The 144,179-nt window shown below is 42.9% G+C and overlaps 1 protein-coding gene across 7 annotated transcripts; it reads left to right on the forward strand.

Moving 5' to 3' along the window:
- Positions 1-22,583: 22,583 nt before the first annotated feature.
- Positions 22,584-117,157, forward strand: LPIN1 (lipin 1). 7 transcript variants are annotated; one of them, XM_049902682.1, is made up of 21 exons: positions 22,584-22,672; positions 50,885-51,085; positions 52,381-52,476; positions 55,777-56,084; positions 58,272-58,397; positions 60,517-60,624; positions 64,075-64,204; positions 67,006-67,321; positions 68,422-68,515; positions 69,213-69,403; positions 70,730-70,823; positions 72,108-72,177; positions 77,430-77,522; positions 81,484-81,563; positions 87,349-87,475; positions 89,023-89,171; positions 89,695-89,781; positions 99,164-99,316; positions 107,975-108,089; positions 110,333-110,436; positions 113,747-117,157. In XM_049902682.1, exons 2-21 carry the CDS (start codon positions 50,894-50,896, stop codon positions 113,904-113,906), a joined length of 2,793 nt encoding a protein of 930 aa, XP_049758639.1. In that variant the 5' UTR covers positions 22,584-22,672; positions 50,885-50,893; the 3' UTR covers positions 113,907-117,157. The 7 variants fall into 7 exon arrangements, with proteins under 7 accessions (XP_049758639.1, XP_049758637.1, XP_049758640.1 ...); XM_049902680.1 differs by lacking the exon at positions 22,584-22,672 and adding an exon at positions 25,038-27,370; XM_049902683.1 differs by lacking the exon at positions 22,584-22,672 and adding an exon at positions 34,808-43,622.
- Positions 117,158-144,179: the final 27,022 nt, after the last annotated feature.

Here is a 144,179-nt window from a genome sequence, read left to right on the forward strand (position 1 = left end):
TATTGCTGCATCTTCACCCCCAAATCTCTTCTGTATTTATTTTCATCGGTTGTCTCACGATGATCCTCAGAGGTATGAGTGAAACCCCACCTGCAAAGCCTGTAGCCTCTTTTATTGCCCCATCAGTATGTGTTGTACAATTCTACAGGTTTTGACAAATGCATAATGTCATGTAATAGCCATTGTTACAGTATTATACAGAATAGTTTCACTATCCTAAAAATCCCCTGTGTTCCACCTATTTATCCCTCCTCCATTCCCTTGTACCCCTGGCAAACACTGACCTCTTCACTGTCTCTATAGCTTTGCCTTTTCCAGAATGTCGTGTAGTTGGAACCACACAGTATGTAGCTTTTTCAGACTGGCTTCTTTCACTTAGCAATATGCATTTAAGTTTTCTCTAGTCTTTTCATAGCTTACGAGCTCATATCTTTTTATCATTGAATAATGCTCCATTGTATGGATGTAGCACAATTTATCTATTGAAGGACATCTTGATTGCTTCTAATTTTTGGCAATTATGAATACAGCTTCTATAAACATTTGTATATAGGTTTTTGTGTGACGTAAGTTTTCAACTAATTTAGATAATTAACTAGGAGCACTATTGTTGGATCATATGGTAAGCCTATGCTTAGCTTTTTAGGAAAATGCTATAAATTTTCCTCTATGCACTGCTGTTGCTGCATCCCACAAATTTCGATAACTTGTATCTTTATTTTCATTTAGTTGTAAATATTTTTAAATTTCTCTAGAGACTTTTTTGACCTATTTATTATTTAGAGTTTGTTATTTAATCCCACATAGTTTGGGGTTTTGTAGCTGTCATTCTATTATTAATTTCTAGTTTAATTCCATTGTACTCTAAGAGCATTCTATGTATAATTTATATTCTTTTAAATTCATTCAGATGTGTTTCATGGTCTAGGGTGTGGTCTACCTTGGTGAATGTTCTATGTGAACTTGAGAATAATGTGTATTCTGCTGTTGTTAGATGAAGTAGTCTATAAATGTCAACTAGATCCAGTTGACTTATGTGTTATTCCATTGAACTATATTCTTATAGATATTTCTGCCTGCTTGATCTGTCAATTACTGATACAGGGATGCTGAAGTCTCCAAATATAATAGTGAATTTGTCTATTTCTCCTTCGGCTCTCTTAGTTTTAGCTTCAAATATTGTGATGCTCTATTGTTAAGCACATACCAACTGAGAATTGTTATGCCTTCTTGGAGAATTTACCCTTTTATTGTATGTAACACACCCCCCACCCTGTGCTTTATAATTTTCCTTGCTTTGCAATCCACTTCGTCTGAAATTAACATAGCTATTCCAGCATTGTTTTGATTAGTGTTAGTGTGGCATCATTCTCCATTCCTTTACTTTTAATCTGTTCCTTTATATTTAAGGTGGGGTTCTTTTTTTTTTTTTTAGACAGCATATAGTTGGTTTTTCTTTTTTTTTTTATTCACTCTGATTATCTTTGTCTTTCAATTGATGTTATATAGACCATTCACATTTAAAGTGATTATTGATACGTTTGGATTAATATCTGCAATGTTGTAGCTGTTTTCTATTCATTACCCTTGTTCTTTGTGTGTATGTGTGTGTATGTGGTTTTTTTTTTTTTTTTTGGTCTTCCACTCTTTTTTTTTTTGCCTTCTCTGTATTTGATTATTTTATGTGACCCCATTTTCTCTCTTTTTTAGCATATAATTACACTTCTTTAAAAAAAACTTTAGTGGTAGCCCTACCAAAAAAAAAAAAAAAAACCCAAACCCAATACCATCAAGTTGATTCTGACTCATAGCAACCGTATAGGACAGAGTAGAACTGCCCCATAGAGTTTCCAAGGAGCACCTGGTGGATTCAAACTGCTGACATTTTGGTTAGCAGCTGTAGCACCTAACCACCACACCACCAGGGTTTCCAGTGGTAGCCCTAGAGTTTGCAGTACCCAAAAACCTGTTGCCATTGAGTTGATTCCAACTCTGGCGACCCTATTAGACAAAGTAGAGCTTCCCCATAGGGTTTCCAAGGAATAGCTGGTATAGTTGAACTGCTGACCTTTTGGTTAGCAGCCAGACTCTTAACCACTGCACCACCAGGACTCTGGAGTTTGCAATATACCAGACCAAAACCAAACCCTTTGCTGTCAAGTCAATTCTGGCTCAGTCTCATAGTGACCCTATTGGATAAAGTACGACTGCCCCATAAGATTTCCAGTGAGCAGCTGGTGGATTCAGAACGCTGACCTTTTGGTTAGCAGCTGAACACTTAACCACTGCACCACCATAACTAATATAAGTCTACTTTCAAGTAACATTGTACTACTTCTCAGGTAGTATAGATACCCTACAACAGAATATTCCAATTCCTCCCTTCTGTCCCTTACAATAGAGCCCTGGTGGTGCTATGGTTAAGTGCTCTGCTGCTAACCAAAAGGTCAGCAGTTTGAATCCACTAGCTGCTCCTTGGAAACCCTATGAGGCAGCTCTACTCTGTCCTTTAGGGTTGCTGTGAGTTGGAATCGACTCGATGGCAATAGGTTTGGTTTTTTGGTTTTTATCCCTTATAACATTGCTGTCATACATTTCTCTTATTCATAATCCTCTAATATATTGTTGCTATTATTATTTTTAACAAGCTTATATCTGTTATCTCAGTTAGGAATAAGAAAAATTTAATATTTTCTTTTACCTTCATTTATTTCTTCTCAAGTTGCTCTTCCTTTGTTTATGTAGATTTGAGTTTCTGATCTATATCATTTTTCTTCTCTCTGGAGATCTTATTTTACTATTTCTTGCTTGACTCTCAGCTTTAGATCTTTCCTTTGCACAGCATCTGAGAAAGAGTCTCTTCACATGCTCTTGTTCTTCCATTCTTGGTGCCCAAAATGCATTGGCTTGGCAATGTGGGTTGGGGGATAGATGTTCTTTCTTGTTCCTATTGAGCCTTAGTGGTAGGTAAGTGCCCTGTTGTTGGTTCTTGGAGATCTGACTTTCTCAGTTCTCTTGTCCCTTCTCTAGCTATAGTTTCTGGTCCAGCATGTACTTCTGCTCCTCCACCAGGGGAAATTTTTCACCCCTGTTTTCTTCCCATAGTTGTCATGAGTTTTCACTAGTGTCCTAAGGATAACAGTATTCATTATCTTTCCTTCCACAGATTAATGCTTTTGTTCCATGAGAGGAATGGAGAGAAGGGAAAGGAAGGTGGTGCAACCCTTCTACATGGCTCTTTTCACTTCCCCCATTAGACATTGTCTTAGAGTTCTCTCTGAGTTCTTCTTGAGGTTCATGGAGAATGAACCTGCAAAAGGGTAAAGACTCCCTTCATGTCTATGGCTCCTGTGGGTTCACAGTGTACCACTAGCCTACACTTACTTGACCTTCGCCTATTTGCCATCTGTTCTTGCTGAACTCTTCTTACCGATGTTCAGTTCAATCTACCCCAGGCAAGCAATCTACTCCTTAAATTTTGCACCAATTGGTTGCTCTAATGGATTTTTAAAAAGTCATGAATTTGAAGATTGTCATCTTTTTTGTTGTTGGCTGTTGCAAAGGTGGGAGGAGCAACACTCTATCTAGCTCTCCATTCCAGAGTGGAAACCAGAAGTCTAACGATCTTTTTCTGTATGCACCTGATATCTCCATCTAGACCAAGGATTTTATGTTTTGTGTCATGGACCCATTTGACAGTCTGGAAAAGCCCATGGACCCCTTCTCTGAGTAATAATTCTAAATACATAAAACAAAATACATAAGACATAAAGGAAACCCATTACATTGAAATGCATGTTTCAAAATACTAAAATAAATTGGGTCACTGATACATGTTCTTCTTTAAATTCATTAAATTCCAAGATCTAGCAGCAGATATAATAACAACCATAATTTGTAAGTATTGATGAATATATATATAAAAAAAAAATGCAGTAACTTTGACGTGGCATGAAAATACCCGCTGTTGTTTGTCGGTATTGATCCCCAAATCCCGAAAAAAAACCATTGCCACTGAGTTGATTCCAACTCATAGCGACCCTATAGGACAGAGTAGAACTGCCCCATAGGGCTTCCAAGGAATGGCTGGTGGATTGGAACTGCTGACCTTTTGGTTAGCAGCAGACTTCTTAACCACTTCTCCACCAGGGCCCCTTTGTTGGCCACAGGTACTGTTCATACTATTGTAGCTTGTTGCTCATATTCACAATTGAAAGAAATACCAACTTTTAGTTAGAGTTAGTGAAATTAAGATGTAAATTTTTCCATTCATATTTATGGACTTCTGCTTTCTGTTCTGGACTGTTTGGACCCCAGGTTAAGAGCCCCATAGTCTAGACTGGCTCTCCCATTTCCTGTATGTCCTTGGGCAATTTACTTCATCTGAGCCCCTGTTTCCTCACTGGTAAATAGAAATAATAATAATAGTATCTACCTACTAGGGTTTCTGTGATGATACAAACTATGTGAGTTAATATCTGCAAAGGTTTTGGCAATGCCTGTTCTTTAGTTGGCATTCAGTAAATAAATGCAAGCTCTCTTTTTAAGTAGATATCATGCCAAGGGACCACCTAATAAATGACAATGTCATAATAAAGTCCTGTTGGTTGGGTCCAAGATGGATGTGTCTTGTGCCAAACTACACTCAGGTGAAGTGTGTTATAACTTCAAAGTAAATATATACCTTTAATTAAAAAAAACAAAAAAACACACAAGAGAGCGTCTCACTATTCGCCTTATGTAGAGCTTGGATTTCCTAATGGATCATTTCAAAGATAACTATCAGAATTATAAGTACACATTTATGTGAGTGTGTGTGTATGTATAACTCTTTCCCATTGAGCTAATTCTGACTCATAGGACAGCGTAGAGCTGCCCCATAAGTTTTCTAAGGCTTTACAGAAGCAGATATCAAGTGGAGCCCTGGTGGTGCCGTGGTTAAGCATTTGGCTGCTAACCAAATAGAGGCAGCTTGAATCCACCAGCCATTTCTTGAAAACCCTATAGGGCAGTTCTACGCTGCCCTGTGGGGTCTCTATGAATTGGAATTGACTCGATGGCAATGGAATAGAACGGGATATATCAAGTAGGGAGCCCTGGTGACACAATGGTTAAGAGCTCAGCTGCTAACCAAAAGGTAGGCAGTTAGAATCCCCCAACCACTCCTTGGAAACCCTATGAGGCAGCTCTACTCTGTCCCATAGGGTCGCTGTGAGTTGGAATTGACTCCATGGCAATAGGTTTGGTTTTGTTTATGTACAAAGGAACGTGTGTTTAAATCCAGGAAATTGACTTCAAAGCTCCTCAGTGGTTAGTTAGTTAGTTCCTTTCTTGTGCTAACTTAACTCAGCAAGCCACTCAATTCACCAGTCATTCAAACAAGTCTTCTGAGTCCTTGCTGTGGGCCCAGCACACAGTGAACACTGGAATACAGAAGAAGGATAAGGATACATTCTTTCATTCAAACTGAATGAGAAGATTAAATGGATAAACGTGGCACGTCATCTGCCCCATTAGGACTTTATTTTGTGATGGACAAGTCACCCAGAGGTGCAGAAGGGCACAGTCTCCTCAGAGAGTGGCAAAGAGTCGTCCCCACGTTCCAGCCACACTGAACTGACAACCCGTCATTCTCAAATGAACTTACCGTGTACCTTCCTTTCATGTGCTGCTCCTTCACATGCCGTGAAGTGAACTGTGTCTTTTCGCGTGCTGTTCCTTCAGTCTGAAACAAGTCCTGCTGCGCTTCACCTGTCAAAAGTCTGTCGCATTCTTCCAGTCCTAAGCTTGATGCCGCCTTCTTCATAAGGCTTCTAAGTGTTCATGGTTAATAATAAGAAAGGTAATTATCATCGTTATTTTTATGACTCACCAAGTGTGAACCATTTATATTGTGCCAGACATTGTGCTATTTCACATACCTTAAACCCTGTGCCATCGAGTCAACTGTGACTCATAGCGACCCTATAGGACAGGGTAGGACTGCCCCACAGAGTTTCCAAGGAGCACCTGGTGGATTCGAACTGCCGACTTTCTGGTTAGCAGCCATCGCACTTAACCACCACGCCACCAGGGTTTCCAATTTATTTAATCCTCCAAACAACCCTGTGAAATAGATATTTTCACCCCAATTTTATAAAAAAGGAAACTGAGGATTGGAGAGATCAGATGTCCTTTACCTAAAATGACAAAGCTAGCAAAAGATGAAGCTGGCATCAAACCCAGGAGCATCTGAGTCCAAGTCCCAAGTTTGGACCACTTTCCCATGATGCCTCCCATCAGGATCAATGCTACCTTCTGTGCTTTTCCATGGCACTTTGTTCCTATTTCCCTTTTAGCACTCACTTATACCCAGTCCGATGATATTACACTCTGTTATTTATGTTTCGTAGTCCCTGAGTGCTGTAAATGGTTAATGCTCTTGGTTGCTATGCAAAATATTGGTGGTTTGAGATCACCCCAAGGTGCCTTGGGATAAAGGCCTGCCGATCAACTTTCAAAAGATCACAGTCATGAAACTCTATGGAGCACAGTTCTACTTTAACACACATGGAATCTCTGTGAGCTGGAATTGACTCAACAGCAACTGGTAGGTTTTTTTTTTTTTTTTTAATTTTACAGACTGAAATAGCTTTGTAGGAGGCACCACTCCTGGTTCATCTCTCTGTCTCTGACAGTGTTTAGCACCGTGCCTGGGCGCATCAGATGAATGAGAAGGAGATGTGAACAGAACTGGCAGGCACTGAGGCTCTGTCTCCCTTAGGAGTGAAGGTGTGCCTCCTTCCGGTCCTTGGTGATTCTCATTCTTCCCTGTGGTTTTAACAACTACAAAGCTAACAGACTTGGCTTTGACAGAACTCAGAAATAGACCCTTCTAGAATCCCCACCCAGACCTTTCCCTCTTTGGCCTCAGGAGGGATTCCCTTTCTGTCCGTCAATAGGGAACAGTTCCTTCTGTTCTTTCTCAATCTATTTGTAGGAAAATATAAGAAAACAAGCAACATTGAAGTATAAGTGACTGAACCTAGCTTCATCTGGCTCTGCCTAACTAGGGGTCAAGGCTAAAAAAAAAAAAAAACGGGGGGGAATTATTGGTGGTAGAATTTTAGGCACAATAAGGAGAAAAGAAATTGTTGGGCTGTGTGTGGACAGATAGGGAGGAGAAGTGAAAGGTATCTTCTTTACCCACATGTAAACTGGTCCCTAATTGTGGTGGCTCATTGGTAGAATTCTCGCCTTCCATTAGAGAGACCTTGGTTCAATTCCTGGCCAATGCACCTCAAGCAAAGCCACCATTCACCTGTCAGTAAAGGCTTGCATGTTGCTATGATGCTGAACAGGTTTCAGAGTTGCTTCCAGACTAAAATGGACTAGGAAGAAAGGGCTGGTGATCTACTTCTGAAAATTAGCCAGTGAAACCCCTGTGGATCACAATGGTTCAATCTCATTGTACATAGGGTCACCATGAGTTGAGGCTGACTTGATGGCAGCTAACAACAACAGGAATTGTGAAAAATGCCCAGCTAGTCTTAAAAATTGAATTGAAGGGCAAAATGTATAGCTACTTCTTGGGAAATGAAACAAATCAAGTTATTTTACTGGAGGTGTTTGTCTCAGTTATCTAGTGATCTAGTGCTGCTTTAAAAGAAATACCACAAGTGGATGGCTTTAACAAAGAGAAGTTTGTTCTCTCACAGTCTAGTAGGCTAGGAGTCTGAATTCAGGGTTCCAGCTCCAGGGAAAGACTTTCTCTCTCTGTTGGTCCTGGAGGAAGGTCCTTGTCATCAGTCTTCCCTTGGGCTGGGAGCATCTCAGCACAGCACCTCAGGTCCAAAGGACACTCTCTGCAGCTAGCATTGCTTTCTTGGTGGTATGAGGTCCCTCTGTCTCCCTGTTTGCTTCTCTCTTTTATATCTCAAAAGAGATTGGCATAAGACATTATCTAATCTTGTAGACCTCATCAATATAATGGCCACTAGTCCATCTCATTATCTCATAGTGAGAGAATTTACAACACATAGGGAAATCACATCAAATGACAAAATGGCGGACAATCTTACAATACTGGGAATCATGACCTAGGCAAGTCGACAGATATTTTTGGGGGACACAATTCATTCCATGACAGTGTTAGCCTGAAATCTGAGGAGCGTTTCTCACAGTTGGTTTGGTCACACAAACTTCTTTGGAGAGTTTAACTTTCCCACTCTCCCCACGTGTATTCTGGCCTTGTCCTTGAGATCCAAACTTTTTGTTGGAAGTCCAACTGTCAGACTAGCTGAGAGGACTGTGAGGATCTGAGTTATGCAACAGGCAAAAACGTGTTGAGAATGAGGGCAAAAGGAGGACACTCATACATTTACTCACACAAACACAGAATAGAAAGGGACCATCTTACTACCACATACGCATAAACTTTGTGTCAATTTGAAAGGTATATTTTTATTTTACTTTTTTTTTTTGTTTCTGATTTTGAATTACTCATTGCAAGGAAGGGGTGGAAAGGGCATCATCACTTCTGCAGTGCAGAGCAGTAGATGAAGCATTGCCTACAGACACACTGGAGAAGTCAACAGTGAGCACTTTCTAAATCAGTGCTTCTGGATGGGAAAATATACCCGTAGTTATGGTAACAGTTATTAGAGTAGGCAAGTTCTTAACATTAAGACACATTTTAAAGTCACTAGCTGTTTCCTGCTTTTAATTTACAAAGAGCTCTCTGCATATGACTTGGCCCATTTATGGTCTTATTCTATTCACCAGGACAAGTTTGTTGGGTACTGAGAAAACATGAAACATTAAGGTATTATTATTATTCACCTTTTAAAACCCATTCATGGTGTTACTTCAGTGCACTTCTAAATAAGAGGTGGCAGGCAAACTGTAATGGCTTATTTAAAAATCAATAAGTAATTGACAAGAAAGCAGAGAAACCACACTCTGGAGTGTTAGGGCCCTGCAGCCACCTTAAGTAAGAAGTGAAAATAAAATATTACTATCATGTCAAGGAGAAAACAGCATTTTTTTCCCAGGGAACTTCTTTAAAGAAACCCTTATTACGTAGTGCTTTGCCCCAGTGTATCGTGGACAGATGCTTTGGGGACTGAGCTTGTGACCTGCCCAGGTTTGCAGGGTGGTGAGTTTGGTGCCCTGGAAAATCTGCTCTTGTGGGAGGGTAGGTAACTGGTTTTGTTTCTTTGTAGATCATCACTCGACAGCTTCCAATGACATGCACCCAGCTTGGTGTGCAGAGGGATTTTTCAGTCTTCTGTGGGGGATGTCTGGGTGCTGTAGATGGTTAATGTGCTCAGCTGTTAACCAAGCATCCTGACCAGCGCAGAAGGATTTTATGGATTTCAAACTACCTGGATATCCTTTGGAGTCCATGAGTGGTGAAAATGGCTAATGTGCTGGGCTGCTAACCGAAAGGATGGAGGTTCAAGTCCACCCAGAGGCACCTCAGAAGAAAGGTCAGGTGATCTACTTCTGAATAGTCAACCATTAAAAACCCCATGGAGCACAGTTCTACTCTGACACACATGGGCTCACCATGCATTGTAGTTCACTGATATTTGGCTCTTTCCCGGGCTGCTCTACTGCAGGGCTGGCCAACATGCCACCGAATTCCTGAATCAACAAAGCTGAGGCATCATTCGACAGAATGAGCTGGCATCTGGCATCAGTGGGGAGAGCTGGCTTCACAATAAATCAGGATTTTGCAACCTGTTACAGTGCTATTCGATCTGGGCCAGCTCCAGGGTAATTTTGCAGCTACTGGGCAAAATATTGCATTGGACATATTGCATCTGCGGCAAAAGACCTCTTTAAAGTGTTAAAAAGCAAAGATGTCACCTTGAGGACTAAGGTGCACCTGACCCAAGCCATGTTAATCTCAAACGCCTCATATGCATGTGAAAGCTGGACAATGAATAATAAAGAAGGAAGAAGAATTGATACCTTTGTATTATGATGTAGGCAAAGAATATTGAGTATATTGTGGACTGCCAGAATGAACAAGCCTGTCTTGGAAGAAGTACAGCCAGAATGCTCCTTAAAGGCAAGGATGGTGAGACTTCGTCTCATGTAATTTGGACATGTTATCAGGAGGGGCCAGTTCCTGGATAAGGACATCATCCTTGATAAAGTAGAAAGTCGGCAAAAAGGAGGGGGGCCCTCAACAAGGTGGACTGGCAGAGTGGCTGCAACAATGGGCTCAAACACAGCAATGATTCTAAGATGGCGTGGGACCAGGCAGTGTTTCATTGTGTTGTACATAGGGTTGATATGAATCAGAACGGCTCAATGGCACCTAACAGCAACAAAGGCAAATGCCCACTGATAGACCTTTTGCACCCAGTTAAGATAAAATCTCCAATGCTAAGGCATGTAGTCATTTGTAAGCTTTAAAGAAACAATTAGGAAAGTGGAAAGGGATTGGATTTGGCAACAGACTAGAACATTTTTAAACAAGCAGAATTTAAATGCTGTTTGCCGGTAGCCATTCCCATTGGAGTCTGCTTGTTGCCTGGAGTCTACGGCAGTAGACTCATAAAGAATTTGGAAGTTGACTTGACAGCAACTGGTTTGGTCTTTTTTTTTTTTTTTTTTTTTACAAGTACCCCACTCGAGTGCAAGACAGAACCCCAAATAGAACCTGGAGGTTTTGATGAGTTCAGAAACAGAACTTGGCATTTAGGGAGGTGAAGGCGGCTAGAATTTGCAGGGCAAAGTATTAGAGAGGAAGGAGCTACATAGAGAAGTTCAGAGATCTGCAGAGATCCCCCTGAATCTTTGGCTGAGTACTGATCTGTCCGTGACTGTGAGGAAACTACCGAGGCCGTGGGAGGAAACACTGAAAAAGAATGTTGTGGGCAGAACAATCTCCGGAAATCACACAGGCCTAGAAATAGTGGTGGTTTTAAAATATGCCCACAAATTCTTTGATATTCTTCCTTTCAAAAGGCGGAACCCAATTCTACTGCCCTTGAACGTGAGCTGGACCTAGTGACTTGTTTTTAAGGAATAGAATATGGCGGAAGTGATGGTGCTGGTGTATGACTTCAGAGACAGGTCACGAAAGGTGTTGTGGCTTCCTCCTTACTGTCTCTTAGATCAGTCCCTGTGGGGGATGCCAGCTGCCATCTTGTGAGGACACTTAAGCAGTCCTATGAAGAGGCTCATGTGGCAAGGAGCTGAGTCCCCCTTGCCAACAGCTATATGAATGAATCATTTTGGAAGCAGATCCTCAGGCCCCAGTCAAGCCTTTGGGTGACTCAGCCATGGCCATCATCTTAACTGCAACCTTATGAGAGATCCTGAGTCAGGATCACCTGGCTAAGCTGCTCCTGAATTCTTGGCACAAGAGACTGTGAGATAATAACTATTTATTATTTTAAGCTGCTGAGTTTTGGGCTAAATTTGTCTGTAGCAATAGGTAAATAGTACTACATTTCCACCAGCCAGAGTGGCAATGCCTCAAATGGAGGACTGAGTTGAGTTCTCAGAAGAAAATTGCCTCATAGAAGGGACAAAGTAGGCTTTTATGGACCTGCCCTAACAGTGCTAAAATACAAGCCTAAAAAAGATTCAAACTAATTTCAAGCAACTTAACCGCATCCCAGAACAAAGCCCATCAACAAAATCAAGTCACTAACAGTGCAAAATTGACCATGTCTGGCATCCATACAAAAATTACTGGGCATGCAAAGAAGCAGGATAATATTACCCATAACCTGGAGAAAATCCAGTCAATAGTTTATATCTGTTTAGACCCAATAATGACAGAGATGATAGAATTATTAGATGAGGATATTAAAACAGCTATTATAAATATATACTCCAAATGGTCAAGAAGGTAGAGGAAGATATGAATATGAGAAGATATAGAAAAGACCTCAGTTGAATTTCTTGAGATAAAAACACAGTATCTGAAATGAAAAATACATTTACATGAAATAACTGAAGATTAGACACAGTAGAAGAAAAGACTAGTGAATTTGAAGATATAGCATAGAAACTGTCAAAATGAATACAGTGAAAAAAGACTAAAAAAAAAGAAAATGAATAAAGCATCATCAGTAAGTTGTATAGTATCAGACTGTCTAAAGTATGTGTAATTGGAATCCCAGAAGGGAGAAGGGACAGAAACAAATATTAGAAAACATACCGGTCAAAATTTTTCTAAATTTGATGAAAATTATAAATCTATAGATCCAAGAAGCTCAATGAATTCTGAGCAGAAGAATCATGAAGAAATCACACCAAGGCACATTATAATCAAATTGCTGAAAACCAGTGATAAAGAAAAAAAAAAAAGTCTTAAAAACAACTAGAGGAAAAAGCCACGTTTTGTACAGATGTCAAAGATAAGGATGACAGCAGACATCTCACTGGAAATCATTCTGGCCAGTAGACGGTGAAGCAGCATTTTTAAAGCACTGAAAGAAAAAATTACTCTTGACCTAGAATTCTATGGGTAGCAAGAATAGTCTCTCAAAAAATGATACTACAAAGAGATTCTTAGACACACAGCTGAGAGATTCATCACTAACAGCAGCACTCAAGAAATGTTAAAGGAAGTTGTTCAGCGGGAAATGATGTTGTTGTTACCTGTTGTCAAGTTGGCTCTGACTCATGACAACCTATGTACGACAGACTGAAATATTTCCCTGGTCCTGCATCGTCTTCACGATCATTGTTATTCTTGAGTCTACCATCCATTTGTCAGTTTGTCATACTGTGGTAGCTTGTGTGTTGCTAAGATGCTGGAAGTTATTCAGCCAGTGTTTAAAATACCAGCAAGACGGTGGACAGGTTTCAGTGGTGCTTCCAGACTAAGACAGACTAGGTAGAAAGGCCCGACAATCTACTTCCAAAAATCAGCCAATGAAAACTCAATGGGTCACAGAAAATGATACCAGATGGAAATTTTGATGTACACAAAGGAATGAGGAGCACCAGGAATAGTAAATATGTGGGTAAGTATAAAATATTTTTTCTTATTTCAAAAATCTTTAAAAGATAATTGACTACCCCATACAAAAATAATAGCATTATAATGTGGGGTTAATAACACACGTGGAAATGAATACATGACAATAATGGCACAAAGGCTGGAAGAAGGAGAAATGGAAGTTGACTATTGCAAGGTTCTTAAACTATAGGTGAAGTAAGTATAATAATATTTACGGTGACAAGTTAGGAGCCCTGGTGGTACAGTGTTAAGAGCTCGGCTGCTAACCAAAAGGGTGGCATTTTGAATCCACCAGCTGATCCTTGGAAACCCCATGGGGCAGTTCTACTCTGTGCTATAGAATCACTATGAGTTGGAATCGATTCGACGGCCACGAGTTTGGTGTTTTTTTTGGCAATAAGTTAAAGAAGCAAATTGCAAACTGTAGAGCAACCACTTAAACAAAACAAAACAAAAAGGCATAACTGATGAGCCAGTAATGAGATAAAACCGAATCGCAATGAATACTCAATTCAAAAGCAGGCAAAAAAAGGAGAAAAAAGGAACAAAAAATGGATAGGATAAATAGAAAATAAAAAGCAAGATGGTACATTCAAATCCAACCATGCGGATAATGACATTCAATGTAAACATTCCAATGAGAAGTCAGAAATTGCCAAACTGGATAAAAAAATTATACCCAACTATATGTGGTCAACAAGAAACCTACTTTGAATATAAAGACACAGGTTAAAAGTAAAAAAGGATGCTAAAACTAATCAAAAGAAAGCTGGAGTAGCTATACTGATATTAATAGACAAAACAGATTTCAGAGCAGAGAATATGACTAAGGATAAAGAGGGTCAGTTCTTCAACTGGGCACGGTAATACTAACATGTAGCTCTGTTAACAGACTTCGGAAGGAAAAAAGGCTTTCATATACGGAAAGTAACGCTTCACGCTAGCAGACAACTGTTGGCTACTGCTTTATTTCATGTTGCCATAGAAGTATTTTGTTCTGATCAGTTAGTTGATATGGGGTAAAATTTTGGGCACAAAAATTTCTATGTCACCTTTCCAGAGATGCTGTAATCAGAAAGAAAAGGTCAAAAACAAGCAAGATCTGTTGCTGTTAATCAAAAGTACCAAGAAAGAAGCCACTTTGTCCAGATGCTGCAAGTGGCATCTAATAGGTCAGTTAGCAGAGGCACGGTGTCTTGCCTTTTCTCAAGCAGTTATTAGTAAATTTCTTCAGAAAGCAGTAAGAGATACTGTACCCAATTGCTTATTTCTCATTTTGGGGACAAAATGTATCTTCCTCAAGCTAGTGGATAGGTGGGCCTGGCAAGCAATGCGATGAACTTTATTACAAGGCAGATGGGAGACCCTGTGAAATTGCCTTGAAAGGCAGCAACAAGAGACATTACCCCTGGATATGTGACATCCCTGTGGCTTAGGATGCCAGTAGGAGTTGTCACATATCCAGGGGTAATTTTCAAGTGTGAACTGTCAAAATTCAAGAAGCCTGCTTAATAGAGGGCAACTGGAAACCTCATGGAGTCCCGAAACGCAGACCCAAACCTGTTGCCATGGAGTGGATTCCAATTCACAGCAACCCTATAGGACAGAGTAGAACTGCCCTGTGGGGTTTCCAAGGAGTGGCTGGTGGTTTCAAACTGCCAACCTTTTGGTTAGCAGCCGAACGCTTGCTTAACCACTGTGCCACCTGGTCCCCACTCATAGAGTCCCTGGGTGGTGCAAATGCTTAATGCTCTTGGCTGCTAACTGAAAGGTAGGAGGTCTAAATCCACCCAGAGATGCCTTGGAAGAAAGGCCTGGTGATCTAATTCCAGAAAATCAGCCATTGAAAACCCTGCAGAGCACAGTTCTCTGACACACATGGGTTGCCATGAGTTGGAATTGACTTGATGGCAATGGGTAGTAGAAGCCTTATTCAAGGGTATGGTAAGTATCACTATTGGGTGGTTCTATTATCTGCTAAGGTGCTATGACCTTTAGTGCAAACAATATTATGTATTTAGGAGCTACAACAAACTGAACTGTGGAAATTAGTTCCAAAAAATACTCTTCTTTGATTCATCAGTGAATGATACAGCCAATGTAAACATTGACTGGTGAGAGCTGGAACTGGTAAAGTGATACGGGCATTTTCTTGGTTGACTGTATCTCAATATGTTATCTTATTTAATTTTCCTCCAAACCTACTGGAGTAGGAATGAGTACCTGGATTTAACAATTGAGGAAGCTGCTCAGAGTTCACCTAGCCAGAAGGCTGAGTGTTACTTGAACTCAGCTGTGTTAAACTATGAACCCCAGATTTTGTGCACCAACCAGGTGGCCAATTATAATTGTGAGCACATACTAAATACCCATTTGCTTATTTCTTGTAAAGGAGATGATAAAATCCCTGGAAGTTTTAGGCAGGTAATCAGATGCTTTCTCTCAGTGGCATCCTTGAGTTGGGTGGGGTAGATGTTAAAAGGCAGGGTGGTATGCTGAACACATCCCGGCAAGTGTGACTAAGCTGTTCTCTCCTCCGGGCTGATCTCCAAACGACAAGCAAGAGGACTGCACAGGTCTACCTTGAAAAGAAAAAGAAGATGGTGAACTCAACTGATCATTCAGAATTTAAGCTTGAAGAAGAGTGTGGGGATTTTTTTCCCCTGGAAAAGTGATACTGCCATCTTCTATGAAGCATGGTGTAGTGGAAAGGGCATTGAATAAGGTGGTCTCGTGTCCTGGGTGCTGATTTCCATTAATTGGCTGTGAGATTTTGGTGACCTCTCTGTGCCTTAGTTTCCTCATCAATAAAATGGGGATAATAGTATCTACCTCATAGGGTTGTTTGTGAGGAAGAAATGAGTTAAGATATGTAAAGTGCTTAGAGCAGTGTCTAGCTGATAGTAAACATTACAGTAATAATATTACTTTTACTTTGATAATTATTGTTCACTGTTCTGGGCCTCAGTTTTCCTATCTGTAACAGGAGCTCTTAGCATCTTTATGCCTCTAAACTCTTATGAGCGCCCCATCTGTGTCGTTGTTTTCTTAGCACTGGGGAATCTGAGACTTGAGACATGCTACTCAAGATGGTGGGGAACCCCATGTCATTTAACAAGGTCACGGTGACTGAGAGGATTGACTGGGCCCTTTGTCTCTTCTGGGACTGGAGCCCTGCATACCGCCTACATTTGCCAGCATGACACCACTGTTTCTAAATGATGGAATTCTCTCCTCCTCTCCCGGGTTATATTGTGGTTCTCTCCCATCGTCCCTTCTAGAACCTCTCTGTCCCCGCACTTTGGTCTCTCTCTCTCTGTCCTTTCCTGCCTCTCCCCTGCCCTCTGTCTAGCCTTGTTTATTATGAATCTTTCCTATTTGATGACAGGAGAAGGGTGTCCCAGCCCCCCTCAATCACATGGGAGGCAAGTGTGGGGGCAGGCACACGCCCAGCTCCGTTAGAGGCCAGCCATGGGCCTGCTTTGAGCTGTTGTGGGTGCCAGTCCCCCCATTTGCACACTGTTTCCTTACCCATCGTTCCGTTCTTCTATACCTGGCCTAGATTTATGCCTGCTCAGACCTCTAAGTTCAGTGGAACCCTCTTTCTCGGGGACTGAGCAGGTCAAGCCCTGTATCAGCGTACAGTCCTTCGCCTCAGCAGCTCTGGGCACGGTGACATTTTACATGCATTTGTGTGATTGGTTGTGTATGCTACTCCATTCACCAGACTGTATACCAGTGAGCACAAGGCCTGGCGTGGGATAGACACTCAACGAATGAATGTCGAATGAAGGAGTGGATGCATGGATGTGCAAGAGCAGGTAGTGGCTGCTTCTCTGAGTGACACACGAGTGACACGTGGACGACTGGGGGCTGTTCCGGCGCAGGTCTCACTCTTTCCTGAGCCTGTGCCCTTGACATTCTGATTTGCTGGAGTGGCTTCCTGGCTTTGCCCATTGCACTGTGGGCATGGGTCCTGTTAATCTTTGAATCCCGCTCAGCTTGAGGCTGAGGGAGGGCACACAATGGCTGTTTAATATATTGGTTAGGGTGAATTGGAGTGGTGTGGCAGTCTTTCTGTGTCACAGTTCATCTCAGCACTAAACAAATCCTTCTGTGAGTTACCCCTCCTTAACGTATGGGAAGAAACCCTGGTGAAGTAGTGGTTGAGAGCTATAGCTGCTAACCAAAAGGTCAGCAGTTCGAATCCACCTGGCGCTCCTTGAAAACCCTATGGGACAGTTCTACTCTGTCCTTTAGGGTCGCTATGAGTCAGAATTGACTCGACGGCAGTGGGTTTGGTTTGGTTTTTAGGGGCAACTGGTCAGGAACAAAACCCTCTGTCCTTTGGTTCCAGGCATCTACTCCACTGGATTGTCTTCTCTCCTCTTCTCCCTGTGGAAATCGATACTTTTCTGTGAAACTTGCCCCGGTCAGCCAGTCCATAGCACCTCAAGAAACCCGTTCTATCGCTGGTCAATTTTCAGGCTGCTTTTGTTCGCTGTCCCCCAATGTGCTGTCCTCCAAGCAGCACCAGATGGCCCCTGGCTCCCCAGGTTCACACCTCATTCGGGAAAATTTGGGAGTGCCCATGCTCAGATCATTTTATTAGGAGCCTCCAACCAAGAACCCACCTTGGATTTCCCCTCTGAGGAAGAAGTCATTGTTCTTTCTCTGGAAACCTTTCTGCCCAGGGAATTTACAGAGCAAACCACTGATGCCCCGCCCCCCCCACAGCTGTCTGGGAGAGTGGTGAGTTGTATGCACCGAATACAATGCGCCTACCTACAATGGCTGATGGGGTTCCCTTTCTGTCCCCCACTCCCACCCCAGGCATTCTGGGTCAGGTGGCAGAGCCTTTTTGTATAGGTGGCTGATTTGGAAAACTCGAGAATTCCCAGGACAATACCATTGTTGTAACCAGCTGAAAGAGGGGAGGTTTCCACTGAGAACAGGGCAGTTGATAATACTACTTTCACAACTTTTATATGCAGGGAAATATCCCTGGTGTTTTAGAGCTACAGTTGGGGATTTTTCATTGTTCAGCTGGTGGAGAATACCTTCTCAGCAGGGCAGAGCCCATTCTCATTGAAGGACGGATAACTTTCTTGCCATTTCTCCTGGGGGTGGGGGTGGGGAAGCTCCTAGGAGGAAGGGCAGCAGCTTGCTGACTCCCTTACCCAGCTGGGCAGTCTTTCTTATCACAGTTCAGCGCAGCACCCAACAAATCCTTCTGTGAATTACACTCCTTAATGCGGGGGGGAAACCCTGGTAGCATAGTGGTTAAGTGCTGTGGCTGCTAACCAGAAGGTCAGCAGTGCGAATCTGCCAGGCACTCCTTGGAAATCCTGTGGGGCAGTTCTACTCTGGCCTGTAGGGTCTCTGTGAGTCAGAGCTGACTCGATGGCAGTGGGTTTGGTGTTTTTGGAACGCATGGGAGGAAACCCTGGTGGCTTAGTGGTTAAGTACTACGGCTACTAACGAAAGGGTCAGCAGTTGGAATCCGCCAGGCGCTCCTTGGAAACTCTACGGGGCAGTTCTACTCTGTCCTATAGGGTCGCTATGAGTCGGAATCGACTCGACGGCAGTGGGTTTTTTGGTTTTTAACGCATGGGAGGGGCCCTTGTGGCGCAGTGGTTAAGAGCTTGGCTGCTAACCAAAAGGTTGGCAGTTCGCATCTACCAGGTACTCCTTGGAAACCCTATGGGGCAGTTCTACTCTGTCCTACAGGGTCTCTAGTAGTTGGAATCGACTCAGTGGCAACAGGTAATGCATGGGATTTTAGAATCTAAAAATGTTCCAAGTCAGCAACTGTGTCAGGCAACGTGGTGGCCCTTTTCAGACAGTGAACCTGTGTTGAGCATCCACACCCATTTTCCAGATTGTTAAACTGAGGCTGTAGAATTGTGGTTGCTTGTGTTGTTTTAAGCACGTATCCCTGGGCTCTCTCCTTCCTCCTCAAGCCTGCTGGAATGAGTTTACTCATTCCTGTGTGGCTCCTTCTTCTCTCCCCAGTCTGCCGGAGGGCGGCAGGTCCTGGGATTGGCCGAGGGAATCACCTCAGCTCTCCTAGCTGACTCACACAACCCAGTCACCAGCCCTGGTCACTCACAGCACAGACAAGGGCCCTTCCAGGTGGACTCCAGACGGGCGAGATCAAAAGCCTCAGGGCTTTGGAGGATCCAATTCCGTTTATAACCTGGGAATGAAATACGGTCTAGTGGGTTGCTTGTTTGAAAAAAATTTTCTTCCTGCATGCCTGCTCCTGTTTTGAAGCCGTGGCAGTAACGGGGAGAGCAGGGAGACGAAGCTGGGTGGGCTGAAGGACTAAGTTGCTCTAAACCCAGAGCCAAAGTGTCATCTTAATGGGGCCATGTTAATCAGTGCCCTTACGGAGGCCATCCCTGCCCCCGCCGCCCCCTAAGTACATCATCTGTAGAAGAGGGAGTTTCCGACTGGATTTTATGTTTTTAGACCTCCAGCCTCCAAATTTTAAGTGTTTCAGATCTTAAACGAAGGCTTTACCTAAGCTGCCTGAGGTAGGACTTTGCTGTCAGCATAGGATAAACTTGCTTCCCTACCCCAAAGTTGTGTCCTTCTGGAGGCAAGGAAAGGAATGCTTCCCTCAGGCTCTGCAACCAAAAAAAAAAAAAAAAAAAAAAAACCACCCCAAACAAAACCCAAACCATTTGCACTTGAATTGATTCTGACTCATGGCGACCCCATCTGTTGCAGACTGGAACTACTCCCCATAGGGTTTTCAGGGCTGTGATCTTTTGGAAGCAGGTCTTTAGGCCTTTCTTCCTAGGTGCCTCTGCATGGGCTTGTGAAGGCCAGGCAAACCCCTGTAATGGGCCTCCCAGATACCCCTGGTGGAAGTGTCTCACAGCCACAAATGGTGGAATACCCCTTGTGTAGCCCCATCTCTAACATGTCAACATGGGAGAGGGTTGTCTGCTTTCCTAGGGACAGAGGCTGCCTAGATGGGAGGTGTCCCATGACCTGCTACATGGGAGGTTTCCCATGGTCAGATCACCTGGGCAAGTCTCTCCAAGCAGATGACTCCACATTCTTTCTCAAGCCAGCCAGCTTCTTCCTTGAGCCCCAGATCTTGTGTCTGCCCACCTTTCGACACCTGCTCCAGCCTGAGCTGCACTCCTGAAGCCCTTCATTCTTACTCATGTCAGTAAAGGGCATCACCGAGACTTCACCCTTGATTCTTCTTTCTCTCATTGTGAGTCCCTTTTCTCTTACATCAGCAAGCCCTTGGCCTTTACCTTCTAAATATATCCAAAGTCTTTCCAGTTCTCAGCACCCACCCCCACCAATTCCATCAGAGTCTGAGCCATCACCTCTCATGGATTCCTGCAATAGCCTTCTGTCTCCTCCTGTCCTGCTACGGTCAGTTTTGCATACAACAGAGGACTGATGTTTTCACAAATGTAAACTGGATCATATCATTCCCAGGTTTCAATTCGTTCTTGGAAAATATCTAAACTCCTTACCCTGACCTACAAGACCCTAAATATTTGGCCTCTGCTACCCTCCTGCGTCATTTCTGGATTAAGCTACAGTCATGTACCACAGCCTGCCCCAGGACCTTTACACTTGAACTTTCTGTTTTCTGGAAAGTTCTGCCTCCTCTCCCCATCTTTGTATGATTAGGGCGTTTCTTATCATTTAGGGTTTCAGTTCAGATATGACCTTTCTGATCACCTGATCTAAAGTAGTCATTTCACCCTCAGAGATTAGCTTGCTCGTTATTCATTCCTTGATGTATCTCTCTGCAAGCAGAGACCTGTCTCTCTCGTTCAGAGCTACATTTTCCAGGGTCCTGAACACAGCTCGACAAATATTTGCTTAATGAATGACTGAAGCAGGAATGCTTTGGAAATGATTGCCCTGATCCTTTGGATAACAAAGGTGAAGTGCTCTGCTGCTACCTAAAAGGTTGGGGGTTTGAACCCACCCAGCAGCTTTGTGGGAGAAAGGCTCAGCAATCTGCTTCTCATAAAGATTACAGCCCAGAAAATCTTACGAGGCAGTTCTGCTCTTTCACATGGGGTCGCTATGAATGGGAATTGACTTGATGGCAGCCAACAACCAGGAAGTTGAGAGACTAAGGGGAAATCACAATGATGGCCAACAAGGCTGCCACTTTATGACTGAAGAAACAAAGGCAGAGGGTCAGGAGGGCTAAGGGATGTGTCCAGGTCCCACTGCTCCTGAAGAATAGGGCTGAGATGACAGTGGGTTACAGCTCTGGAAGGTTTCCTGGGCGGGTTTACTAGCCTGCTCCTTACCACTGATTTTGCAAACACCCTCCACTCCTTTAAAAAAAAATTGTCATGGAGTCCATTCTGACTCTACACTCTGGTTTGCACTTGGCTGCTAACTGTAAGGCTGGCGGTTGGAATCCTCTCAGCGGCATCTGCAGAAGAAAGGTTTGGTGATCTACTACTTCCTTCAAATCACCGAACTAAAAAAAAACCAAAAACCAAAAACCAAACCCGTTGCTGTCCAGGCTATTCCGACTCATAGCGACCCTATAGGACAGAGTAGAACTGCCCCATAGAATTTCAAAGGAGCGCCTGGTGGATTCGAACTGCCCACCTTTTGGTTAGCAGCTGTAGCTTTTAACCACTGCACCACCATTGAAAACCCAACATCCGTAAACCAAAAAAAAAAAAAAAAAAACCAAACCCATTGCGGTTGAGTACATTCTGACTCATAGTGACCCTACAGAACTGAGTAGAACCTCCATAGAGTTTCCAAGGAGTGCCGACCTTTTGTTTAGCAGCCAAACTCTTAACCACTATGCCACCAGGGTTTCCCTCCACTCCACCCGAGGCAGTGATATATGTCGACCCAAACTGTTCAAGAAAAGACGTGACTTTGGCCCTGGGAAAGAAAGAAAATAAAAAATACGGCCTAAAGGCCCACACCCATAGGAAAGCGAAGGTAGCCCTTTAATGGTTACTAGATAATAATATTTTTTTATTATTATTTAGTAGATGATTAAGAGCTCGGCTGCTAACCAAAGGGTCCCCAGTTGGAATCCACCAGCCGCTCCTTGGAAGCTCTATGGGGTAGACTCCCTGGGCCATGGTACCAATGTCCCGCATGTGTGATGTGCTTCAGGGAACATGGTACCCATATGGCCCACTCTAAATAAAACTGAAAACAATTTCATGTGCAGCAAGTGCAATGTTTATTTAGTATTTTTTGTGTTATTTTTCGTAAGGTAGTTTATGGCTCAAGTATTACCAGGAAGTGTGACTTCCTGGGACATGGTACTGTGATGTACCACATTTGCCAAATACTTCATGGAACATGGTATCAATGTGGCCTGCCTGCGATTGGCACCCCATTTTTCCAAACAATAAAAAACTACCAACAATGATTCGGCATCCATTCCATTATTGAAAAAACATGTCATCACCAAAAAAAAAAAAAAAATCGCCCACGAAGGGTTTAAGGATGGGCTAGCTGGTGGACCCAAGCCTTCCAGCAAGAGAGGCCCCACAGCAGCGGGCGCCACGGGACCTGAAAGCGGCCCTGTGCTCCGCGCCGCCGCAGCCCCCTGGCGCGGCCCCTCTGGCCCCGCCCCCGGGGTGGGCTGAGCCGGCTGACAGTCGCGCGGCCGGCTTGGTGTTTGCATACAAAGGCGGCCACGCGCGCTCGCCCTGACGCCGGAAGGTGAGTAGATGCTTTTTCCCGCCGCCCCGGAGCCGCTGGCGCCGGCGCCGGCCGCGGGGGGGGCGCCCGGGGAGGGCGGGGGGCAGCCCATCAGTCCGCGGCGAGGAAGGCGCGCCGCGAGGCCGTTCCGAGGCGGAGGCCCCCGGGCCTGACCCGCTGTGACCCTGGAGCCGACTTCTGCCCCGGAGGCCCTTTGAGGAGAAGTGATGGGGGAAGGAGGTGGAGAAACTGGCCGGGCCTCCTGGCTGGCTCCGCGAGTATCCCTGAGGCCTTCCGCTTGGGAGTGCGCCCGGAGCCCACCGCGAGGCCGGCCCCGCTGACCTTGAGCGGCGGGGCGGACTTGGGGGCTTTGTCGCGAAACCCCGAGGACAGCGGGGCGTGCTCCACCCACAGAGGACCAGCACCCTGCAGCGACCAGAATTTTTTTCCTACTGTGCACAGGGCGGAGGGGGGAGGGTTGTTTCATGACCGTCTCCCCAGGGGACTTAGGATTCTTGCCTTGCAGATGAGAAAACTGAGGCTCAGGGAGGTTGACCTATAGGCCCAAGGACACACAGCTTCTTGGGAGGCTGGCTGAGCCCAGATTGGAGTCCCGGTTCTGCCAGGCCTCCGTTTACTTTTCTTGTCGTCTAGTGGTCTGGGTACTGGGAGTGGATGTTAGACCTGGTTAGTTTCTTTAGCTGCTCCTGACAAGTAATTTCACTTTTGGGAAGGCGAGGAAAATAGAGCAGGAGAAATAATGGTTTGGAAATAACTTCAAGTGCCGCATAGCTAGAGCCTGGGTAACTGGCTGGTCAATTTGTGAGGGCAGAAGTTGCTGGAGAAAGCAGCAGTCAACTGTATTTTTTGACGACCAAACAGGAAACTTGAACAAAAATAACTGGCAGTGTTAATTCAGAGTGTTTTTAGAATCCAGCAGTTCCCCACAGTACAGCAGGAATGTTTTGGAAAAGTTGACCTTGTAACAATTTTTTGGGGGGAGGGGGGTATGGTGGTGAAATGTATTGTTTATCTTTTGTTCCATAATTTGAGGTCTTATGAATCAAAGTAAGCAACTGAAGAATGTATAGAGTAATTAAGAAACACACATTTTTTTTTTCCAGAAATTTTGAAAGATCTAAGGATTTGATTTATGGTTTTGTATTTTGATAATGCTTTGTATTTGACAACGTTTATTTTATTATCAAGCATTTTTGTGTTTGGGTGTGTGTTGGAGCTTTTATCCTTGCTCACATGTAAGACCATTGGGAGTTGTCGAGCCAGCTCTGGACAGGAGGCTTGGGTGGGTACTAGTCTTCGTTCTGCCTTAACTTGCTGGGGGAGTCCCTGGGTGCCTCAAACTGTTAATGTGCTGAGCTCCTAACCAAAATGTTGGAGGTTCGAGTTCACCCAGAGACACTTCACCGCCTCAGCAGAAAGGCCTGGTGATATAGTTCTGAAAAATCAGCCATTGAAAACCCTGTGCTGCTCAGTTCTGTGATACATATGGGGTTGCCATGTCTTGGGGTTGACTTGAGGACAACTCATGTGTGGTGTGTGTGTTAACCTGCTGCTGGACCCTGAGCAGGTTCTTTCACCAGCCTCAAACCAAAGCCATTGCTGTCGAGTTGATTCTGACTCATAGCAACCCTATAGGACAGGGTAGAACTGCCCCCATAGGGTTTCCAGGGAGTGCCGGGTGGATTCGAATTGCTGATCTTTCAGTTAGCAGTCGAACTCTTAACCACTACACAACCAGGGTTTCCTTCATCATCCTAGGTTTCAGTTATCAGAAATCTCTCACTTTAGAAAAGAATGGGCTGCATGGGACAAACCTGCTGAGTCTTGTCTTATGGGAGAAAACTTAAGGGCTCAGGTTAGGGACTGAAGGATCTGGCACTGGGAGGGTGGGTCCTGGAAACTGCTGAGGAGCATTGAGTCCTGGATGGCCTTCCCGGTCTGGCTGGAAGGAAGTCTGTAGTCTCTGCTCTTAGCCCAGTTAGCTGTACTCAGGCCCTGGACCAAACAGAAGGCCAAAGGAGGGGCAAGAGATGGAAAGATATTTCAGAAGAAGGACTTGAGGCCACAATGGCCTGAGAGGCCCTGAGGCTTAGTGCAAAGAACTTGAGTTTTGTAGTTATACTGACCTTGATTAAAATCTTAGTTTTGTCACTTAAAACTGTATGTTGAACAATGATGAATACCTGAAATATCTCACAACATGGGCAAATCTGGAGAGCATTATGCTAAGTGAAGTCAGTCACGAAAGGACATATTGTATGAGACCACTATTATAAGAACTCAAGGAAAGGTTTACACACAGAAAAAAGCAGTCTTTGATGGTTACGAGAGTAGGGAGGGAGGAGGAGGGGAAATCACTAACTAGAGAGTAGACAAGTATCAACTTCAGTGAAGGGAAGGACAACACACACTACAGGGGAAGTCAGCACAACCGGACCAGAGCGAAAGCAAAGAAGTTTCCTAGACACATCCAAACACTTTGAGGGACAGAATAGCTGGGGCTGGGGCCTGGGGACCATGGTTTCGGGGGACGTCTAGGTCAATTGGCATAACAAAGTTTATAAAGAAAATGTTCTACATTCCACTTTGGTGAGTAAGAGTCTGTGGTCTTAAAAGCTTGCAGGCAGCCATCTAAGATACATCAATTGGTCCCATCCCACCCGGAGCAAAGGGGAATGAAGAAAACCAAAGACACAAGGAAAATACTAGCCCAAAGGACTAAAGGACCAAATGAACCAGATACTCCACCAGCCTGAGACCAGAAGAACTAGATAGTGCCCAGCTACCACCAGTGATCTGACAGGGAATACAACAGAGAGTCCCGGACAGAGCAGGAGAAAAATGTAGAAGAGAATTAAATTCAGATAAAAAGACCAGGCTTAATGGCCTGACAGATACTGGAGAATCTGGACACTGTGGCCCCTGGACCCTCTGTTAACTCCGAACTCAAACCATTCCCGGAGCCCACTTTTCAGACAAATGTTAGACAGGCCTATAAAACAAAAAATACACGTGAGGAGTATTCTTCTTAGTTCAATCAAATGTATGAGACCAAATGGGCGGCTCCTGTCCAAAACAGGAGGAGCAGGCAGGAAGGGGCAGGAGCTGGATGAATGGACACAGGGAACGTGGAGTGGAAAGGGGGAGCGTGCTGTCACATTGTGGGGATTGCAACCAATGTCGTAAAACAATGTAGTATAAATTTTTGAATGAGAAGTTAACTTGAGCTGTAAACTTTCACCTAAAGCACAATTAAAAAAGGAGGGGGGGAACTGTATGTTGTTATCATCCAGTCCATTCCAACTCCAATCACGGAGACCCCACGTGTGCAGAGTAGAACCGTGCGCTGTAGGGTTTTCAAGGCTGTGACTTTTTGGAAACAGCCAGGCCTGGCACCTTTGGGTGGATTTGAACTGCCAACCTTTTGGCTAGCAGCCAATTGCTTATCTGTTAACTTGGGGCAAAAGACAAATTCTCTGAGCCTTTGTTTCTTCATATGTGAAATGAGATAATTATGCCCATTCACAAGACTAATGTAAAAAGTAAATAAGTTATGTGGAGCACCCCAGACATAACGTGGGCTCCGTGGTAATTGTTATTATTTTAATTGAGAAACACAGTGTGCCAGTGGGGGAGGGGCTATTTGTAGGGTTGGACAGCCCTGTCTAATGCTGGCCCTACCTGTTACTGCTTTTTGACTGTGAGTTAGCCTTTGCTGGATCTTATCCTTTCTGGGTTCAAGGTCTAAAAGGTACCGAATGAGATAAGTTGATCTGGGCAAGTGTGCTTCTGGGTGAGGGTACTGGTAACTTGTTCCAGGAAAGAGCAGTCAGGGGCAGGGGAATGGAGTGGGTTGTCAAGGGGGCTTTTGGAGCATTTTGAGAGACACCTAGGAGTAGTGATCCGGTCACAACGCTGAGGCTGGTAGTTTGACCTGCTGTTTGCACTTGAGCTTCCTCAGTCATAACTGGAGCGTGGGATTATGGAACTACTCAGAGGTACTTACGAGGACATCCTCTGCAGTAGAATGTGAGGCCATGATGAGTTATCGCACACTGTCAGTTTTGGGGCACATTTCCTCACCAAGTTCCCTGTGAAGTGTGAAGTCATATTTTTACCCTTTTTTGAACCCTGGTCCAATTTATTATGTAATAAGCCCATTCACTTAAAATCAGGCTGGGGGTGGGGTGGGGGGAGTAGAGCAAAGCCCTAAGCAAGTCCTTCAATGATTTTGTTAGTTACTGTCAAGTTGATTCTGACCCATGGCGACCCCGTGTGTGCAGAGTAGAACTGTTCCATATGGTTTTCAAGCCTGGGAACTTTTGGAAGCAGATTGTCAAGCCTGTCTTCCGTGGTGCCTCTGGGTGGGTTTGAACCACCAACCTTTTGGCTGGTCATCAAGCACTTAACCTCTTGTGCTACCCAAGGACTCTTCAATGATTTTACAAATTCTTAATTTATAAAAGGCTCCAGGAGTTTTTGTGTTAGCAATTTCTGAAATGTTTGCTTTCTAAACTGTGAGAGGAGAACCTAGAGGGTGAGGGGCTGAGCCCCTGCTTTTGTGCCTGGCAGCAGGTCCAGTTCAAGGGGACACACATTGGCCTGGGTGCCTTGATTAGTGAGTCTCTGCCTTTGATGGGAACGATGAATCTGTCAACTTGGGAGGTGCACAGAAGACCGCATTTGACTCTGGGTCTGGTAAGAGAAAAAGGGGTTGGGAATATGCCCTGCCCTCCCTCCTTTCCTGTGCACACCTTCCTCTTTCTACTTCTTCCTCTTCTTGTGGTCAACAAACAAGAGTTCTACAGCAGCTGGGTGCTGGGAGTGGGGGCGGGCTCTGTCATGGTGGATTATTTTGAGGAATTATTTTGGTTTTCTCTTTGTTGAGAGCTCTGGGTTTAGGTAGAGGCCAATATATTGCAGAATGAAGGCTGTGGCCCACTGGTCTTAACATCAGTAGGTTGACAAACATGTCTTTTTTTTTTTTTGGACAAAGATTTTCAATGAAATAGAATAGAAAAGAAAATAACAGTATATTAAACCAATCTTTAGTTACGTATTGTTTTGTAAAACTTATTTTAGCCTGCGTGTCCCTGTGCCCGCACACATGCGTTCACATGGGGGGTGGGCCCAGAGCCTGAGTCTGACCAGGTTGAGCGTCTTGAGTGCTGGCTGCAAGGAGTCAGGGAGCCTGGCTGGCACTTAGACATTGCCACCTTCCTGAAGGTCTCTTGTGAAAGGTCTTTCTGCCCTCAGCAGAATAGCGGGATTTACATGTGGGTACTGGTTTACCGGAGCCCTAGTGGTGCAGTGGTTAAGAGCTCGGCTGCTAACCAAAGGGTCTGCAGTTCGAGTTCACCAGCCGCTCCTTAGAAACCCAGTGGGGCAGTTCTGCTCTGTTCTATAGGGTCATTATGAGTTGGAATCAACTCAACGGCAAAGGGTTTGGTTTATTTTTAGTTACTGGATTGCAAAGGAGACCTGGTGCCGCAGTCGCTAAAGTGCCCAACCGCTAAGTGAAAGGTCGGCGTTTCAAACCCACCAGCTGCTCCACTCAATAAAGACATGACAATCTGCTCCTATAAAGATTGCAGTCTTGGAAACCTTATGGGGCAGTTCTACCCTGCCCTGTAGGGTCGCTGTGAGTCAGAATTGACTCAATGGTAATGGGGTTAACTGGGCTGCAACATGAAATATTTTTCTTGTTGTGGGTCCTGGTCAAAAATTAAAAAAAAAAAAAATTGAATTTGTCCTTGTAGAATACTAAGATCACTCTTTGAGAGTATTTCATTGATTGTCACATTTTAATGTATCTGAAATCAGTGTCTCTTACACGTGTAGGCATGTTTTATAGGCTGTGTATTTTTTTCTTTCTTGGTATATTAGATAATGATGTGACTTAGCATCATAATGACTTAGAATCTTTAAGTGTATCCAAAAGCAGCCATAGTAGTAAGCAGGTGGCTGGAGCTGGCTGTTGACACACATAGATTTTTTTTTTTCCTTGATTCCTTTCATCCTAGTTCCAATGGACAGGACTGGGTTTCACTCATCTGGTTTTTCATTAGCAATGGATATAACCAACCAGCCTGCCCGTTGGCCATCGAGTTGATTCTAACTTATAGCCACCATGTAGGACAGAGTAGAACTGCCTCATAGGGTTTCCAAGGAGTGGCTGGTGGATTTGACCTGCTGACCTTTTGATTAACAGCCAAGATCTTAACCACCGTGCCACCAGGGCTCCGTTTGCTCCTGAGTGGCATGTACTTTGAGTTGGTTCACAAAGTTGACCACAGACCCTGCAGTTGAGATGCACCAGTTTGCTGACTGCTCTGGGACACAACAAGCACTCTTATACCTGTGGGCCTTTGTTACCCAGAAGGTCCTGCTTGTCTCTTTCCCTCTATCTCCTTATACGCATGTACCCTCTCTCTTCTTGGTGAAGTCTTCCTCTGCATTCATGGATCTCACCAGGCAATACATCTTTGATTTACAAAGACCAGGGGCAAGCCACTAGGGTCATAGGATGATGGTAGACCACAGCCCACTAAGTTATATTATCTCCTGCTAGGCAGAACTCTTGAGCATCCAGGAGGTATTTAGCCTTCTCCTCATTGCTGGGGAGGACAAAAGGATCATAAAAAAAAAAAAAAAGGATCATGTAGAAGTAGAAATGGATCTTACAGAAGTAGAAGTGGCAAAAGCAGGGCATACTTTTTTTTTGACTAAGACACAGATTTGGACAGATGGCTCTTACAGGTGTGTAACGAAAGGATGCTAGATGAGTGTGTCAGTGGGTTTTCTAAGGAAACAAAATGTCCTGTCCTCAGTAAGTTAAATAATTAAGAGCCAAGGAACCCGAGGCTATACCTTGGGCTGTTTTTACAAGCACAGTTGACTGTGTTTTAGATGTCTCCATCCCTCTACTGTTCAGACCTTTTGTGCCCATTGGCACGGACCTGGGAACACTGATCACATGGGATTATGATGTCCGGGAGTTGCAAAATCTCAAAGCTGGAGGAACTGAGAACTCACCCATCTGACCTTCCTACCAAAGCAGGACTCCTCCCCAACATCCCCCTTGGAGTACAGCAGTTTCAATGATGGGGTGCCCCTGAGATTAAGGGGACCAAAGTTTTCTGTCCCTCATCTAGTTCTCTAAGTCATTAAAAATTGATACTAAAGTAGTATATGCACATGTAAAAAACAAAGACACAAACAAAATGATACCACGGATGTATTTATGATAAAGAATAAAAGTCTCCTCCCCTCCTCTAGGCCTGATCCCCAGGGGTGATCACTGTGAACTTTTTTTGGTATGTAAATCCTCCCAGACTCTCTTTTTTGGGTGTGTGTGCTTATCAGAATGTATGTAAATGAACTTAAAAGTGGATTCATATTATAAACATTTTATACCTTTCTCACTCAATATATATATCTTTTCCTGTTAGTGTTTATGGAGCTTCTCTTCTCATTTTCTTAACAGTCTTATAATATTCTGTTATAGGGTAGAGTCCGTTATATGTTCCATTGTATGGTCCATGATTTATCTAACCAGATCCGATTGATAGTTACTCATTTCTAATTTTCCCTATTACAAGCCAAGCTTCGGTTAACATCTTTGCACATAGATCTTTTGTATTTGTAGGGTAAATTCTTAGCAGTAGAATTGCTGGGGTTTACTAGTATGTGTAAAAAGCCATAGATACTGCTAGAATGCTTATACTAATTTATTGCCCCACCAGTAGTGAGAGTGTTTCTCCTACTGTCACCAATCCTGGTTTTTTTTTTTTTTTTTTTTGAAATGCTCTGATTTTTGACCATCTGAAAGGTCACTTTTGATTTGCAGAGGCACCTTGGAAGACAGGCCTGGCAGTCTGCTTCCAAAAGGTCACAGCCAAAAAAACCCTATGGAGCAGTTTTATTTTGCACATATGGGGTCGCCATGAATTGGGGTTGACTTTACGGCAACTAATGACAACAAGAAATTATGAATGGGGTTGAATATCTTCTTGTATGTCATTGACCAGATGTATTTCTTTTTCTGTGAACTCTGCATGTTTTACTACTGAATTGTTCCGAGACCATCTTGAACAGACCTTAATAATATTCTAAAAGTGGCTGGTGTTAGTAAAAATTGTGAAATTATTGAAAGCTGTTGCAGGGATTTTGAATTTTGGCAGTAGTTCCAAGAAAGCAGAATTTCTTGGCAATCTGTGAAGTCTGGAGAAGTCTGTCAATTTTAGACCAACTGCTGATTTTTCTAACGTAACAACTAGGCCAGAAGTCATGAGACCGCCATTGCTTCATCTTGACAAAGTGTTGCCTGCTTTTTTTTTTGATACGTATCAGCGTGTATGTAAATAGAATTCTTAAAAAAATGGGATCAGATTATACATATTTTGTATCTTTTTTCACTCAGTGTGTGTCTTTTCATATTAATATTCATGGAACTACCTTTCACTCTCATTTTCTTTGGAGTGTCATAATATTCTATTAAAATGGTATATTCTATCATATATTCCACTATGTGGTCTATAATTTGTCTAACCAGAATCCTATTGATAGTTTTTTCTAATTTTCCCATTTACAGTCAAAGCTACAATTAGTGTTTTTGCACACAGATCTTTTTGTATTTGTTCTGGGAGCATGCAAGATTGGGTTAACTAATGCTTTTGAGCATCTACTGTGTGGCAGGTGTTGTACAGATTAGTTTAACTATGTGAGCTCCCTCCCATGCTGAAGGAACTTAAAGGGCTCTTCTGTGCCCATTCTCTGCTTCCTCATTGTGTGGAGGTTTCCTGGGCTCCCGCTTTCCTAACTTGTTCCTGCAGGGTAATAACAGTGCCGTTGCTTCCTGGACACACTCTCTACACCCTCGTTCCTGGAGCTGACACTCTCCTTCCTCTGGCTCTGAAGCTGAAATTCCAGGAGCTGTGTATTTATCTGACCTGTTTAATTCAGCAAGGGCTTTGATGGGAGGCCCCCAGTGCCAGCTGTTTTAGCTGCCTCGTCACTGTTGTCAGGAAGTATTGATCTGGCTTGCAGACTTTATTAAAGCATCCCAAGCTTTTCTAGTGAATTTTATTTTGGTCAAGAGTGTTTCTGAGTGCTAAGAAAGTTCACCAGTTCCCCCGGGGGTGTTGATGGACTTTTGTATAAGAAGCTTCTCGAAGCTCTCTCTTCAGGACAGATTAACTCACTGGATGAAGTATCTGGTGGACTCACTGAGCCTAGAATTGGCAGATGGGGCACTGACTTGCCTAAAAGTATGCCTTCTAGTCAGTAGCAGGGTGAAGGATTGAACCCAGGTATCTTGACTTTGATCTGGCATTCCATTTCCTGCATCATGCTGCTTCTAACTCATCTTTCCTTTTTTGTCATTTGTGTGTAACTTACCGTCTTTAACAGCTGTGATAAATATCATTCCACAGTGCACTGAAAAAAGTCCTCATCTTTGGCTTTAATATAAATCACAATAGGAAAAGAGTGTTACTTATAGACCAATTTCATTTCCATGCAAGTCTTATTAGTCATTATTGTGGATTGAATTGTGTTCCCCAAAAAGATATGCAGCATGTCTAAACCCCTGGACTGTGAATGTGACCCTGTTTGGAAATAGGGTCTTTGAAGATGGTGTCAGTTAACATGAGGTCATACTGGAGTAGGGTGGGTCTTAGTCCCATCTGAGTGGTGTCCTTATGAAACAAGAAGAGGGACACCAAGAGACAGAGGAAGAAGTGAAGACATATCTACACTCCAAGGAATGCCTCGGGCTACCAGAAGCTGAAAGAGGCAAGAAAGGATCTTCCTCCTGGAGACTTCAGAGAGAAGATAGCCCTGCTGAAACCCTGAATTCAGGCTTCTAGCATCCAGAACTGTGAGAGAATACATCTCTGTTGTTTAAAGCCACCTGCTTTGTGGCACTTTGTTACACAGCCCTAGGAAACGAGTATAATCATGATCCCATTTTTGGAATTTCTTAGAAATCTTCTCTCTCTCTCTTTTTTAATGCTTTGGATGAAAACCAAACCTTATCTCATAAGCCTCCACAGCAAATGTGATCTTGGTTAATGCCGGTAGCAGCCTGATGTTTACTTCTTGACTCAGTGCTGGTCAGACCTCAGATTTGGACACAGATTGAGACACAGTCTGGAATGTGTTCAAAGGAGAGCAGCCAAGGGTGGTGAGTGAGAGGACCCGAATCAGCCCTGTAAAGCATGGCTGCAGAGCCAACAGGGCCTACCCTAGGGAGGAAGGTGCAAGGGGCAGTTGCAGAGCTGTCTTGAGATGGCTGAAGGGGGCCACTAGGAGAATGGCACATGAGATTCGCTCCCTGGGCTTCAGCGGACCTGTGGGGAGGTGTGGGGTGAAGCCTCAGAGAGGCGGATTTTGAATACACTTGAGGAGGAACAGTCCTTACTAAAAAAGCCAAGTGGCTTAAATACTTCTAGGGATGGGTTCTCACTCTCCCAAGGTGAATTCTTCACTTTTGTGAGAAATTATAAATGGATATCGATAACTGGGTCAGTTAAGGTATAAGGCTTGAAGCATCTCAAGGGCAGGTATTGATCTTACCTGAGTTCCTAACCCAGAGCCAGCAGAGCTGGTGTTCATGTAATCGCTACCGCATAAAGGGAGGAATGGAAGTGTAGGAAGGGTTATGTCTTAGTTGCTCACCTGCCATCAGAGATAACTTTTAGAACTTTCAAGGTAGATAGGGGTAAAAAGCTAGAGGGAGAGACTGTGTCCTTGAGCATTTAAGTGAAATCACTTTGCCCTTTTTCTTCATTATCTCAAAAATAACCAGAGTTGGAAGGCCCTTAGGAATTTTCTCTGACTTTTAGAGCTGGAGAGGACTGAGCTGGTGGCAGGGCTCAGCCCTGGGTCCATGTCCCTGGCCCAAGCACCATCTGTTACCCCCTCGGTGCCACCTGGAGACTGGCGTTGCTGACCTGCTGCTCCTGAGTAAGCACAGTCATACCTCTGAAGCAAAGAGACCGAAACCAAATGCTGGCTGAGGAAAAGGACATAATACTCCTAAAATGTACTACAATATTTGTCTCACCATTCATTTGAGAACTGAATGTATTTTCATATACTAAGCATTATACCTTCTGAAGTATAAAATTTAAGGTATATATATGTGTGCTGCCTACATATGTGAATTAGAATGTCTAGACATGCAGAAGGTTTTGGAGGACTGTCATGGTGATGGTTATAGTGTAGACTTACCTAGATGTCATTCCTGCATCTGCCCCTTTCCTGTATTGGGACCTGCAGCAAGTTATTTAAATTCTACCTCTCAGTTTCCTTCCCTGCAAAATAGGAAAGCTGTATCCCTTGCATTATCATGATAAACAAGTAAAAACAAATTAGCTTATTATTACCATCATCATCTCAACAGTGTTACCAAACTAATGATCTATAAAAATGGACAGTGGATTTAAAGGGTATTAAAGGCAAGCATCACACTAGTTCACTGTTATTATCATCTTTACCTAGTGTTGCCAGTGGAAACCCTCGTGGCATAGTGGTTAAGAGCTACGGCTGCTAACCAAAAGGTCAGCAGTTTAACTCCATGAGGTGCTCCTTGGAAACTCTATGGGGCAGTTCTTCTCTGTCCTGTAGTGTCGCTATGAGTTGGAATCGACTCGACAGCAGCGGGTTTTAGTGTTGCCAGTAAACTTAAGAGATATTTAGACGTCTCTCCAGTGTGCTCATTTAAACAAAGTTGTTTGGTAGGTTGGGGCTCCACAGTCAAATTTATCAGCGTGTTTTGGACTGGCCCTATGTGAACAGCAGCAGTCCATCAGCTGGTTCCATATCTGGGTGCTGTAATAATTCTGCTGTTAACAGGAGCACAAATGAGTGAGCCCCACCCTGGCCTGATGTTGGGCTGGTTTTTGAATCTATAAGCTTCCTTCCTGTCCCTCGCACCCAGACTCTGCTGGCGTCCCCTAAGTGTGTGCCATGAGTGTTGATGGAACCAGCAGAAGACAAGCTTCCTCTGTACGTGCAGGGGCAGTGGCTTTGTGGCCGGCTCTGCCCAGGAAGTGATGAATCATTCTGAGGAGCGGAAAGTGCTGAGGTAATCTTTAGATCGCAGACTGAGTAAAGGGGGTGTTTTGACCTTCTCTTTTTTAGCCCTATAGGGGTGAAAGGGGAGGGTTTTTTTTTCCTACCTCTATTTTCTTTTTTTTTTAATTTTATTTATTGTCCTTTAGATGAAGGTTTACAGAGCAAATTAGTTTCTCATTAAACTATTAATACACGTATTATTTTGTGACATTGTTTGCCAACCCTGTAACGTGTCAACACCCTCCCCTTCTCCATCTCAGGTTCCCCAACTTCCATTTGTCCAGCTTTCCTGTCCCCTCCTGCCTTCTTGTCCCTGCCCCTGGGCTGGCGTGCCGTTTAATCTTGTATACATGGTTGAGCCACGTGTACTGTTTTATGGGCCTGTCTAATCTTTGGCTGAAGGTGAACCTCAGGAGTGACTATAGTACTGAGTTAAAAGAATGTTCAGGGGCCATACTCTTGGGGTTTCTCTAGTCCCTGTCGGACTAGTAAGCCTGATCTTTTTTTTTTTTTGAGTTTGAGTTTTGTTCTGCATTTTCTCCAGCTCTGTCTGGGACCCTCTAATGTGATCCCTGTCAGAGCAGTCAGTGGTGGTAGCCAGGCACCAGCTAGTAGTCTGGTGGAGGCTATGGTAGTTGTGGTCCATTAGTCCTTTGAACTTATCTTTCCCTTGTATCTTTGGTTTTCTTCATTCTCTGAGAGGGAAGCTTTTGAATTATGGAATTTCAATATACCTTCTAAGAGGCCTTGAGAAGGGAGAACTGATGAGTGTGAAGAGTTTTGAAAACATCATATCCAGAGCCAGCCACTGAATCTTACTTCTCTAGTCAATTACCGTCTTAGTTATCTAGTGCTGCCATAACAGAAATACCACAAGTGGATGGCTTTAGCAAAGAAAAATGGATTCTCTCACAGTCTAGGAGGCTAGAAGTCCGAATTCAGGGTGCCACCTCCAGGGGAAAGCTTTCTTACTCTGTCAGCTCTGGAGGAAGGTCCCCGTCATCAATATTCCCCTGCTCTAGGAGCTTCTCAGTGCAGGGACCCAGGGTCCAAAGCCTGCGCACTGCTGGCTCTTGTTTCTTGATGGTATGAGGTCCCCATGTCTCTCTGTTCACTTCTCTATTTTATATCTAAGAAGGGATGAGCTAATTTTGTAGATGAGTTCTGCCTCAACATAACTGCCACTGATTCCACCTCATTAATATCATAGAGATAGGATTTACAACACATAGGAAAATCACATTAGATGACAAAACGGTGGACAGTCACATGATACTGGAAATTATGGCCTAGCCAAATTGACACATATTTTGGGGGGACACAGTTCAATCCATGACGCTTACTAAGGAAGGTACTAACAGTATAAGTAAAATTTACAGTATGCTTTCCAGAGGCAAATACCCATTCAAATTCATCATCTCGCTTAACAGTCACACCGTCAGCAGGTTAGGCTTGGTTAGGGGACTGCCTGGGCTCATGTGCGAGTAGCTAATAAATGCTGAGAAAGACAATCAAATCCAGAACTTCTGACCCCAAATTTTATGCAATTTCTATTTTTCAGACTCTTTACCCTTTGCCTTTCATGGCCTATTTGTTGGCAAAAAATTTCTTATGTGTTTGCAGTGAATTTCGTTTGCAACATTTATGAGCTTTATGTTTCTGATTCTGCCATTCAGAGTCACCCAGCAGATCACTAAAGGCTTTCGCATCAAAACTCAGATGAGGACAGATACTTCTCTCTGAATCCTTGTTTATTTTCTGGTGTCCACTGCCAGAACACCCGTTGTTTCTTGCCTGCTTCTGACTTGTACTCTATTACCTGGGGCTCTAGTGCCGAGGGGTAGAAGGAATGGACCTGGTGGGACACCTGTGACCTGAGCTACTCCTGAAGCACTCAGGGCTGTAAAATAAGGAAGGTGGATTAAATGAGCTCCAGTGATGTGCAAATGGCATTCCCCTAGTCTGTAATCAGGGTTGCCTTTATTTGGGTGACTTTTAACTTTTAATTACAGTTTATGATGATCTCTATAGCACTGAACATCCTGTAAACATGTGCCAAGTTTTGTGACCTTGTAACTATATGATTATGATTTGTTTTGCTAAAATCATACTAAGATGTTTCTTAACTGGGCCTTGTCCATTTCTACCAGCTTTATCCACTCGAGATGGAGGAGGCAGCATTGTGCAAAGGAAAACGGGGGAGGCTTGGGGTCTGTTTTGTTTCTTAGGGCAACCATAACAAAGTACCACAAACTGGGTGGCTTATAAGAACAAATTTATTGGCTCACAGTTCTAGTGGCTATGAGTCTGAATTAAGGGACTCAGCAGGGCCATGTTGTCCCTGTCTACCCTGTAGGGGAGATCTTTGTCTCTTCCAGCTTCTAGTAGCCCCACGAGTTTCTTGGGGTTCCTTGGCTTATAGATGAATCTTCACCCGGCTGTCTTTCCTGTCTGTCTCTGTCTCTGTGTACCTTCTCTTCTTTCATAAGGACAGCAGTCATATAGGTGTAGTCAGCTCACGTTAACTGATAACATCTTCAAAGACCCTGTTTCTAAATAAGGTCACATTTGTAGGTACCAGGGGTTAGGACTGCAACTTATCTTTTTTGGGAGACACAATTCAGCCCACAACAGATTCTAACCAGGGCTTCTGCCTTAACCTTGCCACCAGCTAGTCATGCTACACTGACCACCACCTAACCTTGGTGCTCCTGGCTCCTCCTCAGAAGTGGGGTAATAACACTAATCCTGATTACTTTGCGGGATTAGTTAAATTTGTATCAGAGGAGATCACATATGTGAAAAAGCTTTGTACCTTGTAGAATGCTATCCAAATGTAACATGGAGGCTTGCATGGCCTTTACTTAGGATTTAATTAATGGTAACGTGTTAAGTTTGATGTGATGCTGAACAGTTTTCAGTGCAGCTTCTAGACTAAGACAGACTAGGAAGAAAGACCTGGTGATCTACTTCCAAAAGATAAGCCAGTGAAAACCCTCTGGGTCACAGTGGTCCAATCCCCTTGTGCACAGAATTGCTATGAGTTGGGGGCTAACTCGATGGTAGCTAACAACAACAACAACATGTTAAATATTTTGAATATAAACATGATGGGCACTGGGAACGATCTGAAGGCTTTGATATCCACCCTGGCTTTGCAACCCCATCTAAGTCTTTCATGTAACTATTACTTTATCCTTACCTATTCTCTCTGGAGTTCTTAGGTGTTCTGTTCTGCCATCAGGCAGGAGACATTCTCAACTAGGCTACATCCGCAAATCCCCCGAGAGCCTCACAAAAACAAGGATCATTCTCAAGGGGTTATGATGACAAACACAAATTTAACATCAGACAAGCAGCAGGTCTCTGAGCGACCGAAATTCTATTTCGTTCTGGATATCCTTTCCAAGATGAATACAAGATTAGCCTCTGCTGAAATTTGAGATAGTTGTATAATTTGTTTTCTGAAATTCTTTCTCGTTTGCTTCTAACACATTTCCTCATTTTTCTTTTTGTGGTGACCTGTCAACTCATTCCTCATTAAAACTCCAGAGGATTGCACATGTCCTTGTGGCCTGTGACACTCTGACTCAGAGTTTCTAGGACCCAGCCCTTAAGGCTGTGCCCCCAATAAATGGGAACAGCCCCCTCCCCTCCAACACACACACACACAAATCCACAACCTTCCATTGTACATTCTATCCTTGGTTTTCCACAAACAGTCATCAGTAGTAAATAAACACTTGTTCCACAGTCCTTCACTCGAGGGCATACATTTGTTTATGATGTTTTAAGAGTAGGACAAATACAGCTTTGATTGTACATCTGCTACTTCCATTGTACCAATAGAAAAGCGTTCTCAATCAATATAGCATTTTCAGTTTTGGAAGACTGTCACCATGCAGATTTAATTTAATTCAACCATTCTAGAAGTACTTAGCTTCATAAACAAATATATAAGATGAGACTCTTGGCAAATGTTGAAGAATGTAGTCAAAGACAATGTGGAAAGTAGTTAAAGAAACCGTGACCACGGATAACTGCATACATCTCCTGGGTCCCTGTGATGTGCCAGGTACCATGTAGGGGCTGGGCGCCCAGACATGAGCAAACTCTTATCCTTGACCTTAAGGACGGCAGGTTAACATGATGGACATATGTCTGCTCAGCCACGTGGTGATTGATAAAAGCTAATATTTATCAAGCAACTACCCTGGGTGGGGAGTAATGCCATTGACTGAGCTTGGAGCACTGAGGAGGAAGTTGTTTGCAAAATACCGAGTCGTTTTGGGCATGTTTATGAAGGAGGTGTATCATGGACATCCAGGCTCAGACACTGAGGAGGAGATTGGAAATAGAGTCAGGGGTGATTGTAGAATTCTTGTGGGACACATAGTTGTTAAAGAGAAGAAGCGGTAGCAGGAAGAAAGAAAAGTAAAAATCAAAAGATCTACCAGAAAAGATGATTATGAGAGTTGTGTTTATTGTTGAGACAGTTTTTTTTAAATTGTGCCTTACATGAAGGTTTACAGAACAAACTAGCTTCTCATTAAACAGGTAGTACACATATTGTTTTATGATATTGGTTAACAACCCCACGACATGTCAAAACTCTCCCTTCTCGACCTTGGGTTCCCCATTACCAGCTTTCCTGTCCCCGCCTGCCTTCTAGTCCTTACCCTGGGCTGGTGTGCCCCTTTAGTCTTGTGTTGTTTTATGGGCCTGTCTAACCTTTGGATGGTGAACCTCAGGAGTGACTTCATTACTGAGCTAAAAGGATATCTGGGGGCCGTACTAGTGGGGTTTCTCCAGTCTCTGTCAGGCCAGTAAGTCTGGAATTTTTTTGTGAGTTAGAATTTTGATCTGCATTTTTCTCCAGCTCTGTCTGGGACCCTCTGTTGTAATCCCTGTGTTGAGATATAGTTTTGTCTTAATTTTGGCACTTGTTATGGTGAGGTTTTGTTCATCCTCGCATCCGGATCTTCCAGTCTTCAAGGAGGAGAGGAGGGAAACAGCATGCATTTAGACGTTGCCCACTATGCTGTCATGTTATTTCCAAGGAGTAAACCCACAATATTAAAATAAAGAAACGATTATTTCCTAGTTAACGTGGCTTAAATCACGTTCTAGTTGAGAGAACTAGAAAGGGAATTAAAATCACTTTCATCCACTTGCATCATAAATGAGCAGAACAACTGATTCCTGAGATGATGATGGAGGGCCTAGGCCTGAAATAGCTTGGATTCCCATATTTAGTTTTAATAATTGATGCTCTTAAAATTGAACATACTCTTACAAATGTTGTAAATAGAATCCCAAGTGGAAATATACTTTTGGAGTTTTATGTTCCTCGGCGTATCACCTCTTTGGGTCTAATATAAGTGCTGTAGTAGTTGCTAACCTAGATAAGAATATCTAGAAAGATGATATTCCCATTCCAATGGGATGTAATAACCTCAGAAAATTTTGTATTATTGCAGTAGGTCAAGCTAGAAAGTGCCATATGTGTGTGTGTGTATATAAAAAATTTTTTTTTTTTTTTTTTTTATATATACACACTAAAAAACCTGTTGCCATCGAGTTGATTCTGGCTCATAGCGACCCTATAGGTCAGAGTAGAACTGCCCCCTAGGGTTTCCAAGGAACGGCTGGTGGATTCGAACTGCTGACCTTTTGGTTAGCAGAGGAGCTCTTAACCATTATGTCACCAGGGCTCCATATATATATATATATATAAAATATATAATACATATATACATAAAATAGCATATACATGTAAAATATGCTCTGAAAATCCACAGCACAACTTAGAGAATTATAGTTTTGCCAACGGGTTTGTGAGAGGTTTGGCCCTGCTCTCCTTCAAAACCTTTTGAACTAAGGATTGTGCAGTCCTGTTTCAAGTGGTAAATGAAACCCGAGCAGGTGAAGCAGCTGTTGCCTGCCAAATTTTGAGATTAAAATCAGTAGATTTAAAAGTAATTTGGTATGGGGCGAATGAATAGCAGGCGTCTCAGAGCAGTTCAACTGAACATTTAAGCATTTTGTTTTATTCCTTACAGATTTACTTTTCTTTTGTTACTTTTGAGGTAATTAAGATGTTTTCTTCTTCAAAACCAATGTTTCCCTCACTGCCTGGTCCCGCGTCTCGGTGAACACCAGGAAACTGAAAACCATGTCGGTAATACGATTAATGGTTCTTGCATAGGGAGGTGAACTCATCTTGAGCTGGCTTGTCTAACTTATTATGTTCAGGTAAATCAAGTTACCTTCTTCCTTGAGCCTTTTACTTCAGATATAACTGAAGGAAGTGAAACTTGGGAAATTAGACCCAGGTGGTTTAGTCTTGTATTCTTTAAATATTTGCTAAGCATTTATTTAGAAGGAGCCTGCAGTAAGGACAGAAGAACAGATGAAGAGGAGCCCTGGTTGCCCCAAACTTACTTGCACCACTCAGCCAAACAGGTGTCTGCTGGTGACAGTCCCTTGTTCCCGTGTGCAAGGCGCTGTAGCATGTCTCTTGGGAGTGGCATTTCCTCCTCTACCCCAAGCTATTTTTCAAAAAAGTTTAAAACGTTTTTTATTCAATTGTGGTCAATATATAGATAACAAAACACTTGCCATTTAAGCAGTCTTTACATACACAGTTCAGCGACATTAAATATGTTTATCGTGTTGTTCAGTCATCACCGTTCTTAATTTTTTCCATCACTCTTAACAGAGGCTCAGTGTCCCCTAAGCATTGTGTCTTCCCTTCCCTCTCAAATAATTTTTTTTTTTTTTAATCAGTAATATTCATCTCCTTGAAAGGAGTTTCTGGTTAATTGTATTCTCCATTTTTAAAAAAACATTTCAGTGATGCTTTTGAATCTGAGTGATACTTGAGACCACTTTAGGAGATTGTTGAGATTTGCCGTGTTTGGCCTGCTACATGTGTTAGGATTAGGGGCCAGTGAAGAGTCTAATGATGTCTGGCCTGGAGCAAGAGGCACCCTATAAGTAAGGGAACAGGAGTAGCAAGGCTTGAGACCGAAGAACTGAACCAGTGGTTGCCTTGCTTCTCAGATAGGGGTTTGGACAGCTCACTGTGGGGTGCAAGGGGTAGTAATATGAGAACCCCAAGGGAAGGAAGGAACTCAGTGGCAGAGAAACATCTGGGCAGCACTGGGGCTCAGCACCAGGATGTGGCATGGGTCTGCTCCCAATACTGGCTGCCTCCCAGGGTAGGGCAGAGGCTGGAAGGAGCTAGGCAGGGAATCAGAGCTCTGCCCAAAGGTGTGGTGGGTTTTGGAAGGCAAACCAACACCTGTGCTAATGCCCATCCATGTGCTTTGGGCACAGCTGGCGACGCTTAGCAGGGAGAGGCTGTAGCTCAGTGGGCGCTTCAGGGCTTGTCCAGGGCACTCTGTGTGGGGGGTGGAGCACTGACAAACTAATTCCTGACTCAGTTTACCATTGGGGAAGGGGCTCCTAATAAGCTGTCAGCCTTGATCCTCATTGGCAAAGTTGAATCTACAACCTGGAGGTCAGAGGCAGAATGGAGTTGAGGATTGATCATAGATTTAAGACCCAGGCCCACCTGATTGTTTAAATCTCAACTTTGTTACTTATTAGATAGACGAACTTGGGCAAGTCGTTCGTGTCTCTGTAAAATGGAATAAACCCAGTATGCCTAGCAGAGTTGATCCTGTACGTGGAAACTACTGAGTTTTCGAAGCCACAGCTGGACAGGACTGTGAAAGGCAAGGACTGACTTCCTGGCCTTTCACAGAGATCATGTTGGGGACCAGAGGAGATAAAGTTGGATGTGTGTGGGGAACACATTTGGGAGAAGTCCTTGATTACTGAGCTGGGATGTTTGTCATTTACATAAAGGGAGTATTTTTGAAACTGGAGAATGAAAGAATCAAATAGTGTTTTGGGGTCCAGTCAGGTTTCATTCAGAATTATTTGAGAGTGAAATTATTTTCAAGGGGAAGTGGTAGTTCAGTGGTAGAATTCTCACCTTTTGCATGGGAGTCCCTGGTTTGATTCCTAGCCAGTGCACCTCATGAGCAGCCACCACCTGGCAGTGGAGGCTTTCGTGTTGCTATGATGCTGAACAGGTGTCCGTGAAGCTTTCAGACTAAGATAGGCTAGGAAGAAAGGCCTGAGGTCCACTTCTAAAAATCAGCCAATGAAAACTGTGTATCACAGCAGCCTGATCCCCAGTCGATCATGGGGATGGCACAGGACTGGGCAGTGTTGTGCGTGGAGTCTCCATGAGTCAGGGGCTGACTCAATAGCAGCTAACAAGAAGATTATTGTCTAGGCATTGTTGTGACACTGGCTTGGTTTATACACCTCGGAGTTCAGCTGGGAGAATGCTCACATTGTGGGTGTGCTTATTCCATGGTACCATTTCTCTCTGGGGTGAGAAGTAGGGGCATGACCTCTTTTGCCCAATCCTAGGCTAGATGAGAAACTCCTTCTGGTGTGAGTGCTAGCTAGGCCTTTTGACTTGTGGTGACCAGAAGATAGGAGAAGAGACCCTTTGCTGTATTTAATCTTTTGTGCTAATGTTCACCCCCAAACCTGGGAATTATCCTTCATTTCTCTATTTCCTTTGCCCCTTCATCTACAATCCATCATCAGTTCTGTCTAAACTGGATTCTGAATCCATCCACTTCTCTCTGTTGCCACAGTTATGGGCCTGATCTCAGCCACCATTGTCCCTTGGCAGTTTGACTGTGGTAGCCAACAGCTTCTCCTCCTGCCTCCCTCCCTGCAGGCCCTTTCTATACAACAGCTGGAGCGCTTTTGTGAAGAATCAAATTGGATCATGTTCCTTAAGGCCCATGCTTAGAACCCTTCAGGGGCTTCCCATGTGGTGAGTAAACTCCAAGTCTCTTATCACGTTCTTCAAGACTCTTGGTTATCTTGTACTTCTTGATTTTACTAACCTCATTTCATACATCTTCTCTGAAAATTAAGGGCATGTGTGCCTGATTTTGGTTGCTTAAACCCTTCTATGTCTTTGGACTAGCCGTACCCTGTGCCTAGGATGGCTTCCCCCCAGCTCTTTCTGTGGTAACTTCATCAGTTCCTGCAGCTTGCAGCTCAGTTAACACCTCAGAAAAAGCCTTTATTGCATCCTCATTTATAGTAGCTCTTGTTCTCACTTTGTCTCATTTCCTACTTATTGCCTTCCTGGCACTTAGCACAGATCTTATTTACTTGTAGGCGCCCCCTACATTGTCAGCCTTGACTACTACTCTGTTCTCAGAACTGAAACTGCTCGAAAAACCCGTGTTGAATGAATGACTGACTTTGATATTGCTCAAGATGACATTTATGCAGAAGCTGGGGAAAAATTCATGAGGACTCCCCCAAAAGACTTCAGAGAATAAGATTTAGGCGAAGGTGGATTTACCCTGGGCCTGTGTGGTGGGGTTTAACCACGTGGAAGGCCTTATCGTAGGAGATGCTCAGAAGGCTGCCCCAGGTATAGATGTTGAGGAGAGTTCCTAGGAGTAGGTTACCAGGTGGGGCCCATGACCCTATCATGCATTAAGAATTATTGAGCCAATCTCTTGTCTTCAAGTATAGGTATTTTCAGGTTTGCAAATGAGTTATTCAGTAGAAAGTACAGCTAAAGATACCAGAGCACCACGAATCTAAGCTAAAGACAAAACTAAAGATACTAGAGCAGTGTCTGATTATTTGTAGTAGGAAAATGCAATAGACCGTGGCAGTGGCATACACAGCGGAAAGATCACAGGGCTGGAAATCTGAGTCCTGGCTCCATCTCTGCCATGGGGGTGGGGGAGGTATAGCTTGCGTGAGCCACTTCCTGTTTCTGGGCTTGTTTCTTTAGAATGAGGGCGTTGAAACAACTCCCTAAGGATCCTTTGAGCTCTGATATTTTCGGATTGTGTGCGATAACCTTGAATGTACTCACTGCAAAGGGGGAGATGTGCTTTGTTCTTGAGGACAAGATAATAGAGCAACATTTAGTTTTAAATGATTAAAGATAGCTTGTCAGTTGCTAAGAGTTAAAGAGCGCAGTCTTTATGTCAGTTAGGGCTGGAATTGGACCTTGGGGGTCATCCAGGCCAACATCCTCATTTTACAGATGAGAAGCTGAGATGCAGAGATGTGATACCATCCTGCTGTGAGCTTTCTCTTATGAATAAAAAATGTCAAGCTACGAAAAGACATAGAGGAATCTAAGTGCGTATTGCTAAATGAAAGAAGCCAGTCTGAAACAGCTACATACTGTGTGATTCCAACTATCCGACATTCTGGAAAAGGCAAAAGTGTAGAGACAGCAGAAAGATCATTGATTGCCAGAGGTTCAGGGGGAGTAGCGGTGGCGGGGTTGGGGCGAAGAGTGGAGCACAGGGCATTTTTAGGGCAGTGAAACTACTCCATACGATACTGTAATGGTGGACGCATACCATGATGTATTTGTCAAAACCCATCGGACTGTATGTGTGTCAGTATTGCTTCATCAGTTATAACAAATGTGCCACATGAATATAGGATGTTTGCTATGCAGGGGGGAGAAGAGGTATATGGGAGCTCTGTAATTTCTGCATAGTTTTTCTGTAAACCTAAACCTGCTCTATAAAAAAAAAGTTTCCCACCAGGTCCTTAGATCTCCTTGGGAGTTGTGTTACGAACAGCAGTTCTTAGCTGAACTGGTTTGGGTTTAGGACCTCACTGGTGGTGGAGTGGTTGTATCATGCTAGTGGTAGGCATAGACCACATAGAAGGTGCTGAAGTTATCAGTGAGGGACACTAGAGGGTGCTTGACAGAATGGACGTGGATGTGGTCACAGAAGCAGAAGACCCATTTCCTAGGCCTGGTAACACACCTCCTCAGCTCTATGGTCTTAGGCATTGACCTTACTGCACTTTTGTGTGAACTTCAGCTTTCTCATCTGAAAGACTATGTACTTACAGGGTTACTGTGAGAATCACATGAAGCTTAGACAATGTATGTAGAAGTAATTGCATAAAAATGCTATTCGTATTGCTTGCAAATAGCTGTAGAGTTAGAGATTTACCTGTCTAGGTAAGCATAATATGTTAAAATCTAGGTTTAACGTTGAGGGTGCTGGCTCGTTTTATAAAATGATCTACTGTAAAAAGTATCAGGGTTAAAAAGGGTCATTTTTAAATATTGTACATCTTTGCATCTTTTTTGGATGAAGTTAGTTAAACCTGAACATTTAAGCAAACTTAGGAAATGCATGCTTTTTATAGTCACATAGATATTTGACTCATATTAGCAGGGCAGCTTCAGGTGGAAACTGGGCGGCTCTGGCGTTTACCCCATTTGAAAGGGAAGTAGGCCTGTGTGCATCGCGGCACGTGTTTTCCGAAGGATGTGCTTTTTTCCTCAGTTGAGGAGGAGGGGTAGCATCAATCTAAAGAGCTTCATTTCAAAGTTTGAGAGGAGCCAGTCAGGGCTTTCTTATATTCTTGTCTTGTGTGTATCATTAATTACTTTTAGGTCTCTGGCCTATTCTAAATTAGAATTAAATCAACAGCACCTATTTGCCCACTGTAGGCAGAGCATTTGACCCAACCACTTTTGAGGCCCAGTTTCCACATTTATAAAATGGGCATATTATATCACTTCTGCGTATTTCATCAGGGTTGAGGTACGGTTTACAAAAGATACTTCGTGTTTTTGTAACTCCAAAAGGACAGGGATCAATGCTTGGCTTCAAGGAGAGTATGGCTTCACTGAGTGATAGGAAAACCATATGGGAACATCAACGACAGAGTGGAGACACATCAGAGCCAAGAAAATGCATAGGACCAAACTATATAATGTTACTCAGTGACATGTGTGTACCTGCTCTGTGGTGGTTCCTGGGATAATTGTTAGTCACCTGGGGCGGGTAGAGGTGATGGTGGTCACACACACCAGCTTAGTTGCCTTGAAGAATCGGAACAACATGGGCCAGGCAGAAAGGAGGTCTTGGGATTGGAAGATTCCATTTTGTAAATCATTCATGTTCAGATGGTATTTGAAGCCATGTGACTTCATGAGCCCACCAAGGCATTAAGCGGTAAAAAGAAGAAGAGAGGGTCTGGGACTCAGCCCTGAAGTATAAGTGCAGTTATGGTCGGTAAAGAAGAGGACCTCTTAGAGCGGAAAGGCCACTGAGGTACCACATCCCTGAAGGGAGACCAGAGGATGGCTGATAGTGCCCAGCCCAATGAAGCAGAGCCGTGAGATGTGAACAGGGGAGAGGCTGGAGGAATGGCCAGGCCAGGGCTGAGATATCAATGTGTGGGCCAGTCTGAGGTGTCAAGGCTACAGCACAGCGCAGCACAGCAGGGCACAGTGACAGGCAAGAGGAGATAATTTGGAGAGCCAGGGTTATGCTAAAGTGGGCAGTTGGCCAGGGGTGGATCAGCACCAAGGTAAGTAGTCAGGAATCCAGAAACTATGAAGAGAAGTGCAGAGTTTAGTAGCAGCTCACACTCCTGGTACTTTGAGCCCAGAAGTATCTCTTGAATTTGTCCCTTTCCCTCCATCTCTTCTGTCTGCCTCGTTCAGGCTGGCATCATTGCTTGTTTGCACCATCATCCACAGCCACCCAATTAATCTGCTTGCTGTGGTTTCTTTTCTTGCCTTATCTATGTTGTTTTTTTTTTTTTTTTAATTTTGTTGTTGAGAATACACACTGCAAAACAGATACCAATTCAAGAGTTTCTACATATACAATTTAGTGACATTGATTACGTTCTTTGAGTTGTGCAACTATTCTCACCCTCCTTTTCTGAGTTGTTCCTCCCCTCATTAACAGACTCACTGTCAGATAAGGTTCCAATCTAATCTTTCTAGTCGCTATTGTCGGTTTGATCCCGTATAGATAGTTCTTAAAAGAGCATAATGCTCAAGGCAGACCTTTTTTTTACTAGTTAAGCTAAACTATTATTTGGTTTTAAGATGACTTCAGGGGATATTTTTAGTTTAAGGTTTAAAGATTATCTCAGGGCAATAGTTTCAGGGGTTCATCTATCCTCCATGGCTCCAGAATGTCTAGAGTCAATGAGAATTTGACATTCTGTTTTGCCTTTTCCCCCTTTTGATCAGGATGTTTCTATGGAATCTTCGATCAGAATGCTCAGTAATGGTAGCTGAGCACCATCCAGTTCTTCTGGCCTCATGGCAAAGGAGGCAGTTGTTCATGAAGACAAATAGCTACACATTCCATATTCTCTGATTCCTGACTCTCCTTCTCCCTCTGTTGCTCCAGGTGAATAGAGACAAATTACTGGGCCTTGGATGGCCACTCGCAAGCTTTTAAGACCCCAGGCAGTATGCAGCAAACTAGGAGGCTGAACAGAAGCACTAAACACATTATTAGGCCAGTTAACTGGGATGTCCCATGAAACCATGACCCCAAACCTCGAAACCAAGGAACCAAATCCCATGAGGTGTTTGTTTGCACATAAGCATGCCTAGCAGCTACTCTTTTTTTCTTTTATTTTGTCATTGTTGTAAATGTATCTATCACACAACTTCTGCCAACTCAACTTTTTACAGGTGTACAACTTATTGACAGCGATTTCAATAATCAGCTGTGCATCCCTACCCTTAATCAATGGAATTTTTCCATCCCTTAACCCCCTTTTCCCCCCCTCCCTCCCATACCTGGCAACTACTAATAAACTCTGGTCTCTATACATTTGCCTTTTCTTGTCTTTTTATATAAGTGAGGGCACATAATATTTGTCCTGTTGTGATTGGCTTATTTCACTCAGCATACTGTCTTTAAGCTCCATCCATTCTGTAGCACCTATCAAGACTTCATTTCTTCTTCTGGCTGAGTAGTATTCCATTATATGTGTATACAGCATTTTGTTTATCCATTCATCTGTCGATGGGCATTTAGGTTGTTTCCACCTTTGGGCTATTGTGAGTAGTGCTGCAATGAACATTGGTGTACAGGGCTCATTTTAAGTCTCCATTTTCAAGTCTTTTGGGTATATTCCTAGGGGTGGAATTGCTGGGTCATATGGTAGTTCTATTTTTAGTTTTTTGAGGAATTGCCACAATGTTTCACAATGATTGTACCATTTTGCAGTTCTGCCAGCAGTGGGTAAAGGTTCCAATTTCTCCACACCTTCACCAACATTTGTTCTTTTCTTTTTTTAATCTTAGCCATCCTACCTGTTACCCGTTGCTGTTGAGTTGATTCTGACTCATAGCAACCGTGTAGGACAGAGTAGAACTGCCTCATGGGGTTTCCGAGGAGCGGCTGGTGGATTTGAACTGCTGACTGTTTGGTTAGCAGCCATAGCTCTTAACCACTACTCTACCAGGGCTCCTTAGCCATCCTAGTGGGAGTAAAATGGTATCTCATCGTGGTTTTGATTTGCAACTCTGATGGCTAATGACGCTGAACATCTTTTCCTGTGTTTGGTGACCATTTGAATGTCCTCTTGTGTCAAATGTCTATTCAAGCCCTTTGCTCATTTTATGATAGGGGTATTTGTCTTTTTGTTGTTAAGTTGTCAAAGTTTTATATATATTTTGGTTATTAGATTCATATCAGTTATATGGTTTCCAAAGATATTCTCTCAGTAGCTTGTCTTTTCAATTTTTAAAAACTCTTTTGATGAGCAAAAGTTTTTAGTTTTTATGAGGTCCCATTTATCTGTTTTGTCTTTTGCTGTCTGTGCTTTTGTTATTATATTAGTTAAATATTGTTAAAGCCTAGGCCAGTCAGCGTTGCCTCTGCATTTTCTTCTAAGAAATCTTAAGGTTTTAGTTTATATATTTAGGTCCTTAATCCGTTTTGAATTTGTTTTTGTGTGTGGTGTGAGGCATGGGTCCCGTTTCATTCTTCTGTATGTGGAAATCCAATTTTCCCAGCACAATTTACTGAAGAGATTCTTCTTTCTCCATTGAATAGATTTAGCACCCTTGTCAAAAATCCATTGACCTAGATGTGTGGGTTTATTTCTGGGCTCTCAATTCTATTCCATTAGTCTTCTCTGCATTTTTACTGTGATGCTTTTGCTAAATCATGGATCTAATTGTCAGTTTGTTGTCCAGAATCTCTCTGATGGCTTGTTATTGCTACATAATGAAGTCCAAATTTCCTAGCCTGGGTTTCAACTCTTCCCTCCTGCATGTTCTCTGTTCTAGGCCCAGTTCCCTCTTTGTACCTGGAGCTTTTCAGGCCTCTGTGCCTTTGTGCAGAATTTGTTCAACTGCAGTGCCCTTTTTTCCTACCTTCTTACCTGAAAGCATTCTATTCCTCCTCCAAACCCCCCTCAAGTGCCCACTGCTCCATGATGCTTTCTTCTCCTTCCTTGGTCACAACTCCTTTAGCATTTATTAAAAGCAAACAAACACAACAACCAAATTAAAAAAGAAAAGCCAGTTGTCATTGAGTTGACTTTGACTCATGGCAACCCTATGTGTGTTAGTAGAACACTGATGTATATCTTAGTTACTTGTGTTTACTTCTGTCTCCTTCACGGGCATTGTGCCTTTTTTGTCTTGGTGTCCGCAGCACTAGGCCCTTTGTGGAGTAGATGCCCTGGATGTTTGCTGAGTGGATTAGCTGGTCAGACAGAAGCAGAGCGCAGTTATCCTCTTGGGTGGTGGGAAAGAGGTCAGACAGGCAGACAAGGACCAACCGAAGTGGAAATAGTTAAAAAAATTTTTCTTCCCCTGTCTCAAGTAAAAACAGTCATCTTTTTCAGTGAATATTATTAAATGCTTATTCTGTTTGGCCCAGTGGGGGATGCTAAGATGTATAAAATACAGTCTCTTTTCTCAAGAGTCTTAGGATTCAGTTATGTAAAACATGTCAGTAATGACAGAACAAGGCAGGTAGGCCGTCAGGATGATACGCCCAGGGGTAACGGCCTTCGGGCTTCACGGGACAGGGGGTATTTGGTGGGTTTGCCGTTCTGGGAAGGAGGGAACATGTGGTGGGGAGTGGGTATGGTAGAGCACATTCTAGGGAAACAATGATATGAGCAGGGTTGAAAAGTTGGAGTTTAACATATATTGATACATTTTTGAAATGGCGAGGAGTTCATTTTTATTCCCTGAATTAATCATTTGTGTGTATGTATATGTTTTGTTTGCTTTTGTCTGTTTCCTAGGCTCAAACCATGAATTACGTTGGGCAATTGGCCGGCCAGGTGTTTGTTACAGTGAAAGAACTCTACAAGGGACTGAATCCTGCCACACTGTCTGGATGCATCGATATCATTGTTGTTCGCCAGCCCAATGGAAACCTTCAGTGCTCCCCTTTCCATGTCCGCTTTGGAAAGATGGGGGTGCTGCGCTCCCGAGAGAAAGTGGTAAGAGCAGAGGACCCAGTGGCCTGATGGGCTAGTTCTCTCCTTAGAGAAAGCCATTGTACTTCTGTGACTTTGCACATCTTGACCTTCTCTCAGATCTACATTTTCAGCTCTCAGTTGGGAAGGGCTGTTCATTAAATTGACAATTATTAATTCAAATTATTCTGGCTACTATATAAAAAAAAAAAATTTTATGGCTGTGCAAATTACACCAAAATGTAGTGCCATAGAACAACTGTTTATTATGCTCATAGATTCTATGGGTTGGGAATTCTGACAGCACAGAGGGATGGTTTGTCTTTGCTCTATGTTGTCTGGGGCTTCCGCTGGAAGATTCCAAGGCTGGGGGCTGGAATCATCTGAAGGCTTGCTCACTCACGTGTCTGGTGGTTGATTCTGGCTCTCGACTAGGATCTTTGTGAGGATGTTGGCCAGAACACCTACAGGTGGCCGTTCCATGTGGCCTGGTCTTCCTCACCACATGGTGTCATGGTTCCAAGTTGAGCATCACAAGAGAAAGGGAGCCAGGGAGAAGCTGTATCCTTTCTATGACCTTGCCTCTTAAGCTACATAGTGTCACTTCTTTTCTACTCTGTTAGTTGGAATAATCACAACTCTGCCCAGACTCAAGGGGAGGGGAAATAGACTCAACTTACTGGCAGGCAATGGCAAGGTTCTGGAAAAGCATATAGGACCAGAAATAATGATACATCCATTTTTGGAGAATACAACCTATCACACAAATTGGAAGAAGGAAATATTTAAAAAATAAATGTTTCATGCCCTTAATATAGAATTTGAAATAGTGTATTACAATCAGCTCTCTGGGTTAAGTTCAAGTGAAAACTATTCAGAATACTTCAGGGATCCCAGCCAACAGCAGACAAAATGTTCCAGGGTATAATTTCTGAAGACTAGGGGTAAGGAGACTTTGACTGAGGGTTGAATTCTACCCCTAACCAGCTGTGTGATCCTTGGCCAATTGCTTCCCTTGTCTGGGCTTCAACCCCTTAGCTGGAAAACAAGGAGCTGGGTCTGGTGGTCTCTGAGGCACCTTTCACCTAGGTTCTATCCTTCACAGTCAGCTGCCTGCTCTCCAGAGCCCGGAACTCCTGAAGTGCATGGGTCTCCATGAGGGCTGTCACCCTGGATTAACTGATTGGGATTTGGAATTGTGAAATGTTTTTGGGATGTATTTGATTAAAGTGTGTGTGTAGAGACACAGCCATCCCCTCTGAGGTTTTCTTGTGGTGAAGGCAGCTTATTGTTTTCTTAAAACCATGTTTTTCTTTCAGGTTGACATAGAAATCAATGGGGAATCTGTGAATTTGCATATGAAATTGGGAGATAATGGAGAAGCATTTTTTGTTCAAGAGACCGATAATGATCAGGTAGGAGAGATGGGTCAGAATTACTTCCTAATCTTGAGGTCTGGGCAGTGCTCATCCAGGAGACACATCAGATGTGTGGTTGGAGAAGCAGTGCTGGTGCCGGGCTGTGTGGACAATGCTAGCATGAAAAGCAGCCCTTTTCCCACACTAGGGATTTGAGCCAGACAGGGTGAGGCCTCTCCACATAAGACTCAGGTGTCGTGGCCTTTCTGAGGCCACTGGTCTCTTGTATTCCTGCTTTAGTTGGCTTACTGTCTCTAGGGAGACAGAGGGACGGCAGTCAGCCATTTGGCCTCAACCATTGCCCAAGGCATACAAATTACACTGATACGGGAAATCCCAAGGCCAGATGTTCTAATTTTATTTGGTGAATGGCCAAACCACTTTTTATTACTCTTTAATTCACCTGGGAAGCTACTTTGAAGAGGTCTGATGCACTGATTGTTCAGTGAAATCCACCTGAGCTAGTTCCTTTAGAGGACGACCCAACCAAAACCAAACCCAGTGCCGTCAAGTTGATTCCTACTCATAGCAACCCCATAGGGTTTCTAAAGCTGTGAATCTCTACAGAAGCGGACTGCTACATCTTTCTCTCACAGAGCTGCTGGTGGGTTCTAACCACTGACCTTTCAGTTAGCAGTCGATTGCTTTAACCACTGCGCCACCAGGGCTACCTGGGGGAAGTAGTCTGATTAAAAAGAAGAGCTCTGTACAAAGCCCTAAAACAAATGACTATAGTTTGTAGTTTTAGAACAGAATTGTCCCAGGGCACTGCTTCCATTTGGTCTGCCTAGGTGAATGTATGTGGCCCCGCTCTTGGTAAAGGTATAATATTTGAGGCAGAGGAAACCAGGGTGTGGCAGATGTGGCAGGTATTGCACAGGCCCTGGGCACATGGCACCGCTGAGCAATTTCTATTAACTCAGTACGGCCAGTGGTGTATCTACGGAAAATGGTGCATACAGCAAGCATTGAAATTGCACCCCTGTCCAAACATCTGACACTCCTCCTTCAGATAGATAACTTTACCATAATTTCAGCTCAAAAGTACAAGTTGAGCTCATTAATCATGTAACACATTGCTGTGCTTGAGGAAGGACATTGGGCCATAGCGGGTTAATAGAAACTGCTCAGAGCGCCACATGCCCAGGGCCGGTGCAATACCCCAGATATGTCACTGTTAAGAGGAATCCCAGAGTCCTCGCCTGTGCCTTCCCTGTCCTGTAACTACCTCCTGTGGTCATCAGGGATGCCTGCCTTTCTGCTCCTTTCTTTACCTCCCTCTTAAAGTGGAAAGCTCTGGTAATTATTAGTTGATGCCTGTGGTACTTTGACAGAAACTCTCAAATGGACACTTGCTGTTTGTTTCTTGGCTTTAGTCAGATTTTAGGCCCTATGAGCTGAGGAAGCATTTGGGAAAGGATGTTGTGGACTTAGAAGGTAACAGCAACCCTGCTTGGCTGGCCTTACAGAGGTCCTGTGGGTGGGACGGGGTCCTGGAGGCCAGAATATGTTCTGTCCCGTAGACATGCCTCTTATCGTTTCTGGGAGGAGCAGAGGCTGCTGGAATTTGGGGAGCAGTGTCCTTCAACCCCAGATTGTTGCAGGATGTCAGCTCTACCTTTCTCCACAGGCTCTTGCTGCCCCTTCTTTTCAGGCTGAGGACAGGCGAGAACCCTTTTTTTCTACTCTAGTTAGTGCCTTTGTTTCTTCTTCATTTGGTTCAGTTGGCCAGTTGCATGTGATGGCCTCTAAAATCCCTTCCAGATTTCATGTTTTTAGCATATTTGATGCTCTCCAAACCAATTTAAGGAGCCTCTGCGTGGTACAGATGGTTATGTGCTCAACTACTAGCAGAAAGGTTGGTGGTTGGAACCCACTCAGAGGTACCTTGGAAGACAGGCCTGGCCAGCTGCTTCTGAGAGGGCATAGCCTTGGGAAAAAAAAAAAAAACACACACGTGAGGAATGTGCTTCTTAGTTCAATCAAATATACGAGACCAAATGGGCAGTTCCTGCCCAAAAGCAAGAAGAGAAGGAAGGGACAGGAACTGGACAAATGAACACAGGGAACCCGGGGTGAAAAGGGGGAGCGTGCTGTCACGTTGTGTGGATTACAACCAATGTCACAAAACAATCTGTGTATAAATTTTTGAATGAGAAATTAACTTGTGCTATAAACTTTCACCTAAAGCACAATAAAATTTAAAGCAAAAAAACCCAATGGAGCAGTTCTACTCGCACATACAGGGTTGCCATGAGTCGGAATTGACTCAAGGGCAACTAACAACAATAAAACGAACTGTCAGTAGCCTATTTTTGTTTATCCCCTGTTCTTTACTTATATATATATATTTTTACTTGTTATACCTTATTAAAATAAGTGAGTCATTCATTAATAAAATGGGTACTATAATTCTTAAAAAATTGAATCATTATAAAGAAACTATTAAACTGACATTTTGTGTTTTTTGTCCTTTCATTTTTAAGAAGATGATCAATATCTAATTGCAACACCTAATTACCCAGCTGTCACATACCCGGATGTGCCCTGGGCCAGGCAGACACTCAGGAAGGGGGAGGCTGTCAGTAGCTCTTAAAAGAAAGTTATTACCACCTTAATTCAATGCGTATTGGTAAATATACACACACACACTCTCTCTCACATAAGCACACCCTTACGTACACTGAAATTTAAAATTTAAGACAATTTCCAGGATAATCCGATGACTGAAATCCCATTTTCTCCTCTTTACTCTGGACGGGGTTAAATTTTGTGACCTGAAATCACTGATAATTACCTCACTTTGTTTTAATTATGTGACTACAGGACTCATTACAAAATGGAATTTGATGAATTGTTGGCTTTTTGATCGTCTATCAGATTTGGCAGTCACGTCTCTAGAATCACTGTGGCTGTGACATTTAGTTACATTACTGCTGTGGCCCCCCCCTGAGGAGTGCTTAAACTAAAACCAAACTGCTGCTATCGAGTTAGTTCTGACTCAAAGCAACCCCATATGTTACAGAGTAGAACTACTCCGTGGGGTTTTCTTGGCTACAGTCTTTACAGAAGCAGTGTGCCAGGCCTTTCTTCCACGGTGCTGCTGGGTGATTTTGAACCACCAGCCTTAGGTGAGTAATTGAGGGCAAACTGTGTGTACCACCCGGGGACCTCAAAGAATGCTTAGGCTCCTAAATTAACACTGGAGAGCTTTTGGCATAGTTCTGCTCCTTAAACCCAAATTAACGTAGTTAAATTAATAAAGACTCTTTTTGGAAAATGTTTTCTGTTCTTTAGGAAGTGATCCCCACGCACCTGGCCACCTCTCCTATCCTGTCAGAAGGGGCCTCGCGAATGGAAAGCCAGCTGAAAAGGAACTCTGTAGATCGAATAAGGTGCCTGGACTCCACTGTGTCGCCCCAAGCTTCACCTCTGAGTGAGACGCCTTCAAGTGGCTCTTTAGTAAAGAAGAGAAGAAAACGGAGGAGAAAATCCCAACTGGACAGCCTAAAAAGAGACGACAACACCAACACATCCGAAGATGAAGACATGTTTCCCATAGAGATGAGCTCTGACGAGGATAAAGAACCACTGGAGAGCAGCAGGTAAATGTGCGTGAAGGGAAAGACCTATAGTACATGTCAGAATTGGGTGAATAAATTCTTAAAGCTGAGCTTTATAAACAGTATTTTTCCCCATAATTTCTAATTTTTCTGTTATGAATTTTGGAATCATGTGCACTTCATCTTATACAATAAGTCCCCAGGTTACGAATGTCCAACTTACAGACAACTCTTACTTGCCTTTAAAAAAAAAAAGCCTTTTAGTGTTATGTAAATTCGCCCTCACTTTGAACTGATTGGGACCCTGGTGGTGCAGTCCTTAAGCGTTTGGCTGCTAAAAAAAGGTCAACAGTTCGAATCCACCAACTGCTCCTTGGAGAACCTATGGGGCAGTTCTACTCTGTTTTATAAGGTTACTGTGAATTGGAGTCAACTTGATGGCAGCAGGTTTGGTTTTGAAACGATTGAGCCAGCCCCTACTCACAACAAATTCTTCATCATAATCACATTCACAGTTTTGCACCGCAGTTGTTAAATTATTGAAAAGGCTTCTAGCCTTTTCTTGAACTAACCAAAACAAAACCCGTTGCCATCAATTCCGACTCATAGTGACCCTGTAGGACAGAGTAGAACTGCCCCATAAGGTTTTCAAGGAGCAGCTGGTGGATTCAAACTGCTGACCTTTTGGTTAGTGCCTGTAGCTCTTAACCGCTGCACCACCAGGGCTCCTTCTTGCACTGAAGTAAGGGTAAATAAGAACTGTGTGCACCTGTTCTGACTTACCTACTAATTCAACTTAAAGGCAGACTCAGGAATGGATCTCATTTGTAACCCAGGGACTGCCTATAGTATAAAGATTTGCTGTAGCTTATAACTAAGGCAACTGGGAATGCCAAACCTCCTTGGCCGACAACTTCAGCAGTTCAGAATAGAATAAATAAACAGAAACTGAGCAATTCGGTAATCCATGAATTAAACCATTTTTTCAGAACCTGTTCTTATTTGTGTACTAACTATATACATGGCAATTGGGCTGAACGCTACTAGTTTTTTCTACAAGCAAACTTTTTCCTTTTTAATTCTGATTAGGCCTGAAATTTGATGGACGTTTGGTTCCATTTTTTTTCGCTTTTAAGAGTGGTGAAATTCTGTTTCTACGTATTACTATTTTGGTGAAAAATTCCCGTTTTAAAAGATGAAACTCATTTGTAAATAATATTTGAGTGCTATTCATGCGTTTGTGACATTCAGTGTAATATTTTATATCTTTTTAAAATAAAGATGGGATAGAGGAATGTCAGGAGTAGTCTTTCCCACTTTCATTATTCAGAGTAGAGTTTTTTTTTCCTGGCAAAGGCAGGTTAGCAACGTTCTTTTCCTAACTACAGCTTCTAGTCTGTTGTAGACTAAGAAAGCGAATAGTTGGGTTCATTAGAATTGCCTCTCCTGCATGTCATTTAATTCCAGAACTTGGTGATAGACAGTTCAGATGATGTTAAAAATACAGGCAGATGACTTCTGGATGAGTGAAATAGTAAATCATATTTTGTAATGAGCGTTCTTATACCTGTAACGAGGCGCTTTTACAATCACTTTAAAATTATAAGATACATCTGATTTATATCATTTATGTCTTCTGCTAGATGAAACATGCAGGTATGTCCACACTCTGTGTGTGATCGTTCGTTATTCAGCAGTCCCACCTGCCCATAGGAGGGGCTTTATAATACCCCGGGGCCACCTGTGGGTGAAATATGTTATGAGGTGAAAATATAAGAGGCAACCGTAAGGTGCAGCGGTGGCATAGCAAGCCTTGTATAAGCCCAAACACTTACGCACAGTAGCTTTACAATTCCGCCAAAACAGAAATCCGCACACATTGATCTGTGTCTGTATTGCACTCTTTTTCTCTCCACTGTCTGGGATGTGGAAACCCTGTGGCAGAGCGGTTAAGAGCTCAGCTGCTATCTAGAAGGCCAGCAGTTGGAATCTACCAGGTGCTCCTTGGAAACCGTATGGGGCAGTTCTACTCTGTCCTACAGGGTTGCTATCTGTTGGAATTGACTCGACAGTAATGGGTGTTTTTGGGTGTCTGGGATATACCTGGGTGGTTTACAAAGAGATCGTATTAATCTTCAGAGCACTCACAGATAATCAAGGGCAAAATTGCAACTTTATTATGAATTTGTCACTAGTAATTCTTTAACTTCAATTTTTTTTTTCCTCTAGAACTCTTCCTAATGACATACCTTCATTTCAAGATGATATTCCTAAGGAAAACCTCTCCCCAGCCCTGACTTATCCTCAGTCAGCATCGTACCCTAATTCAGATAGAGAGTGGTCCCCTAATCCAAGGTAAGTGTGTTTGCTCACCTGACCCCCAGTGCACAGGACTTTGAAGTCAGTTATAGGAAGTGTGTCTAATAACATAGGAAAACATAAGGAAAATATGAACATAATTAGGACTGGAAAAATAAAGTTTAGCATGGGAAGTATAGATCAGCACTGGAAAGGGAACATGCACAGATTGTAAACTTCTATACAAGAGGGTCACTGTTCTGCAGATGTGGCCCTTAGCTGTCTAGACGTGATAATGACATGCAGTTATATAATGCTAACTGTTAACAGGTGAAATCAGGGTAGCAGAGCCTTTCTTGATAGTAGGCCTAAAGTAAATTTTCAAAAGAAAGGCCTGGCTTCAGGGCCCACTGAAGGCATTCAGGGCTCTTCGAATGACGCCTTCCTCCCGTGCTTTAGTCCCTTTTGCTGAAGTCAAGAGAATTTATTTCTGTGAAATGAACTGTTCAGTTGTCCTAGAGTTCTGGTATAAACTTTGAGAACTGTAACTGCACGGTGTACAAATTGCTATCCTAAAGATCTCAGAGACTTTTAAATCAGTGCAACCTATTGAATGTATCTGAGCTCTTCTGAGCAGTTTAGGGGAGAGATCCAAACCATACATTCCCCTTGGGGAAGTCTTACCAATGGGGTGAGAATTGGTTCTTCATGGGCAAACAATTTTTAGATACTTACAGTAGTTTGTGACCCTCTAAAGGGCCACAGTACATAAACAGATACACAGTGTATCTATGGCATGAACATTTTATGGGGGAGGGAGGCTATTAGGAAAAAAAAGTCTCAAAATATTTGACGGAGTAGTGATAATTGAAATAAAAGATTGAGACACCCTGGTCTAAATGACAGTGACATCCTTGGATTATTTTTATCCCTAAAGTCTTAGATTTACTTCTGGTTTAAAATGGAAGTGTATGAATCCTTAGAAGCTCTGCTGTGTGCCTCAGAGGCTTCATACCTAAAACCAGTCTCATCAGAGCACCACTTCTGGTTCCAGCTTGATGAGGGTAATCTTGTTAATGCAACAGCAGCCATCAGCAGTGTGTGCTGAGGCCAGGGAAAATAGATCTGTCACATGCCTGGTTTCCAGCCAAGACTGTGACAGTGAATGTTGTTGAACCAGTGTGGGGCTGGGGACCTGGGATGAAGCCTGTTACTGAGGTCCGTCTGTCTTTACAGACCAGCCTTGTCCAGTAATGGCAAATATTCTAGTAGTAGTATTTAAAAAGTAAAAAGAAACAGATGAAATTAATTTTAGTGATATATTTTATCTGATCCAGTATGTTTAAGATATTATTTCACCAAGTAATCTGTTTTTAAAAAGTATTCATAAACTATTTCAGATTTTTGTTTCGATATCATGTCTTCGAATCTGTTGTGTATTTTACATGGACCGCATATCTCCATTTGGACTAGACACATGTCAAGTGCTCAATAGCCACTTACAGCTAGGCTGTCATTGGACGGCACAGGTGTAGCCTTTCCTAGAACCTCATTCATTCTGTCCCTAGATTTGTGGAGGTAAACCCCTAAGGAGGGAAAAAATACAATATTTTGGAAAGAAAAGTATATGGAATACTTTCAACTGATAAATTGAAAAATCTGTTCAGAACTATACATGAATTTTAAGAATTAAAAAGAAGTGTTTGAAACATAACCCTGAATGTGTTTCTCTGCCTCTAGTGTTTTGCTTTATGAATCCAGAATGACTGCGTTAGGTTATGTGGACCTGACCACTGTCAGATGGAATTATGCATTTTTCTTCTTGGAAGTATGTGTTTTCTTTAAGGAGACAATTGACAAAGTATCGAATCTTTGAAACACACAGTTTGACTGGGCACTAAATGTGATCAGAGAAAAACAATCTTTTCTGGGCATATAGATGACATAGAAAGTGAAATAGATCTTTTCTGCAGCTTCCTGTTTTCGTGGTTCAGAAAACTCATGTTGATCTCAATAATTTCAACACGTAATCCTCCAGTGTTGTCAGATGCCTAAGTATGTTCATTTTCTTATACATGTTACTGTTGAGAGTAGTTAAATCATTGATAGGATATTCCATTTAATTTAATTGACCTGTAATTTTTCTTTCTTTTAATGTTTATCCCGTGGTATCCAGTAGCCTGGTAGATTGCAAAAGGACCCCCCCTCATCGTGCTGTTGTGCCCGAGGGTGGCCTTTCTAGTTCATGCCCTCCACAGCCTTCCCACTTCCATGCTTCGGAAAGGTAGAAGAGTTAATTTTCCCATTTTGGACGTATTCAGTAATGAAAATTTTGATCTAACTCTGATCAATCTGTTTTACTAACCCAATGACTTATGAAGAAAATACCTATAAATTATATTTATATAATAGAAAAATTTTGATCTAACTCTTACAAATCTATTTTACCACTAACCAAATGACTTATGTAGAATGTACATATAGATTACATATTTCCTTTCACTTTAAGCATTTATAAATTATCAGTTTTTTTTTTTTTAGTTAATAAATTTGACCCTCTGGAAATTATGATCAAGGATGTAATTCTACCTAATTCTGTGGAGTGCCTTAAAAAAATAGAATAATGAAATCTAGATGGGGAATATCCTACGTTTCGTGTCTGGGGTTGTTCAACAAAAAAGTTTACAAGATATTTTTAGGATGACACATTAGTATAAGAAAAGTTATTCTAAATATTTAAATGGTTCTTTAAACTTTCTGAATAATAGAATGAGATATTTTCCACAGAATTCCGAGAACAGAATTTTGGAGAATAGAGTAGATTGGATCTTAATTCATATTTTCCTTAATACAATTGTCTTAGGTCTCTGCCTTCATTCCCTCAATTTTGCCCACACTTTTTTTTTTTTTTTTGATGTACCTGTTTTGTGGACTTAGTTTACTTTAAAACCTTAGCAAAATAAAGCCATGATTCATGTCTACAGAGAAATCTTTTTTCTTTGTGATTGAAGAACCAAATCTCAGGATATACTTCATTCAGAGGTTATATATATGCGGAAGAAAGGCCATTTTAAAGTGAGGTAAACTAAGTTGTAAGCATTTTTAACTAATTTGCCTGATTGGATGTGACAAAAATATAAAAAACTATTATAAGGCTAATAAATACATTATTTATAAACATCAGTCCATGACTCTGTAAGCTTACATTTTTGAACAACCCTTGATCTTAAACGTCTAATATTTGCCAGTGGGACATTTTGGTATCATCTTTCTGATGAATCATGCTCAACTTTGGGACATCTTTTCCCCAGTTCATCTTTAGTCATCCTGAATTCCCTTAACAACCAATCATAGGATGTGCCTAGGTATTTGCATACTGAATCCTTTTGAGAGGGGCTGAGATGGCATAAGTGGGCAGCATTTATTGCAGTGGCATATTTAATGTGAGAGATGGGACTTCCAGCTTGTGGCTATCACAGAGCACTTGGTTCTTTATGAATATTTACAGACTTTTTTTTTTTTTTTTTACTTATGGCTTGTGGCTGTTGTGGAGAAAGATCAGGAGGTTATGGGTTCTAGAGTTGGAAGAACCTTGTTCAGATTTTCATTCTTCAGATTTTCATTCTTCTTGGAGTAGGTGTAGGTTGGTTACAGCTCACGGGCTAAATCTGGCCCACCACCTGTTTTTGTAAATAAAGTTTTATTGGAACACAGCCAGTTTACATATTGCCTATGGCTGCTTTTGGGTAACAATGGCACAATTGTGTCCTTGTGACAGAGGTCACATGACCCACGAAGCCTGAAATATTTGCTGTCTGGCCCCTTACAGAAAAGTTTGCCAACCCATCCTCCAGAGCAAGTTAAGATCAGTCTAAAGGGCTTAATTTAATTTAATGGCAGTAAGTAAGATAATTTATTGTTCCAAAAAATTTATAACAAAATATAAATTATATTTTATGTGATAAATTAAAATGGCAAGAGCTTTTTAAACAAATGATTTGGGGTCTGGGTTACAGCATTGTTGAGGGCAGCAAGCCAGTTATGATGGACTTTCTCTGCGGTGACTCTGGTGAAAGAACAGATTGAGGTCACAGTTGTTGGTACAAAGGCCTGCCGCTCGAGGCCACAACATTCCTGTTTCTTATTTCACAGATACTGGGTGTATAATACGGACACTTTAGTGCCAGAAAAGCATTGACCATTTGAAGAAAAGCATAATTACAGAACTAGAAGAAGCACGGGCGATTGATGGCAATGAATACTTTACCACTCAGACCTGTTTTGTGCTCAGTATTTCTTCTCGTTTTTCTTCCCAAGGGCCAGCAAGATGTGTATGTGAGAGAGGGCGTGGGGGGAATCCCATTATATAAACTCTCACAATATGATATCTCAGGATCCTGCTCTGCACAAACTGACACAATAGAGCCTGAGTAACAGGCATCATAGCAACACCCCATTTCAGATGAGCTGGTGGGCAATGAGCACCAAGGAAGAAGAGACAAGCCTATATCCAGCTCAGTGTGAAATGAGGGTGAGAGAGCAGTTGGCCTGTTTGGTCCAAATGGCTTGACTAAAGATTGGGAATCAGTTTAGCCATGGAAGGGCTCTATTTGATACAGGATGTGTGTATTATCAGCGAGCTCGCCTTGTACTGACTGGAAAGTTGTATTCAGGCTTATTGGAGTTGACATCTAACTCAGATAAATGAGACCAAGATAGCTAGTTTAAGAGAATATATAAGGACTTTGAAACAGAGTATCCGAAAGAAAACTGTGGTAACTTTATTGCTTTATATGAAACCTCTGCCATCTTAATCACTCAAGAGAAGATGATGGAGCAGGATAAAGATAAGAGATGACTACTTGGGTATTTTTTTCTAGTCTATATATTTTTTAGAATACTGTGAGAATCTTGTAGATAAGTTACTTTTGCTTGGTTACTTTGGCTGGACAGAAGTAAGACTTTGTTCAGGTCGCAGAGTGAAAATATAGAAAACACAGAGGTGAAAACACAAGTTACAACCACTTAAAGGTTGGCCAGAGACATAGATATCGTGATATGTTGGTAGAGAAAGAGCCTTAGCAAATTGGTCAGTCCTTTGAAGTATTTCTGGAAGGCATAATACCTTATAAAGTCTTAACTTCGAGGCTTCTGCCTCATTAGCAAGTTCTTTTGTGGCATCTGATATTTGTGGTGAAGTTGGCTATGATACAGTTCCCCTATTTTCAAAGCCAATGTAGCTTTATAAATATTTCAAACATAGAATATAATGGATGCCTGTCTGAGATGACCAAGACCCTTCGTCAGCTGTCTGGAAGTTGAGAGACTTGATTTGAAAATTGAGGTGAGCTTGAGATGAGGCAGGGACTGGGGCGGTGGTTTTGAGGAAAAATAAAAACTCTTTTATCCATTCTCTTTTCATGACTTTCTCTCTTTTTAAATTTTCCTTTCTAGACTACTTCTTTTTCTCATCTTCTCAACTTATTTTGAATTTGGCAGCAGGTTGGGGTGGGGTTACCCAGCTCAGGAACACCTTCCACATGGACACATGCTCTGTGGACCCCTGATGGTCACAAAAGGGGTGTTTTATGAAGCCATGCTGATAAGGGGACAACAGCTTGGGTGCATTTTCTAGGCTATTTGAACCATGGATCTGGGCCAAAAACATTAAAAAAATAAATAAATAAATAAAGTTTCTTTTCCCACCTTAATCATGAATTTGTGTTTTTTAAAGTCCTTCATGTTCCCGACCTTCAACACCTAAAAGTGATTCAGAATTGGTCAGCAAGTCCGTGGATAGGACAGTGCAGAAGAATAACCCAGAAATGCTCTGGCTGTGGGGAGAATTGCCACAAGCTGCAAAGGTTAGTCGAATTATACCAGGTTTTTTTTTCTTCAATTCTGCCATACACTGTAGATTTCTATTACAACTTAGCTTGAATTATGTGGAATCAGTATCATATCATAGCCAAGGAACATAGATTAAAAAAAAAAAAGTTTATCTTGATCATCTGAATTGCTTTTTCCTGCATGCTCAACATTATAGAGAGGCTTCATTGCATTTATGTATTTTAAACAGGACTACCTTGAGACTGGAGCCCTGGTGGCACAGTGGTTAAGAATTCGGCTGCTAACCAAAAGGTTGGCAGTTCAGATCCACCAGCCACTCCTTGGAAACCCCATAGGGCAGTTCTACTCTGTCCTGTAAGGTTGCTGTGAGTTGGAACCGACTCGAGGGCACCTAACAACAATAACAATAACCTGGACTCTACCCTTATTTTAGCATTTACATTTCATGTCACAACTACATGCAAATTAGAAGAAATACAACTTATGTGTCAATCCTGGTATCCTGAGCACATAAATAGAAAATGGCTCCCAGCTCGGGTTCTGAGCGATAACTAGTGAGAAGCCACATGATGATAGACCTAGAAGCTGGGCCCTTTGAAAGAAGGGCAAGTGAGTTGTGAAAGCTGGAGTTACATGGTCTCGTGTCCCTCAGAGAGAGAGAGAAGTCTGGGAGAGCTCTGGGGAGAAACTGGGGAGAGGGAAGGGTTAATACAGCAGAAATGAAAGTCAGGGTCTAACAAACAAAGTCAGGAATTTTAAGGCTTTAATTCATCGGGTGGTAAGTATTTTTGCACCCTTACTAGTGGCACCGAAGAAAGCCAAACCAAACCCATTGCCGTGGAGTCTGGTCCAACTCCCAGCAACCCTATAGGGCAGGGTAGAACTGTCCCATAGGATTTCCAAGGAGTGGCTGGTGGATTTGAACTGCCAACCTTTTGCTTAGCAGCCGAGCTCTTAACCACTGTGCCACCAGGGCTCCCATTGTTGGTAGAGCCCTGGATTTGCCCCTTGTCAGAATCTTCAGAAGAAAAAGAGAAGCAGCTGAGTGTAGTGGAGAGAATGAGGGCCACGGAGTCAGACTGTCCGAGGTTAGAATTCCTGCTCTACTACTTACTAGCAGGATGGCTGTGGGTGAACAGACTCACCTTTCTGATCCTCAGTGTCTTCCTCTGTAAAATGTGAGAAAACAATGCTGCTCAGAGTTGTGGAGAGGTTAAATGAGATGATGTGTGTAAAATGTCTGGCATATCATAAACCGAAATCCAAACCCGCTGCCGATGAGTCGATTCTGACTCATAGCGACCCTATAGGACAGAGTAGAACTGTCCGATAAAGTTTCCAAGGAGCGACTGGTAGATTTGAACTGCTGACCTTTTGGTTAGCAGCTCTAGCACTTAACCACTACGCCACCAGCGTTTCCCCAGTACTGTAAGGCCCTTGGAAAATGCTACAGCCTCTCTCATGCCCAATAAATGTAATAGGAATGAATGAGTGAATAAGTGAATGAGTGAATGAGTTGGTGAGTGAAGATTGAAAACATTCCTTTTGAGAGTCAAGATGGGTAGCTCTCTTAGAGAATACGCCTGTTGAGGCCACAGTTGGAAATTCATTCTCTTTCCAGGTTTCTTTAGGTCTTAAGGAAAATGTTGATTTCTGTGCCCACAAGTTAGAGTGCTGGCGCAGCCAACTGTCTTTATGAATTTATGTCATTAGTTGCTAGAGAAGCAGGGTGAAAGTGCAGACCCATTATTTTTTCTGGCAAAATAATTCTAACCACAGATGTACTGTAGCATTATTTTTAATTATGCTGGAAGCTGTAGGCTCCAATATAGAAGTGATGGCCCTCTTCCTGCTTTCTAACCCATAAATTGCATATTTGTTTTTAAATTGAATAAATCTTTTCCATAACTGGCAATTCCTTTTAAGGGATAGAAGCAAAATGCTAGTTTCCCACTTAAGTGGAAAACAAAAACAAAAATAAAAACAAACCAACCTGTTGCTGTTAAGTCGATTCTGACTCACAGTGGCCCTATAGCACAGAGTAGAACTGCCCCGTAGGGTTTCCAAGGAGTGGCTGGTGGATTTGAACTGCAGACCTTTTGGTTAGCAGCTGAGCTTTTAACCACCATGTCACCACAACTCCAACCAACCAGCCACCAAATCTTCACGCAATCACTCATGTTTTTGGAGTGAACGTTATTGAAATATACCACGCATGCAAAGAAATACACGAATCATAAATGCACAGTTCAGTCCATCTTCACACTGTGAGCATACCCATGCAACTTGAACCCAGATCAAGAGCTAGGACACAACTAGCAACTCAGCAGCCTCACCTTTTCCAGCTACTGTGCAAACTGACTACCTCCTTCCACCGCCCACAAGGATACACATGGCCTTGACTTCAGCACGGATTTGTTTTGCAAGATTCACCCATGTTGTGTATAGCGTAGTTCATTGTTCATTCATCCTCATTACTGTGTAGTATCTCATTGTGTGAATTTACTTTCCATTCTACTGATGAACATTGGGGTTGTTTCCACTTGTTGGCCATTACTACTTCTACTTACTTCTTTCCTAGTTGATGTTTTATATGGAAGTCCCATTTGCTTTGGGACTGTAATCTTGGTTCGTGGACCTTCAGGCAGGTCAGGAAACCAGCAGGTCCTTCCTGAGGCTTAAAGATCTTCCTGCAAGTGGGCAGTACCACAGATCACTAACTGACTACTTGTTATTCTCCTTTGGTTAACTCAGTTTTTCTGTTTGCCTGGTGCTCTGACCTTCTCTCTCTTTCTCTCCCCCTTCTGTCGTCTAGTCATCTCTACACAAGGTGAAAGAGTCCAGCCCATTGATCAGTAGAAAAATCTCTGATAAAGTGCACTTTTGGGCCATTCAGAGCGAATCTTCAGATACTTTTAGCGACCAGTCCCCCACGTTGGGTGGGGGTCCTCCTGAGCAGGCACTTTTAGACCAGAGCAAGCCTCCGACTGAAATGCAGTTTGTGAATGAAGAAGATGTCGAGGCCTTGGGAGCAGCAGCCCCGCCGTTACCTACGAGTGAAGAACACAAACCCCCCTCTGCCAATTTAGCCCAGACAGCAAGCAAGACAGACTCTCCTTCTAGGAAAAAAGGTATAAAGGCTGGGACTCCCAGATTTTTTCTGTGCACATTTTGTATTTTGCAAATTAGAGTTCTTCCTTTCAAAAGTTCAGAATAAATTGAAATAGAAACTGAACCGTGACATTTGTCACGGCCAACCTGTGCTCTTTTGCAGACTATATTGATTTTCAGGACTTAGTCAAAGGAAGTCAGACCTAAGGAGGCTTTGAGAGTCCTACTGTAAACCTCCTCATTGTACAGACTGAGGACACTGAGATCCAGAGGAGCGAATGTGTTCCAAGCCATCAGGCAGAAGTCCTCTTCATGAAACTATGTATGGGATGCCATAAAAAGCGAAGTTCAGAAAGTTGATTAGTGAGCTGATCTTGGTCCTCTCTCTCCCCTTGCTCCTAGTCGCTCCCTGGCCCGTTATCCTGTTTTAATTTCTCATACCATTTGTTACTATTTCAAATGACCGTTTATTTGTGTATATTTTCTCCTGACTTCCCCGACTAGAATGTATGCTCCATGAGATCAAGGATCTTTTCTGTCTGGTTTAACCTTTCTATCCTGGTGCTTAGAACAGTGCTTGGCACCTAGCCGTGCTCCATGGATCTTTAATGAATTGGTTGAATGGCAGTAGCGATGATGTCAAGCCTAGTGTTTGTGAGCCATGTAGCTTTGTGCAGCTTTCTAGATTTGATGAACCAACCCCATAGTGCCCTGCAGCCATGAAGAGGAAATCCAAAATCACGGTGTTTAGCGACTGAGGGCGCTATACTTGAAGTATTGTTGCGGAAGTGCTAACTGAACTGAAGTGCTGACTTCAACATGCTGAGTGCTTAGTATACTTCAGGCACTTTACAGATGAGAAACTGAGGCTCAGCCAAGTTAAGCCACTCGATCAAGGTCACACAGTGAGTGATGGAGCCAGTAGGCAAACCCCGGACAGTCTGGCTATAGTCATCCTGTGCTGCTCACTTCTAATTCCTGGGGTTCTGGGCCAGTTTGGGTGTTTCTGAGCCAATTTTCACATTGTGCTTAAATACCGTTTCTAGAGACACTCAGAAGCCTATCAGTTTGTTTCTAGCAGAATGATTCTCCACTGTGATCCATTTTCCCTTTAATTTAGATAAACGAAGCAGACATCTTGGTGCTGACGGCGTCTACTTGGATGACCTCACAGATATGGATCCTGAAGTGGCCGCCTTATATTTTCCCAAAAAGTAACATTTCCTTTTTATTCCTCACGTCATTTTCTGTATAGCCAGAGTATTACTCTGTGAGCCTGTTTTTTTTTTTTTTTCTCATTGATTAGAACACTAGTAAGGAAAGGCAGTGAGAGGCTGATATTTTACCATGAAAAGCACCCAGTGGAAAGAATTGACTCTGTGTGTGCCCTTAAGTATGTGCACATCTCTGTGTGTCCATGCACGTGGCCGGCTCCCCACCTGGAGACCAGGAGCGTGGGCACCAGGCTGTCTCACACCATGAGCCTAAGATTTTTGTCTGCTGTGGTCATTGCACCACCGTCCAAATAATCATCAGAAAGTGGGCCGCTGCACCGTCCTCCCCCGTCCCCAGGAGAGATTTTCCTGTGGTCCTTGGGGTCTCATCTTCAGCTCGTCCCTAGGGCAGCTTGCTTTCTTTGTCTTTAGTTTATTTCACATGGGCTTGGGAGGGGACACAAGGCCATGCCAACACCTAAAAATAATTGTCCCTGCTAAGGTGAATTTATTTTTACTTCTGTTTTATTGTCACAGTGCTTTAATGAAAAGTCTGACCAGAGATGAAATCATTTGCTTCTCTGAGGTGTAGCAGATTGCTAGAGAGTAGTTTGATGTCTATGTGAGACCCCCCGCCCCGCCCCACCCCGCCAAAAAAAGAAAGTTCTCAGAACATCTCCATTTTTTCTTCTCCCAGTGGAGATCCTTCTGGGCTCGCCAAACACGCCAATGACCTTGGAGTCCGGTCAGCCAACCAGTCCCCGCAGTCCGTGGGCAGCTCTGGCATTGACAGTGGTGTGGAGAGCACCTCGGATGGCATGAGGGACCTGCCATCCATTGCCATCTCCCTCTGCGGGGGTCTCAGTGACAACAGGGAGATAATGAAAGGTACTGCAGATGCAAGGTTGCATCTGGTTTTTAAGCCAAGAGCACCCTCTTGTGGCCGCTGACCAGAACTTTCAGAAAACCAGCTTACCCCAAAAAACTAGGTTTCTTTAAGTACATAGTTCATTTCAAAAGTACCTTTAAAAAAAAAAAAGTAACTTCCTTTGGAGCACGAATGACTTTTTGTTCCTTCACAATCCAAATGTTTCAGGTTTGCGGTTAGCTGACCTCAGAGTTCTATTGATCATACATGGCTTCAGGTACCAACAAAGCCATTGGGGTTAGTGTGGGTGTATTCAGCCATCTATGGTCAGGCAGCGTTTGCAGAACACCATTGTATCTCCTGAGCCCCATACCAGTTACACAGAGGTGTCTGCCCAGAGTCTGTGGCCTAGTGGGAACATCAGTCTTATGAACGTACAGTGCTTTGGAAGTGTGTGAAAAATGCTATGGGGCCTTGGAGGAGAGAGGGAGGTCTGAGATTGCCTGAGGAAGTCTCGGAACACTTCACAGTTGGACTTGAAGAGTGCTGTTGGGGTTGGCTTAGGTGGTTCATTAATTCATAGCATCCACCATATTTGTAACAACAATTTTTCCAGGGCGATGTACGCCAGAGACTCCTAGTCAGTACAGTCAGCAGTTGTCAACTGATGAACTCTTTAGCTAGACCTAGCTGCCCTCCCTCAGCCCCTTACACCTCCTAACGCCTGGCACCTTCTCATCTGCCCCGAGTTTGGTGGGGCTGCCTCTGCGGTAAGGCTGTACAGGGTCAGCCAGGCAGGGGCCCCTCCAGCCTGCAAACTTATTACAGGTGACAATAATGAACCACTACAGCTGCTAACATTTGTTGAGCCCTTACTTAAGGCAGGGCACTGTGCTCTACATTCATTACCTTATCCATCCTCACAACGGCCCTAGGAGGTAGACAGGATGATTATTCATTCTGCAGATGAGAGAGCTGAGACTTGAGATTCATCACTTGCCCCAGGTCACATCAATAAATGTGACTTACACCTAGGGAGTCTGTCTTCAGAGCCCTGCTCACTGTTAACCTACTTCTACAGATGCGTACGTTGCCATACTTCCCACACACCTCCTCCCTGGACTGCTCACATCTTCAGACATTGCCCAGCCACCCTTCCTTCTCCACAGACGCTACCCCAAAACAAAATGAAGCCCCCTCTACAGCTACCTTTTATAGAATTGTCCACACAGTTGGAATGCACGAACTCTCAGAAAACATGTGAATGAAAAAGAAAAATATGCCTGTTTTTTAATGTAATTTTCTTTTTCTGTTCTTTTCCTTATCCGCTGTGATCGCCTTTGCAGATGCATTTTTGGAACAAGCGGTGTCCTATCAACAGTTTGTGGACAACCCTGCTATCATCGATGACCCCAACCTCGTGGTGAAGATTGGGAATAAGTAAGTCCCTCCCGGAAGTCATTCTGGCGGTACCACGATACTATTTCAGTTTTATTTTTTTAAATATGCAGAGACCCAGATATTAAACCTTAAAATATATATAAAAAAGTATTTGCTAAAATTAATTATTCTCTCTTCACTTTTGGCAAAATTCTGTATTCTTGTATAGTTGATAGGCTGAGGTAGCTATAGATCTTGTGGATTTTAGTGTGTGTCTACACTGGATTTTGTAACTGAGTTTGTGAAGACATAATGCTTGGCTCGTGGGACTCAGACCCCATATGTTGTTGTTGTTAAGTGCCGTTGAGTTGGTTCTGACTCATAGTGACCCTCTGTGCAACAGAATGAAACACTGCCTGGTCCTGCGCCATCCTCAGAATCATTGTTATGCTTAAGCCCATTGTTGCAGTCAGTGTGTCAGTCCATCTCGTTGAGAGTCTTCCTCTTTTTCGATGACTCTCTACTTTAGCAAGCATGATGCCCTTCTCCAGGGACTGGTCCCTCCTGATCACATGTCCAAAGTATGTGAGACGAAGTCTTGCCATCCGTGCTTCTAAGGAGCTTTCTGGCTGTACTTCTTCCAAGACAGATTTATTCGTTCTTCTGGCAGTCCATGGTATATCCAATATTCTTCACCAACACCATAATTTGAAGGCATCAATTCTTCTTTGGTTTTCCTTATTTGTTATCCAGCTTTCACTTGCATATGATGCGATTGAAAATACCATGGGTTGGGTCAGGTGCACCCCACATGGTACGTAGATAAACAGAGTAGACTACATGTACCAGTGCCTGTAAAACTTCCTTGTTTGAGGTAAAGGGATGTACAGACACTTTTGCAGACTGTCAACAAACTTTTCTTCCCGAGATGAAGTCATAAATGTTTTACATGTTACCTTAGGCTAAGCTAGCTGCCTTATCCTTGAAATGTGGCAAGAAATGCCATAAGCACTTGGATTGTTTGAGGCAACAACGGCACAGTGGAATTTGGGCTGCTCTCCAGCTAGCCACTGGTGTCTCCTGGCAGGTCTGACTGTGTGAGCTTGAGCCATGTCTGTTGCTTGGCCTCTTAACGTGGCCACCGTGGGGTTAGGTAGAGATGGGAAGCCATTGGCAAGGGCTGGTTATGTGGGGGAGGTCTGGGAAATGTTAGAAACAGTATTGGCCTCTCTGAGAACCTAGCTGGAGTTCCACAGCTTTCCTTGACTGCTTCTCATGACTTATAAAGATTTTCAGCCTGTGCCTTGATCTTTTGACATCTCTTTCATTTTTCTGCCATGCTAGATATTATAATTGGACGACAGCAGCACCTCTACTCCTGGCAATGCAGGCCTTCCAGAAACCGTTGCCAAAGGTGAGCTTTAACATGCGAAAGAAAGGGGATGCTCAAAATGATGAGTGGCTTAATATGGGTAGTTGGAATTTAACTTTTATTTTAAAACCCACAAAGTTAATTACACTATGCTGTTTTGAAGTTCATGGGTATTTACTTCAGGAGTTTCAAATCTGTCATGCATCTTGGATGCCCTCCTCCTTATCAAGGCAAAACCTATCAATCTTGGCAGTACTGGACCAAGTCCTGCCTCCTCCATGATTCTTAACACCGAGCTAGGGACACAGGTGGGAATAGAGCTGATGGTTGCCAGGATGGTCAGAGCCAAATGATAATGCAGAGAGAAAAGGTTCACAGTTGAAGGGTTGGAGCAGCCAGAGGGGCCGGGCACAGGGAGGCAGCACGTCAGACATCAAAAGCCAGCACTAATGTCAGGTGTTGCCTCAGCCAGGAAGCCACATGCCTGCTTCTCTGAGGCACGTGCCAGACCAGGGTCTGGGCAGCTCATAAGAGTACGTAAATATTGCAGGGAAGAGTTTTGTGATTTTTTGCTAAAGGTCTTATACTTTTTTATTAGTTTTTTTTTTTTTTTTTTTGATGCCTATGATTTCCCCTGTCTACCTATCGTCATAGCATCCTTTTAGATTTTGAAGCCGTGTTTTCTGGTCTTTATGAGTTCAAAATTGTTATAGCACCCTGCTGGAATCTTCCTTTGTCATGATGTATTGATCTCTTTATTTCTAAAATGCTTTTTTCCTTAAAATGTATTTTATTTTGTATCAATTTAGCCATACTGGCTTTCTTTTGAATATTATTTTCACTGGTGTGTCTTTTCCTATCGGTTTATTCTGTACTCTTCTGTGTTGTTACATTTTAAAAGCACCTCTTGTGAACACTGTATAGTGAATGTTTAAAAGATAAAATTATGCGTATCTGCCTTTTTTTTTTTTAAAATCCATTTATAGTCAATATTGATAGATTTATTGCTACCCTTTTTGGTGCTTTTGAAACCATCTTCCCCCTCTCCCCCTTTTGCTTTGTTTTCCTTCCATTTCTGTTTTTTATTGAACAGATCAAGTTTTATTTAGTTAAGACTCTATTTTATTTGGGCTTTTATATATTTTAGAGATTATCGTTAAATTTTCTAATAAGCATAATTTATTTAGAGTCTAAAGAGAGTCAATTTTTTATGAATAATCTAAGACTTGGACCATGTTAAATGAGTCCCCTTTCATTTTACCTGTACTTATTACCCAATATTTGAGTTCTACCTTGTTGATAAATCTCCCTAAAATAGTCACTATTATTATTAGCATGGCTTTATAGGATCAGTGGTTGATTAGATTTGTCCCTGTGCTTTATCAGCTTCTCTACTCACCATTATTTATTACATCTAACTTTTTTCTGTTAGTTTTAAGTTCTTTTTCCAGAACTACATCCTTAGTTCCCTCAGTAAGGGTTTGTGAGTAGTAAGCTCTCTCAGTCTTTTGTCTGACAAACTTTAGCAACATTGTCCCTTGACTTTGTTATTGTTGGTAACTGCTATTCCTCGGTAGTCTTAATTTCAAACATCCCATTATCTTGCTACCATTTCCTAACTTTCTGGCTTACTTTGTCTAGTGCCTCAACTCCAACAATCCTTGGACTTTGAATCTATTTATTCTACCACCTTTTCACTGTCTCACCCACCTCAAATCCTTTTTTTTCTTCTTTTCCTGGCTTAAATTCCATGGCCAATCCTTATAATAATTTCTCTTGAATACTCTCTCAACTCTCTTGCCCACTCTCACATTGTCACACTTCTTGGCTAAATCACAATCTTGGTTGATTTTTTTCTCCTACTCCATACCTGCCCAAGTGCAGCTGAACATGGCTAAAGTAAAACACACCACATCATGCCAAATGGTGTCAAATGACCCCTAATGCTGTCTTGCTATCATAGCCCATTTACTCTCCAGCTCTCTTAGATGACTATTTTACGCTTGTCTCTCCTCAAATCTCCAACATCGCCTTCCCTGTTTCTTGCTGCTGGTGACCTTGCTTCTTATTTCACTGAGAAAACTGCAGCAATCAGAAGCAAGCTTCTACTGTGTCTACTCTCTACCTACATCTGCACACACTGTCTTGTCTCCTGTTAGTGATGAGCTTGCAGTGCTTCAAACTACAGCTGTCATTCCCACTTGGGCACCACTCCAGCAATTCTCCCCTCTCTCTTCTGCACCCTCAGTATTGTCTCTCCTAGATCAGAACCACTGGCATATACGTTCCATTAGTTGTCTCATCCCTTTAAAACCCTCTGTTAATCCCACTACTGTTCTAATGCTTTTCTTTCTCTTATAGCACGACTCTTTGAAAGACTTGTTGATACTCGTTGCCTTCAATTTCTGTTCTATCTGGAACCCACTCCAATCAGTATTTTGCCCTCATTACAGCACCAAAAACACTTTTAATCAAGGTCACCAATGACCTCCATGTTGGTAAATACAGTAGTCAGTATTCAGATCTGATCTTACTTGACTTGTCAGCAGCATTTGACCCAGATGATCACTCCTCCCTCCTTGGAACACTTTCTTTACGTGGCTTTCAGCTGAAAACCCCTGCTTACTTTCCTACCTTTCAGGCCACCTCTCTGTCCACTTTACTGGTTCTTAGCCTCTAGACCTCTAAATGTTGGAATTCCCAGTACTTCTATGTGGGCGAAGTGGGCCAGCATGGAAGAATTTTGAGAAGAGTGACAGGATCTGAGTTAAGTTTCGCACTTAAGTATCACACTGGTTGTTATGTTAATAACAGACTGAAGCGGGGAAGCAGGAAGAAGAGAGGTGAGGTAGGCATCTATGCAATACCCAGATGAGAGATGGTGATGGTTGAGAGAAGTGGTCAGATTCTAGATGTATTCAGATAGATTTGAGCATGCTGTCTGAATTGTCTGTTAGATACCCAAACAAAGATGTTGAGCAGGCAGCTTTAAGTCACACTTAGAATGGGGTCTGCTTCCCCATTTCCAAAAATTATGAAAATATACCCCCATATTTTCTTCTAGTACTTTGGTTTTAAATCTTTGATGCATCTGGATTTTATTTTGGGCGTAATGACTGAGTTTGCTCCATCTAGATTTTATTTTGAGGATGTTGAGCAAGGAATAAGAAACCAACAGTTTTTTCCACTTGGCTATTAACTCAGTTAGAATGCTTTTTTTTTTTTTTTTTTTTTGCGGGAAGCGGTGACTAAAAGTGGCTTAAATCATAGGAGTTTATTATCTTACATAATATTCTTAATAACAAGAATCCTAGAGATCAGAGGTTTTAGGTTTGATTAATTTGGGTTAACATCTTTGTGATTTTTTTGCATTTCCTTTACACCCTTACTTCACACAACCACATCCAAAATAGGAAAGATGGGGCTTTTCATATTTCATTGGCCACAAAGGGCACGTAATCACCCCCTAAACCAGTTGTTGACAAAGCAATAGAATAATTATGAGGAGCCTCAACCAACCAAAGTTCGTTCTCTGGGTTGAGGCTGTCTTCCCTGAACATATTGCAACCTGATTCCTGAATAGAGTTTGGAATCTGTTGGCAAGAAAGAAAGGAGATAATGCATCTAGAGAGGCAGCTAACAGAGTCCTCTACTCAATTACACTAATAAACCCGAAACCAAACCTGTTGCTCTGGAATTGATTCTAACTCAGCAACCCTATAGGGTTTCCAAGGCTGTAAATTTTTATGGAAGCAGACTGCCACTTCTTTCTCCTTGGAGTGGCTGGTGAGTTCTAACGGCCGACCTTTTGATTAGCAGCCGACCACTTTAACCACTGTGCCACCAACCAGAAGAAACCAAACCGGTTGCTGTCCAGTCGATTCCAACTCATAGCAACCCTATAGGACAGAGTACAACTGCCCCATAGGGTTTCCAAGGAGTGGCTGGTGGATTCGAACTGCTGACCTTTTGGTTAGCAGCCGAGCTCTTAACCACTGTACCACCAGGGCTTCAGTTATCCTTCCATGTATTAAGTAAGTAACCTTTTCTCCCACGGATAGATAATTACAATTTTATCATATATTAAATTTTTCTATGAACTTAAGAGTTTCTCTTCTATTCACTGATATGTTTATTTATGTACTGGTACTGCGTTCTTTTAATTACTGTAGCTTTTAAACATGTTTTAATATCTAGTGAGATTTGTGCCTATTCATTATTCTTCTGTTGCAGAATTTTCTTGACTATTTTTGTTCGTTTTTCCACATGAACTTGAGATTCAATTTGTCTAGGTCTGAAATAATCTTACTAGGTTTTTTTTTTCCTTCCTTTTTTAAGAATTGGAGTCGTGTTACATTTATGGGTGAAATTAGGGGGGAAGAAGGGGAACTGACATCTTTATGAATTCTCCTGTTTGTACTTTTGTATATTCAAAGTTTTCTTTTGTGCCAGGCATGTTTTAAACGATTAAAAAAAAAAACAACACTTAGGCTAAATATGTAAGGTATTTACCCGTCTACTTATTTGTGACCTGTTAAGTTGAAAGACTTAAGTCTTTCTCCCATTACCAGCTGAGGTTTTGGCTATTTGAGAGCTCTGTAAACTGAGGAGGAGGAATTAGATAACATTTACTCTGTCCTGGAATTAGCCTTCAAGATAGATGCCTTGTCTTTTGAAAATGCTTAGAAAATTATTAATACTTAATCTTTCCTTATCAAACTTTCATTTATTTTAAGGCAAAAGGCCAGGAGTCTGAATTTTTAATATTTGAGATTTTAAGTCAAATGCATCTGTTAATAGTCAGTTTGTAAAAATTCAGAAATTTACACTTACTAAAAAGATCCTCTGCCTTTTACCTTTTGTTTAAAACTTCTATCCTCTACTCCGTGTTAATCATTCCATGTTTTATTTTATAATCTTCATATTGAGGGTGACAATTAATATTTTAACCAGTAAGCCACTTTAATTGGAAAACTTTTGGTCTTACTAATCACTAATGATATTTAATGCTTTCTTTTTTTTTTTTCCTTGTTGTTGTTGTGTTGTATTTTATTTGTTGTTTGTTTTTTCCTTTAACATCTTCTTAAGTCTTCATGCTTAAGTTACCTTAATGTAATTTTGGACACCATTAGGTTTTGCTTCTCTAAAGTTTTTAATCCGCAAACAGTATGTTGTATTTCCTCAGATTTTCTTTTAATATTCCTTTAATTTGCATGTGTGTTTCTTTTGGTTTGAATGTGCGAAGTTGATCTTTTTTTGGTTCCATTATTTATGTTACCATCCATTTAAAACAGGCCACTGTGGAATCTATCATGAGGGATAAGATGCCCAAAAAGGGAGGAAGATGGTGGTTTTCATGGAGGGGAAGAAATACCACAATCAAAGAGGTAAGCATGGAAAACAAAGCCACGTCTCTACTTAGCTTAGCAGATTTAGGTTTTATGCAATGAAGTTTATGTTTTCATGTTCTTATGTCAGAGAAACAAGCATAAGCTATGGTACTGAGTTTTCATGAGCCAAACCTGCCACAAAGTAAGGAAAGGCATCACAGAATGTCAGGAAGGTAGAAAAGAAGAGTGAGCAGAGAGTTGGACTCGTCTCCTAGCTGTCTTACCTCTTAGCCTGGAGACCATGGTCAAGTCACTTCCCCTTTGTGTCACATCTTCATCTGTTAAAAGGAGGGTTTCAACTTGATGATGATAAGAGTCTTTCACCTTTCTTTTTTTTTTAAAATTAAATATCCTTCTGTTTCTTATGAGGATAGTTTTAATGAGATGTATTTACAGTGATAGATTATTCTTATTTGCCATTTCATTAAAATAACATGTCTAAATATACATGGCTTTCGTTTCCATCTATATAAATGCCTATATATAGATACACACATTTTTTTCCCAGGTCTCTTCTTTATTGATGTCTTAACCTCTCCTTGGAACACTTCCTTCACCTGGCACCCATGCCGCTGTGTTCACCTAGTTTTCCTCGTCCCTCTCTGGCTGTCCCTCTTCTGGCTTAGCTCCCTTTACAAGGCCATTTAATTTTAGAGTTTCTTAAGGGTTGTTTTAGAGTCTTCTCTTCTGTTATTACTTTACTCCTTATGTTTTCCATAGGCAGTCTCACCCATACCCCATGCTGATGACACCATTTTCATTTCCCAACCAAACACTCTTTTTTCACTCCAGGTCCATTTACTAAATAGGCAGCTAGGTAGACATTTCCACATGGATGCTTCAAAGACACTTCAAATCATTGTTTTTAAAATTGAACTCCCAATATCCCTGTGAGTTCTTCCTTTGTTGGTGCCATAATCAGAAAATAGCATCACTGTCCATCAATAGGCTCGCTACTTCCTTGGACTAGACACTTCCTTTTTCCTCACTCCACACATTCAACCCATTGTCAGCCTATCAATTTACTACCCTAGATATTTCTCAAATTTGTCCATTTCTCTCCATCTCCAGCCCCACAAATCTAGGCTACCACCAGCTTTCCCAGGAATGCTTCTTAATGGTCTATTAGTATCCATTTTTGTCCTTTCTTCTTCATTCTCTGAGCTGCAGTTAGATTCATCTATTTAGGATACCAGTCTAATTTATGTAACTCCCTGCTTAAAGCCTTTTTAAGGACTCTTATAATTAAGATTGACGCTGTCAAGTATTTCATTTTACTCGGATTCAGAATCAATGCCTATGGAAGCAGCAGTCAGGAAATCAGGTGACATACTGCATTGGGCAAATCTGCTGCAAAAGACCTCTTTAAAGTGTTGAAAAGCAAAGATATCACTTTGAGGACTAAGATGCACCTGACCTAAGCTGTGGTATTTTCAATTGCCTCATATGCATGCGAAAGCTGGACAATGAATAAGGAAGACTGAAAAATTGATGCCTTTTGATTATGTTGGCAAAGAATATTGAGTATACCTTGGGCTACCAGAAGAATGAACAAGTCGGTCTTTGAAGAAGTATAGCCAGAATGCTCCTTGGAAGCAAGAATGGTGGGACTTCATTTCACATACTTTGGACATGTTATGAGGAGGGACCAGTCCCTAGAGAAGGACATCGTGATTGGTAAAGTAGAGGGTCATTGGAAAAGAGCAAGATCCTCGACAAGGTGCATTAACACACTGTCTGCAACATTCAGCTCAAGTATAACAATGATTGTGAGGATGGCACAGGACTGGACAGTGTTTTGTTCTGTTGTACATAGGATCACTATGTACCAACTTGACGGTGCCTAACAACAACAACATAATTGAGAGTGGTCTACAGGACTTGCATATTCTAGTCTCTGCCTCCTTCTTTAGCCTCATCTTTTGCCATTCTCCCCCTGCTCTCTGTGCTTTAGCTTCACTGGCTGAAGGTATAATTCTGCCTCAAGGCCATTTGTATGTTACTTTCTCTGCCTAGTGTTCTTAGGACCCCTCTCACCGCTCTTCGCTTAATTGCTGCTCAAATGGCTCTTCTTAGCAGACTAGTCTGCTCACATAGTCCTATGAAGCTTTTCTTCACAAATCTTGCCCAAGTTTATAATCGTACACTTATTAGTGAGACTGTTTGACCAATGTCTCTTTTCCTCTTTAGAACATAAGCTCCATGAAGGAAAAGATTATATATGGCTTTGATGCCTGTGGTATCCCTGGTGCCCGTAATGGACCCAGGGGAGGGGTTTGGCAAATATTTGTTGAGGATGTTTGTTTGGAATGTAGTATGAAAAAAACCACAAAGACAACACTTAAGTTGCTTATTATAATAGTGAAAGAAACCCCAGTGAAACTAAATTTATTTGTTCCATTAGTTCAAAGGGAAAAAGTCTGTTGGAAGAGTCTAACTGAGATGTAATTGTTCTCTAACGTTTTCTGTTAGCATTTCTGAGTTTTACTGATTGTCTTATTATCTCCAAGGGTATAAAACAAGTTAAAGCAAATATATATGCTTTGCTTTAGGGGTCTTAAGACATAAAGGACCTTTCTAGTTTCCTTATTAAAGAGCAGAATATTCTAGAGTTTAAGACAGATGGATATTTCATGGATACCTGTATTTGATGTCTTGCATTGAGGGGAATGATAAAATGAAATAAAGCACCATTTATCAAATTAAATATTTATTAAAAGAAGAGAAATATTATTCACTTGAGATAGATATTATTTTTGAACTAGCCTTATGAAAAATTGTCAGTAGTGGTGACTAAGTTACCTGCTTCAGTAATGAAAAAACTGACTGATATGTTATCATAGCAATTGTGTGCTCAAACAAAGCGAGATATATTTCATGTTAGTTTGTACTCCCCATATGTTGAGACCCACACCCACTGCTGTCGAGTCAATTTTGACTCATAGCGACCCCATGGGGTTTCCGAGGCTGTGAATCTCTATGGAAGCAGACTGCCACGTCTTTCTCCTAAAGAGCCACTGGTGGTTTTGAACCACTGGCCTTTCATTTAGTAGTCAACCGCTTTAACCATTGCACCACCAGGGCACCAGTCACCCTGTTTTGTATTATTCATTTTCTTTATTAAAGTAGCTCAGTAGAACACGTTAACCTGTCTCTCCTGACCAGTGACCACAAATAATGAGATTCGGTCATGTGTCCTCTTCCCCTTGATCTTCCTATCTGGCCTCTTCTTACTCACAGTGAAGCCTTTGGTGCTGGCAAGTGTCTTCCTCCTCCCTCACCTGCGGTGTGCCAGGTGTTGTGCTTTATGTACGGCATCGCCTTAACCCTCGTAGCTGTGTTATGAGATCGACATTATCGCCCCCATTTTGTAGATGCGGAAACCGGACCCTGAGAGGTTAAATGACTTGCTCACAGTTGATGAGTGAGAGATGCAGGGCTGAGCCCCGTTCTCCTCTTAGAAATCCAAGGCCCTTTCCAGTCCATCAAAGGAGCATGTTCTATTAAGAATATGAGGTTTTGAAAAAGAAAATACTTCCACGTTTTTCCCAAGCAAAATATGGTGTGAAAATATTTTCAAGCATTTCTACCAGCAATTATAAGGAAATATTTTGAAAGCCCTCGGGTATCCAAGCAGCCCTTGATAAAGCATTTGCATGAGCTACAGTGATTATGAAATTTGATTTGGTGCCACAAACACTTATGGATAACAGACTCATTTCTGTCAAAAATATTTCTCAGCTTAATTGTATGTTTCTAAGCAAGGGAGTAACTAGGACCTGCCCAAATAGGCATACTCAGAGCCTTCCAGGGCCACCCCCAGCGTGTGTGCCACTGGGGAAGGGTCTCCCTTTGGGGTCGCTGTCCTGGGCCTTAGGGGAGCCCATTAGAGAGCACAAGCTGTCGCTCAGGTGCTTTCTCTTTGGTACTTTCCATGACTCTTCCTTTTCTTCTCCAGGAAACTAAGCCAGAGCAGTGCTTGGCTGCAAAGGGCCACAGTACTGGAGAGCAGCCGTCACAGCTTAGCATGGCCACCAGGTACAGTGAGAGTCATCTTGGGATGTTATACTCCATTTGGAGTTGGGATGTTAGAACTCCAAAGTCATGGCACATGCCGGTTAGTTGCTGACAGGATTCACCAAGTGGCACAGGCCTCACACGGAGCTGGACCCAGATGCCACCCCTGACATACACTCACCGACCTCAGCTATTTATTTAAATTGGTTTTGCTATCAGTAAAGTGGAGGCAATTGCTCCCTTAGATATCTAATTTACAAGGTAAACGTGAGGCTTAAATGAGATAATGTAACTAGAGCACTTCTCATGGCTCTGGCATATGGCAGCCCTCAGTATTCTGAAGATATTAATGATAAACAACAGCAATAACCATTAACAATGATGTGGAAGTATAAGTATCTCTGCTGAAGGAACTTGCCTTTGCCTACAGTTTCAATACTTACCAGGATTTATGTTGATACTTTTCAAAATATCGATGTGGATTCATTTTAACTTGGCACAAGAGAGATTCAATTTTGATAATGTTGACCGACATTAGTGGTGTTTTGTCTTTAGGTTAATCGATTTGTGTGGGATTTGAGAGTAACATTACTCTAAAGACAATGCTGTTACTCACTAATTGTGATGCTGACAGTACATAATGCCATTGAGTGATGGGAGCGAATGACATCTTTTATGTATTACCTCATGTTTACAGTATTCCTGTGCTTAAGAAACCCAGGTATTGCATTTCTTATTTAGCAGACAGAAAATGCTAGCAAATTAATTGAAGGCAAGATCCGTATCTTAATCATTTTTGTATCTTAGAGGCAGGCCTGACACATGGTGGGCATTTCATAGAAGTTGTTGAACTATTACTGAGCTGATGAGATTGGCCCAATACCATGTGGTTAACTTATAGGAGAGGCAGGCGTAGATTTCAAGTCTTCTGACTCCTGGCCATAGCTCTGTGTCGTAAACTATTCTATTTCTAGATTCAAATAGTTGGAGATAGAAACCCATGCGCTATCTCAGGTGGCAAGTAGGAAAAAATATGATTTCTTCATTGCTCTCCGTGGAGAAGAGTAGGGCGGTGAGGTGTGCAGAGCCTAGTAAAATTGTTTTTCAGGAAGACTCTGAAGGGCCCGAGTCAGCTCATGGTCAGGATATTGTCAAAGGAAAATCTTAACTGTTTTCCTTGGTAGTGCCCTGGGTCTTATAACTTTCCACCTGATTCCTATCTCGCCCATTCTCTGGCGAAGGGCTTTCATGCAAGAATATTTAGATGCTTTTCCAACCTGGAATTTTGAGTTTGAGTGAACTTAGAAGGGAGAAGGCAGGTGTTTTTAAGATGGGGAACAGACCAGGAATGTATTGTCCTTTGAAAAGATCTACAAAGCAGCCAGTATGCAACCTGGAACCCAGTGGGTATTCAATAACTGGTTGTTTAGCCCTGTTAGTGGGAAGTGGCCAGCTGTAACGGAAACAGCACAGACTTTGGAATCCCGAAGATCTGGTTTGGAATCCTAGCTACACACCTACTAACCGTTTGACCTTAGGCAGACTACTGACCGTATCTGAGCAAAGATAAAAGTGTGATGTTAATGCCCAGAGCAGCTGGGAGGAGGCTGTGACTCATGGGAGATTGAATCTATGAAAGGATATACAAACAAAGATGTAAAACTGTATGTTGTAGGCAGTTTAGACTAGAGGTTTATAGCACTAGATGTGTCCTGCTTTCCTGGAATTCTTTTAAAGAACCATCTCCGTCCTAACAGTGATAATTTCCAAACGTGAGAAGTAGCGCACAACAGGGACTCTGTGAGGCAACCTGTATAATTGTTGGCAGATTAATTAGCTCCTCAAGTGACCGTTTTGCTCACCTGTGAATTGGAGATAGGAATAATACCACACCACAGACATCATGGGTGCATTATGGGAAAGGTGATTGTTTAACCTTCAGTCAAGAATGCAAAAACCAGTGGGGTCCAGAGAGGTGGTGCACCTGAGGCGGCTGTAGGTGAACAGTCAGGAGGGTGGATCTTTGGTGACCTGGAGGACACCTTCTCAGTCTTGAAACCATCCCATTTCAAATGTTTTGAAAAGTCCTTTGTGGGCCAAATGAAAGATGTCTGCAAAATTCAGCCTGCAATCTGCCTGCTTTGGACCTTCAAGATAGAGCTGAGGTTCAGAAATGTTCTAAAGGGTTAGTGTATGACAACCAAGTAGGACACTGTCCAGTACATAGAGGGTGTGCAAGAATGGAGCTGACGCTGCCGTTGGTGTTGTCACTACGGTTATTTTCTCTTTTTCTGGCAGTAGCATGGAGTCCCCAAGGAGGAAGCTGGGCAGGGCGAAGACGGCGGGACACTTCTGTAGCTCTGCCCAACTTGGAACATCTGTGGTTTATTTGAAGTCTTATGGATTTTCTTACTAGCTGATTATAATATGACTCAAAGGTTGACAAAAATTTTTTTCTCAGTTAAATATAAATATTTTAAGACTATTTACTATTGTGAATTAGTCATGCTATGCTTCTGTATCAGACCTAGGAAATGAAGACTTGCTTCTCGTGACAATGAATTGAGATTTTGAAAAATATTAATATAAAGTTCTTTTGGGAAATGAAAACCTTTTTTTATTTATACTAGCATCTTTAGACTTTTAGTGTCCTTGAGAAATTATTAGACTCATGTAGTTGACTTTTAAAAAAAAAAATGGTATTGGAGTGTTTTCCTAATTGACAGACTTGATTGATGGAACAGTCCCCGATGTCCCATAATTGAGCAAACAGCTTGTCACCATACAAATAATTAAAATACCATTTGAAAAACGTACACCATGGCAAGTGCTAACTTAGATGTTGTTAACAGCTACTCCTCAGAATGCAGATTTTCGAGTGATATGAGCCCTTTTGTTTTGTTTTGCTACTTCTTGCAGAGACACTTTAAAGCAAGCCATGTTTCATGAACTACTGGAAATGGGAGGGCCTTCAGAAAGGGAGCCATTTTGTTTCACACTGAAGGTGGCAGCTGCAAATGCCGTTTACTTGCCCCAAACCGAAATGATTCGCAGCCAGTTGTACAGCTTCCATTTTAGTTTTTGTATCTGTGTTTTCCTTTTTGTATTCCCTCAAACATGGCATGCTACACGAATTTAGCTTTTGTTTTTTTTTTTATAAAGCAACAGATGGAAATAACAGCTCTTCCGCTTTGCTTCTGCATCCTCCCAGCAGAGGCACACATCAATCTGTTGTCACTAAGAGCTTTAGTTCACATTTGGCTCTCATTTCACTCAAAGCTGTTTTGTGGGAACATAAACATTTTCTTATTCAATGAGGTGGCCTGTGGCTCGATTTTCCTTCTTCCCACCCAGGCATTTGTCAGGCCAGGTTTGCTCCGTGACTGAAGTGTCTAAAGCCAGTTGCTGTTGAGTTGACTCTGACTCATGGTGGCCACTTGTATGTCAGAGTAGAATTGTGCTCCGCAGGGTTTTCAGTGACTTTTTTGGAAGTAGATCACGAGGCCTTTCTTCTGAGATGCCTGTGGATGGTCTCAAGTCACCAACCTTTTGGGTAGTTGCTGAGTGCTTAAGTGTTTGCAGCACCCACGGACTACCCTGTCTACAAACCAATGGGTTTTTGGTTCAGAAGAACCAATATTTTCATAGGCTGCTGAGATGTCAGAACTGGAAGGGCTTTTGTTGGAACATCTCATTCTACAGATGAGCCTACTGAGGCAAAGAGAGGAACTCTGTAGTTAGAAGGTCATCACTGGAACTCATGTCTCTCAGTCTGACTGTTTCCAGGCCGTTACCTGCCTGTACCCTAAATTTTTTGGTGGGTGGTATGCAATCTGTTTTTCTACATTTTAACATAAGGAAATTGAGGCTAGAAGAGAAAGAAGTGATTTGTTTACGGTACTACAGCCTGAAGTTACTAGCCAGTGTTCAAACCTGGATTTTCATGATGCTAAGTGAGTCTACTGTACTTAGACTCAGCCCACAATGTCACGTGTGTTGTTTCAAGTTTCTCGTCACATGGAGCTTAGCCCTGCTATGGACCAATCAGAATTCTAGCCTAAGGTCCCTGTCCTTCTCATTCTACACAATCACCTGTTGCCATGGCTATGTCCTAGTGATTGTCTCATCTGCATCTTCAGCCCAGATTGTTCTGCAAAGATCCAAATTCAAGTCCAGGTGCTCCCATATTGTCCTCTGCTTCCCATCATAGCATGTGTGCTGCTGCCTTGTGATTGTTTGGTTCATCTCCCTGCCAGACAAAAAGCCCTGTGAGAGTAGGGGCTGGGCTGTTTGCTCTATCCTCAGCGCCTGGCACAGTACATGATAAGCATTGGTTGAGTGAGCTCCAGTCCACCAGCCCACAGCCTGCAGGTGCCCTCTCCTGGGTCCTGGGAACAGATGCTTGGGGAGGGGCTGTACATTTTAGGAATGGAAATAGCCAGGTCTCCATGTTAAGATGTGGCAGAAATAACACAGAATTGGGGACAGTATTGGATTGTAGGAATTGCTGCTTGAATGAACAAATATGGGGTAAGAAAGTGATAGGGTACATAGGAGATATCTGATAATTTCCTGGTCATAGCGAATGGAGACAAGGGGGAAAACAAGAGGCAGGAGAATAAGAGAATTTTAGCATCCAGAGGTAAGACTTGCTGAGAGAAAAAACTAAATGGAACCCCTGTGTATATGTAAATTCTGCGTGAAGGATATGCTGAGCAGGAAGCCTGGCAGGAGGGCAAAGCACCTGAGGAGCTGGGACATGCCTGCTTTGGGGGCCACTTGGCCTTTCCCATTTTGTTTAGCACTTTGTCAAAGTGTAAGACATGATTAAAGATATTGAAGAGATTTAACATTATTGAAGATATTGTCCCTAGGAAGCAGAGCTAATACTGTTGGTCAGGGATTATGTCATAGCAGGATTTTAATATAGGGAACAATTAATTATTGATATACTTTAGATGAGCTATTTAGACAAAATGAAAATGATTCTCAGCCTGCACCCCCTGCCCCCGCCTCCCTCTACACGGCAAATTATAAAAGTTAGAAGCCTTGCCCTGTGGATTCTGTGCAGGCACATTAGGCCGTATTTGTTGCTTATGTGACGACTCCTTAGAAAAGGTATTGCTTAGGGATTTTGGAGGAGGAGAATTGGTGAGTCTTCTTTATTTTCACTGGCACCTATTTGTATGTCTTAGAAACACCCTAATTATTTGGAATGGTATAGTTAGTGAGAAGCCCTGGTGGCGCAGTGATGAAGAGCTCAGCTGCTAACCAAAAGGTTGGCAGTTGGAATCCACCAGCTGCTCCTTGGAAACTCTATGGGGCAGTTCTACTCTATCCTGTAGGGTTACTTTGAGTCGGAATCAGCTCGACAGCAACGGAGGTACACGTTGGGAACTGATCGGTTTGGGCTGGTAGAAAGTTGGATTCCTAGTGCTCAGCCTGCAGCCTCAGGCGGGGAAGCTGAGGGGCAGAGCATGTTCGGTAGCATCCTTCTGGGCAAGGAGGGAGTTTAATTCTACTTATCATGACTGGAAGGCTGTTGGTTTAAAATAAAGTGATGATAGCTAGTAAATAGACAAGTGAATGAGGAGAGGCAGCCCCCAGATGCACAATGCAAGCGATGTATGAATGGGAATTTAGTGAGAATTCATTGATGAATTTAATGCCATATGGTAAATGACCACCCAGGAGACTGTGCTCAGGAGAGACCTGATTGACTTAGTCATTGATTCCAGGCTAATGCATTTTTAATGGCTACCCAGATGCATCTTCTAATTGGTGATTACATCACTGTTTGTTCCAGAATAAAGCATGAGTCATCCTCCAGTGATGAAGAGCACGCAGCTGCCAAGCCATCAAACGCCAGCCACCTCCCTCTTTTGTCTAATGTCAGCTACAAAAAGACTCTCCGGCTCACTTCAGAGCAGCTGGTGAGTCTCTTGTCTTCGCCACGGCTGTGTTTGTCAGTACTCGCCAAGTGACAGTCGTCCGGGTATGGTATGTGTGATGGCCTGAATACCCTGCTCACTTTCTGGACCCCGCTTTTACTTCCTGGCTTTTATATCCCAGGGTGCCTGCTACCCTCTGGCTACCTCAAACCCCTCATTTTGGTACCCCAGGTTTCCAGCTGCTCCCCACTGTAACATCAGCACCCTCTCTAGTCTGGCTCTTTAATATTACTTTTGTCTTCCCTGACTCAGGACTAGAGGCTCTTTTTTTCCAAGTGTTGGGAGGAAAGCAGGAAGTATAAATGAATGATAGAGTTTAAAAATCTCTCAGGGGTGTTTTTACTTTGAGATGTTTGCTAGCTCAAATGCATCTCTTAAATTGATGGAAATCAAGCAGTTGTGATGAGATTTAGAGAATTTCAGGTAGCAGCAGGCAGGTTCTGATCCTTTTTTGCTAATATGTGAGACCCATTTTAGTTAGGCCCATTCCTTCCCTGGAGCCTATTTCCCACGATCAATCAGTGAGCCAGTATTCCTCTGTTTTTGCTAATACAGTCTTCTACCTTTATCCTAAGTGTTAGTGGACAGCCGGGCTTAGTTGTGATGGTATTTAATGGGAAGAGATAATGAAACAGCCCAGACAACCACATGACCCACAGCTTTCCCCAGCAACCCCAGGGCAGAGCCCTTGAGTTGGGCAGCTCCGCGGGGCTGTGGAGACAGCCAGCATTCATTAGAGAATCCAACAAAGAGGTTCAAAACTGCCAAAAGGTGATTGTGCCTTTTGAATTTGGTATGGTTTCCTCTGGTTTGGACTTATTCTTCTGGATATAAGGTGTGACTGATAACAGACTTTTTTTCTGCCAATTTGGGTTAAAAAAATCATTAAAAACCATGGTTATTACAGAAACATATTTTCACACTTTGCAAATTAACTCCCCGAATCATGACCCTTTGTATTTAGTCATGGAGCAGTAAGAGTGCCCCATTCTGCAATCGTGATTTATTATGGCAAGCCTCCAGCCTATCGTTTAACCCTCTCTCCTAAATCTCACTCAGAAATACTGAAGCAAGTTTGCAGTGTCCCTGGACGTAGATGCCTATGTAGGAAAAAAGTGTGCTAAAAATAAAAGACCAAACCTGTTGCTGTCGAGTTGATTCCAACTCACAGTGACCCTGTAGGGCACAGTAGAATTGTCCCCCATAGAGTTCCCAAGGAGCGCCTGGTGGATTCAAACTGCCGACCTTTTGGTTAGCAGCCGTAGCACTTAACCACTCTGCCACCAGGGTTTCCAGAAGTGTGCTAGCTGCATTATAAGTGGGTCTGAGAGAAGAGCTGAGGGTTTTCTCTCCAACCCCTGAAAGACCCTCCTCTTCTAGAGCAAGAGAGGGGGAAAGAAAGAACTATACAATGGCCTAGGATAACAATTTTTTAAAAAAGCCTAATCCTCTTCCTCGTGGAACAGAAGCCAAATGTCTCTTGATCTGGGCCTTGCTCTTAAGCGGACAAATTGTTTGTGTTTTTTCAGAAAAGCTTGAAGTTGAAGAATGGCCCAAATGATGTGGTTTTCAGTGTTACCACGCAGTATCAAGGCACCTGTCGCTGCGAAGGCACCATCTATTTGTGGAACTGGGATGATAAAGTTATCATTTCTGATATTGACGGAACAATCACTCGGTAGGTACAGCTGATTTAGGGGGCAGTGATGGATTTCTTAACTTCAGAGTAAACTCCTCAGGCCTGGCGTTAGTGTTTCAGCCCTTCTCTGTAGCATCACGGAAATCATACGGATCAATTTCTGATACAATCAGAGCTGCTCACATAGTCTTAGTTCCTTGAATTAAATTGGTGGTGGTTGTCATTCAGGACATCGTCTCTGTCACTTTGCTGCTTACATGGATGCTTACCGAAGAGTGTCTTTTCTGAATGGACTTCTCGTTTTATTCAGCACGTCGAGAACTTTGATACATGCTCAAGTTGAAGGTGCCCTTTCATATATTAACATATCCTTTCCTGAGCATTCAGGTTTGATTACTTTAGCTTTGGGCTTTCTCTCCAGAAATAAGGTCATGGGTCTCATTTGCATTTTTTTTCTCATTTGCATCTTTGTGAGACATTTATGGTGCCATGAGTCTGAATGGATTTTCGTTTCTTTTGCTGTTTCCTTTTTACTTTGATTTTTTCTCATTTCTACATTTAGATCAGATACACTTGGCCACATTTTGCCCACCCTTGGGAAGGATTGGACCCACCAGGGGATTGCTAAGCTGTACCATAAAGTGAGCCAGTAAGTACAGAGCCTTTGCTTCCCGTTTTTTGCCACATTGTTGGTGTACGCATGGCACTCTGCACACAGAGTCTTCACTGCCAGGCCATTAGCTCATTTATAAACAGGGTCAAACGGGAGTGGCGGTGGAGAGCCCCAAGTGTGCAGTGAATCCCAGCAACTTCAAATTTGAATTCAACATCCAGAAAGAAGAAAACATACAGGTGAATTGAAAATTCATAGGAGGCAGAAGAAGGTGATAGCATTCAGAGAGGGATTGAGGTTCAGTTCATATTGAAGAATGTTAAAAGATAATGAGATGAAAAAATGGTAGTGTTACATATTCCAAGTGATTTACCTTTGCCTAAAAAGTTGCAGATTCAAGTTTTCAGTAACGTTGCGGGTCCCACGAGCCATCCAGCAGTACACATCACTACACCTGGCCTGTGGCACACCCGGGCTCAGGACCCTTCAAGGAATTTGCTTCTTCCCACCACCACCCCCATCCCTCTGCTCCATACTAGCTTCCTGAGTCCAAGTCTTTTACTGCACTTAGTCGTAAGTTCTCCAGCTTTCTATGGACTAGAGTCTCCCATGTCCATTAGACCTCTCCCTCAATGAATTCTGTTCTCCAGCCAGTTAGAGCTGGAGGGTGCCTACCTTAGTGAGAATGAAGACAGCCCTCTCTTTTCCTGGGGGAGGAAGGTGAGGCCCCTGGAAGTTACAGTTAATGGATGTCAGGACTTAGAACCCAGGCCTCATGATTCCCAGCCTAATGTGTTCACCTCTGGTCCACATTGGTAGTCACAGGGCATGGGCAGTGGGCAGTCAGCCAGAGCTATTTCTGGTACTTTGCAAACACAGATATACTTCCCTGGATTTCCTTTATTCATTTATCCAACATTTACTGAGTCCCTATTACGTGCCCGGTCCTCTGATAGGTACTTGGAACATAACAAACTGGACATAGTCTTTGACCTCACAGGCCTTATAATCTGGTAGGGTAGTGTGGCTTGGGGAGAGAGAAGACCTTGTATCCTGGTAAGATTAAAAATATCTGATTTCTTCTTAGTGCTCAGCTCACTGGGTTGACCTTATTTCAACAGGTTTCATCTTTTAAAAATTACAAAAGTAAGAAATGCTTCTTTGAAAAAGAAGAGGCAAAGATTATAGAAATTTAGAAGTACAAAGTTTGGGTTTTTCCCTTCCTGCCCTACCACCTAGCTAATCCTTTCCATAGAAGTGTAATTACTCTTAACAGTTTGGGTCCCTCCTGCTCTACTTAAAAAAAAAAAAAAATTCGTTTACACCCTCCCTGCCCACCATACACATGTAATCACATTACTTAGTAATGCATTATATCTTTTTGTTGCATTACATATAAGGTGTACCTCACTCCTTTTAACTGCTGCACAAAATTCTATTGTGTGGATAACCATGCTTTATTTAACTAATTCTTTATTGATGGACTTGTTTTCAGTTTTTTTCACTATGTCTAATAGCGACCGATACAATGACTATGTACATATTAGGTTTATTATACATAATGTGTGTGTAAATAAATACAGACATACTCATTTAGGGCGATATTGCTGTAAAGTAGATTTCCAGAAGTGGAATTGCTGGGTCAAAGGATAAGTGCATTTAAAGATTTGATCGATATTGCTGGATTGCCCTCTGCAAAGGTTATCTCTGTCTGTACCCCCGTGGACAGTGTAAGTACCAGCTCCTCTCCCCACCACTTTACCACAGGCTGACCTTTTGTTTAGAGGGACTTATCTACTGGTGACCCTGCCTCAATTTGCATGACACTGAAAATTGCATCCAATTGTAGTTGAAAGAAATCCTCAGGGGTCAGGATACGGAGTAGGTTACAGCCTGATTCACTCTGGTTTTTGGAACATAAATCTATTCCTGCCCTTGCTGCCGCAGTAAAAAAAAAAAAGTGCAGGCGCATTTTTTTTTTTTTTTTCTGATTTTGATTTGTGTCTTAGATTTTCCCAGAAAAGATGTCTTACTGAAAAAGTGAGGTTATAGAGCTTACCAGAGGACACCTGATCTTTCTTTTCTTTGGTTTAGAATGAATGATATCTATTAGTTAAGAGCTGGGAAGACCCCTGGCGTTTTCATTTCAGGGAAGAGGACAAAGCATAATGTGATGTGGAGACTTGACATTTATTTGTTCATTGAGTTTGATACACGTAGCCGGTGACACCAGTACAATTAGGCCAGGGTGATCTGGAGTGATGTTCAGGGCTTTTGGAGCAGCTGTCTAACATACAGCTTGGTCATGGCCTTCAGAGGTTCCATACTCAGCACCTGTAGGATAGGTATCACTTTCAAAGCCCAGGAGCTTTGGGTCCCAGCCTTCTGATACATCCTTATTTTCTGCTGCTGCTTCTCAGACTTTCTTGCACTAACGCAGCTGACTGTGTTTCTCACTCTCTGCTTCATTTTCACGTCTTCCTGCCCTTGCTCATATGATGGTTCTGCTTGCCATGCCTTTACCGCTGATCTTTGCTTCTCAACGTGTATTTATCCTTTAATGCCTGGCTCTAACCCACGATCCTCACGAAGTCTCTCCAGGCGAGAATCAGTGACCCCAGTCTGCTATAATCTCTCCCTCCTCTGGGCTTGTCAAGCTCCATATTGCTACCTGGTTGTCTAAGGACTTGGGCCTCGTTTGCTGGCCTTGGTCCCCATTATGGAGTTTGAGTACAGGCTGGACATGGTGTAAGTGTTCTGTAGCTGACTATTAGTTAAACTACACTAGCAGCGTCTCACAAATGAGATCCTTTGACGTTCTTAGGCAGCCATGGCTGTGAGAAGTGCCAGGACTAAGAATTGATAAGGGTTTGTGACTCACTAGGATCCTTGGTAGCTCAGTGGTAAAGCGCTTGGCTGCTAACCGAAAGGTCGGTGGTTGAAACCCACCAGCCACTCATGGGAGAGAGATGTGGCAGTCTGCTTCTTTAAAAGGTTTTCAGCCTGGACGGCAGTGGGTTTGGGGCTTGGTGTGATGCACCATTCTAAGGAGTCCAGGTTTTTCTTTTGAGGTTGTGTTGTGATTACCCAGGGAAATATTCAGCGTGGTAGAGTATCAGGAAGAAGATGCCATTCAGTGTCAGAAATTTGGACTGATCACTCTCTCCTGGTTTCTGCTTTCCTTGAATGTGGGTACCACTCAAATTTTATGCACTGCTGTTTTTGTCTAATGAAAAAACCAGTCTTACAGATAGCCACTTTCCTGGAAACAACAGAAAATGAGGACAGTTTTACTGATTGATTGTTGAGTTTACTTGTTTAAATATGACCAGCCTGGGAGAAAGGCTGATTGCCACCTAGTTCATGTGGAGGGTATAGCGCTTGCTTGTTTATTGATTTTTTTTTAAAGAAAGTTCACTTGATTATTGATTAAAAAGAACTATAGTAAATACAAATGGAAATATATGAAACTCCCTATTTCCTAAAATGTCTAGATCATTGAGTTAATGGGTCTTTTGGGGACTAAATTTGGACAATTAGTCTAATTTTCTACTTTATTTGATATATATTGAGCACATATGTCACATATATATATTAATACGGATACTACTGAAATCAGTGTCTCCACAACTTAGCTAGAATGAATACTTATGTTGTTTCCACATATAAATTAGTTCATCTCTGCGGTCTAAGGTATGTAGCATCTCAATCCCATGTACTGAAAATGGGAAATAATCATTAGCAGACTCATTAGGGTCTTTTTTCCTTCTCCTGCCCACAGAATACAAAAAAACCAAACCCTTTGCCATCAAGTCAGTCCAATTCATAGCAATCCTATAGGACAGAGTAGAACTGCCCCGTAGGGTTTCCGAGGAGCAGCTGGTGGATTCGAACTGTAGACCTTTTTGGTTAGCAGGCAAGCTCTTAACCATTAGTGCACCACCAGGGCTCTGTCCTGCCCACAGCAATTATCTATTTCTTTCACTTAAAATCTTCTTAGTTTACTATAGTCATTACTCTCTGCTGGTAAGAGATAAGATGATATGTGATTGGGAGTCAGGGGACCTGGATTCTGCAAATGGCAGCCATCAACTCACCATAGGCCTTTGGACCAAGTACATCCCCCTTTCTGAGCCTTGATTTCCTCATCTATAAAATGAGGAAATTAAATGAGATGATCTCTTAGACCCTATCCAGCCTAGGATTGTTCTGATACTGGGATGTGGTTGAATCTTACAAGTGTGTGTCTTCTACAGCTTTCCCAAACCGAGCCTCAGTCAGAACTCAGAGAATGAGCTAAAATCTATGATTGCACACCTGTTGTGCACCAGGCACTATTCTAGGTGCTGTAGGAGTTACTGCGCGGGGAACGATGGGTCCCCTCCCTTCAAGGCACTTAGGATCATGTAGGAGGAGGTACACATAACCAATTGTAAAGAGGCAGTGGGGGTAAATGTAATGATAGAGCTACTAAGTTTACGAGGACATAAGTGAAGGAGAAATTAATTCTGATCAGAGGGGGTACCAAAGAAGGTTTAGATGAGGAGATGGCACTTGAGTTGAGACTTAATGGTTGAGTAGGGCTTTAAAGAGAAGAAAAGTCATCATAGGTGGAAGTTGGAATGAGAAGAAAGGTAGAGACTAACAAGTGCACCGTGTGTGCATGGAACAGAGAGGCTCCAGCGCAGGGCATGGGGTGGGGTAAAAAATGAAACAGGAAACAAGGCTGGGACCAGATCACAGAAAGCCTAGGGTGGCAGGCTAAGAGTAAGCCTGCGTTTGGCACAGAGCCTTCTTTCCTAAGGTAGCAGGTGATTATTCTTCCTCACAGGAGTGCAAGTGGGACCTGAGGGAGACAGAGGTCCCTTTTCTCTAGAATGGTTGTTCTCAACCATGGGACACTTTGACAATGTCTGCAGCTATTTTTGATTGTCATGGCTGGCTTCTAGTGGGCAGTAGTGTAGGCTGCTAAACATCGAGCAATGCACAGGGCATCTCCTCCCAACAAACAATTAATCTGGTCTAAGATGTCAACGCTGCCAAGGTTCAGAAACCCCAATCTAGAAACTTATCTTGGAAAATGCTCTCAAAGGTAGTCTTCCCAGCTATTGAAATATCTCTGGGTCAAGTGTTTTAAAAGGGTTGTAGAGATTAGGACAGAAGGAGAAGACTGCTTGTATCAAGCCCCTAATAACCCTAGACACGAACTGTCCTTTCTGTTTTGCTCTGGTATTTCCCTAGAGCCCAGTTTCAATTGAGAGTATTGGAGAAATAGGTGTGATAGATATGTGTGGACTGCACTTTTATTAAGCTCTTATGTCTTCTCAGACAGAGTCAGTCTTTCCTACATCTGGCTTTCTGTTGAACCTTGTGTACACCTCTGCTTTGTCATGTGTCCTGTCTGTGATTGTTTTTCCCACAACAGTCTTTGTTCCTGCAGAGCTGGCCTGTGTCCTGCCATTATGCACTCCCAGGTCAGCATGAGGTCTGGCCCAGGGAGGTGCTTAGTAAGTGTGTAGTACGGGAAGGTGGGATGCATGTATGGATGGAGCAGAGACTTGGGCTGCACCTTCCTGGAGGTCATGCCCTTCTGAGTGAGAGGTCTTTCTCGTGAGGGGGACCATTGAGGATAAGCATTGGTGATTTCCTACAACCTGAGCATTTGATGGGGCACTTTGCAGCATTTGCAAAGCTTTCACAAGGGTGAAGGTTCTGGAGGGATAATCCCTGCTGCCACCAACAAGCATTTCCCTCAAGAGGACATTGTAGAGCTGATTTCCAGTGAAATTTAGCCATGGCCTTTGAAGCCAAACACTTGCATGGTGAGAACAACTCAGTGGTATGATCAAACTATGAAATGTATATGAAAATCAAGTTTTGAATAAAATTAACATCCCAGACCCCTGCAGGTGACAGCTTTTAGGACTTTGGCGGGAAGAGCTATATATAGAAATAGTGATTTTTTTTTTTTAAACATTGCACCAATTAGACAGCTAAAATACAAAAATGTTTAATTAAAAAGGTTACTTGATTTTTTCAGATGGATCTCTATATTCCAAACAAGCTGATATTTCTAAATCTTTTTTTTTTTTGTCTTAAAACTTTTCTCTTTCTTAGTTTTAAATAAAAATATTATTAAGCAATTTAGAGACAGGTCCTTTTACCACCCTAAAATATTAACGTCCAACTTAGAAGAATAGTAAGTAGGGTAGGAAGTGGATAGTTTGTGTTTGTCTATTCAGCAAATATTGACTAAATGCCATCTACATGCCAGGCACTCTTTTTGGCACTGGGATACAGCACAGCATGAGACAAAGTCCCTACCCTCATGGAGTTTGCAGATTAATGAGTTAGTCAAACAATTGAATATAACATTAGTGATAAGTGCTGTGAAGAAAAATAAAAGCAGAGCAAGGGGATAGTAGCCAGAGTGAGTGAGTGTGTATATGTGTATTTTATTTTAGAAAGCGTGGTCAAGGGCAGGGCCTTCTTGGGGAAGTGATATTTGAACAGACCTGAATAAGGTGAGGGAGCAAGCGAGCTCTGAAAATCTGGGGGACTAGTGCTCCAGGCAGAAGGAAGAGCAGGACAAATGCCCAGTGCAGGAATGAGCTGGGTGAGCTGAGGAATAGTAAGAACATCTGTGAGGTTAGCCAGGAGTGAGGGGAGGGGGCGGTAGGAGCAGATGGGGTTGGAGAGAAAGGCAGGGTCAAGTCTTAGAGACCTTTAGGCCATGGCAAAGAATTTGGATTATGTTCTGAGAGAGATGGTAAACCATTACAGGAGGGTTTTGAGCACGACCTGATTAAACTTTAAGTTTTCTTTGAGTACTGTGTGAAGGCTCGATTGGGGTGGGGGAGGCAAAAGTAGAAGTGGGGAGATGATTAAAGGCTGTTGCAGTAATGGAGGCAGTGGTGGTGTGGAGTAGCAGTGGAGGTGGTACTGTAAAAATGGCTTAGGGGCATTGTCTGACCTCCTATAACTTCACAAGGGGGAAGGAGAACCAAGGCTAACATAACAGCCCAAGGCTGATTCGTATGAGGCGTAGGTCAGACATGCCTCCTCTCTCTGCCATTTTTACCAATTCTAACACCAACCGTCCCTCCCACAGCACTCTCTACTTCTCTGCTGGGTTTAACAATTATTGCAATGGCCACACAGAACTCACAGACCATACTCATGTTTATGAGGTTTATTAGGGAAGTAACAGTTAAATTCAGGCACAGGAACAATCAAGATACAGTTCTTCCATCAGGATAGCCTCTTCCCAGCCGAGCTCAAAGGGACACTTCTCCCTGGTCCTCAGTCTCTGTCCAGAGGGACTCAGCTTTCTCTCTTCATGGAGTCGGAGGCCCACCACACCGTCTCTTGCTGCTGGGTCTCTCCTGCTGGTCTGTCCTTCCTTGGTGGTAGTGGGCTCCTCTCTGGTCTGGAATTGGCTCCCTTTTAAGGCAAAACTGACCAATCCCCTTGGTGGGCCACAATTACCCTATCATACAGTCCTGCCCAGTCACCTGGGTGGGAGTTACAAGACCATGGCTAGAAAGGCCACACACGAAAGTAATCAAGTTGTACTGCAGGTACTGAGGGGATGGTTTTGGAATAGGCATTGGTGGTGGAGCCGAGAGGACTTGCTAGTGGATTAAGGTGGGGAAGGTGGCTGTGAGAAAAAGTAGAAACCACTTGGGCTAATGAGAGTGTCATTTGTTGAGGTGGGGAAGGCTTCAAGGATGGTGTTTTTTTGATATACTGTGTTTAAGACGTAGGAGCCTGTTGGTGCAATGGTTAAGCGCTCAGCTGTAAATGGAAAGGTTGATGGTTTGAGCCTACCAACCACTCTGGAGGAGAAAACACCTGACGATCTCCTTCTGTAAAGATTTCTGCCTAGGAGACCCTATTTGTATTACAGGGTCACGCTATGTGCTGGAATCCTCTCGTAAGCACACAACACATTTAAGATAGTATTACGTATTTAATAAGTAATGTGGATTTTGCAGTTGGCTATATGGACCTGGAGTTTAGGAGAGGGATCTGGGCTGAAAACGTAAATTTGGGTGGTATCAGTGTATAATTGGTACTTTAAAAATTTTTCAATAAGTTAATATATTTGAAGTATTATTTAAACAAGTAACTAATATAAAAATAATATAATGAGTTGTAGTCCAGTTTTTATATACTAAACACTGAAAACTTGGTATATATTTTATACTTATAGCACATCTCATTTAGGCCACTGAATTTTCAATGATTAAAAAAAGTGAAATGTACGGTAGTCCTACTAAAGCAATACATTTGTGTTTAACAGAAAGATGTTTTACACTTCTGCAGTTTAGATGTGGCAGATAAGGCCATGGAAGTAGTGGAATCGCCTAGGGAGTGAGGGTAGTGAGAAGTGAGTCCTGGGACCCCGGGGCACTCCAGCCCTTCGAGCCTGGGTGGAGGAGATGGAAGCAGCAAAAATCTCTGAGAAGGAGTGGCCAGTGAGGAGGAGGGAACGAGGACATGTGGAGTCTGAAAGCCCAGCGCAGGAAGTGTCCCAGAGGAAGGAACCATGAGCTGTGTCAAATGCTACCGTGGAGTCTATTAATATGAGAGCTGAACTTGGGCTACTGGATTTGGCAAGATGGACGTCATTGGTGACCTTTACAAGGGCAGTGATGAAGTGGGAACAAAAGCCTGTTTGGAGTGAGCTGAGGAGAGAAAGTCAAGTGAAGAAGCAGAGTCAATGAATATAAACAGCCTTTTCTTGGAAGAATTTTGTTGTAAAGGGGTACCGAGAAATGGGATTTTAGCTGGAGAGGGTCCAAGGAGGTTTGTGTGTGTGTGTGTGTGTGTGTGTGTGTGTGTGTGTGTGATTGTTTTTGATTTGGTTTGTATTTAGGATGAGATGGGAGTGATTGCAGCATATTTATACACTGATAGGAATTATCCAGGAGAGAGGGGGGATTTGATGTTGTGTGTATGTGCTGAGGGCAGCGGAGGGAGTTGGGGGGGTGTGTCTCACTCTTGGAGTAGTCTGAATTGGCAGATGGGGTGGGATCCTGTGCACAAGCGGATGGGTGGCTCTAGTTAGGAGCAGGGACAAGGGAGTGTGATCTGTCCAGATGCAGGTAGGTTGGCCAGTCTGAAGATCTGAACCTCAGGTTCCCTGGCAATAAAGCAGGGAAGATACCTACCAAGCATGTCCTCGTGAGGATTAAATAAAGTGATGAATGTGAAAGTGCCTCGTAAATTACAGTGCAGTGTGTATAGGCCTGTTCCTCTACTGAAAATAAGATTTTGTATAACCTGGATTTTATTTGTGAGGCAGCATGCAACAATGCCATACTTCATGAAAATATATAAATCAGGGTTTGTGAATGGAAAAAGTCCCATTTTATGATTCCATTAAATATACATCTTTTTGTCTCATTTTCAGAAATGGATATAAGTTTCTCTACTGCTCTGCACGTGCTATCGGGATGGCGGACATGACGAGAGGGTACTTGCACTGGGTTAACGAGAGGGGCACGGTATTACCTCAAGGACCACTGCTGCTGAGCCCAAGCAGTCTCTTCTCTGCTTTGCACAGGTACTGCCCTCAGGTCCACCTCCCACTCCCAGACCTTTGGTCCAGTTCAGGCCTTTATTCCTCCTAACTGGAAGTTTTGCAAGAATAATCTTTTTTTCCCCATCCAATACGCATGCTCCAAATCAGGCAGCAGAAAAATCATTGTAAAATGCAGGCCCAGCCCTGCTGCTCCCTGCTGTCTACCATCCTGGGCCCTTCATGGCTCTCAGGATCAATTCCAGATTCATCAGCTCGTATAGCGTGACTCTTCATGACCTGACCCCACCCTCCTCTCCACGTTCTAAAATTCAGCCATCCGGAACTACCTCCATTTTCCAGAATGATATTCTCTGCTTTGAGTCTCTGCACATGCTGTTCCCCTTTTTTGGATAGCCCACCTTCTGTCCTGCACCCCCTTTGCTTTGCCCAGCTAAGTCTTAATAACCCTTTGAGAATCAACTTGTATCCACCTAATCTGAAACCCAGGCTGGATTAAGTGGCCCCTCTACCAACTGCCATCACCCACCTGACCTTGGGCTCCCGTAATAATTGTTCGCTTTACTCAGAGCTGTGATTACATTATTTATTTTAATGGTCCTCTAACAGCCACTAGCCAATTTCTGATTACCCGTCTCTCCCTTCACCTTTCTAGCCTTGTTCAAGGAAGCCAAACCAGTCTAGCCCTGGCCTCATTGGAGGGGAAGGGGGGAAGGGGAGGGAAACAAGGGACTTGCCCATAGCTTGAGGCCCAAAGCATAATCTAGTCTGGCTAACTACAGGACGTTGGTCCTGCTAAGGGGTAATTATAAGTATCGCATAATTGTATCGCTAAGACCCGCCAAACGGCTAAGACCTGCTGAATGGCTTTGACATGAATCTGCCTGAATTTGGGGGCCAGATTAGCTCCTTGCTGTTGTTAGCCATGGAAAAATCCAGAGAAGCCCAAAACACCATGTTGACTCTCCTTGAGTATTTTTCTTGAGCTCTGTAGATACCTGTTCCATCTGTGCTTTGTGTAAGGAGTCACTTTTTTCCTCTAGTAATGAGCTCACATTGAAACTTGTATGTTTTCGGGGGGAAATTCAGGCAAAAACCTATGGATTCTGCAGTGTGTTTCAAGCCCTAAGAGCTGTTGTAACAGCGTAGATGGCAGTAGATATCCAGGTATGTTAGTGGAGCGGTGTTCCTGAGTTATGTTGACGGTGTGCAACAAGCTGCTCATTAGCATATGTTAAGTATTAAGGCTTTGCTAGGGAAAGTGAAGTGTTGGACGTTATTACTCTGACATCCTGCCACTAAAGGTCAATTTAAAGCCGTCCTTGTTATTTTTTCCTTATTATTAATATCACTTTTTGCCTGTAAGGAATTATTAAAAAACAAAACAAAACAAAACACAAAGCCCTCACCATTTGCCCTCTACAGAGATAGAGGTGCTTCTCATGTCAAATGGCCAACAGCCTGGTCCTTTCTAGCTACAGTCTACCCAAAGCCATTGCACATGTTAACTGTTCTGTAGGTTTTCTAAAATTGTTGGCTAAGCCCACCAAGTCTGCCATGAACATGGATGGCCTTCCTTACTTGCGTTAGTTCCCTGTATTTTTTTGTTATGGGCTGCTGTAATGAAGGACCACAAAGTGAGTGGCTTTGAACAACAGAAATTTATTGTCTCACAGTTCTGGAGGCTAGTTGTTTGAATTCAGGGTGTCAGCTAGGCCATGCTGTCTCTGGAGGCTGCAGGGGGAAATCCTTTCTTGTCTCTCCCAGCTTCTGGTGCCTCCAGGTGTTCCTTAGCCTGTAAGTCCATCTTCACATGACAGTCACTGTCTCTTCTTTTTTTTTATTGTATGATCCCACTTACATGAAATGTCTAGAGTAGATAAATACATACAGAGTAGACTAGTGGTTACCATGGGCTAGGGAGGGGGAGAGAGGGAGCCACTGGTTATTGGGTACAGTTTCTGTCTGGGGTGATGAAAACGTTTTGGGAACAAGTCATGGTGATGGCTGCACAACACTGTGAGTGATCAGTGTCACTGAACTGTACACTTGAAAATGGTTAAAATGGCAAATTTTGTTACGTGTATTTTACCACACACGCACACACGCACACAAAAATGGTATTAGTCCAGGAGGATGCTGCAGCAGCAGGAGAAAGTCTGCAAGCAGAGATAAGAAACAGGTTCAGTAATAAAGAACAAGCAAGATGGCCTGGACAAGTGTAGGGGGGAAAGATCGCCTGGGGCAGGGGTTGAAAGTGGAAGGAAGTCTTTTCCGGAGGACTGTAAGCCTAGCCCATTCCGCTTAGAGAGAGCCAGTAAAGGTACCAAGTAAATTGGACACCTTCCCACAGGTAGAGCTGAGGTTCTCCTTAGGTTCCCTAGATGGAAAAAAATTTAATTTGCTTGGGGTTCAAATTGAGGAAGCAGTTTCCTGGACACCTTCCCATAGGTAGAGCTGAGGTTCTCCTTAGGTTCCCTAGATGGAAAAAAACTTAATTTGCTTGGGGTTCAAACTGAGGAAGCAGTTTCCCAAAATCATTCATCCACAACCACTTCTCCATTAAATTAGGTTCTGGAGCTCACCATTGCATGATGGGGAATCCAGCATCACTTTTTTTGGCATATTATGATTCCTCTTCCAAATTATGGAAATGCTGGTGGCATAGTGGTTAAGTGCTATGGCTGCTAACCAAGAAGTCGGTAGTTCAAATCCGCCAGGTGCTCCTTGGAAACTCTATGGGGCAGTTCTATTCTGTCCTATAGGGTCGCTAGGAGACGGAATCGACTGGACGGCAGTGGGTTTGGTTTGGTATTTTTTTATTCCAAATTATAATAGGTAGTATCCCAGAGTAGCATACAAAGTAGAGGTGGAAGGTGATATGAGTTTACATGGAGGGAAGCAATCAGAATTGGACTGTCTCAGGAGTGAAGAACCGAGATGGTAGACCTTCAGCTTCTGGAATAGTTGGGTAGCATTGCTTGAGAGACCTAGAAGACATCTTTGGGTTGAACAGTCTTCTAAGGAAACTGCTTCTAGTTAGGGTTTCTTTTTAACCAGCTGTCGCTCCTTGGAAAATCCTGGAGAGCCTTCGGAGCAGCTTGTATTCATTCAAATAATAACTGGCTGCCGGGCTGTTGGTTTTGATGGGGAAAGCTGGAAGGTAGCATGTTGAAAGACATCTTGGCTGCTGAAAAGGGGGTTCTCTACCCCCAGCGCTGACCCCAGCCCAGCATCACCGTTGACCTGACGGGGTACAGCTGAGTCCAAGATCTCTGTCTTCTTCTTCCATAAGGAGCGACTCACATGAGATCAGGACCCCTTCTATTGTAGTATGACCTCTGTTAACTGATAACATTTCCAAAGACCCTGGTTCCACACAGGGTCCCATTCATAGGTACCAAGGGTTCGGATTTCAACATAATCTCCTTGGGGGGCACAATTCAATTCATAACACCTATGGACAAGACACTTTAATTGGGTGCAGTTATGATTCTACAGCCAAGGTTTAAATCGGAATGAAGGAAAAGGAACATAGTGGGTGAATCTGCAGGTAACGTGGTCTGCAAAAATGAGATCTCAGCAGGGGCTGGCAGAGAGGGTCCTGAAGGGGGGCTCAGGAGCCCCAAGTTTTAATCATGTGTGGTGACTGCTTACCAGCATGACTGGAGTGATGGCTCAATTTTCTGAGCCTGTTTCCTCAACTGCCAAGTGAGGAGTTGGATTAGAAGATCCTAAGGGTCTTTTTCGACACTAAAATGCTGTGATTCTAGGAAATATGTCTAAAAAAAAAAAGGTTGAGAATTTTTTACACTCTTGGTTCTACAGCTGCTTCAGTTAAGGTAGAAATTGGATATGAGTCATGTGATCTTTTCAGTTACCACCCTGTTTGTTGTGGAGACAGCTATTCAGATGATTTTCATCAATACATGATGGCTACAGTATACGTTCTTAACAAGGATGGCTCCAGTCTTGCAAGTAGCCTTGGCGATGAGTTGAGCCGATGGTGAGGGTTGGACAAGTTAGCCTTTGCTGTAATTCCCATGACCTTGAGTTACTGAGCAGCGTTTAGCTTCTGGAGTTAGTTAGACAAAAACAGAGGCTGGCATCTGTCTGTGGGAAAGACATTATTCCGTAAGTAACTCAGTTTTCCCTTTGGTGTTCTGAGCTGCTCTGAGGCTTGGACAAGTGACATTTATTTGTTGCTAGAGTAAAATTACTAGTGGGATGAGGTGGATACCAGTGACTGTTTCCAAATTCAAATCAGCAAAGAGATTGGACGTGCTAAGGTAGAATCTGTATGGCGCGCTGCGGCGGTTCTCAGCAGCCCTCACTGCTCACTCCCTGGGGATCCGAACTACCAAACCGGGAGTCAGGCACCTTCAAAGCATTTGGTGGCAAGGGGCCACGGAGGTGTTTTCTTCCTGTGGACTGCTTACCTTCGGATACCGGCCTGCAGATATCTTCCTCCGTGTCCTCTACCATACCTCCTCTGTGTATATGTGTGTGTGTGTGTGATTAAAATAGGAAATTGAGTTTGGATATTTTTCCCCAATACATTGAAGTTTGAGACTTATACAAAAACAAACCAAAACAAAACAAAAAACCCATTACTGTAGAGTCTATTCTGACTCATAGCAGCCCTATAGGACAGAATAGAACTGCCCCATAGGGTTGCCAAGAAGGGGCTGGTAGCAGCTGAGCTGATTAGCAGCAGAGCTCTTAACCACTGCTCCACTAGGGCACCATTTATCTATCTCTAAGGGTTCTGATATGTAGAATGCAAGCCCCTCATTTTATTGTTAAGGAGGGCCTCAAAGCCCACACAAGTCGGTACAGAGCCAAGACCAGCCCTTGGGTCTTTTGACACTCAGTGTGGTGCTCTATCTTCATCATCATCGTCATTTAAATCCCATATTGAGTAGGTACAAAAGAATATTTCTTAAATATATGTGAGGAATAAAGGATAAGCTAACAGTGGACACCAGTGTCCCCACCCCCAGTTAAAGAGAAAGGACGGTACCATTACATATGAAGTCCTTAATTGCCTCATCCCTCCCCCCTCAGAAGGAGCCCTTGTTCCTGAATTTTATGTTAATCGTTCCTTGTTTTTCTTAATAGTTTTATCCCATATATTTGTGTGTATTATATGTTTGTAATCCCAACCCATATATTTAATTTTGCATGTTTGTGAACTTTATATAAATGGAAACGTTCTTCTGGAGCTTGCTTTTTTTGATCAGCATTATGTTCCCAAGATTGTTGAACGTAGCTGTAATTCATTCATTTTTTATGATTGCATAGCGCTCTGTTGCATGGCTCTACTACAGTTTATTTATCCATTTGCGTGTTGATGGGTATTTGAGTCATTTCCAGTTTTTGCTACTGTGAGCAGTGCTTCTCTGAACATTCTTGTAGTTGTCGGCTGGGGCGCCTGTGCAATAGCTGCTCTAAGGTCTATGCTTAAGAGTGGAATTGCTCGGTCATAGAGGTGCACGTCTTCAGCTTTACTAGGTAATTCCAAACTCTTTTCCAAGGTAGTTGTCATGGATTCAATTATGTCTCCCCAAAAACGTGTGTATCAATTTGGCTGAGCCATGATTCCCAATATTGTGTGGTTGTCCACCATTTCGTGATTGTAATTTTATGTTAAAGAGGATTAGGGTGGGATTGTAACACCACCCTTACTCAGGTCACCTCTCTGATCCAATGTAAAGGGAGTTTCCCTAGGGTGTGGCCTGCACCACCTTCTATCTTACAAAAGATGAAAACGAAGCAAGCAGAGAGTTGGAGACCTCATACTACCAAGAAAGCAGCTCGGGAGCAGAGTGTGTCCTTTGAACCCGGGGTCCCTGCGCCTGAGAAGGTCTTCGACCAGGGGAAGATTGAGGACAAGGACCTTCCTCCAGAGCCAACAGAGAAGGAAAACCTTCCCCTGGAGCTGATGCCCTGAATTTGAACTTTTAGACTACTTTACTGTGAAGAGATAAATTTCTTTTTGTTAACGCCATCCACTTCTGGTATTTCTGTTATCGCAGCAATAAATGACTAAGACAGTCATACACTGAACCAATGTGTGCACCCAGCAGCAGTGTCTAAGTGCTCTGTTTGTTCTGCTTTCTTGTCAAAACCCTGCCAGACTTTTACATTTCTGTCCATCTGGGAAGGTTGAAATGTCTCTTTTCATATGTTTATCGGCCATTTGGGCTGCTTCTTCCCTGAAGTGTCTGTTCAGATCTTTTACCCATTTTCTGTTGTGCTTTGTAAGACTATGTTATATAATCGTCTGTATACTTAGCCTATGTTGTGTTAGAAACGTCTTTTTCCAGTTATGGCTTTTGATGAACATAACATTCTTAGTTTCATGTAGTTGAACGTATCGTTCCTTCTGTGATCTGTGCTTTTTGTACGTTAAAAAATCCTTCCCTAACCTGTAGGCATAGTGATATTATTCTGTATTCTATTTAATGGTTTTGTCTTTCATATTTTGGTCTAGAATCCACTGGGAGCTGATTTTCATATATAGGGTGATGTTGTGTTGTCTTGTGCCATAGAGTCAATTCCTACTCCTAGCGACCCTATAGGACAGACTAGAACTGCCCCATAGGATTTCCTAGGCTGTGATCTTTGTAGGAGCACATCACCAGGTCTTTTCTGCCACAGAGCAGCTGGTGGGTTCAAACCTCCAACCTTTTGGTTTGCAGCCAAGCGCTTAACCATTGTGTCACCAGGGCTCCTTATATAGAATGAAATAGGGTCCAATGTCATTTTTTTTTTTCTATATATTCATTTGTCCCAGAACCATTGACTAAAAAGACCATCCTTTGTCTTCCGCTTTGAGGTACCATTGTGGTCGTAAATCAGCATCTGTGTGACCCTGTTTTTCTGGGCCCTCTGTTTTGTTCTATTGGCAAAGGGAGAGACAAATTGACCATTACCACACAGTCTATAAACTAGTATAAACTAAAAAAAACTCCCATTGCTGTTGAGTGGAATTCTGACTCCTAGCAACCCAGTAGGACAGAGAAGATCTGCCCCATAGGATTGCCAAGGCCCTAAGTCTACAGAAGTAGATTGCCACATCTTTCTCCTGCAGAGTGGCTGGTGAGTTAGAACCGCAGACCTTTTGGTTAGCAGCTGAGCACTTTAACCACTGAGCCACCAGGGCTCCTGTTAAACTACCATAGTTTTGTAATAATTCTTGAGTAAGTGCAGTAAGGCAGGCTTTTCAGCTTGCCATCATCAGAGGTATTTTGGCTATTCTTGCCCTTTGCTCATTGAAATTACTGTGAATCTGCATATCAATTTAGGAAGAAGTCTTTCTTAATATAATACTGAATCTTCCAACAAAAGAATATGATATATTTCTTCATTTATTTAGGTCTTCTCTGATATATTTCAGTGAAGTTATATAATTGAATTCATAAAGGCCTGGCACATTTTTTGTTAGGTTTATTCGTAGACATTTGCTGTTTTAAAATTCTATCTAAAATACAGTTTACAAAATTATGTTTTCTACCTATTTGTTTCTGATGCATGAAAATGCAGCTGGTTTTTGTACATTGATTTGGTTGCCCGCAACCTTATTACTCTCATTAGTACTGGTAATTCACCTGCAGGATCTTTGGGTTTTCTGTGTAGTTATTTTTTTGTGAATAATGATAATTTTTTTCCCCTCCTTTCCAGTCTTTATCAATTTTATTTATTTTTCTTACTTCACTACACTGGGTAGGACTTGCAGTACAGGGTTGAATTGAAATAGTGAGGGTGGCCACTGTTATTTCAGTATCAAATAGGATCTCTGATACAGGGTTATGAGTATTGCCTTCTGTTCCTGGTTTAAGAGTTTTCATCCTGTTTGGATGCTGAATTATATCAAATAGTCTTTCTGTATCTATTGAGGTGATCGTGTCTCTTTGCCTTTAATCTGCTCATGTATTATATTACGTTCACCAGTTTAAATAGTAAATTACTCTTGCATTCCTGTAATAAACCCAACTTTTATTCTCTCCTGGGGTCACTACGAGTTGGAATCGACTCAGTGGCACTGGGTTTTTGGGGTCAGTTTGCAGAGTTTGGGTGGTGGAAATGGTGTTTAGCGCTCAGCTGCTAACCTGTTAACCGAAAGGTTGACAATTCAAGTTCACCCAGAGGTACCTCAGAAGAAAGGCCTGGTGATCTACTGAAAAATCAATCATTAAAAACCCTATGTAGCATAGTTCTACTTTGACACACGGTGGGGGGCCATAATTTGGAATTGACTTGATGGCAATTGGTTTGTACTGGTTGGGGTCAGTTTGCATACGTGTATTTCCATTCACAAGTGAGATTGGCCCACATTTTGCTCATGCTGTTCGTTTTTAGGTTTTGTTTTTCAGGTTATGCGACCTTGTAAAATGAGTTTGGGAATGCTTCCTCTTTTTCTATGCTCTGGAATTGTTTCTTCAGTGAAATCACTTTGCCACAGTGGCTTTTTTTTTTTTGTGGGATGACTTTAATGTACTGATTCAATATCTATCTAGTGCTTTTTTTCGGGGGGGAGCTGACCGACACATAGTTAATTTTTGAAGTATGAACGTGTTCTTAGAGTCACGGCAACTTTTGAAAGTTAAAAATAATCGTCGCTGTTAAGGAAGCTTATCTTCTCATTCTGATGCACTGTTTACCTATTTATTTTAACAGAGAAGTGATTGAAAAGAAGCCAGAAAAGTTTAAAGTCCAATGTTTGACAGACATCAAAAACCTGTTTTTTCCAAACACAGAACCGTTTTACGCTGCTTTTGGAAACCGACCCGCTGTAAGTAAGAGATAGGATCTATCAGAGCTCTTGAAATGACTACCTTTCTTGACAGTAGTCATCTGAAATCCCTGCCCTGGAGCTTTAAATAAAGCCAGCTTCTCAGCCCACATCCTACAAGAAATAGCCTGGTAAAGAGCCACTTGCCTCCATCTAAAGGAAAGGAGAGTTTAAATTATTTCAGCAGCCCTAGTTTTCTTTAAAGCTCGGCAAGTTGGTTTCAGTTTGAAGCATGAGATGTGGGCTAGAAACTCCAAATGACCTGGTCTCACGTAGTTGCTCAATTTAAATGGCAAAGTGTAGCACATTCAGGTACCCTCTGAGTCACATGGCTACTTGCTTGCTAAATAAGTAAAACAGGAACATATAATAGGATTAGACCCTTTCTAGCAGAAGGAAATCCCAAAGCCAACCCTAAGCACAGTGGTAAACTCAGCATTTCAGTATAATGTAGTATTGTTTCATATGGTGTCACAAATACTTTGAGATTTTGTACGTACTGTCCAGATTTACCAGAAAGTTCAGCATTCTGGAGACCCTGTTTATCTTTCCACATACTCACCTGTAATACAAGGGTAAGTCAAAAAGTATTGCCACTAGGGTTCCAGTTCATAAGTGCACGGTTTTATTCCAAACAAAACGTGTTTAAACATGTTTCTGCAGTCAGTGGATGGTTGCAGACAAATTCTCTCAGTAATACCCTTGTCTTAGTCTTGTTAACAGTGCCTTCAAAAAAAAAAAAAAAACATACTTTTTGTGCTATGGGAAAACATGGTTTTGAGGTGAGGGCTAATATCCAATTTTTAATATAACTCAAGTGGACATCTTCTCAAATCATTGAAGCTTTGCAACAAATCTATGGGAATGCTGCCCCACATAAAACAGTTTGTAGATGGATCAAGCATTTTAGGGAAGGTCAGAAAGACTGCAGAGATGAGCCAAGAGAGGGAAGACTGCTCAGAAGGTTATGGCGACTGTTTTTTGGGATTCTGAAGGGGTAATCTTGATCGACTTTCTCGAAGAACATAGGATGATGACGGGTGCTTATTATGAAGACGTTTTAAGAAAATTGAAAACTGCATGGGTGAGAAAAAGGCCAGGAAAGTTGCCCTGAGGAATGTTTCCCATCATGACAACGCACCTGCTCATTCTTTGAGGGTACCAAGGGCTGTCCTTTGAGGACTTTGTTGGGAAACTTACCCCATTCGCCCCACAGCCCTGATCTTGCCCCTTCAGCTTCTTTGTGTTCCCAAAACTCAAAGAACATTTAGAAGGAGCATGATTTGAGTCCCTCGAGGATGCCAGAACTGCTGTTTTGACGTGGTGTAAATCGAACAGCACAAAATTCTTGGGGGAAGGGTTAGGGAGACGGAAACACAGCCTTCAGAAGTGTAAAGACCTAGACGGAGGATATGTTGAGAAACAATAGCTTCACGTTTTGATATTTTTGTTTAATAAAGGTTTCTGTGATTTTGTGGAGCCCTGGTGGCATAGTGGTTAAGAGTTTGGCTGCTAACCGAAAGGTCGGCAGTTCAAATCCTCCAGTTGCTCCTTGGAAACCCTGTGGGACAGCTCTACTCTGTCCTGTAGGGTTGTTATGAGTTGTAATTGACTCGACAGCAACAGGTTATGGGTTATGATTTTGTAGCAATACTTTTTTTTAAATTGTGCTTTAAGTAAAAGTTTACAAATTAAGTCAGTCTCTCATATAAAAATTTATATACACCTTGCTATATACTCCTAATTACTCTCCCCCTAATGAGACAGCACACTCCTTCCCTCCACTTTCTCTTTTCATTTCCATTCAGCCAGCTTCTGACCCCCTCTGCCCTCTCATCTCCTCTTCAGATAGTAGATGCCAACATAGTCTCACATGTTGTAGCAATACTTTTTGACTTACTCTCGTATAGTTGGGTGCTAATTACCCAAGTAGAAAATTCTCTTACCTTTGAAATCATGACACAGAAAATGGGTCAGGGAATAACATTAAGGAATGTTAAAGCTGCAGGGGATGTGATAGGTTATCTACTCTTTGACTCGGTTCTTGAACAAATGAGAGAACTGAGGCCCAGAGAAGGTAATGAATTTAATAGTTCTACATCAAAGGATATTCTTTCTCTGTAATACTTGGAGGCAAAATGTGGTTAAGGAAAATTTTATCATGTTGTAGAAAATCAGTACTATCATGTATTTGTTTTTACAGTTTTCTAATTAACCCTTTCAATAACCTTTACCAAATATAGGATGTGTATTCGTACAAGCAAGTAGGAGTGTCTTTGAATAGAATATTCACCGTCAACCCCAAAGGAGAACTAGTACAGGAGCATGCAAAGACCAACATCTCCTCGTGAGTACTGGGAACGTTTTACGTTGTTACTTTATTGTTCCTACTGTTGCTCTCCCTTTACTCTGGAATGGTGTTTTACAGTTTATAGTATACCTTTTTAGTACTTGTTGCCTGGATTTCAGTCTTTAATTCCTGTAATGAAAAATATATTTGACTTCTTGTATTTTTTCCAAGACTTAATTTTTGGACAACTGAAATGAAATCAGCATCCCTCTGGGTCTAAAGTTGAGGGCAGTGGTTAGATTCTGCCACAGCAGGGGACTGAATGAATTTGAGAATTTGTGAGGTAGATTTGCCAAGTTAGTTTTGAAACCCTAGCATGTGACTTAGGAATTTAACCAGATTGAAATGTCACATGAAGCTGTATTTAAAGATGAGGGGCTGTTTATCTCTTCACAGGCTGACCTGTCATAATGGTCTTACCAGAAACCTTGTTGTGTAATTATAAGAATTCCTCTGACATTTTTGGTCAACACCCAGTTTCTGTGAGTCAGAGGGCTAAATTGGATAACTATTCTTAAGGAGGCATTCTAATTGGCTGTGGAGTCACTCTTGACTCTAAAATGCCTCATTTTGTATCCTTAACTTCTTAGGAAAAAAAAAAAACGCATTGCCGTCAAGTTGATTCCAACTTGTAGCAACCCTATAGGACAGAGTAGAACTGCCCCAGAGAGTTTCCAAGGAGTGCCTGGTAGATAACTTCTTAGAATGGAGAACATTTCCACATTCTGTGAGAGGTGTATTAGGGCGTTTTGCCCACTGGGTGATGTCAGCCCATGCAGACAGGTGTCATTCTGCCTGGTCCATTTCAGAGGCTGGACCTCCTTTGGCCAGGTCTATACAGACATGGAAAATAGCCTCTGGCCTGAGTGACCCCAGGGCCCCTCCAGAGCCTTCCTTAAATGGCAGAGCTAGTTTGGTTCTAGTGGTTTCCTAGGGATTGGTCTTCTGTAGACACCTCATGTCATTTCAAGTTGAGTAGAAATGTAGATTCCCTCCAGAACACATCACTTTCAACATGACCCTCATACCAGTCGGAGTCTCCTAACTCAGCAGTTACAGGCCTGGGGGAGCCCTGGGGCCTGCCCTGGACAAGGCTCCTCCCCCATAGTCATGCTGATACCAAAGCAGTTCTCAGGGTATGTGGGGAGACAGGGGAAGGTGGAGCCAAGACCCTCTTCCGTCTTTGACCATGTAAGTCAGTGCCGGGCTGCTTTGTGATCCTCAGAACAACAGCAGGGACTCTATTCCTTTCTTAACCCTGTCCTTGTAATTTCTTCCCCCTCCTTGGTTAAAAATGTCTACCCCTGGCTGTGTCAGAGGTTCCTCCCCCAACATGGAAGGCTTTCCTTGGTGTGGAAAAGAGCTAGGGGATTTCTGTGGAGGGTCCAAAAGACCTCTCAGCCAATAGGGTGCTGCCTGGAAATGGCCAGGAAGTCTGCCTAGATAGCAGACAAGTGGCAGCCTTGCCACCAGGTACATGGACAGGGGGATTCCAGCATCCGAGGCTTTGGCCTAGAAGGCCTGTGAAGGTACCATTTGCAGGTATTCTGGAATTAAGATGCGTGCTTTGCTCATGGCATGGCCTAGCGTGGATCTCTGTATGAGAGAAGACTGTTTTATATATTGCCAAAGAACATTTTTATCTGATGCACAGGCTGAGAGATGTGATTGTCTCCTCTCCAGGGAGGCACACACATTTCTCTGGCATTGAACTTAGTACTGAACCACTTCTAAGCCAAGTAGGTACGTGCCCCTCAGAATCTGGGACCCTGTCGCAGAAGTCATCTGAGGTGTCTTTGGCTGAATACGGACCCACACAGGATGGGGAGGTTTAGTGCTTTTTTTCTTTTGCATTTGTGAATGTCAGTATGTGAGTCCCGCGTGTGTTGCAGAAGCCCTGTGTGTGGAGGGTGGGCCAGAAAGAGGCTCATAGATGGAGCTTGGGCTCTGCCGCTGAGGGCGTGTGAAGGTGACTCTGGGTCTGGTACCTACCGCAGCCTGGCAACGGGCTGCTACCTGTAGAAGGACCAACCTCCTGTTGCCACAAAACTCAAACAAATAGGCCTTAAAGCCGGGGGTGTTTATTCTATTTTATTCATTTGTTTTAATCCTCAGAAAAGACATAATGCTTGCTTATTGAGAGAAGTTTTTCCCATTTTGTGCAAGCACAATATTTCTCATAAGTCCTTTATTAAATGTACATATTCATTCTTATTTAGTAAGTGATTTTATGTCTCAGAACATGTTAGTTCCTGGAGTTTGGATTTTAAAAGCCCCTCCCAGCTTCTTAGGAAATCAGAACTGGAAAGGGACCCAGTGACTGTCAAGAAGGAGGCTGCGGGTGTACAGGAGAGGGCTGGGCAAGTCAGCATTTCAGGTCGGAGGCACCCGGCAGTCTGAAAATGTGTGTTCTTTAGCAACTTTACTTTTTTGTAATACAAACCAAAATAACTAATATCCAGTATCTTCTTTAAGATGTTTAGAGAACAGAGTAAGAGAGTATCAAGAGAGTGTTTAGAAATAGTGATCTAGTCCAGCCCTACATGCGGAAAGATGTGGCTTCTGAGGCCCAGAGAGGGCAAGACATTTGTCCAAGGTTGCACAGCAAGGAAGTCAGGAGTAGATGCTAGGTCTTCTGACCCTCATGGCAGCCAGGACTTTTTTCTCTAAGGCATGTTAAAATTTATTGTCGAATACATTTAGTGAGTGCCTAATATGGGCCAGGCATTGTTGCATAAGATATTTTATTCAATTCTCATATTAACACTGTGGCACAGTTTTCATTTTTCTTCTTTTACAATTGTGGAGATTGAGCCTTAGAGAGATTAAGCCATTTTCACAGGATTGCACAGCTGGTAAGTGGCAGACCTAAAGATCAAATCCATGTCTCCTTAGGCTCAGGGTCTGGTGTTTGCTCATTGTACAGTAAAGCAATCTGTTCGGTGTCCAAAGGTATATTTCATCTGTGATTCTTTCTTGTTGATAGCCTGTATGTGTCCTCCTTGGCAGGTGGCTGTCCACTCACCGAGTCGTTTCCTCTGTCTTCCCTTGCTTCTGCCCTGTTCTCCTTCATCTTTCTGTTGTGGCAAAGCCAAGTCCCGCTTTTTTCCACAAAGCCTTCTCGGACCCCTTTGCATATTCTGATTGCTTCTCTGATATCCTATTAGTTTAATATGAAATTATTCTAGAACTACTTCCAATGTGTTAAGTAGGTGGTCAGCTGACAACGCTGGGTGCATGGTGGTGCTCCCTGTGGTTGGAGTCCGCTGGCCCTCAGTGGCAATGATGATTTCCGTTTTCCTTCTAGGTACGTGAGACTCTGTGAAGTGGTTGACCACGTTTTCCCATTACTGAAAAGAAGCCATTCTTCAGACTTTCCCTGTTCAGATACTTTCAGTAATTTCACCTTTTGGAGAGAGCCACTGCCGCCTTTTGAAAACCAGGATGTTCGTTCTCCCTCCACCTAAAACACACCAAGCAGCCTCTTGACGTCAAAGTGGAAGACTGGGCATTACACATTAAAGGATAGGTTTTGTGAACCGTGGAGCTGGAACTCAGGAGACTGACGTGCAGTCATTTGCTTAAGGACGGAAAGAATTTAGAAGCGTCTCCCCTTCCCTCACTCCCCTGGGGGAGGGGTGACATTCCTAAGGGAAACATGGAGGGTGTTTTACAGGCCAGGAATAGGGCTGCGTTCATAATGTGGAAAGCATCCCTTGGCTTTGACCGAAAGCCAGTTCCAACATGGCATTCCCAGCCTGCTCCCATGGTTATCTGTTCACGTGCAATATGGGCCTATGAAACCCAAGCAGAGGGTGACTGTCCGTGGGCTGTCCCCGCTGATGGCAGTGTCAGCTGAGGAGAGCCAGATATGTAGGAGTTTTGGTAAAGATTGAGGCAGGGGCCACACTTTATTTATAGCAGTGTCTCTGCCACCTTTTTTTGCACAGGGCAGGGAAGGGCCGTGTAATCTGAATCTGAGGCCTCTTTGAAGAGAATCCAAACCCCAAACTGCACTGGCTCTGGGCTTTGGCCTTGTGAATGGTCCCTTGCAGTATTTGCCTATTGGTCTGATTTTGGGGTGATAAGTTCTTCTTTAATTCCTTTGGTTAAAGATAACCTAAGTAATTGGCATATCCCTCCCCTCCCTGATTCCTGTGGCTAAAGGCTGGAATATTTATGCCTTAATGCATCTGTGGCAGGTGTTTTATTTAGAACGTGCTTTATCTAGCTCTCTAGAACTTTGCAATGCCTTAATTGAAAATTATAGTCAATATTTCTAAGGCAGTATTTTGAATCAGTTCAACGCTCTGCCAGCATCCTTTTATCTAGCAAGGTGGTACTGAAAGTGCGGACTTGAACGGAGCTTATGCCAAATGATAACAAAGTCGATTTTTATTGGGAGCCTTCAAAAGCAGTTGGTTGGTTTTCAGAAAATAGTTTCAAGAAGTTTAACTTATATTCTTTGTTAGGTATGATTTATTACTCTGATTGGATTGCTGTTATCAACCTTTTAGCCATATTCTATTCCAACTGTACTTAATAAATTAAAAAAAAATATGTGTTGGACTATCCAAAGAGCCTTATTCTGTATATTTCGTAAGATTGACCCTCTTTTGGAGTTTAAGAGGAATACTTTTTTTGTTCTTAGTCCTTTTCCTCAGGTTAAAGGCAAATGGATATGTAATAATTTGAGCGACATTTTTTTAAGCTCATAGACGGTGATTCTTTTACGTGTTTATTAAATTGGCTTATGGAGAGAACGCTTGGGAAAGTGAAAATTATTTTGGTAAAAGATTTTGCTTTACTTTTTGAAGTATTATTTTTTAACGAGTGTTACACTCCAGTGATTGAAGAGCTTCCGTATTTAAATTGCGTTGTTCGGGTCCCCGGAGGAACAAAATGGAACTGACTGATGAAATTTTACTCTTTCTGTGAAAGAAAATCTCTGAGGTGTTGCCTTCGTTGTGATTGGTGGTCTCTGTGAGCAAGGAAAGCTTTTACTCAAGGTTCACGTGGACATACAGAGAAAGGCAAACGTACCTGTGTGCAGGTGATCCCCGATTTGTGTAGGAACACAAACATGCGTGTGCAGATTCCCTTTTGGGGATTAAAAACAAACAATATTTTTAATTGGCATTAAAAATATTTTTACAGATAGTTCTACCCTCAGTACTCTGGGCTTCATTGGTGACCTTGAGGAACTACATTAATTCTTTCTGTCACGAGGGTACTTTTGAGTGACATCTGACTGACATGAACTAAATATAAGTTCATGGTCCTGCAAAGGCTCACATAGTTTCTCCCTCGAGCCTGGGAATAACTTCGGCCGAGAGATTAGGTAGAGTATCCCTGGCATAATTTGCCCCTCCTCAGGACAACCAGCTGTAGTCCACACTCCCAAGTGGATGTTTGAGAGCGTGCAACTTTGGACGGTGACTTTTGTGTACCTTAAAATTCCACCCCACTGCACTCTGAAACAGGGCATGCCGCCGAGAAAGTCACACTCAGATCTCCATCTCTGTACCCACGAATGTGCGAGAATGCTTGTCTGTGCCTGCAAGACTATAACCCAGTAACCCCATGGTTACACGCTAGGAAGCTGTATTTGGACCACATGTTTCAAAGTTGCCCCATGGAAATGAATCACATTGTATGTGATGAAGAGCACATAGACAGCACAAACCTGGTACGTTGGAGAACAGTGATAACACCCTCAAAGAGAATTCCCTTTTCAATTTTAGGTTTGGATCGCCACTTTAAATATATTTATTTGCCACATATGTTCTGTATTTGTATATGCTGGTGCAGTGATACAAATCATTGTAATACTTCCTTGTGTTGCGCTGGATGCAAAGTTAGACAATATTGTAATAAATGAGACTGATGAAAGAATTCTCTGAAAATCAGGCGTGTGAATTTTAAATAGTTCTTGGTAAGTTATTACCCTGCCGATTTTCTAGTGTGTAGTCTCAAGCATATGATTTTATTTTCTCTTCCCCAAAACCTTTAAGGCTATGAACTGTTCAATATTTGGAATAAAAGAGCTTGTCTTTTCTCATTCTTTTAGATTTATGATGGTACAATCTCCCTGTGCCCGTGAGAGGGAAAGAGGGATGAAAGAAGAGAGGAGAGGGCTGCCCCTCTGGGCACGCCCTACTCTGATGGGAACGATTCAGGAGCCTGCAGGCGTCAGTTCAACGTTGTCCATCAAGTGCCTCTCAGGCCTGGCCTAGAATCTCTGTTTAACGCGTAGCTGTTCCGGAAGGGGGTTCCCTTGCCTCACATGCACTGCCCTCAGTTTTTGGGCTCCTGACTTCTCTGTTGGATACCCCAGATTAGTTTTTCATTCTGAATTAATGAATCCAAATCTTTGACTGGTTCACTCCTATAAACTGAAAACTATCATAGTTCCTATTGATTTTGTGTGTTGCCCACATGGCCTGAGCCTTCCTGTTGATATACCTGCATCAGCCTAAGTGTCTTTGGAACAAATGGAAGGCTGTCGGTCCTAAAATGCTTAAAACATAGTTATATGAGGTACCAGGCTAAGCTCCTTATGAAACCCAAATCCAAAACAGTTCATCTCTGGGCATATGTAGAATTAATGCTTGTGTATCTTCAAAACAAACTCTAAGTTGGAGCTGAACATCACAGATTTATTCTAACTCTGGTTTTCAGTTTCTAGGCTCTTTTATCTGTACAATAAAAATGAATATAAATGTTTGTCTGTGGCCTGTTTATTCACATATGCTCTCATGGTTTTTCATCCCTCTTCTTATCTTGGTACCACTAGGCTATGCTGTTTCCATTCAGCTCTGTGGGCAGCTCCCACATATGCAGGGGAAACTAGTCCAGGAGCCTGAATGTCACCAGAGTCTCAGCTGTAATCACCTGAGTATGTAAAGTATTTCATAGCCACCACCCGACTCAACAACCCTTTCATTCAGAGGCCAAGGAGCGTTGAGAATGGGGTCACTCACCATCAGCCTTGGGGGTCAAAGTGCCCTTTCCTATAAGAGGTCATAAATGCTGCCCTGTTACCATCCTGGCATAAGAGACTAGTTATGGAGGAAAGTTAACATGTAGACCCCGCTGTAAAATACTGAAAAACAAACTTGTAGAACGCTCATCCTAGCAGGAGTCTCCTAACCAGCTGTGCGGGAGGAGCTTGGATGCACCCCCATTCACATCTTACTCATACCTTCCCTTTGCACATCTGTATTTTATCCTCAGACTGGGGGGGGGGTTCGAGTGGGAGCAAGACTACTCCTGCTGCCCTGGCGGCGGGGTAGGAGAGCATCCTGTCTCTGCCTTAAGTATTGAGAAGCTGGTGAACATGCTGCTAGGTTTTCCTCCTTCCCCCTTCTGACTGTCACCACTGGTGCAAGGTTTGAAGCCAGGTGAAGGGCATGGTGCCTAAAGGAAATGGGACTGTGAGCAGGCAGAAGATGACCCTGGAAGTCAATGGGCACAAAATGGCCACCTGCGGGCACAGATCAGTGTGTGTCTGGCAGCACAGCTTTTCAAAACCTTTGAACGGGAATGTTCTCAGGTGGAGCATGCTCTCTCCATTTTGACAAAAGGCTCCTCCCTGTAAGCGCTATACTTGGAGACCAGCCAGGGTTGTGGATTAGGTTGTGGGCAGAAGGGGAGTTCCTTAAGAGAACTGTTTGGGTATCAAAGTATCTCAGTGGCCCTGAGATTGGACCAGTCTGAGGTCAAACATCACTCACTGACTTGGAAGAGGGAGCACTTTGCAGCTGTTTGGTCAGGTCTGAGCTATTTAGATCAGTGATTCTCACAGCATGGTCTTCGTACCTGCAGCTTCAGCACCACCAGGGAGCTTGTTAGAAATACCAATTTTTTGGGCTCTGCTCTAGACTGAAGGAGCCCTGGTAGCACAATGGTTAAGTGCTTGGCTGCTAACTTAAAGGTTGGTAGTTCGAACCCACCCAGTGGCTCCATAAGAGAAAGACCTGGCAATCTGCTTCTGTAAAGATTACAGCCTAGAAAACTCTATGGGGCATTTCTACTTTGTCACATGGTGTCTTTATAAGTCACCCAACAACAACACAACCCTAGACTTGGAGTCCCAGGGTGGTGCAAACCGTTAATGTGGTTGACTGCTAACCAACAGGTTGGTGGTTCAAGTCTACCCAGAGGCGCCTTGGAAGAAAGGCCTGGCGATCTACGTCTGAAAAACCAGCCACTGAACACCCTGTGGAGCACAGTTCTACTCTGACACACATGGGGTTGCCATGAGTCAGAATCCACTCAGCAGCAACTGATTTTTTACCCCAGACCTACTGAATCAGACTGGGGGTGGGGCCCAGCCATCCGTTTTAATGAGCCCTCCAGGGGATTCTTACTCGGCTCAAGAGTGAGAAGCACTGTTTTAGATGATAAACCCAGCTCCAGGGGTCCTGTGCCCTGGTAGCTTGACTGGCCGTTTCACCCCAGCTTTGCCCTCTTGTATTACTGCAGCTCATATTTTACTTTAAAAAAGTACCCAGTGGCATGAAAGCGGTACACTCAGTGGCCCGGCTACAGTGAATACTAACTGCCTTGAGCTTGCACAGGTAGGGTCTGCAGCAAGAGGGAACCCCCTGGAGAGACCACCTTGTCTCAACCTGTGTCCTGGCCCAGAGCTGGGAAACCTGATACAGGTGCTCGCTTGAGACACAAGGTGTCGTTGTGATGCTTTGATACACAGCTTGCAGCCTGGTCACCTTCCTAGAGATCTCACATGTTGAGCTGGCAGCCACAGAGGGAATTGTGCCTGATCAGAGTGCCTGCGAAAGAGCAGGCCTGGGCCCAGATTTCTAACGGGTGCACCCCCAGCCCCCCGCCACCCCTGCCCCAAGTTGTCGTCGCCCAGAGGTGCCTGTCCTGGTGCCAGCAATCTTTTGATTGGTGCAGGAAGTCCATTGAGGCCTGCTTGGCTTTTAATGAGTTTTGCAAGCAAGTGGCCGCTTCCTATGACTCATTCTGCCTTTTGTACACCGGAGATTGTGGTTTTAAGTTTCACTTTGGAAAGTAACCACCGTGTCTGCTGCTTTCTCTGCTCCTGGAATCCGAACAAGTTACATTCATTTTGCAACAAAGAAATGTAAATGTAGGACAACCAGTCATATTTCTGCTCTGATTGTAAAAACATCCTTTTCCGCCATGGTTGACAGAGCCAAGCTCAGAAGAAATGGTTTATATTTCCAAGGATCACATTCATTTGGGAGCTTCATATTTTCCCTTCCAGAGTGGTTTGATAGTTTGGCTTTTGTTCTTTGTCTTCTTGATTCGCATTTAAGGGCGATCCTAAAAACAAACAGTACTTGTCGATTGAGTGAAGTGGTTAACCTCTGATTTACTGAAAGAGACTTGGTTTCTGGACAAGAGTTTGTGTTCTTGCTTTCATGCAGCGCACATAAGATGATAACAAAGATAATTTCTCGTACAGGAAAATGTTTTGCACCCGGACTTTCCAGAGAAATAAGCCTGTGGTACTTAGGTAGATGAATTTGTTAGCACAAGAGATCCTGTGTTAAATGGCAGTTTTTCTCAAATGTAAGGAATGCCCAGTCCTCTTCAAAATATTGTTTACCTAAATTACTTTTATATAATTTTACTTAAATATATATATACATAAAGCGATGTTGTTGTTGTTAGGTGCCGTCGAGTCCGTTCCGACTTATAGCGACCCTATACGACAGACTAGAACTGCCCCATAGGGTTTCCAAGGAGCGGCTGGCGGATTTGAACCGTTGACCTTTTGGTTAGCAGCCGAGCTCTTAACAACTACACCACCAGGGCTCCACATAAAGATAAAGCTCTTATAAATTCAATTATAAAATCAAAATAGATTTAAAATTAAGTCCAGATAAACTTTAAACAGTCATAAAATTCAAGTTCCCATTAATGTTATGTGCCGGAAAATGTAAATGTGTTGAAGCTAGTGAACTGATGTTGATCCGGGCTTATAATAGACATATTCATGATTTATGTTTCATTTGTTGACTTGATTGTTTTGACTTTTGAACATGATGGACCACCATTTGAATCATCGTTAACGCTGTAACACTGCCTTTTGCAAAATACAGTAATGAAAAAGCCCTTAGTTTGTACTTAAATCTACACTGACTGCTAATGAACTGTTGTGAATGTTTATCTCCAGATTGGGGTCTCATCAATCAATCCTCTCACTGTACAAATGTGGCATTGACTTGAAGATGGGGACTTTTGAGTTTAGCTTGGAATGACACTTAAAAAAAAAAAAAAGACCTATAAAACCAGTTACCATCATGTTAATTTGGATTCATGGCAATCCCATGTGTGTCAGAGTAGAACTGTGCCCCATAGGGTTTTCAATGGCTGATTTTTTGGAAGGAGATCTCCAGGCCTTTCTTCTGATGTGCCTCTGGGTAGACTCGAACCTTCAACGTTTTGGTTAGCAGCTGAGTGAGTTAACCAGGGACTCCTGAAATGACACTACTCTGACTTGATTCTCCTGATTTTCTCTTTTTCAAGTGCTGTATAACCTTGGTTTAGATGTTATGGGACATCATTTGATTTACTTAAACCATTAACACACTTAGGGGTTAGGTTTGGGGTGCACAGCATCCTTTTCCTCCTCCAGGATTCTGACTGATGGAGCCTGTACTGAGCCAAAGGGGCACTTAGGGACCAGCTTTATTACCCAACATCATGGGCTCCCTGGCAGATAGGATAAAGGTAGCTTAGGCCTGAGGCCAAATTGGAGCTTTTTAATATAATGCAAATGGTTAACAAACTCAGCTGTTAACTGAAAGATTGGAGGTTTGAGTGCACCCACAGGTGCCTCTGAAGAAAGACCTGGCAACCCACTTCCAAAAAATTAGCTGTTGAAAACCCTACGAAGCACAGTTCTACTACTCTGATACCCATGGGGCCACTGTGAGTTGGAATCAACTTGAAGGACATTGATTTTCACCCCCAAAGCTGGACAACTACTCCCTACTCTGGCTCTATGGAGATGGGGGTGTCCCAAGTAGTTTTAACTCTGTGCAAAAACAGTCAACTGTGCCTGAGCACCTGGGAAAGAAAGAGAGCCTGTGTCTTACTCGGAGGCATGGTGGTCCTGCACTCTGATCTTGTGGACAAGGGCCAACAGTGTCTCACCATCTCACCCACAAAGAGCGCCTCCTCCCTCCACAGAGCCGCACAAGAGAGAGCTGTGGTGAGCTGCTCCCCAAACCTGTACATACAGTGTCACTCTCTCACACAACGTGGAGGGTACAATCATCTAAATGTAGATTTGCATGTTTTAAGGGAGGTGGGTGGGCAAATTCTATTTCTAGAGAGCCAAAAATTATTTTGAGGAAACTTGGAATTATGGTTTTGCTTGCTTGGGGAGCAAGCTGGCTGGTGGTCAGGCAAGAATCTTTACATGGTTTTGAGGGACCTTGGGATGGAAGAAAAGAGCCCTGGTGGCACAGTGGTTAAAGCACCTGGCTGCTAACTGAAAGGTTGGTGGTTCGAACCCACCAGCTGATCTGTGGGAGAAAGGCATGGCAGTCTGCTTCTGTAAAGATTTACAGCCTTGGAAACCCTATGGGGGCAGCTCTACTCTCTCCTACGGGGTCACTATGAGTTGGAGTTGACTTGACAGTAATGGTTTTGGTTTGAGTTTGGGGGATGGAAGAGGGCTTTCTCTGGGGAGTCGGGAAATTGGCCTGGGCTCTTCTCGTTCTCACGGGCACCTTCTGCGCAGGAACTGCAGGGGGTAGTTGAGCAAGCTCAAAATCCTTAGGGTCTGTTCCAGGTTCACCAAGTACCTGGAGCAGAGATGAGGAGAGGGACCTTGGTGACAATGACACCTTGAATGTGTGGGACCTTGGGTGGTATCTCACTTGGGCAGCCACTGCCCCACTCCTGCAACAAGTTGGTCAGAAAGCTCCAGACCCTGGGGGTTCCTGAGGTGCCGTTGACATCCAGGGGAGGGAAAAGATAGGACAATAGCCTTGACATTGGCCTCAGAGGAGGCCTGGCTTCTTCTTCCACCGACAGTACCTGGCAGTCAGCATCGTTTTACAGCAGCATAAAATCGTAAGCTAATGTATGAGAGTTGAAATTTAGGCACAAGGAGTAGTTTGAAGGTGTCACTGTACAGTGTAGGAAAACGTGCACCAGGAAGAGGCCAACGTTACAACCGAGGGTTCCCATGTCCTTCTGGGAGTAGATCACCTGGGCTCTTTTCTCCCAAAGAAGAGAACTTGGCTTTTTTTTCAGGCATCTTTTGAGTATTATCTACTTTCCCAGGTGTCGTTCCTGTCCACCGAGAGTTCTATTCTAGCGAGGACATGTCCTTAGGTATTTTTTTCCCAAAGCAACTGTCACAGTGCCTGGCATATGTCATATTCTCAGAAAGGTTTATTTAAAAACAGTCTGACCTGTCCTCTATTCTGTTTTGCAACCCTTGCTTGTGTCAACCCGTGTCCTATTTGGGCACCAGTTTCTTCATGTGTAAAATGGGAGATGATTATACTCCCTGCTGGTTTCACATGACTGCCATGAGGCCAACGATGACATGAAATAACCTTTATGACTGTGCTTTGGAAACTGTAAGACATGCATACCTATAAGTTTTACTATCATTGCTTTGTATGAACCACTTTGTACAGTCACTGTTGTTAGCTGCCCCTGACTCCTGGCGACCCCACACACAACGGATGAAATGCTGACTGGTTCTGTGCCTTCCCTATGATCGGTTGTGGACCAGACTGTGATGATCCATAGGGTTTTCACTGACTCGTAAGTAGATCTCTAGGCCTTTCTAGTTTGCCTTAGCCTGGAAGCTTCACTGAGACCTGTTTAGTGTCATAGAAACAGACAAGCCTTTTGTGGGACAAAGAACAAAGTCTGGTCTTTTGTATCTGGTTTCTAAAAATAACCTGAGCAGTCAAGGTCTTTCTAAAAACAGTTTGACCACACTTCAACATGTCTGAAAGAGTTGGGAGTGCCCAATTTGTTGTCTTCATCTCATGTACTTTGGACATGTTATCAGGAAGGACCAGTCCTTGGAGAAGAACATCATGCTTGGTAAAGTAGAGGGTCAGCAAAAAAGAGGAAGACCCTCAATGAGATGGATTTTGACACAGTGGCTGCAACAATGGTTTTCAAACATAGCAATGATTGTAAGGATAGCACAGGACCACACAGTGTTATGTTCTGTTGTACATTGGGTAGTTATGGGTTGGAACCACCTTGATGGCACCTAACAACAACAACAATTCATTGCCTTGGCAATAAGGTTCAGGAAGGGAAGGGCCACGATGAGGCCTCCACTGCCTCACCTTCTCAGGTCTGTTGGTTGCCCATGTAGCTTGCCATGTGGGGTTTGGAGTATAAAAATGGCCAGCTGAGGGGCTTCCTCAGCTGTGGTGAAGGTGGGGTACGTGTAACATAAACTTCTAGCCCACCTAACGAGCCTACTTGGCCAGGAGGAGACCAGCTGATGGTAAGCCCCTGTTGTGTCCCTACCCATGAGAGGGGATGCTTGGTAGAGTTTTCTATCTCCACAGGGACAGCTTTCAGAACCCAGGGGGTATTGCTCAGTCAAGGAACTTTTCCAATTGTATGCTGTTTGCTTCTGTTCATAAGTAATACAAAGCTACTCTTCATGTGCTGAAGTGTGTGTGTGTTCAAGCTCTGATCAGAAGGATGTGATACTTATGGAGCAATCCATATTGGTGATTGGTGCCCTTTAGCTAATTGCCTCCAGGCTACCTAGAAACTGGGGACTACCATGAGTGTCGTCCCACACCTAACCCGACAGCAAGCGGTGGCTGCGCATGAAGTGCTTTGGCTGGGAATTGGACCTGGGCCTCCTGCATGTCGTTGTTAGGTGCCGTAAAGTCAGTTCCAACTCATAGCGACCCTGTGTACCACAGAATGAAACACTGCCCAGTCCTGCGCCATCCTTACAATCGTTGTTATGCTTGAGCCCATTGTTGCAGGCACTGTATCAATCCATCTCTTTGAGGGTCTTCCTCTTTTCCACTGACCCTGTACTGCGCCAAGCATGATATCCTTCTCCAGAGACTTTTCCCTCCTGACAACATGTCCAAAGCATGTGAGACATAATCTCGCCATCCTTGCTTCTAAAGAGCATTCTGGTTGTACTTCTTCCAAGACAGATTTGTTCATTGTTTTGGCAGTCCATGGTATATTCAATATTCTTCGCCAGTCCCACAATTCAAAGACATCAGTTCTTCTCCAGTCTTCCTTATTCATTGTCCAGCTTTCACATGCATATGATGCGATTGAAAATACCATGGCTTGGGTCAGGCACTTCTTAGTCTTCAAAGTGACATCTTTGCTTTTCAACACTTTAAAGAGGTCCTTTGCAGCGGATTTACCCAATGCAGTGGGTCATTTGATTTCTTGCCGGCTGCTTCCATGGGTGTTGATTGTGGATCCAAGTAAAATGACATCATTGACAACTTCAATCTTTTCTCCGTTTATCATGATGTTGCTTATTGGTCCACTTGGGAGGATTTTTGTTTTCCTTATATTGAGGTGTAATCCGTACTGAAGGCTGTGGTCTTTGATCTTCATCAGTAAGTGCTTCAAGTCGTCTTCACTTTCAGCAAGTATGGAAGGTGAGAATTCTAACGCTGAACCACCAATGACCCTTTACAGTTACTGACTCCACTTTATTGCAGAGAAAATTGAAATTTGGAGAGACTATGACTTGTCTAAGGTCCTCCAACTAGTCAAAGGCAGAGTTAGAACCCAGGTCTCCAAGCATAATTTCAATTTCCTCAGGCTCTGTCGATTGCTTCCAGCAGTCAAGCGCAACACCCGTAAGAGTTCTGGGACAGTGAGGTGAGAGTGGGGAACAGTCAAAGCAAGAGTCACACCTTACCAAAAGGAATTTCACATTGTGCTGCCTGTTGGCCGAGAACATTAGACACAAGAGAAGCACCAACATCCATCCTGCCTGAGCTGGTGGAGATAAGAGGACACAGAGCAAAGCTGTGAGAAAGACTTCAAGCAGGCTCCACATATTACTCAGAGCTGAATCATTGTGTGTGCCACAGTGCATTTGCTTTGTAAAAAGCAAACACATTTTGAAAAGTGGAGTAAGCACTTCCTGTTTTGATCAGGGACAGATGCACACCAGACCCTCTTCTTACCAAGCTGAGCCTGACCTTTGGTTCAGAACTCTCTGCAAGGACCCAATTATGCTTGGGTGGGGGAATGAAGCCTTATGTAACTGAAGTTCTTGTCAAATGCACCATCTCCTGGCTGAACTCAAAGATCTGCCAGGGTACCAGACACCTGCCAGGTGCACACCGAAAGTGTGAGCTGATGAGATGTATTCGGGGTGCAGGGCACAGCACTAAGTATATTGTATTGCTCTTCTGGCTTCTATTCTTTGTTTACCACCATGTATTACATTTTTTTTTATTACAATAGCATCACAATACAAAGGGATAACACTCATGTTTGTTTGCTTAATCCCTGATGTACAATATCAGATAGAAATGCTAATTGGTTTACGGCTTCCTGTGTATTTTGGTGGACAGGGACTGAGAGGTTAGAGACTCAGCCTTAGAAGGTGTGGCAGAGGTGGCTATCTGTCTTTTAAAGAGTCCTTCTTTTCTTCCATATTTTAGAGTTGTTGAAAAGCAGCTTCCCATCAGTGATATATTTCCTAGCACCCACCCCAATATCTGGCCAGGAATTCAAGCCAGATTTAGAAGAGAGCCTGGTATGAGGGGTATCATTGCTGGTGTCAGATGGGCCTTTGCTGAAAGAAGACAATACAAGAAAGATGTTTACCTGTGTTTTATTAACTATGCAAAGGCATTTGACTGTTTGGGTCATAACAAATTATGGATAACATTGTGAAGAATGAGAATTCCAGAACACTTAATCGTGCTCATGTGGAACCCGTACATAGACCAGGCGGCAGTCGTTTCAAATAGAACAAGGGAATAGTGTGTGGTTTTAAACCAGAAAACGTGTGCGACAGGGTTGTATCCTTTCACCATACTAACGCAATCTGTATGCTGAGCAAATAATGTGAGAAGCTGGACTATATGAAGAAGAATTTGACATCAGGATTGGAGGAAGACTAACAACCTGTGTTATGCAGATGACACAGCCTTGCTTGCTGAAAGTGGAAAGGTCTTAAAGCACTTACTGATGAAGATCAAAGACCACAGCCTTCAGCACAGATTACACCTCAACATAAAGAAAACAAAGATCCTCACAACTGGACCAATAAGCAAAATCTGATAAATGGAGGAAATATTGAAGTTGTCAAGGATTTCATTTTACTTCAATCCACAATCAACGCCCATTGAAGCAGCAGTCAAGAAATAAACAACATATTGCATTGGGCAAATCTGCTGCAAAAGACTTCTTTCAAGAGTTAAAAAGTAAAGATATCACTTTGAGGACTAACGAGTGCCTGACTAAGCCACGCATGGTATTTTCAAATGCCTCATATGCATGTGAAACTGGACAATAAATAAAGGAAGACCCGAGAATTAAATTTTGAGGTTGGTGAAGAGTATTGAATATACCATGGACTGCCAAAAGAACAAACAAATCTATCTTGGAAGAAGTACAGCCAGAATGCTCCTTAGAAGCAAGGATGGCAATATTTTGTCTCACCTACTTTGGACATGGTATCAGGAGGGACCTGTCCCTAGAGAAGGACATCATGCTTGGTAAAGTCAGCAAAAAGGAGGAAGACTGTCAACAAGATGGATTGACACAGTGGCTGCAACAATGGGCTCAAATATAGCAACGAATATGAGGATGGTGCACTGTTTTCTCCTGTTGTACGTAGGGTTGCTATGAGTCAGAACTGATTCAACAGCACGTAACAACAACAATCTCAATATCTAGGTGGGGCCATGTCGCTACTTCTTGCCAAAGGGAGTATAAGCAGAGATGTCTATCACTTCTGGACCAAAGTTGTTAAAAAGTTTGCCTTTTCTACCCTGTCCCTAGCCATCGATTGGAAACAAGAGTGTTTAAAGGGAGAGCTACAACATAGAAGGAACATGGGTGTCTGAATCACTATGTGGAAGGTGGCCTGCCAAATACCAAAACAGACTCTGTGTTAGTGAGAAATAAACTTCCCCAGTATTAAACCTCTGAGACTTTGAGGTTTATTTGTGACAGCAGCTAGCATTATTTAACTGATACAGGGGCAAGAGAACAGACTAGAGGAGAGTTTCAGATTGGAGGAGAGCAGAGATGAGGAGAAACTATTAAGGAAGACAGAGAGGAAGTGGTCCATGAGGTAGAACTATAGAGTGAAGTGAAGCAGGGGTTGAAAAAGGTGAGGGTGATGAACTGTGATCAATTAAATCACTCCCTGACTGTTAGGAACTGAGGAGGGATATTAAGGAGCTGATTTTTAAAAAAAATTTTTTTCATTTAACAAATAGTTTTTATCGTGCTTTAAGTGAAAGTTTACAATTCAAGTTAGTTTCTCATACAAAAACTTATATACTGATTGTTATGTGACCCTAGTTGCTCTCCCTACAGTATGACAGCACACTCCTTCTCTCCACCCTGTATTTTCCACGTCCACTCAACCAGCTTAAGGAGCTGATTTGAATAATTTAGTGGCTGGATGTGGTGAGGGGCACTTTGGGAGCCCAGGAGGAATCCAGGATAACTCCCAATTCCCCACGGGGACATGTGAGTGCCTCAGGGAGCCATCTATAGAGTCTAGGAGGCCAGAAAAACAGCCAGTCAAGGGCATGGACCAGACAGGTGAAGGGCTCATTTTGAGACATGTTGAGTGGTTTATCCCTCAGGAGCACCCACGTGATGTTGGTGAGCAGCAGAAAACATGTGTGGTCTGGGTGCATTTTACTGATCCAAACAGGGTGGGCGGTATAGATTCAGACAAAGGTAGTGTTAAGAGAAGTTCCACTCCAGAGACATCCCAAAATGGATCCAGCCCCTTAAAGCGGCTTCCTTTTCTTCTCAGCCAGTGACTTTGCTTGTCATGAAGGCTCAAGGCCACAGGAAGAGGAAGGGCTACTCTGCTTAGAGAGATAAGCAAAGGAAAAACACACACACACACACACACACAAAACAACGAAACCCGTTGCCTTACGATTCCGACTCATGGTCACCCTACAGGACAGAGTAGAACTGCCCCATAGGGTTTCCAAGGAGTGGCTGGCGGATTCAAACTGCTGACCTTTTGATTAGCAACCAAGCTCTTAACCACTGCGTCACCAGGGCTCTACTTAGTGAGATACTTGCCCCCGTTCACGGGGCCTCATTTCTATGTCGGGCTGTTGAAGGGCAAGCCTCATACTCTCCCGGAGTCCCTCTGAAGCACAGGTCTGAGCACAATAAGTGGGGCCCACCTAGGTCTCCGCTCTTTCCCTCTCTCAACTTCTCAGCCCATACCTGGCTGGGTTGGTACCTGGTGGTCTTCAGATCTGTGGAGAAATAGGTAGGGAGACTCATTTGGCCTCAAATCTAAGTCTAATCTTTATTCTGGCTTCTCTTGCTAGAATGTCCAGCACTGTGAGTTGTTGAAAACTTGCCTAGATTAATAAAACTGATTGTTTGTTCCTATATGCTTGCTGGAGCCCTGCTGGCACAACGGTTAAGAGCTATGGCTGATAACCAAAAGGTCAGGAATTTGAATCCACCAGGCTTTCTTTGGAAACCCTATGGGCAGTTGGAATAGACTGGATGGCAACAGGTTTTTGGTTGTTCTTTATGCTTATATGCATTATCACTGAGGAATGGAGAAAGAGTAATTGATTGATTTTGGTGCATTTTGGCCGGGAATCTCTGTAAATGAACCTTGTGAGTTTTACAAGATGAGGAAGGGATTCTTGGTGTGGCAGTAGAGCCCTAACAGGCTTCCACTTTGTGGGGCAACTCTGCACAGCTGTGGCTGACACTGGTCATTGAGTACCAGCAGCAGAGAGCCTTCTCGGTCTCATTAGCAGGAATTCTCAACTTTATTTGTATTAATGGGGTGAGATTTTAAAAATTACTGATTCCCACGCCCCACACCCAGCCATCTGAACCCAAGTCTCTGAATCCACACTCTTCATGTGGGGTCAGCTCGTCTCTCAAGTGTACACATCATAAACTTAGATTGTCTTTGTGGATTTGAAAGACCCAGACTGTGAGTTCATCCACAACAGGGCAATGATGGAAGCTTTCTTCTATAAAAAGATAAGGATCTTTGTGGGCCGGGGGGGAAGGGCTTGTTTTGCAAAGGATAGTCCATCTTCTCGAGTAATGTAGAAAGCCCATTGCCTGTTGAGTCTATTCCACACTGTAGGACTGAGTAGAACTGCCCTGTAGGGTTTCCAAGAAGCGCCTTGTGGATTAAAACTGCTGACCTTTTGGTTGGCAGCCGTAGCTCTTAACCACTAAGCCACTAGGGTTTCCAATGTAGAAAGAGAACCTAAATGGAATTATCAGGAAAGAAAAAGCTAAAAGTATGTGTGGGCCTCTCTGCTGACAGGAGGGGTTGAGACATTTTCACACTTGCGTTGGTATTGGGGTGTCAGGAACACCAGGGGAAAGAGAAATGAAGACATTTTAAATATGCAGATGGACCGAAGAGCCTCTAAAAGATAAGTTTTTGTCATTGTTGCTGTTAGCTGCTGTCAAGTTAGCTATAACTCATGGGGACACCGTGCTCAATGAGCAAGACGCTGCTCCATGCTGCACCAACCGCATGATCTCTCGTGGGTTGGGATGTTTTCATTGGTTGATTTTTGCAAGTAGATTTTTAGACATCCTTCCTAGTCTGTCTTAGTCCGGAAGCCCTACCGAAACCCACTCAGTGTCATAGCTACACACCAACCACCACTGAGAATTCTACCACTGAACCACCAATGCCTCGTCTAGTAACATATGGAAAGTTCACGTTTCTAAGGTTTGCAGGATGACAAGAAGTATATCAAATGTCGCTGTCTGGAGAGCCGACGATTGACTCACAACCAGCACCATGAACCTCCTCAAAGGCGAAGTCTTCCTGCTGAATTTGTATTTCTAAAAAACACATCCAACAACTGGCCAGACTCACTGGTATTCTGGTGAGGCTGAAACCAAGAATATTTCGCTTTTTATACATTTTCCACTTATTTTCCTTCTAGAAATTCCTCAAGACTCTGTTACGGTGTTTGGCTCGGGTCTGAACTGTACTGTAAACTACGTTCTGCCAGCCTAATTTTGCTTTGTGTAACTTTTCTTGGGTCTTGGAATTTACTTGGGTTTTCTAACTTTTGTGGGTGTCGGGGTGGTACTGAGTTAACCTCGTGGTTCTCATTGGCTTTTTTGGAAAAGTGGGACACACAAGGGACTTGGCATTGATTTCTGCTCCTTTGCAGTTGTTAAAAAAAATTACATCCCTGCTACTGGAAGGTAGCTCAGGAAGCAGCAGTTTCAGAAGAAATCCATCTGAAATCTACTCCTGTCAGGAACTCCTCTCTCTAACACCGAGCAGAGTGAGAAGTTTAAAAGAGAATTTAGTTCGGACTTCAATTTATTTGGACTTTAAAACCTATATCCAAATCAACAACCAAATCCGTTGCCGTTGAGTCCATTCAGACTCATAGCGACCCTATAGGACAGAGCAGAACTGCCCTGTGGGGTTTCTAAGGAGCGGCTGGTGGATTCAAACTGCCAAGCTTTTGATTAGCAGCTGAGCTCTTAAGCACTGTACCGCAAGGACTCCAATACCTATTTGGAAATTAAAATATGAAATAGAATTTACAGCATCCACATTTGGGCTTACCGTATAATCTGTGTAGGGCTATGTTAGACACCGTGGCTGAACTTATTTACAATGTGAAATAGAATTGGGACCAATTTTCAGGAGAGGATTCAATATGACCTTGGAGTTAATTTAATTAATATTCTGTTCTTTCCCGTTTCAAAGCCTTTTGGGATAGTGGTTTCACAGTGGGTGTCCTAGCCTCAGGGGGACAGCTGCACTCAGAGATACACTTGGACGATGGTATCAAGCCCAATGAATACATCCCAGGGGCTGGTAGTGGCAGCTCCTGGCCCTATTGGTCTGCATTTGATCAAATGGAGATCTATGGTGGCTTGAGGTATCCAAACGCTACTCCACAACCTACTCACTAACTGACCTTTCTGGAATTGGTAAAGTAGTCCTCAAAAGACAGACCATTTTAGGAAAGTCTTAATTTTTTTTTAGTTGTGCCACCACCTCATCCCAAACACCCACCTACTCTAAGGTTCAGTTAAGTTTCTTATTTATTTAGCTAAGGATGCAGACACCTATTGGAAGTGAGGTGGTCACAAAGAGCAGAGAGAGGATATATCCCGCCTCGTTATAGCTTCCTTTGATACTTCATTTAGCTGCCAGTGTACTAGCCATGTGAGGTAGCCTCTGGCTTGGTCTAAGAAAGTAAATTTCTTATTGCTCCACAAACCCAAAACAGCAAACCAGTTGCCATCGAGTCAATTCCGACTCATGGTGACCCATGTGTGTATGGAGAACTGCACTCCAAAGTTCTCAAGGCTGTGATCTTTTGGGAGCAGATCACCAGGCCTTTCTTCCAAGGTGCCTGTAAGTGGGTTCGAACCACCAACCTTTTGGTTAGTAGTTGAGCACTTAACCCTTTGCACTACCCACAGACTTTTATGTCACCCAGGGACTTCTTGCTCCACGATGTCCCAGAAAGCCCAGTTCCACACAGTCCACTCCTTGACTCTGGATAATTTTGATATTGAGTTTATTTGGTGGTTCATAATCACAAATCCATTTTCCCCAAGCTGGAAACCCTGGTGGCGTAGTGGTTAAGTGCTATGACTGCCAGCCAAAAGGTCAGCAGTTCGAATCCACCAGGTGCTCCTTGGAAACTCTATGGGGCAGTTCTACTCTGTCCTATAGGGCCGCTATGAGTCAGAATTGACTCGACGGCAGTGGGTTTGGTTTGGGATTGGTATTTCAAAACTTGGGAAGATTTAGTGACGCATTTTAATATTCTTTGTATAGTGGACAGGGCACTGGCTGTATTCTGTTATTTGTCTATCTCAGTTTTTGAGTTTCTCCATTTGCTGGGGGTTTTCTGTAATTCATTTAAACACTGGGCACCAAGTGTGTGCCGACATGTCATTGTAACATGTAAAATTACCCATTTGGGGGCATGTTTCAGTTACTGTGTCAAAATGTAGTGAGTGCTTCGTGGCTAGTTTTCTTTAACAGTGGTATCTATCATCTATGGTTTATGCGTTGCCGTCATTCACATTTTATCAGGGGCTGGGCAGAGACTGGGAGGCAGGCAGAACATGGCCCGAGGTGGGAGGTTATAGTACTTTATGGGTGAAGGAATAAAGGTTTTCTGGTCATCTCCAGGATGACAGTGTCTTGGTTAGTGGTATCGTTTACATTGTCTCATTAATCCATACAACCTACCTGGCAGGTATGTATCTTCATTCCTATTTTAAAGATGATAAAACTGAAACTCAGAGAAGTATTGAATGGGGAAGCTAGGACTAACTTCAGAACTCTTTCCACGAAGCCACACTACCTCATTTAGAGTGTGTATGTGGGGGCGGGGATCACCACCAAGATTACTAGCCCAAGGTCTGCTGGTAGCTGCAGCCATTCCTTCTGCCTTGAAAAGCTTTGGTCACCCTGTGGGGAAAAATCTGGAGTTTTCCCAGCTTTCCCAATATGTGATCTCTGGAAGACCATTCACCGGTACCTGGCATTGTGGGAAGGCAAGTAGTCCTGGATAGATGTAGGAGTCTGAACTCAGGCTCAGTTCAGTTTAATTCAATTCAATCCAACCAGCATTACTGAGCTCTGACCATGGGCCAAGTTTGTGCCAGGCCACTGTTTAGCTGAGGAAGAACAGATGAAAATATATGGCTCATGCCCTTTGGATCTGGTAGAGATGGGGGCAGAACGGGTGGATTATCCAATAGGCAAGGTTAGCATGGTGCTTGCCTTGCCTACCAGATCATCTGTAGTGAAAAATTTTGCGTTTTTTCACCACATCAAAGATTCTGCTTCTAGGTATGGCTGACATCTGTCTCTCTCGCAACCCCACAGCTGCTTTCTACAGGATCAAAGCCTCTTTTCAAATTTACAATCCCTGACAGGGACGGATTACCCAGCCAGCAAGGTAAGCATGGGTTTATTTGTGCTTACTTATTAATCCGTAGTGAACAATTTCCCATCTAGATGTGGTGAAGCCCATGTGAAATTGTTTACTACAGATTAGCAAGTAAGCACAAGTAAGCTGGTGCTTACCTGGTTTATTGGGTAATTCGCCCCTGGAGGGCAGGCAAGCACAGAAAATGTTTGGAACAAAAGAAGACTAGGTTACATCCTATAGCAGGGATCTAGCGTGGTCACTGGTGGATAAGCTGCCATTATCATTGAAGTCAAACCTTATAAACTAATCCTTATTAGACCATATTGAAAATTATAATGCTTAAAAGATCTATATAAATTTTTGTTGTTTTTAAGATTTACCAAGGTTAGCTAGCCTTTGACAGAAGGCTTTAATGATAGAGAAGTTGTGGTCAGCAGTGGTGTGTGTATGTGTGTGCGTAGGTGTGTAAACTAACTGGAAAGAACTGACATATTGGAGTTTGGATCCTGCTGGTGTTAAAATTACAATAATGACTCTCATGGAAATATGAAATGAATACATGCCACATATTTTGTTTAATTTATTCTTTAATGAGGAAAACCAGTAAAATGTAAAAACAGGTTCAAAGGAGAATTCAAAGAACACATGAATATAGGCAATGAAGAATCTGAAATGAATTTACAAATAGAGGCAAAACTAGGCAATGTCCGTCCACAGGGCAATAATCAATAATCAAACCGTCTCCAGGGGGCAAAATTTATTCTCATGTCCATGGACAAGAACTACATGTGTTACTGTCAGTTTTCCATGACTTACAGAGTTGTGAAATAGTGCGGAGACGTGCAGAAGGTACAGATAGCCTGGAAGGCAGTTCTAGAAAGAACACCCAGTAACCTATTTTTTTCCCATTTCAAAGTCTTTCATCATTTTTCCTGTCTCTGGTGAATAGTAGGATTATGACTTTGGGCATAAGTCGAAATCTCCTCATCTGTAAAATAGGGCTGCTATTTCTTCACTGGGCAGTCCTGCATATTAAAAACGGTGTTAATAAAGTGCCTGACACAGAGTATGTAGTCAATCAACATTAGAACTCCTCTCATTGTCCTTTTTTCAAACTGATATGTGAACTTGTTGCCAGCAAATCTCTTCATTCATACATTCATTCATTCAACACCTGCTGAAGGCCTATTACACTAGGCATGTGCTATCCTAACGCATACCTAATGACCCTATAATGAACAACTCACACCTCGGGGAGCTTGTAGACTGCTGTTAGGGGTGGTTGAAGGGACAGGCCAATTAAGTAAACCGGTCATTATGGTTTACTGTGACACCCAGAGTGAGAACCGAAATCGTGGGCGAGTATCCCAGGGGAGTATAGGGTGGTTGACAGCAAAGACTCAGGGACCAGATTACCTGGGTAAATATTTTTTCACTGTTAACTGTGTCCTTAGGCAAATTAAGAAGCCCTGGTGGCACAGTGGTTAAGTACTTGGCTACTAACCAAAAGGTTGGTGATTCGAGCCCACCAGTTGCTCATTGGGAGCTTCTATAAAGATTACCAGAAACCAAAACCCATAGTGACCCTATAGGACAGAGTAGAACTACCCCATAGGGTTTCCAAGGAGCAGCTGGTGGATTCAACCTTGGAAATCCTATGGGGCAGTTCTACTCTCTCTTACAGGGTCACTATGAATTGTAACCGGCTCGAAGTCAATGAGTTTGATTTTTTGGTTCAGGCAAGCTCTTCATCTCTTTGCCTCTCAGTTCCTTCATCTTTAAGATGGGGATGATATTTATAGATTATTGCAAAAATTAAATGAGTTGATATTTCTGAACACTTGGAGCAGTATCTGGCACTTAGTAAGGGCCATATAAAAAAAAGCCAAAACCAAACCCACTACTGTAGAGTTGATTCTGACTCATAGCAACCCTATAGGACAGAGAAGAACTACCCGATAGTTTCCAAGGAGCGCCTGGCAGATTCGAACTGCCGACCTCTTGGTTAGCAGCCGTAGCACTTAACCACTACACCACCAGGGTTTCCATGTGCCGTATAAGTACTTGCTATTATTCTTTAATGACTGTAATATGCATAGATTGAAATAGAGAGTAGTTTCTACATTAAAAACCCATGTTAGGGAAAGACAAAAACCACTTGACAAAATTCACGTATCCTTGTTGCTAAAATGATCTATTAAACCACACTTGTGTAAAAAAAGCAAAACAACTGGATTTTATGGCACGTTCATACCTCTGAGACTCTTTCTCAGGCCAAACCACACAGAAACATTGGGGGTACTCTCTTCACAACCACCACCTCAGTCTTAATTTTTCATCCAGTTCTTCCTGGATAAGATAAAGGATCTCTGACTCCTTTAGGAAAAGGTCCGTCTTGTCTACCAAGTTCAATGCTCCTCATCTTACCAGTTAACTGTCTTCTCATTGTTAGGAACCTTCCCTGGAGACCAGGCTGCATTCCATTTATTAATCCCTGTGTTCTCAGAGAAACAGTGTTTTCGTCCCATTTTAACCTCCTTCACACACAGTGGAGTCGCCAGTGTTTGGACCTGTTCCTTCATCCTGGACTCTGCTGTGAGGGCAGGCTGATGGGGAGGGCCGTTTGCCTTGTTGCTCAGTGGGTGCCAGCCTGAATGCACCAGACACATGACCCTCCGGGTTTAAAACTGACTTGACTTAAAAGGTTCCTGCCAGCACTCAACCACCCACAGGAAGTTGAGGTGCTCATTTTAATCTCTCAGTTTCCCGGATGAGCCTGCTCCTGTCAGATGTCAGAACAGCCTCAGAAGGCATTTTCAGGAGTTTTCACCCAGTTAGAGAAGGGACTGCTGCTTTCCTATTTGCGGCGTGGTCTTCAGAACATAGTAAACTGCTGAGGCAGTACATGGAACAGGGTTAGAGATACGTGGGGAGAAACACTGTCCCTAGGCCAGGTTGAAGTAACAGTAATCATTGTGATTGTGGCGTATTGAGCATCTATTTTATGTCAGGCTCCAGGATGGGTGCTCTGTATTTATTATAACCTAATTCTTAACACTTCTGTCAAGGTAAGGAGCATGAAAGTCAGTCACACAGCTGGTGTAGCTGACCTGGGGCTGGAATCCAAGGTGACGCCAAAGCCAGGCTATTTTTCTCTGCACCAGCGCTGTGGTGATCTCCTCTCAGGCTGACCTGCTCCTGGGCGGACATCCTTGAGACGCACCGCTCTGTGGTAAATGGAGGGGGTGGGTGACACTGAGGGTGAGGTATGACATGGTGAATGTCTTCCCTCTGATAAAGCTTGGTAACCTGCCAGCTGAGGCTGTGATGCTGGGGCAGGTGCTGTAGCTTCTCCTGTTAAGTGGTATAATGGTGGAATGGATGTCTTTGGTTCTGAGATGGTGTAGATGAATTCACCAGGACCACATGTGAGCAGAAAGGCAATCCTCTCATATATGAAAGCTTTCTGCAGACAGCATGGAAGTGGTTTCCATACAGTGTGTGCTATGAATAGCGTTAGATATTTAGCAAGTACTGCTTTTTGGTAAATTGAGCATCTGTTATATGTCAGGCACCATGATAAGTGCTTTACGTTTATGGCTTATCCCGGTTGATTTGTCTTGGTCCTTAAGCATCCTGATTCCTGCTGCTCTGGCTCACTAGAATGGCCTCTTGCGAGGCTCTGGGCTTCTGGTCCCTCACCCTGCATCTCCATACCCTACTGAAAGTGATCTTCCTGCTTATCTTAATCTCCTTTAGTTGCTTCCCATCTTCTACTTGGTGAAGTACAAGGTCCTGAAAGCTGCCTTGTCCTGGTCCTTATTGATCTCACCCATCGCATCTTTTACTGTCCCCTGCCCCCAACCCAGCAGCCACCTTGAACCACATGGCTTTCCCCAATACCCAGGCTCTGTCCATGACATGCACGATCTGTCTTCTTCACCTAGTGTCATGGATTGAATTATGTCCCCCAAAACATGTATGTATCAATTGGGCTGGGCCAGGATTCCCAGTATTGCGTGATTTTCCTATATATTTTAATCCTGTCTCTACGATGTTAATGAGGGAGGATGGGCAGCAGTTGTGTTAGAGAGGCAGGACTCAGTATACAACATTGGATTGTGTCTTGAGGCAATCTCTTGAGATAGAAAAAAAGAAACGAGCAAAGAGACAGGGAGACCTCATATCACCAAGGAAGCAGCACCAGGAGCAGAGTGCTTCCTTTGTACCCGGGGCCCCTGTGCCTGAGAAGCTCCTCGACCAGGGGAAGATTGAGGACAAGGACCTTCCTCCAGAGCTGACAGAGAGAGAAAGGCTTCTCCTGGAGCTGACACCCTGAATTTGAACTTTTAGCCTACTTTACTGTGAGGAAATAAATTTCTGTTTGTTAAAGCCATCCACTTGTGGTATTTCTGTTACAGCAGCAGTAGATGACTAAGACATCTAGGGATTTGGCAACTATTTTTTTGAACACACATTAGAAGAGGTTCCAGGCGATCCCTATCCTAATTCCATGTCATGTACAGGCAGGCCTCAACTTACAAAGGGATTCCATTTTGGTGACTCCACCATAAGTAATTTCTGACATAGCAGAATGCTTCATTTAAGAAATTTTTTTTTCAATATTATTGCCCTTTATTTTCAGTATCTTTACAAATCCTATCTTTATTTGCCTTTAGGGGATTGGAAACATTACATATAAACTTACACATATGATGACATCAGGAAATTGCACAGTGCAATGTTGTATGTAATACATATCACTAACAATATGATGTGCAAAAAACAACAACAACATAAAACCAGTGGACGGTAGTAAATTCCGTTCTTCATAATTCGAATGCGTTAAGTGAGGACTACCTGTACTTGACTTCTGCTGCTATTTCCTGGCCTCAGTGCAGTTGCTCATAGAGACAGGATATCACGTGGATATGCACTGTAACAAAAAGAAGCTTGAGAACCTCTGGATTGGTAGGCAAAGAGCTGCCCCGAGTGTCAGTAGAACTGCTGCTCACTCCCATGTCACTTTGGGAAAGTCCCTTCCTCTCTGGACCTCCAGGAAGAGTCCAACCTGTGGACTTGCTCCCGACAAGTCTATTCATTCGGCATCTGCTGAATGCTTATTATGCCAGCCACATGTTATACTAACATATAGCTGTTAACCCCACAATGAACAAATCACAGACCTTGAGGAGCTTACTGGTTTCCCCACCGGTAAGTGACTAGATTGGCCTAGATCAGTGGATCACAAGTGTGGTCCCTGGGCTGGCAGCATCAGTATCACCTGATGACTTATTAGAAATGCAGATTCTGGGGCCCCACTCCAGAACTACTGAATCAGGAATTTGGAGGGTGGAGCCCAGGAATCTCTTTTAACAAGTCCTCCTGGGGATTCTGATACAGCCTAAAATTTGAGAACAGCTGGCCTGGATGAATTTTAAGTCTCCATCTGGCTCTAACAGCCTGTGGTTCTCTGCTCTTATCTAAGAAGAGGGGTGACTTCACCTATTACCTCTTTCATGGGGACTTTGACAAAGGAGACAGGGCCTCACACAATTAAAATGGAACTCTGATAGGTGGCTGTATCAGCTCCTTTCAAGGCATCACTTATTATCCCATCAGATGAAGTCCATTCGCTAATTTAAGCAAAAGCTGAAAGGGAGACCCGTGGGAAAGTCCTGATGTCCCTGCAGCGGGCTGCGCTAAGAACAGATGCTGGTTGTCCCTGGAAGGCCCCTGAAAAGCTTCCCTGTCGGCAGCACCTGGAAAGGGAGGCTGATGGCAGCTTTGTGCATCTGAGAGTGGATACTGTTTCTCCCATTGGTCCCCAACACAATGAGGCAAGTGTACGTCGGTCCGGCCTGCTCAGCTGTGGCTGTGTGCCCTACTCTCCCTGGAAATGTGCCCGCAGCCCGAGAAGGGGCGCTCTGTTTCCGTGGGAGGCATTCCCAGTGTCTGTTGACAGCTTTGTAGCTCATGCAAGAAAAGGTCTGCTTTCAGGAGCAGGCCTGGGACTGAGCCAGGAAATGGTTATCTCAGGCCCCCAGCATGCAGCTCGTAGTAGGTGTGGGAATCAGCTGATGGCAACTTGAGGTTTGTTGCGGCATTTCTCAAAACTGCTATGGGGCTCAAATGAAATTCCAGAAGCAATTTTGCTCCTTGACTCCCTGGTGCTGTAGGGAAGGGAATATTATTTAAGACTCCTGTGCCCCCAACCTACTGTCTAAAAGAGGAGAACTAACCCATTGCTGTCGAGTCAATTCTGACTCATAGCGACCCTATAGGACAGAGAAGAACTGCTCCATAGGATTTCCAAGGAGCACCTGTTGGATTCGAACTGCTGACCTTTTGGTTATTAGCAGTAGCACTTAATCACGAGAGGTAGAAGGAAATGACATTTTGCTGGGAGAGTACCATGTGACACACTAGATGGTTTCTCATCTATGATGTTGCAAGACACAGCAACATTGCTTGTAGGAATTGCTTCTAATTTCTAGCTGAAAAATTAAGGCCCAGAAAATAAATATCTTGGCCAAAATCACACAAGAAGTAAGTGATAGAATTAAATATACTAAATTTAGTTTGTTTTATTGATCATTACTATACAGCCAGACAATATACTCTTTATATGGTATATCTTATTCTAGTCCTCACAGTAATGCTTCAAAATAGGTATTATTGTCTCTATTTTAAAGATGAAGACAATGAGAATGAAGGAGTAAATTAACTTACCCAAGATCACACAGCTGGAAAATGGCTAGGCTTGAACTGCCACCTCATAAATGGGTGAATGGATGGATGGATAGATGGGTTGATGGATGCAATCAAAACCTATAAAACCATATTCATTCTTAACCATATTCATCTCAGGTGTGGGTTGAGGGTGGCCCGGAAGAACTCTGCTCCATGTCAGAGGTCTCTGTCTAAATTTTCACCATCAGCAGTCTTTGGGATTCTACCCTCCCTAACCCCCAATCCCGAGGAATTGGTTTTCTCTGAGAGTATGCATATTTCTGGACAGGTGAGCTATTAGGTAAATCACCTGAAATTTGCATGATGAGACATTTGGTGAGGCGTTGGCACTGTTACAAATCCACACGACGAGATTATAGTTTTATCATTAGACTTTCTTTTGGACAGAGGCACCTTCGTTAGCTACTATTGAATTGGCTCCAATTCATGGCGGCCCCATGCTCAATGGGATGGGACCACTGTGATTCATAGGGTTCTCACTGGCTGATTTTTGGAAGTAGATTGCCAGACCTTTCTTCCTAGTCTGTCTTAGTGTGGAAGCTTCAGTGAGACCTGTTTGGCATCACAGCAATATGCAAGCCTCCCCTGACAGATGAGCGGTGGCTGTGTATGAGGTGCAGTGGTTGGAATTGAACCTGGGGCTCTTGTACAGAAGGCAAGTATTCTACCACCAAACCACCACTGCCTTCAGAGTCACCTTAAGGAGTATGAAAACCACTGGTACTTGGGTAGGATGTGGGGCATCTAGCCAGGGCGGAAGAATTCCAGAAAGAGTGATAGGAGTGTGATGAAAAGAAATCTCACCTACATTTTGCTCCTTGGGTAGTGTTGTTTCATCTTGCAGATGAAAAAAATAAACCCAGAGATGCTGGATAAGTCAGCTGGCTAATTGAAGTCATTAATTCAGTCAGTCATTCACTAAGCATCTGCTCTGTGTCCAGGGCTGTATTTGTACTAGGGAAGGCAGAGATAATTAAACACAGTATCCACCCACAATGAACTCATAGTCAAGTGCCAGAGGCACACCTGCAGACAGGTAAGTTAAAATACAACAGGACAAGGACTGAAATTTTGGCCCCAGTATCCTAATTCTCACTGTTATAAGAACAATGGGGAAGATGCCCTTTCTGGCCTCATAAGGCAGAGTAACAGCAATAAACATATGGTGGTATACATGTTATAAGGAATCCCTAGATGGTGCAAATGGCTGAGTAATTGACTAATAACTGGAAGTTTTAGTGCTTTGAACCCACCCAGTGACACCTTGGCAGAAAGGCCTGGCTATCTGCTTTTGAAAGGTCACGGCCTTGAAAACTCTAAGTGCAATTCTGCTGTGAACACATGGGGTTGCCTTGAGTTAGAATCGACTGAATGGCAACTAACGACAACAACAATACAAAGGGATATTGATACTTTCTCCATTTTGTTGATGTGTCTAGGATCACGTATCTAGTGAGTAGCTGAGCCGGGTCTTAACCCCACTGGTCTTAGTTACCTCATGCTGCTGTCACAGAAAAATCTCGTGTGGGTAGCTTTAAAGAACAGTTCTGAGTCTAAAATCCAAATCTGTGTCTCTGCAGTGTCTATTTCTTCCTTGTTGGTAGCCTTATCCTTGGTTCCTTGGCTTGTAGACTATCTGCACATGGCGTTTGTGTCTATTCTGGTCATTTATAACTCAGAAAGGATTTGGTTTAGAATCTACCCTACACTGGTATGACCTCCTTAACACAACAAAGAAAACCCTACTTTCATAAGGGATCACATTCACAGGTACGAGGGCCAGGAATTCAATGTATAGTTTGAGGGACAAATTCAATGCATAATATCAGCTATCTGATTCTAAATCTCAGGTGGTTTCCAACAAGGGCAGAGCTGGACCCAAGGCAGAGCTGGCACAGTGAAAGTCCTTGTGTCCTCAAAATAACAAATGATCGATGGGTGCTAATGATCGAGGGAAGGCTGGGGTGATATCCTTTCAAAATGCTTCCCTCACTGTCTGAGAGCTACAGACGAAAACCAAGCAGGAGACAGAAGCAGAGAGGCCTAGAGAAAGTCTTCTCAACTGGATAAATGTGTGGCTTTTCAACTTTATTTAGGAGAAGTGAAAGGAGACCAGCTGAATCCTTTTTAACATTCAGGGTTGCAAAATGATGATTTTCTAATATTATTTTTCTTCCCATGTTTATTAGCTGGCATTTTTCTATAACAAAGACCTTTGCATTGTTCTTTCATTCTCTATTTTTTAAAACTATTACTATGGTTTCATTTTTTTGTTTGTTTTTACTCAGTGTCTTATAATCCATTACTATCATTTTTTTAATGCACAAATTGTCCAAAATTTGGCCAGTAGGAGCCCCTTCAAGCCACCTCCAGTGTGCTTTTTACATCTTCCACCTTTCTTTGAGCACTACATTTCTCTCTGGAACGAGGTATTCTAAGCTCACTTTGTCATTTCCTTGCCCCAGACGTGGAATCTTTTATTCCTCTAAAGAGTCCTGATTCATTTTAGTGGGGAATGGTATTCAAAAACATGATCTGGACACCAGGCGTTCTCATAGTACTAGGGTATCATTGCTTCTAGGCTCTTTCAATGGACACACCTCTATTTATCTATCTGTATCATCTATCTGTCTATCTATGGATCATTTATGTATGTGTCCATCCGTCCGTCCATCCCTATCTATCCACCTATCCACCTGTCCACCTACCTACCTACCTACCTATCATCTATCCACTGTCTATCTTATCTTAAATGAGTTTATGATGATGCCTCCAATTTAAATCCAACACTACAAGATTTTACTTGACCTTCACCATTACATATTTGTCTCTCTTCTTCTGTAGTGAGAACTCTCCTTCCTCAAAACACCAGTATATTTACTGTTTATGATACATACAAGATAATTCCTGAATATACACTTGTACCATTAGCAACAACACACTAAGCACATTTTCAAGGTTTCTTTGCAGTAACTTTTGTCATTAGAATATATCCCAATAAGGATGTATAGTGAGAATTCTATCTTCAAAAGCTAATTAAGTCAATTATTTTTTTCTTTCTATGTGGTTAAGTTGTCAATTCAGCATACAGGTAGGCTCATTTGTTTCTGTTTGTATTCAATTTTAAGTTACGCTTTTTAAAAAATGTTTTTATTTTTGGTTTTAATGTTAAGGAAGATTTTTTAAATTAATCTATTTATTTATTCTGCTTTTTAAGCGAAAGTTTACAAATCAAGTCAGTCTCTCATACAGAAAGCTATACACACCTTGCTATGTACTCCTAGCTGCTCTCCCCGTAATGAGACAGTGCACTCCTCCTCTCTACCCTGTATTCCCCATGTTCACTCAGCCAACTCCTGTCCCCCTCGTCCTTCTCATCTCACCTCCAGACAGGAGTTACACACATAGTCTCATGTGTTTACTTGAGCCAAGTAACTTACTCCTCACCAGTATCATTATCTTATAGTTCAGTCCAATCCCTGTCTGAAGAGTTGGCTTCGTGAATGTTTCCAGTCTTGGGCTAACAAAAGGTCTGGGGATAATGACCTCCAGGGTCCCTCTAGTCTCAGTCAGACCATTAAGCCTCTTTTTATGAGAATTTGAGATCTGTATCCCTCTGTTCTCCTGCTCCATCAGGGATTCTCTGTTGTACTCCCTGTCAGGGCAGTGATTGGTGATAGCCAGGCGCCATCTGGTTCAGGAAGATTTTTTGAAGAGAGGAGATATGAGTACTTGTGTGTTTAGTGGAGAAAACAGTCCAGGAGAAAAGGAGAGCTTGATGAAGAGGAGAGAACAGAGATTATAGAGAAGTAAAGTCCTTGAGAAGATGAAAGGCAGTGTATTTCAGTACATGTCTCGTCT

Source organism: Elephas maximus, chromosome 12 (genome assembly GCF_024166365.1).
Source record: "Elephas maximus indicus isolate mEleMax1 chromosome 12, mEleMax1 primary haplotype, whole genome shotgun sequence".
In the NCBI taxonomy this organism is placed as follows: domain Eukaryota; kingdom Metazoa; phylum Chordata; class Mammalia; order Proboscidea; family Elephantidae; genus Elephas; species Elephas maximus.

Excerpts from the sequence above, each read along its gene's own strand:
- LPIN1 (XM_049902680.1), top strand. The coding sequence starts at position 27,308 with ATGGGAACGATGAATCTGTCAACTTGGGAGGTGCACAGAAGACCGCAT. Across the intron at positions 56,085-58,271 it reads GAACCACTGGAGAGCAGCAG|AACTCTTCCTAATGACATAC; the intron begins GTAAATGTGCGT and ends TTTTTCCTCTAG. Across the intron at positions 69,404-70,729 it reads CAACAGGGAGATAATGAAAG|ATGCATTTTTGGAACAAGCG; the intron begins GTACTGCAGATG and ends TCGCCTTTGCAG.